Below are 144,179 nucleotides of genomic sequence, written 5' to 3'. Positions count from 1 at the left end.
AGAAGGAAATAATGGTTCCTGCACCACTTGAAGTGTCAGCCCAGGAGAGGAAGAAGAAATAGGGCAGTCCCTTGTTTCTCTAAGCATAGTTTCAGTCCTACAGACCCACCTCCTTTTTCTTCCCCCATAGGTTCTATCCTTCCTGCTCCTCAAATTTTTCCCATGTTTCCTGAGCACAGAGGAGAAAGGGGGTAGTAGTATGTGAGAGACTTTGAAGGCAATCAAAAAAAAAAAAAAAGCAAACACATCTTGTTTTCAAAATGTGGAGCTGTGCTTGCATTTGTATTGCTGTGCCACATGGTAAACCAGCTCACTTCCAGGGGCAGCTGGGGCAGCTTCCAGGCAGAAGTTGCTTTTATAATCCCTAATGCTCAGCAGCAGCACAGTTCTTCAGTTTTCTTTGTTTCTGTCATAGAGTCATCATACTGGTTGGTGTTTGGTACTCATATTGATGCTGCCTCAAGTAATAAGCTTGATAGTTTAATTTTAAAGTGAAACTATTAAAAGCAATAGTTTTAATATTAATGAAGATCTTTTTACTAGTTTTCTCCCACCAGTCTTGATTCTAGCTTGTCCTTCATACAGCGCAGCATTTCACATGATGCATTCTGCATAGAAGTTAAATAAGCAGGGTGACAATATACAGCCTTGACATACTTCTTTCCCAATTTGGAACCAGTCAATTGCTGGGAGAAATATCAATAACCTCAGATATGCAGATGACACCACCCTTATGGCAGAAAGCGAACAGGAACTAAAGAGCCTCTTGATGAAAGTGAAAGAGGAGAGAGAAAAAACTGGCTTAAAACTCAACATTCAAAGCACTAAGATCATGGCATCTGGTCCCAACACTTCATGGCAAATAGATGGGGAAACAATGGAAACCATGACAGACTTTATTTTCTTAGGCTCCAAAATCCCTGCAGATGGTGACTGCAGCCATGATATTAAAAAACACCTGCTCCTTGGAAGAAAAGCTATGACCAACATAGACAGCATATTCAAAAGCAGAGACATCACTTTGCCAACAAAGCTCCATTTAGTCAGTTATGTTTTTTCCAGTAGTCATGCATGGATGGGAGAGTTGGACTATAAAGAAAGCTGAGCACCAAAGAACTGATTTCAAAGAACTTCTGTCAAAAGAAGCGTTTTTGAACTGTGGTGTTGGAGAAGACTCTTGAGAATTCCTCGGACTGCAAAGAGATCAAACCAGTCAATCCTAAAGGAAATCAGCCCTGAATATTCATTGGAAGGACTGATGCTGAAGCTGAAACTTCAATACTTTGGCCACCTGATGTGAAGAACTAACTTAGTGGAAAAGACCCTGATGTGGGGAAAGATTTAAGTCAGGAGAAGGGGATGACAGAGGATGAGATGGTTGGATGGTTATCACTGACTCCGTGGAAATGAATTTGAGCAAGCTCCAGAAGTTGGTGATGGACAGGGAAGCCTGGCATGCTGCAATCCATAGGGTCACAAGAGTCGGACCCAACTGAGTGACTGAACTGAACTTTTATTACTTTAAGTAAAAAGCTGATTGATAACAATCTTACATATATTAGAATATTTTTTAAAGTAATGACTAAGAGTAATGAAGTTATGTTTTCTTTATGCATGAAAAGCACAAACCTTTTACTTCCAAGTCACTAGGGTAGAGCTGAAGAGACTGGCTTTAGCAAACATTCCCCAAGATTCAGCTGTCCTCTACTTCAAGAAGATGGTAACTCTCTCAACCCCTTGAACTTAACATGGTTCTGGAATTATTTCTGATCAATGAAACGAAGGCAGAAGTAAGTACATAACTTCCTGGCAAAAGCATTATTTGGCAGTCCTTGATTCCATGCTTCTCCTCCCTTGCTTTAATAAGCCCTAAAGTATTGTACTGGCAAGTCACATTTCAAGATGGTGAAATCGCCATCTCAATAGGAGATGACTACATGGAGCAGAATTCCCCACCCACTGACATCAATCTACACTCGACATGAATGGTGAACAATAAATAAATTTTTCTTGTTTCAGCCACTGGAAATTGGGGTTATTCTTATTGCAAGCACAACTAACACCAAACCATAACCAACAGTCTTTCTCTGCTGGCATAGCCAACTGTTAGCATTACTTAAAGATACAAAACCAGATTTTTCCATGTGTTTGTCAGTTAGACACCATTAGAAATTCCTTTTAGAGCTTTTTCTGAAAATGGGTCTCCAGTAAAACTCCATGATGGTGTATCGTGTATCTCCTACACAAACACATTACACACCCACTGTCCGGAGCTGTCCTTTCAGTACCGTTTGAAATGGTATCTCTGCCCTCTGACACCATTGTTCTGTATTCTGTGCATGTAGCTTGCTTCCATGTGAGTCTTTCCCTGACATGTCTTCCATCCTGTGCTTACTGGAACAAACCTCTATTGAATGAACCTCTATACACTGTCCTGTTAGTACTCAGATATAACAAAGTGAAATCCTGGGAGGAACGGCTCATTTGACTTATTCTTTTTCTCCACTGTGTATCACGTTATCTAAGAGTAGACAACTACTAACTGTTTGAGTGGAGAATGAATAGACAGATGTATTTACAGCTTTGTTCATGCCTTCTCTAGCCTGTCTATAATCTCCATTTTTATCCCCGTCTTCCAGCACCATCTCAAATAAATACACAACCTTGTAAAAACAATGTTCTTGTTATACAAACAGAGCTTCGAGACAAGTCCCCGATGCCCTATCCTCTCACTGAAGTTGTATTATGTTGTGGTTAAGCTTACTCGGGAATCAGTCAGCCTAGATTCAAATTCTGGCTCTGCTACTTACCAGCATTACAGATCCTGGGCAACTGACTTAGGCCTCAGTTTTCTCATCTGTGAAATGGAAATACAGACAGCACTTCTCTCACAGGCCTGTGAAGCACTAAGCCCAGGGCCTGACACAGAGTGAGCTCTCCTCCATTCCACTACTAGTCAGATCTAAAGCTCTGCTGTGCACCTCAGATCAGGAGCTCGCACATCACATGGGTGCCTGTGGGAAATGCCACAGCTTAGGCTCCACTTTCAGCCACCTCAGCTAAAATCTGCTTTGTAACAAGACCCCCAGACAATTCACACACACTACCTCAGAGCATTGTCTAGTTGCAAAACTCTCTAATTGCAAATAATTTCAAAAGATGTGAATGATCCTATTTTCTTGGAGTAAAAGTGCTTTATAGAACTAGTTCTAACCTGTCATTATGCATCAGAATCACAGGTGAACTTTTAAAGAAATCACATATGCCTGGGCCCACTCCCACCTACCCCAAACAAGCTCAACTCCCTAGAGACTCATTCTATTGGTCTTAGGTCTTAGAACCCAGGCATTCTATCTTTTTTTAAAACTTCCCAGATAATTCTAGTAAGATTGAGTCCCACCAGCTTAAAGAGATCATTAAATTCTGACAAGGGCTTCGTGGTGACTGGGCTCATTAGGAAAATAAACTGGGTCAGTAAGAAGCCCTTCTGTGATTTGAGGAAAGGGTTGCAGAAAGCCCCATCAGGCTTTCCTGCCTTCACTGTTCTCTCCCCTGCTCCAGCCCGTCACGCCCCTCTCTGCAAATGGTGACCAAGCTGCTTAGACTCTAGCCTGGATCTTCCCCTGCTTACCCCCTCTCTCTGCTTCTTTTCATCCCCAGCTGCAGCTACCCTTGGTTCAGGCACTGTCTAGTGGCCCAGCCCCAGCACCTCAGGTCCTCTCTGCTTGTTCACCCACATGTGATGTTTTGGACCCAGGGCTAGTCCTTGATCCTGATCCTGATCAGACCTGAGAGATGACTTTCTCAGGGTCAATGTTCTGAAAAAGAAAGAATACACACCCTTCTTCCCTAAACAGAAGATTCAGAGGATCCCCTTCAATAGCCGGATGGGGAATCAAGTTGAGTCTGAATGCAACTCTTAGAGACTGTGCTGCTGCCCTCAGTGAATTCTTATTAACATTTGGATATCTTAGGATATAGGAAGGCAACTCTGCAGTGCCTACTTCCTATCAGGAAGACACATACTTCTCTTTTTAACTGCAGTACAATTAGTTGAGTTCATGGGTAGATGATTATCTATTTTCCCTCCTACTCTTTCCCCACTTATGCATTCCAATGGGTTTGATACATTAACTTGATTTGTCTTGTCATGAATCCCTTTAAATGATGTTGTGTTATTCTCTTTGTGGCTATTTTTAATTTATGTAAATAGTAAAATGCTAAAGATGTTACACCCTTATACAGTTTTCACTGAACACTATTTTTTAAATCATAGGATATTACTGTAAATCTATATTTAGATTTTCTGTGCTGTGTTAAGTCACATCAGTTGGGTCCCACTCTGTGCGACCCTATGGACTCTAGACCACCAGGCTCTTCTGTCCATGGGATTCCCCAGGCAAGAATACCAGAGTGGGTTGCCATGCCCTCTTCCAGGGGATCTTCCCAACTCAGGGATCGAACCCAGCATTATGTCTCCAGCATTGGCAGGCAGGTTCTTTATCACTAGCGCCATCTGGGAAGCCCTTTACATCATCCAACTATTACAAAATATATAACTACCACATTTTTTTCACTCTATTCCTCTGTGATGGACACATAAGAGACCTCAAACATCCTGCTATCACGAATGAGACCATGATGAACTTTTTTGTGTGTATGCCCTACTGGACATATGAATAATTTATCTGGAATATATACCTAGGAGGCATCATAAGACATTTACAGACTTTAACTAAACACTGACATTTTGCTCTCCAGAATGGTTACACTGTCCAGACTACCATCAATAGTACATGTGGGTTCCCACTGCTGATACTTGTTATTATCCAACTTTTCGTTTTTGCCAGGTAGCAGCAACCTTTTCAAACTGGCTGTTCTCTGACTCCTGTTAAGTTTCAGCATCTGTTCTCATTATACTTATTATATTTTCCAGCTTACCCTTGCAAAAATAACCTATTCATATCTTTTCACCATTTCTCTGTTGGGTTTCTTGACTTTCTCATGTTAATTTGCAGTAAGTCTGTAAATTATAATTCTTTACATTAATTATTTATTGCTTTTAAACATTGCACATATCCTTTCCCAGTCTATCATCTGTCAGTCAAATTATCTATCATCTTTCTACATTTTCTATGGCAAATAATAATAACTCTTAATAAAATAAAGTTCCCTTTCCTTTAAGGTAGGATGGAGAAATGTGAAGGCCTTCAGCTTTCATAATTGCAAAACCATCCCTTCACCAAATCATGAGAAACAATGGCTAAGGAGGGAGCCTGAAAAATAAATTTGTAGTTCTAATTCCCAGACCACTAAATTGGTGATTAAGGAACATTTTGGTGTATTCTATTATTAAGCTGAAGCCACTTTTTTATTTATACCACCTTGTTCCACAAACGATCTGAGGAAGCTTATAAGAAAACAAGTAATAAAACTGAAAAATATAAATAACCAAAAAATCAGGAACAAGGAAAACACAGAGCATAATAGAAGGTCAAGACCAGGAGGAAACTAAAAATGCAGATGTGTAGGCCACAGGGTCCCATAAAGCTATTAATGTTGAGCCAAAAATTTGGCTCTGAGCTTCTTGGCAACCAGAGGAAAAAGGGAAAAGGGAATACAATCAGGCACATTCAATGATATTCTCTTTGTTGATAAGAAAACATACAAGTTCCTCAGGGAAAGATAAGCTTTCCCCGGCCCTGAGTTCCAAAGGAATTTCTCAGGTGGGCTCCATATTGGGGATGTTCCCTCACCAACATCTCTGTGGGAAAAGGCATGTGTCTGGCTTCTTGTCACAGCTCTCAGCAAAAGCGGATGGCTGCTAAACTAGCATCAGTTAGAACATGAAAAGTAACCCAATCTGTCATCGTCCAGTTAAATGTGAGGAGAAAATGAAGAGGAGAGAAGCACCCAAAAGAAGTCAATCTAAGAACATGGTCTCTGGGAGTCCAAATTAGTAAAAGAATAAAAAAAAAAAATCGGGAATTTAGAATTAATGACATATTAGTTAAGATAAGACTAAATGTTGATATAGAAACCTTGATAACCTCAATGGCTTTACACTGTATTTGGAAACTTTGAGAATAGAAGTTTATTCCTAAATCATGTAAATCCAAATTGAGAACCATCTTGAGGCCCTGCCATATTCAACACACAGTACAAAGCACAGAGAATCATGTATGAGAGATTTTATGGGCCAAGCCCAGAAGTAACAATGTATCATTTCTGTTCAGTTTCCACTGCCTAGTACTTAGAACACTTTCAACCACAAAAGATCAGTCATGCCTTTCAAACATATTCTTCACAATTTCAATTTTCTAAATCAAATTTCAGCAAGTTACAGCCTGCAGGTGAAGCCTCCTTTACCACCTGTTTTCACATGGCCCATGAGCTTAGAATGACTGCCCCATATTTTAATGGCTTAAAAAAATCAAAAGAGGAATAATATTTTACAACACATGAAAATTCTATGAAATTCAAATTTCAGTCTCTATAAATAAGGTTTTATTGGAACATACCTGCTTACATGTTTCATCACTAAGCTGTGTCCAACTCTTTGCCACTCCATGGATTGTAACCCACCAAGCTCCTCTGTCCATGGGATTTTCCAGGCAAGAATACTGGAACGGGTTGCCATTTTCCTCCTCCTCCTCCTCTCTGGATCTTCCTGACCCAGGGATCGAAGTCAGATCTCCTGCATTGCAGGTGGATTCTTTACTGTCTGAACCACTGGGGAAACCCTTATTGGAACGTTGGCACAACCATTTGCTTATATATGATTGATGGTTGCTTCTGTACTATACAACAGCAGAATTAAATAGCTGCAACAGAGACCATATGACTGGCATAGTGAAAATATTTTCTATCTGGCCCTTTGTAGAACTGATAAGAGTAGACAAGAGTTAAACAATAGGTACTCCTAAGTAGTGACCTGCAACACAAATATTCCCGTTTGATGGTTGAAGTGAATTTGTAGGCATCAATAACCAAATGAGCTGATGGTAAAAACTGATATCTTTGGAGAACATTGAGGAGTGTGAACCAGATTCTGGCCGGTTCTCTAATGCACAGTTGAATCAAGGAGACTCTACAGGCTGAGCCAGAATTTTCCATAAAAGAATTTTCTGGATCCACACCAGTGCACAAAACCAATGATTAACTAGCCATTTGTCCACAGGTAGTAAAGAAATATTTGCTTTCCAGACACTTGCTTATTTGAGAATTTTGTTTTCCAAATAAGAAAGCATTTCAATAGAATTGTTAGATATTACACTACTGTGGTTTGGATTTTAATAGTTTAAACAAATTTAAATAAACTTTAAATGCTTTAAATAATTTATCATTTTGTTATAGAAAGAATACTATTTTCTGAGGCTTATAAATATTTTAATTCCAATGGTGAATAAGAAGAATAAGGTAAATAGGTAAGAATCATACTTTTTGAAACCAAATATTAAGAATTTTACTTGTAGATAGTTTCTTGATGACTGTATTAGCATAACTTTGTTTCTTGATAACTCTAGAATCATATCAGGGAAAAAAAGTGACTCCTTTTCATAAGCACACCTTATCAACCCAAATATTAATTGATAGCATTTCTTTCTACTAAAATTCCAAAATATAAATAGGTTCACAAGAATGTTCTGTTATACAAACACAAGACCAGTTTAAGAATTTAAGAAAGAGTAAAATGTACCAACATATCAAAATGAATTTTAAAAAATCAGCATTAATGTTAGCAGCTACCCTCCCACCTCCTGCCCCCACCCTTGAGCATCACATTGACATAAAGCAAAAGTCTCAGGACAAAGTTTTCCCCTTAACCTTCATGGCTATAGTCACCCAGAGCAAGGAAAACTCCCAGTCCTGGGGACCCAGGCTACCTGGAGTGAGACCAAGACCCTCCAGATTTGGGAAGCACCACAGAAATCACTGTTCCAGGATCCAATAATATCAAACTCCTTGTTTTACTTAGGAGGAAACTGAGCACAGACTAGGTAAGAGACTTGCCCTAACACAGCCAGTGAGCCGCAGCACTGACATCAGAGGCCAGCCAACCACTGCCCGTCCTGTGCTTCTTCTTGGGCAGCACAATTCATCTTCCTACACACTGGCTCTCTGGGGCCAGCAATTCACAGTCACAGACAGGGTTCATGTAGCCCCCTTCCGAGGCAGATGAATTCAAATCCCATACCCTTACTGCATGAACATCTTCCCAATGAGATCTATAAAGCAGAGGCTTTGTCTGCACTGTGGGGTCCCAAAGAGCCCCCAGTGCCTTTTGGTAAGAGTCAAGTTTGCCTCCCCTCTTCCGTGTAAGGCTCAGGTGTCTTTCACCTTTTTCTTCAGACTGACTTGGTTAACCATGCTTCTTTTCTTCCCATCTTACCTCCTACCTCTTTCCTCTCTGGCATCTGCTTTGCAGATGATTCTTTTGTGGTGTTCTGGGACAGACAACCCCAATAACCACACAATAGCTCAACTGCTAGAGAATATGAGTCCTGGGAAACCGGACCCCACTTTAACGTTCCAGATCACTGTGTGAAAACTCAGGATGTGTTTGTAGATTTATTTCTGCTAACACAGTGATTTTACTAAGTAACTAAAATCATGATGAAATGCTGTTGATTTCCAACATTTTTAACTTAAGACATCACAACCTGGGTCATTTTTTCTTGGCAGGTAATTTGGGGAAAAATTTACTAATAAAAATTAATATTATTTGGTGTTACTTGACAACAGTAAATAATAATCACCTGTTTCCCTCAGCTTTTGAATAGGACCAGATCTCAGTTAATAACATTGATTTATTTAAAATAAAAATAATAATTCTCTAGTTCCCAACTGTAAAACCCCACAAATCTCCAATTAACAGTGATTTATTTTAAACAAAAACAGCAGCAACTTTTTCTTTTCTTACCCATTCCCAAAATGTATAATGTTGCTTCAGTGTTTCCTCTATGCCAAATCAAATGGCTAAAATTCTTTTAAAATCTAGCATGGTAGATGCCATTAAAATGGATAAATGCCGCAATTCTGATTTTCAAAGCTTTTACCTAGTAATAAGTGTAACTTTTTTCAAGATATTTGTAACAATTTAAAGTGGACATCTCCTATAGTTTCTGATTTCTTCACCTCGACATGACTACTGTCAAAACACAGAGGCTGGGAACACAGAAGGTAAAGCATTTGGATTAAAATTTTTTTTAAGGCAGATTATGGTGATGCTTGGGGATGTATATAAACCATCTAAAATCCAGTGCATTTTACTTGAAGTTAAAGCTTCATTTGAGCTACAGAGAGAAGGGACTGAGAAGGTTCTACTCTTATATTTTAAAAAAGACTCAGGCAACCCAGTGTTGTCATTAAGAGTTCATACTCTGGAATTTGATGGTCAGGGTTCAAATCCTGACTCCATCACCTTCTTTTCTACTAAGTTAAGTCAACCACCTCTCTCGGTACTCTCATCTGTAAAACAGGGTTATAATGGTATTTATCTCATTTGTTTCCTGAGGATTAAATAAGTATTCATTTGAGATTTGGGAGGAACACTAAGAACCTACAATTTAGTAAACACTTGTTAATATCAGTTTTTTGTAGTATAAAGTTGTAAAGGCCAAGAAGATTATATGACTTAGCCAGTATGACAACACAAAAAATGCTAGAATTCCTAATCTTCCTGCTCCACACCCAGTGACCTTACTTTGCCATTCTTCTTCCTGCAAATGTTTTAATCTAGTGTAAACGAGTTTACCTATAAGCACTGCGTAGCGTCAAAGCAACAGCAGAGGCGAATATAAGTGCTTTTATCAAGAACAACAAAACTTTATATGTGGCAGCTTGGATGGAGGTGGCGGGGTTGGAGGAGAGTGGATACATGTATATGTGTGGCTGAGTCCCTGCACTGTTCACCTGAAACTGTCACAGCATTGTTTGTTAATGGGCTATATCCCAATACAAAATAATATTAACAAAAGGCTCTCACAAGTATGGATGCAACTTGCCTCACGTTTTCTAACTGAAAGCAGTGCTGTATACTGTCCTCATTTTCAAAGCCAGCTATGCTGACTTTGCTGTTCCCATTAGTTGTTATTCTCACCAACGAATGAGAAGAGTGATTCCTGCTATCCCTACTCACTTGGAAACTGGGGAACATAGTTGATCACAGAAACCATTCTCCCACAAACATATAGTTTTATGAAATTACAGAAAGATTTAGCTAGGTATCAACTTCTTCCAGGAAATATGAACATTTAGATTCTCACATGATTGAGAAAGAATGCTACTTTGCATGCCACAAAAGAACTCAAACTGATTCTTCTAGAATCAATTTGAGACAGGAAGTAATTCTATTACCATAGATTAGGGTAGTTTGCCCTGATTCAACAAGAAATTTCTTAAATCTCAGTCTATCTCATACACTGATAAAAGTTAAATAAGCTATATTTTATTTTTATTTTGAGATGATAGGAAAGAGGACTATAAGCTTACTTAAACTTTGGTAGTTTAAAAGAGAATTTTTAAAATCTTTTCTTGACAAGCGCCCAAAGTGTACGAACCAGGTTATTTGTTACAATGTTGTTTCTAATGTATAATGTATAAAGTATATAACAACTTAAATACCCAATTAGGGGGTGATAGAATGAATACACGGCAATGGCAACCCACTCCAGTACTCTTGCCTGGAAAATCCCATGGACGAAGGAGCCTGGTAGGCTGCAGTCCACAGGGTCGCTAAGAGTCGGGCATGACTGAGCGACTATACTTTCACTTTTAACTTTAATGCATTGGAGAAGGAAATGGCAACCCACTCCAGTGTTCTTGCCTGGAGAATCCCAGGGACGGGGGAGCCTGGTGGGCTGCCGTCTAAGTGGTCGCACAGAGTTGGACACGACTGAAGCGACTTAGCAGCAGCAGCAGCAGAGTGAATACATTCTGGTATTTCACCATAGTGGAATACTATACAACCATCAACATTGGTTGTTAGGCATACATTTGTCGTGTAAAGATGTTTATATTAGTGAGAAAAAGAAGCTATAAGTGGTAAAACATTAAGATCCTATTTTAATAAAAATTAAGTGAAAATCAAATTTTATATACATAGAAAAGAAAGACTGGAATGGCATACATTGAAATAATAATAGGTTTATTTCTCAGTAGTAGTAGTACAGGTTGGTTGGGGTTTTTTTTTCATTTCTATTTTCTAAACATTTACTCTCATGTTTCATTTGCTAGGAAAAAAGTAATGAAGTGTTGTAGTATATAGAAAGAGCTTCATCCAAACAGGTAATATTAAGAAATTGTTTTCAGCCATGTGGTACCTTGCCTTCTATAGCATACTTCATACCTAAGTGAGAAATTGCTTTATTTTCTTTCTCTCCCTGAGTAAACTGAATCGCCAACTAAAATTAGAGGAAGAACTCTCTAGATCAAAACATAAAGTTTCAGAATTTCAATTTCCATTGCTAAAATTCACTTATTCAGGTATTTAATAAATATTTAATATGTAGCAAAAAGTGAAGGAACATAAGAATAAACCATGATCAGATCCTTTTTTCAGAGACCACAGTTGCTATAAGGATTCTGCTGCTGCTGCTAAGTCGCTTCAGTTGTGTCCGACTCTGTGCAACCCCATAGATGGCAGACCATCAGGCACCTCTATCCCTGGGATTCTCCAGGCAAGAATACTAGAGTGGGTTGCCATTTCCTTCTCCAATGCATGCATGTATTCTAAGTCACTTCAGTGGTGTCCGACTCTGCACGACTCCACAGACAGGAGCCCACCAGGCTCCTCCGTCCACAGGATTCTCTTGGCAAGAATACTGGAGTGCGTTGCCATTTAACAGAATGGGAAAGACTAGAGATCTCTTCAAGAAAATTAGAGATACCAAGGGAACATTTCATGCAAAGATGGGCTCGATAAAGGACAGAAATGGTCTGGACCTAACAGAAGCAGAAGATATTAATAAGAGGTGACAAGAATACACGGAAGAACTGTACAAGAAAGATCTTCATGACCCAGATAATCATGATGATGTGATCACTATCTAGAGCCAGACATCTTGGAATGTGAAGTCAAATGGGCCTTAGAAAGCATCACTACGAACAAAGCTAGTGGAGGTGATGGAATTCCAGTTGAGCTGTTTCAAATCCTGAAAGATGATGCTGTGAAAGTGCTGCACTCAATATGCCAGCAAATTTGGAAAACTCAGCAGTGGCCACAAGACTGAAAAAGGTCAGTTTTCATTCCAATCCCAAAGAAAGGCAATGCAAAAGAATGCTCAAACTGCCACACAATTGCACTCATTTCACATGCTAGTAAAGTAACGCTCAAAATTCTCCAAGCTAGGCTTCAGCAATACGTGAACCGTGAACTCCCTGATGTTCAAGCTGGTTTTAGAAAAGGCAGAGGAACCAGAGATCAAATTGCCAACATCTGCTGGATCATGGAAAAAGCAAGAGAGTTCCAGAAAAACATCTATTTCTGCTTTATTGACTATGCCAAAGCCTTTGACTGTGTGGATCACAATAAACTGTGGAAAATTCTGAAAGAGATGGGAATACCAGACCACCTGCCCTGCCTCTTGAGAAATCTGTATGCAAGTCACGAAGCAACAGGTAGAACTGGACATGGAACAACAGACTGGTTCCAAATAGGAAAAGGAGTACGTCAAGGCTATATATTGTCACCCTGCTTATTTAACTTATATGCAGAGTACATCATGAGAAACGCTGGGCTGGAAGAAACACAGCTGGAATCAAGACTGCCAGGAAAAATATCAATAACCTCAGATATGCAGATGACACCACCCTTATGGCAGAAGAGAAGAGGAACTAAAAAGCCTCTTGATGAAAGTGAAAGAGGAGAGTGAAAAAGTTGGCTTAAAGCTCAACATTCAGAAAACAAAGATCATGGCATAGGGTCCCATCACTTCATGGGAAATAGACGGGAAAACAGTGGAAACGGTGTCAGACTTTATTTTTCTGGCTCCAAAATCACTGCAGATGGTGACCGCAGCCATGAAATTAAAAGACGCTTACTCCTTGAAAGAAAAGCGATGACCAACCTAGACAGTATATTCAAAAGCAGAGACATTACTTTGCCAACTAAGGTCTGTCTAGTCAAGGCTATGGTTTTTCCTGTGGTCATGTATGGATGTGAGAGTTGAACTATAAAGAAATCTGAGTGCAGAAGCATTGATGCTTTTGAACTGTGGTGTTGCAGAAGACTCTTGAGAGTCCCTTGTACTGCAAGGAGATCCAAGCAGTCCATTCTGAAGGAGATCAACCCTGGGATTTCTTTGGAAGGAACGATGCTAAAGCTGAAACTCCAGTACTTTGGCCACCTCATGTGAAGAGTTGACTCATTGGAAAAGACTCTGATGCTGGGAGGGATTGGGGGCAGGAGGAGAAGGGGACGACAGAGGATGAGATGCCTGGATGGTATCACAAACTCGATGGACGTGAGTCTGAGTGAACTCCGGGAGATGGTGATGGACAGGGAGGCCTGGCGTGCTGTGATTCATGGGGTCGCAAAGAGTCGGACACGACTGAGCGACTGAACTGAACTGAACTGATAAGGATTCTACTTAAATTTAAAAACAGATAATGCCACAAGAAAGGTATGATGAAGGCAAGGTTTCTCTTTACTCAGGGAATTAGGGAAGTATTATTTAAGCATTTTAAAAGCCAACAATTGAGGTGTGATATTGAAAAGTTGAATTTCTACGGTTATATGATGTGCATTACTTTATAGTAGTGAACTCTATATAGTTCTAAGTGAAAAAAGGAGGCTCCAAAATAGTACCTATGTTTAATCTACACATTTTATACACATAGGCCTATACATACACAACAGAAAAGTATATACCAAAATGTTAACAACCCTAATCTTTAGATAGGAGAATTACAGGTGGTCTGTTGTTTTATTAATTTGTTATCTAGTGTCCTTTTTTACCACAATAAACCTAAATGATGTATTCAGTTCAGTTCAGTCGCTCAGCCATGTCCGACTCTTTGCCACCCCATGAATCGTAGCACGCCAGGCCTCCCTGTCTATCACCATCTCCCGGAGTTCACTCAGACTCACGTCCATCGAGTCGGTGATGCCATCCAGCCATCTCATCCTCTGTCATCCCCTTCTCCTCCTGCCTTCAATCTTTCCCAGCATCAGAGTCCTTTCCAATAAGTCAGCACTTCACATCAGGTGGCCAAAGTATTGGAGTTTCAGCTTCAGCATCAGTCCTTCCAATGAACACCCAGGACTGATCTCCTTTAGGATGAACTGGTTGGCTCTCCTTGCAGTCCAAGGGACTCTCAAGAGTCTTCTGCAACACCACAGTTCAAAAGCATCAATGCTTCTGCACTCAGATTTCTTTATAGTTCAACTCTCACATCCATACATGACCACTGGAAAAACCATAAAGTAAAGTGAAGTGAAGTCGCTTAGTCGTGTCCGACTCTTTGCGACCCCATGGACTGTAGACTACCAGGCTTCTCTGTCCATGGAATTTTCCAGGCAAGAATACTAGAGTGGGTTGCCATTTCCTTCTCCAGGAGATCTTCCCGACCTAGGGATTGAACCTGGGTCTCCTGCATTGTAGGCGGATGCTTTACCATCTGAGCCACCAGGGAAGTCCACCAAGGAAAAACCATAACCTTGACTAGATGGACCTTTGTTGGCAAAGTAACATCTCTGCTTTTTAATAGGCTCTCTAGGTTGGTCATAACTTTCCTCCCAAGGAGTAAGCGTCTTTTAATTTCATGGCTGCGGTCACCATCTGCAGTGATTTTGGAGCCCCCCAAAATAAAGTCAGCCACTGTTTCCACCATTTCCCATCTATCTGCCATGCAGTGATGGGACCGTATGCCATGATCTTAGTCTTCTGAATGTTGAGCTTTAACCCAACTTTTTGACTCTCCTCTTTCACTTTCATCAAGAGGTTCTTAAGTTCTTCTTCACTTTCTGCCACAAGGGTGGTGTCATCTGCATATCTGAGGTTATTCATACTTCTCCCGGTAATCTTGATTCCAGCTGTGCTTCTTCCAGCCCAGCGTTTCTCATTATTTACTCTGCATATAAGTTAAATAAGCAGGGTGACAACATACAGCCTTGACGTACTCCTTTTCCTATTTGGAACCAGTCTGTTGTTCCATGTCCAGTTCTAACTGTTGCTTCCTGACCTGCATACAGGTTTCTCAAGAGGCAGGGCAGGTGGTCTGGTATTCCCATCTCTTTCAGAATTTTCCACAGTTTATTGTGATCCACACAGTCAAAGGCTTTGGCATAGTCAATAAAGCAGAAATAGATGTTTTTCTGGAACTCTCTTGCTTTTTTTGATGATCCATCGAATGTTAGCAATTTGATCTCTGGTTCCTCTACCTTTTCTAAAACCAGCTTGAACATCTGGAATTTCACAGTTCATGTTTTGCTGAAGCCTGGCTTGGAGAATTTTGAGCATTACTTTACTAGCATGCGAGATGAGTGCAATTGTGCGGTAGTTTGTGCATCCTTTGTCATTGCCTTTCTTTGGGATTGGAATGAAAACTGACCTTTTTCAGTCCTGTGGCCACTGCTGAGTTTTCCAAATTTGCTGACATACTGAGTGTAGCACTTTCACAGCATCATCTTTTAGGATTTGAAACAGCTCAACTGGAATTCCATCACCTCCACTAGCTTTGTTCGTAGTGATGCTTTCTAAGGCCCACTTGACTTCACATTCCAGGATGTCTGGCTTTAAGTGAGTGATCACACAATCATGATTATCTGGGTCATGAAGATCTTTTTTGTACAGTTTCCTGTGTATTCTTGCCACCTCTTCTTAACATCTTCTGCTTCTGTTAGGTCTGTACAATTTCTGTCCTTTATTGAGCCCATCTTTGCATGAAATGTTCCCTTGGTATCTCTAATTTTCTTGAAGAGATTTCTAGTCTTTCCCATTCTATTGTTTTCCTCTATTTCTTTGCACTGATTGCTGAGGAAGGCTTTCTTATCTCTCCTTGCTATTCTTTGGAACTCTGCATTCAAATGAGTATATCTTTCCTTTCTCCTTTTCTTTTTGCTTCCCATCTTTTCACAGCTATTTGTAAGGCCTCCTCAGATAGCCATTTTGCTTTTTTGCATTTCTTTTCCATGGGGATGGTCTTGATCCCTGTCTCCTGTACAATGTCACGAACCTCCGTCCATGGTTCATCAGGCACTCTGTCTATCAGATCTAGTCCCTTAAATCTATCTCACTTCCACTGCATAGTCATAAGGGATTAGATTTAGGTCATACCTGAATGGTCTAGTCGTTTTCTCCACTTTCTTCAATTTATGTCTGAATTTGGCAATAAGGAGTTCACGATCCAAGCCATTGTCAGCTCCTGGTCTTGTTTTTGCTGACTGTACAGAACTTCTCCATTTTTGGCTGCAAAGACTATAACCAATCTGATTTCGGTGTATAAATGCAGAAAACTTTCCCATAGTGACCAAATAAAAGCTGGCATCATGTCACAATTATTACAGAACTATGAAGGCACTAATACAGACACGTCATAAATTGTGACCAGGATGAAGAAGTCTTGTCTACTTTTCAGATACCCTTGCTCTGATTTTTCCCATCTGTCAATACAGAGAATGTCAAAATAATTGTCTCTACTTTGGCTGTAATGATCAGAGAAATGAGTAGATGCCTACAGACTGAAAAAAAGGACCAAAATAACCAGAATTCTTGAGTGTTTGCAATTATCCAACCCTGAATAACCAAAATGACTTTGCAAAGAACTTTTCTTTACCTGGTAATAAACAGTCATCTTACTGTAGGTCACAGGAAATAAACTGGTGAAATCTAGCTTGACTTTAGGAAGGCTTTTGATCTGTCCTATAAGATCACACTGGGAAAATATGACTAGGAGCACACAACTGTCCATTAGCTAGGGACATGTGGCTAGGGAGCAATAATAAAAACATTCAAATGTAGGAGATCACAAATGATGCTTTGTAAAATCAGACTGAACAACAGACATGTGGAAAGGGTGTTCAGAAGGTAAAATAACAATTGAAGATGAAACTGCACAAATATCCAGAAGCAAACTTCAGCATATGACTTCGTATGAAAAATGTGCTCCACGTATACCTAGGTTGTGGGAAATAAAGTATTTAGATTGAAATCAGACTACCAATAGACACTGTTCAGTTCAGTTCAGTCACTTAGTCGTGTCCGACTCTTTGTGACCCCATGAATCGCAGCACGCCAGGCCTCCCTGTCCATCACCAACTCCCGGAGTTCACTCAAACTCACGTCCATCGAGTCAGTGATGCCATCCAGCCATCTCATCCTCTGTCATCCCCTTTTCCTCCTGCCCCCAATCCCTCCCAGCATCAGAGTCTTTTCCAATGAGTCAACTCTTCGCATGAGGTGGCCAAAGTACTAGAGTTTCAGCTTTAGCATCATTCCTTCCAAAGAACACCCAAGACTGATCTCCTTTAGAATGGACTGCTTGGTTCTCCATAGACACTATAATGGCAGCTTAAAATCCTGTTCTGACAATGGATATGGAATTAGGACTATGGCATACAAATGCATGTTGCACACACATTAGCAGTAGCACATACAGTAGCAAATAAATTGCCATTATTTGTTGGCACATCTTTCTCTCCCTCAGGTTCATTTTTTCCTTGCTGTATTCCCTGTACCAAGAAGATTCTGGCAAGAGGAGTCTATCAATATATCCTTAAGAATGAATGAGATCATCATCCCATCTTCCTTAGGGTACCCCTCTAAAACAGTAAGCTCCTCCCTCGAGCTCTGTATTTTAAGATGGATATGAATAATTTTCTAACCATTCAGAAGAGAATTTAGAACGCTGGGTGTGGGGAGGATGTTGATAAATGAGAATGGGATTACTCAGTTTATAGAACCAAATCATTCCTTTTCTGGAAGAGAGAGCTAGAGGTATATTAGTTACAATGCTCAAACTCTAAAGATATCTTACATAAAGGAAATGTCTTTTTCTACTAGAAATAAGCCAAAATGGCTGGCTCTAAAGCCCAGATTAGGGAAGTTCAGTTCAGTTCAGTTGCTCAGTTGTGTCCGATTCTTTGCGACCCCATGGATTGCAGCATGCCAGGCCTCCCTGTCCATCACCAACTCCCGGAGTTTACTCAAACTCATGTCCACTGAGTTGGTGATGCCATCCAACCACCTGGTCCTCTGTCATCCCCTTCTCCTCCTGCCTTCAATCTTTCCCAGCATTAGGGTCTTTTCAAATGAGTCAGATTAGAGAAATGAACCATTAAACCTTGTAATGGATAATGGATAATAGGGGCTTCCCTACTGGCTCAGACAGTAAAAAATCTGCCTGGATTGTGGGAGACCTGGGTTCAATCCCTAGATTGGGAAGATGCCCTGGAGAAGGGACTGGTAACCCACTCCAGTATTCTAGCCTGGATAACAGCAACAATAACAAAACTAAAGTACATATTGCTGAATGCTTTCACCAAAGAGCTGATTCCTCAGCTGCAGTGATGAAGATTACACATGAGCCCTGTGAATGAAGGAGTTGGCCTTTTGAAAGCAAGCCCATTCCAGAGCCTGGCCCCACAACTTCAAGACAAATATGAGTAATCAGCCACCATCAGAAGTTTTTCACAATTAAGCTAAAAATGCAAAACTCAACTTTATTTTCATGATATTTATGTTCAAAGCGCCATAGAGGTCTACATCAATAGAATATAAAATACACTGTGGATGTATAAAATGTAGATTCCTGGAAATACCATGATTATTCCTTTACATATATTTATATAAATTTCAATTCTTTTTTAATTAGCTGGCTATTTCTTAATTCAGAATGTTCTAAATAAAATGATATTAAATATAATTATTTCAATTTCAAAATGAAAATAATGTGTTCAGAATGAAAGTGAAAGTGTTAGTCGCTCAGTTGTGTCTGACTCTTTGCCACCCTATGGACTATAGCCCGCCTGACTCCTGTAAATACTGGAGTGGGTTGCTAGTATACACAGTAATATATGGTTGTAGTGGGAAATAGCAAGAAAACAATCCAACTCTTGTTGATTCTTCTGACCTATTTATTGAAGGTTATATTTTTCTATTCTTTGGCCACTGTTTTTATTTGCAATATATAAACATATAAACATTTTAATAACCCATTTGTCACCATAAAAAGCCTTTGGGTTGCTTTTTCTTTCCAAAAAGCAATGATAGGGGCCCCAAACCTATTGATTTAGCACCAAATTTAAATAAACCCAGAGACCCACTCACTTTTCACATTGAGTAGAACAAGGTCAGACTGGGCATCTTCCAAATGTAAGGGCTTAATTGGACTAATTCTTTCATGATAATAATGTATATTTAAGATAGCCACTAAAAATTGTCAATGCTAATTTAGTAGATCAATTCCATTAAATGCTTTGAACTTTTCACCACTTGCTAATCTCATCTATTAAAGCTACTGTTTTGTTGAAAACCTGAAGCTATAAGTTAATATCAAACTACAAGTCTAGCCAGACCTAAGAAATACTTCCTTTTGTGTGAAATATAGCCTTAAAGGATCTTAAGTTGTGTTAAACTGTAAGAGTCTAGCCATAAAATTTACTGCAACCAAAATGCAGAGTGATATTATCAGTCCACTAGCAACTGACATTATGGTAAGAAGCTCACAGCATTTTTTAAAATTTCAGAAACACATATTTTTTTGTATCTGAGGCAAAGCTCTAACATCTGTGATTACTGGTGATAGACTAACCTCTACATAACTACATGGTTCAGATTTTAATATCAAATGTCATTTAGGTTATACTTCAATTAAGATCAATAAAAATATCAAGATTTTGCTCAACATTTTGATGAACAACTGAAGCAATATAACTCATTAATGTAAAATAAAAATATCTTTGTTAATTAACTAATGAGGAATTTGGGGAGAAGAGACTCTACACCACTATCAAATATCCGCCGTGTCTCATTTGTTTGGAACTAGACTTCTAAGGCTATTTTTATTCCCTGTGATTTACACCAGTATCCTCTGGGTGATAGTTGAGGAAACAGATGCTGGGAATCTCTCTCCCTCAGTTCCTGAGAGGAGAATTCTGAGTCAGGGCCGTGCCAGCTCCCTTCTTTGTACTCGCTCTTGGTGGAGTAAACGTAAATGACTGCCTGATTTCCAGTCTCTCACTGCCAGTTTCCTCAGAATTTCCACTTACGCATTTGACTCCTTTACCAGCTTCGTTTGAAGTTCCCATTCCAAAATCCTGAACGGCATGTTCCCAGGATAAATTTGATTTTTTTTAACTCATTCAATGGGGATTTTCCAACTGAAATAAAAAATAAATTGAAAACTGGGGAGGAGAGTGTTCTTTTTTTTTTTTTAACTCTTCCCTTCACTGTAGATTGGGATTACTGATATTGGCAGAAGGAAGATGCAGGGGGGAAAGAACTGTAAAATGTCCCCTTCCAAGCTCTAAGCACACTTTCTTTTGGAGAATCATAAACCTTCCCAAAGTTTCCTGGATCCTCTTACTTACTGAGAAAGGGTTTAAATGCAAACAGATCTGCATCTATTTAGAGATTATTTTTAAATTGCTAATTACAAAATAAATGTTTATTAAATGTCTACAAAGTATAGAGCTTTATTTTTTCTTAGAGAATGTACGCTAATAAGCACATGGCCATGGTAATCTAAGCAGTTTAGATACCTCTTATCATGGATTTAGAACAAATCACTTCATAGATGGAGAATTCAGTTTCACAAGGCAACCATCTCTATTGAATCTATTATATTATGGAGAAATTAAATTCACTGTAGGTTTTTACAAAGCTTTTCTTAAAAGTTTACTTTATTTTTTATTATTATTTTAATTGAAGGATAATTGCTTATTTTATTTTAAACAATAGGACTTCTATAGGTAATTTTTACAATTTAATTTTATGTAAATCATGGGATTTCCTTATTAAGCACCACTGAATTACCTAAAGGTTTACTTATTAATCCTGTTATATAGTGTGGTTTAAAGACAGCCTAGAATAATTAATTTAGGCTATTTTTGCACTAGGAAAACTTAGCAATTGTTACTGCATTTCAGATAAAATGAGTTTAAATTGATGAATTAGGTCTCACAACGTAACTGGATTGCCTGCTCTTGGTATACATCTATGTGAGACTGAGGCAACAAGTCAATTTACTAATTTAATGGAAATCTGTCAGTTCTTGGGGGTAGGGAAGAGGTGTTATTAACATATAGATCAAGCAACCAACTATAGACTAAATTATTGCTTTTCCATCATAAAGACACCTACCCACACTCAAATTTGCATCATATGATTCTCTGTGAAAGACCTCAGTGGGAGATTGGGCTCAGTGCCTCCTCCCTACCACCAAATAAATACTTTTACCAGCCATAAAAAATATATATATTGTGCCATACTGGTAACATTCTAATAGAAAATGAGGCCCCCTTTGAATAAGAAAAACTAATGAAAAATGTGCTGAGATGCCCATAATGAGCAAAGAACCTTAAAATGCAGGAGATTCTCCAGTGAAAAATCCTCATGAGCCACTACACAACAGGCAAAAAGTCAACATAAAAACTGACATTTAAAATGTCCATTCCCCAATAATATTTTGCACAGATATTGAAAGAAAATTACATGCACTCATTGGAGAAGGAAATGGCAACCCACTCCAGTACTCTTGCCTGGAAAATTCCATGGACGGAGGAGCCTGGTAGGCTACAGTCCATGGGATTGCAGGGTGGGACACGACTGAGCAACTTCACTCACTCACTCACATGCTGCTGTTGCTAAGTCGCTTCAGTCATGTCCGACTCTGTGCGACCCCATAGACGGCAGCCCACCAGGCTCCCCTGTCCCTGGGATTCTCCAGGCAAGAACACTGGAGTGGGTTGCCATTTCCTTCTCCAATGTATGAAAGTGAAAAGCGAAAGTAAAGTCGCTCAGTCATGTCCGACTCTTCGCGACCCCATGGACTGCAGCCTACCAGGCTCCTTCGTCCATGGGATTTGCCAGGCAAGAGGACTGGAGTGGGGTGCCATTGCCTTCTCTGTCACTCACATGCACACATACACAAAAGGAAAGTGTATATGATGCTGAACTACTTTTGTAGCTGCAGCAAAAACTGACTTTTTACAGTAATACTCTTGGGCTGTATGTAGGTACAAAATACTAAAACAATCAACTGTTTCAGTCAGACATTTGAGCAAAGAAAGTTGGTCAAATATGCTGGGTGATCTAAACAACTATATGACCACCTGGGCAAAGAGGCAAATTTGGCACTTATGTATAAATGAAAAAGTCAGGGTCAGCAATATGTGTATGGTGAAACAGAGTAGACAAGAGGGGAAAAGTTTTTTACAGTGAATATTTCAGCTCTGGTATATGAATCACAAAACTAAAATCCCTCCAATATACACAAATACAGTTGCCGGATTTAAAAGTCTCAGACAGTGCCAACAGGGTAAGACGTATTCTCATGCTGACGTACCTCTGATACCATCAAGGAGACTAATAAGTGTAATACTGAAGTCAGTTCTACAGGAGCTCAAGGGTTAAGTTCTGTGTTGCGAATAATTTTGAAAAAGTATCCCAGAAAGAATCAGGCTAGTTCAGCAAGGGAAACTGTTCCATAATGAGGCTTGGTCTGGACCAGTCCCAGTAGAATTAATTTTGTGCAGTAGAACACCTAGATAAATTAGTTTTGCTTTAAATATTGAGTCTTAAAAGAGTTAAAAGAGGGAGGATATCAATCAATAATTTTTAGATTAACTACTTTGTATATGACAAAACAAAATTAAGTTTGGCATTATAACCCCTTCTTCTGGCATTTCAGATGAACCCCAAGTTTATAATAAATAATCAGGGATTTAAAAAACAGCCAAACGTGCATTTGTTTTGTGGTACAGAATACTAACTCACTGCATACTTTGCAAAAAGAAAAGATTACTCACACATTTAGTAAAATTACAAATATGGCCATTATTTTTAGCTATTAAAATAATCAAATTTAAGAATTAAGATTTCTAAAAAAAATACAGAAAGATTTCTATAGGATTTTTAATGGAACTACTGAAGCAGTTAAGTTTTAAAAATTAAGTGAAAAGTATCTCCATTCATTAATGATGTTAGATTCTTAAAATTGTATTTTAATAGGTTAATCCCCCACAAAGACTATCTATTATTTCCCTCTTATATAATTGATTTCTGTTGAAACATATGTGCAGAATTAAAATCACATCTACAAATGGCGAGAAATTTAAACCAAAACTCCCTCGTGTTGTAATGGGTTTTTCTACTTAAATGACTACGAAAAAGGTTAAGTACAAGATTCATTTCCACAGGAGATGAAATCAGGCTTTTAACCTGGCCAATTGCCCATATAAACAATCTTCAATGTTATTTGGTCATCATTTGGTAATTAAAACAGCAAATCACAACCATACTGAATTTATATCCATGTGCCAAAAAGTTACTTAGCAGATAACTAGAGATAGAGGAAATGTCTCTTTAACAGATTCTTTCAAGAATACGTCTACAGGAAGCACCAGGTTTTCAAACAATCATAAAAAACCAGAAGCAGTTGAACAGTGGCACCCAGAGGTGAAAAGTATATTACTTCTAAAGATTTATATGGTTAACCATAATCTGCTTTTCAGCCATCCTTTTTGTCACTTCCAGGTTTTTAATAAGTAATGTACCAGAAATCATTTTTTTCCTAGTTGCATATTGAAATACTATATTTTAATGAATAAAAATAAATGTTTTATTTTAGAAAAAATACTTTACTTCTGGGTTAAATTGCATATCAATTCCCCCGCTTTTAAAACAATAAATAAACTGAACACTAGGCAAAATATTTTCCAGAACTGAATATAACACCCATTTGTCTAATTCTAGCCTATAAAATTAGTAATTAAAACATTTTTAAGAAAAGGTTCTGTGACTACTATACCATTTCCACACACCCAAAATTATTTTTTTCTAAAAATGATGGTATTCAACTGCTGTATACCCCTGAACCAAAATGATAACCCTAGGGAGATTATCGGTATTTTGTACTGAACCCTCTCATTATTGTGACACCAGAGGATGAGATCAGGAATAAGAGTATAAGAAAGGACAAGTACAAGAAAGGGAAATAATTCTGTTTTATTCCACAGAAAGTTTAAAAATAACAAAATCTATTTTGACCAAAATTAAAATGAGCCTGCCGATTTTTAATTAAAGAAGCTCCATATCTTTGAACCTGCCAGCTAGCAGCTGCATTAAGCATTTGGCTGGCACTGAATTCCTAAACTAAACTGCAGAAAAACACCTCCTCCTGGGTCTAATCAACTTCGGGGAGCTTCAAATAAACTTTAGTTTGGTGGGGCCAGATTAGGTCAAGTTTTTTAAGAGCCTCAGAAGAACAGAGTCTTATTTTTGATCTTGAGCTAAAAGGCACACCTGTACTTAGCAGAGAGGGTTTTCCTGGCCAGTTATACCTAACCTATCAGGAGTTTTCATCCATTACTGGGTTTCCATTACCTTTTGTCAGACGTTTTCTCCAAGATCCCGCTGCTTCTTTTTAATCACCTAAGAAGCAACACTGATGTGACACGTTCCAGAATAAGGCTCATCCTTTCTTATCTGCATCTTCAGCCTAATGATGAGAAATGGGTTTCCATAAACTTGAAAAAGGCAGGGAAGTGCTGCCAAAGTCATAATCCACTACCTTGAATTGGAAGGAAGAAATCTGTTTCTTTTTAGAATATTAATAAAGTGTAAGATAATTTTACAAAACCTTTAGCATTTCATTCATGAAATAAATGAAACTGCCCAGTGCTATTTCCAAAGAAAAACAAAATAACCTCATTTCCCACTCTCTGAAATCTGCATGAGAATATATCCTCTATTTTGAATAGCAAGCAGAATGTTCAATTGCCTGACAGAAATGAGAGGATTGTGCCTACACGAAAGCTAATATTAAAATAATCTCTCCCATTGTGATACCTTTCTTCCTGCTGTCTCCTTTTCCCTTTCCCATAAACAAAAGTGTCGTTGCCTAAACCAATACTTTGGCTTCAAGGAGAGGCTTCTATGTAGCTTCGAAGCCGCCAGCATGCTATTTGCCTGTAAATAGGCTGTGGACTGCAGCTAATGCCTGTCTGCCTGCCTGCTTGTGGCTAAGTCTCATAGAGCAAAATTGCCGGCTTTCTCATACCCAAAACCACACCATCGTTGCCCATATTTGGTGATTCCATTACAGTAGCAATTTGAAGGAGCACCAGGCTTACAGCATTTTGGAGCAGACCTTAAGGAAGCTGCTGCACATGGACGGTATTGATCTCTCCAGCCATTTTTAGACAACCCACAGCTGTTCCCAGATCAGCAGCCAGAGGAGGCAAGACGCAGCGGTAGATGTGGGCGCCATCTAGTGGATTCTATTGATCTGGGGGAGTCATCAAGTGAGTGGAGGTTATGTAAGATTTGGTGACCAATTCCTATAGCCAAAATACAAAATAAATTTTTCTTCAAACTTAAAATCGAAGCAGTAGAAAAAGAGGCATTTCTAAAAGATAAAGGAAAAGAAGAATCAATGTTTAATCACTCTTGGGAACTTCACAACTCAAGTTTTTCAACATGAATCTTAAGTCTTTGAAACGGGCACAGTACTTCATTATTTATACACTGATCATGAAAAGGAAAATATGAAGTTTATTTTCCCAAAATATTACCATTTTCCTATAATCTGCCAAATTTTAACTTAAGGGTTTATAGTTTGAAAGTGGGGGTTTCCTTGGTGGCTTAGTTGGTAACGAATCTGCCTGCAATGCAGGAGACCTGGGTTTGATTCCTAGGTTAGGAAGATCCCCTGGAGAAGGAAACGGCTACCCACTCCAGTATTCTTGCCTGGAGAATTCTATTGACGAAGGAGCCTAACAGGCTACAGTTCATGAAGTCGCAAAGAGTTGGACACTCCTGTTTATAGTTTAAGCCAATCCAAAATGGAATTGAATCCTTTTCCTACTACCTAGGAGTTCCCTGGTGAGTCAGTGATAAAGAATCCGCCTGCCAATACAGGAGCCCTGGGTCGGGAAGATCCCCTGGAGAAGGGAATGGCAACCCACTCCAGTATTCTTGTCTGAGAAATCCCATGGACAGAGGAGCCTGGTGGGCTACAGTCTGTGGGGTTGCAAAGTGTGGGACACCACTTAGCGACTAAACAACTACAAATATATACCTGAATGTTCAAGACGCTGCTTATAAAATATTCCACCAAGTATTTTTCCCTTCTTCACCCAACATCACGTATTACTAACACCTCAGAAAAGTAGCCTTACTCTTTCTCTGTTCTTTGCACTCATACATTTTCTGGATGAAGGAACTTCAACTTTCTCTTTGGCAAAGTTATGTCTACTACTCAGCATAATATCAGCTTCAAAATACAAGGCCTGGAAAGTTGTACTCCGGACTGATCCATAATCACTTCCTACTTCGTGTAAGTGTATTTTACTTAGGGTTGCCACTTGTCTCTGATTTCCTAATGTTTATCTCCACAAATCATTCTTTTGTGTAACCCACAGACTCTAGCACAGTAGAAGAGCCTATTCAATGTTGAATAATTGCTATGACATAAGTAGACGACTATCTGGCAAGATCTGCTCATAAATCTTCTGGTTATTCTGCCCTTTTGGACGGGGTAAATGTATCAACAGAATCTAACATTTATTGAACATTGCTTAAGTAGACACTATGTTAAGTACTTACACACTTTCTTATTGGATGCTCACAACAGCCCTGTGAAATAAATACCACTCCTGTCCTTATTTATCAGCTTATTTATCCTGTCCTTATCAGCTTATTTATCCTGTCCTTATCAGCTCAGGATAGCTGAGTCTGAAAGGCTGAGAAATTCACCCAGTTGACATAGGGGATAAACCTAGAATCTGACCTCAGTCTGTCTCCAGAGCCTGTACTCTGAACCACTATCACACTTTGTCTATATTGTTATTTTGTTATTTGTCTATGTTATTAAACATACAATACACTGTGATCTTATTACCAGTTGTATTATATTTCGATGATTCATTTTACAAAAATTAAATAATTATGCAAAATCAGTTATTCTAGATAGTCAACTAAAATCTGTTATTTTAGATGGTCACTAAAAATTATTCAAGTTGTTCATTTTTTTTTTACCATGTTTGTTCTTCAAAGAACAAGCTTGCTATAATTAAAAGATCTGTACAGAGGAAGGAAAAGAAATTACTTTGCTGATCAAAGGACTGATGTAGGAAAATATGTAAGCTGACTGCCTTTAGCTAAGATCGCAACAATGAAGTGGAAGAGCTAGGGGAAATGGGAGATCTGGTAACAACTGTTTCTTTGTTTTTTCAGTTCACCTGACCTCTTTAAACATTTTAATTTAGAAACGCCCCCTCATAGTCCTCAAGCTTGGCCTCATGAGTAAGCAGATCAGGAACCTCACAGGAACCACCTGTGGGGTTTCAGTTCCAGAAGATTGGAAAGGGCTCCCAACCTCCTAAAATATTTTTAAATGTTTAAAAGCATTCTTAGAGTTACTCACCTTCAATTTAATTTTAAAAAGGACAACATTGGTCTTAATTGCTCAAAACTAGAAAGGACTCACATGTTCCTAAACAATAAAATGGACAAATAACATGATAAATTCATACAATGAAATATTATTCAGCATTGAAAATAAATGCAATAATGCCACACACAACATGGATGAATCTCACAGTATGATTTTGAACAACTGAAGCAAGACACAGAAGCACACACATAATTTCATTTACCTAAAGTGCCAAAACAGTTCAAACTAAATTATGTTGTTTAGGGATACATAACTTAGATGAGAAAACTATGGAGAAACACCCAGGAAATAATGTCACAAAAGTCAGGCTAGGGGTTGCCTTTGGGAGGTGGGTAATGAGATAGGGAGGGAGTCTGAGAAATTTTTGGAGGTTTGGCAATACTTAATCAAATTATACAGTCATGTTTTGTTCCCTCTCCTGTTTGTACATTTCCTAAGCATAACATATTAAATGTAACATTAAAATTATATAATAAAAATATAAAATCAGCATATCAGATGATCATTCCAAAAATGCATTTAAAAAAAAAAAGAACCTATTAGGCTTTATCCGTCATTTGTGCTTTTGCGAGAATGAGTTTATTAACTCTATGAGTACAAGCAGACTTGGGAGGAGAGGAAACAAGAGCCAGATACAAAGACACTAAATTCTAGACAAATGCAGTGGCTAGAGTGCCAGCTCTGGAATGAGGCCCGGACTTGGCCTGGAGCCTTCCTACTTGCCAACTGTGGGCCTTGGGCTGATGAACAAACCTCTCACATCTTCCACTCTCTGCCTACAAAATGAAGACCATACTTCCACCATACGGCAGGTCATTGTAAGGCTTACACAATATACTGGTTTTCAATAATTGCCCAGGAAGTGGTTTGTTTTTTTTTTTTTTTTCCTTTCCCTGGATTGGAAGCAAAGGAAGAAATCAGCACAGGGAGCAGAAAAGAAGAAAGTTCGGAAAGTTCATTGTACTTCCTTCCCGGTCATCCGTGGTCACTCAGCCCCACTAGCTTCTCCCTGAACCACTCACCAAGACTGCTCTAGCAAATCACCAGGGACCTACCTTCCAGTTACTTAAACCAGTGAACAGCTTTTCTCTACATCGTTTGACACTGTTGACTTTTCCTTGCTCCTTGAAATTCTTCTCTTGGTTTCTTTGGTACCCTGAGATATCACCTTCTCCCCAACGCCCACCATCAGGAGGTCATTTCCCTCCCATCCTCCAACCACCTACTAACTCGTCCTCTCTAGTGTGACGCCTTCCCACACTTTAGCCAGACTGGTGTCCTAATGTATAAATCCAATTATGCTTCTTCTCCAGAGCCTTCATATGAACCTCCATGATCCCAAGCCCTGGAGGACCTTGGCTGTATGTCTTCAGGCTCATCCACTGCCCTGCTAACCTACCCAAACTCATTTGGACTATCTTGCCTTTTACACTAGGCTTCCCTGGTGACTCAGACAGTAAAGAATCTGCCTGCAATGCAGCAGACCTGGGTTCAGCCCCTGAGTTGGGTTAGGAACCTTTTGGAGAAGGAAATGGCAGCCCACTCCAATACTCTTACCTGGAGAATTCCACGGACAGAGACGGTTTACAGTCCATGGGGTCGCAAAGAGTCAGGCACAGCTGAGCACACAGGCAGTCTTTATATTACCTGCTCTCTCTGCCTGGAAGGACCTACCTTCCTGCCTCACACTTCACCATTTTGCCTGCCTCACAAACATCTTCAAAATTCAGGGCAAGTCTCCTTCCCGCACCACCCACCCCTTTCCAGACTGCATACCTTCCTTTGTAACCGGGACAATCCCTGACAGTTCTTAAACTACCGAACCATGTGTGTGATGGTCTACATCCTCAGAAGACTGTAAACTCCTTAAAGGTAGGCATTATTGCTTGCTCACCTCTGCACACCACCACCCAACACAGGGAACAGCAAACAGCTAGGTAAGTGAATTAAAGAACTGGGCAAATAATTAAAGGTTCCTCCACAGTTCTACGGGACCACCATTGCTATCTCTTCGTCTCTGCCTCACTCACTCCTTCTGAAGGGGAAAAGTGTTATGTGTCATATACTTGCCCCGCAAACCCTGCCTTCTAACATTTCTTGGCTTATCATAATTATTATATTTTTAACATCATATTAACTAATCAAAAATTTCACAGGTAAGTTAAACCTCTCTCTCTGTTCAATATGCTCTGTGTATCTATCCCAGCTCTACCACTAACAGCTGTGGGAGCTTGAATAAGTCACTCAACCCCAAGTTTGTTTTCTCACCTATTAAATGAAGGCAAAAGTAACTAACCGGTGGCTTTCTTGTGAGGCTAAATGAACTAATGTACCTAGCACAAATTAGTATACAATAAATATTAGCTATTATTATTATGCACAATTAAGACTATATAATTTATCATTAATTATAATGCTCTGTACTTTTCAAAACTAAAGGTCACCTTGTTTTTAAGATCATGGCCTCAATAATGAGAGAAATAGAGAGATTTTTAAAATATATAATATATATAGATAAAAGCTAAAACATACAGTTGTATTATATACTTTAACTGTTGAACTACCTGGCTTATTTTATAACTGAAAAATAACTGAACTAGAATAAATTAACTGAAAATATAAGCAGATTCCACTCAGTAAATGTTAGCATTTGACAGTGGAATCCACATCTTTTACTAAATACACATTAATCACTCATGACATTCTCTGGTAAAACATGCTTTCAGTATATAACTTGAAAAATCTGACAAAGCAGAAATTAACCTTTGATATTCCTATTTTCTGTGCTTACTACTGCAATTCAAATTTTATTAAATTTAATATTATGGTTTTGAAGAGTGCAAGAAGAACAGAAAAAAAAAAGTGAAAGGAAATAGAATTAATTAGAACTGTAAGAGGACACCTGTACGGTCTTTGTAAATGTGAGAAAGAGGTCTTTAGAAGATACTGCTCCTCTTTAATTTATAATATAAATATTTTTGTGTTTTTAAATATCATTACTCTAAAAGTAAAGGGTCTGTTTGTTTTAGCTACAAAAGTTACTTTCCCTCTCTTAATTACCCTCAAAAAAAGAAATACCAAACATAAGCCCCTTTATTCAAGGAGAATCTCTTGACAATAGCATTATTATGACAAGCATTTTCCACACTTTATTCTTCATGCCCAGAATGACATTGGGAAGATAAGACATTTTAAAAGTCAATAGCATTTATTCTGAAGTTTAAACTATCATGTTAAAAAAAAAGTCATTTCCTTAAACAGGAAATGTATTAATAATGGCACAAAAGACAGTACAAGTCTTACTAGAGAGTACAATGTTTCCCTTCAAAAAGAAAATATCCTTATCCTCAAAGGGTAGTAACTCTTTAAGTAGTTGTTTAAACAATAAATGCTGGAGAGGAAGAATCTTGGCACCCTTCACCTCATATTTGCATATATTTTGCTTAGTTCTGATCAAGATTTAAACTGAGACTAAATCTTTAGAAATTTAAAGTTTCATCAATATTCTCTAGTTCTCACCAGTCAAACAAGTTCTATTTGCTTTATATTGAAAATATCTATTTTTTATACCAATATCTCCCAAACTCTCATCTTTTTGCAGGTGATCCATTCTGGAAAGCATCACACCCCAGAAAACTCTGCAAAGAATGACTTATTAAGATAAATCTTTGTTGTTGTTTAGTTGCTTTAGTCATGTCTGACTCTTTGTGACCCCAGCCTGGTAAGCCTATAGCCCACCAGGCTCCTCTGCCCATGGGATTTCCTAGGCAAGAATACTGGAGTGGGTTACCATGTCCTTCTCCAGGGGATCTTTCAGACCAGGAATTGAACCTGTGTCTCCTGCATTGGCAGGCTGATTCTTTACCACCGAGACACCAGGGAAGCCCCTAAGATACATTTTTACAGACTTGTTAAAGTTTTTAGACTTACTTATAGAACAGGACTTTAAGTTGGAAGCAGTTTAGGCATTATTCAATTTGTATTTTATTTCCAATGACTTTGGATTAGATAGTATGGGAGGATTCCAAGTAATGTATTGTACCTGGATTCGAAGTCCTGAGGTGTCATAAACAATACATTTTAATTACCTATTAGTTAAAAAATACATAATCTTATATTGTTTCAATTCACTGCGTAACTCACTCATTCTACCATCAGATCTGATTTTCCCATTCTTATCTAGAAAAAATGTCCCCATTTTATTGAAACTTTAGTTTTAGTGTAGCCTACTGACTGAGTGTGTGTATGTGTATGTGTGTGTGTGTGTGTGTGCTCATGTGTATGGGGGTGTGTGTGTGCTTAGTCCCTTGTGTGTTAAGCAGCTACCCGTCAATCAAAGACATTGTCAAACCCATCCCGCAATACAATAAACAAGATTGTGTCTGTCCACTTTAAGAAATCCAGCTAGATACATCAAAATTAAGGAACTTTGGTCAAACATTCCCAACTCTTAATTTCCAAAGTAGCTGACAAACGGATTTCTGGAGTTAACAGAGGCTAGCTAGTGTGGCTACTGTCTCCATGGATTGAGTCAGTTCAAAGCGTTAGCATGATTGTGAATAAATGGTTACTTGAAGAGTGAACCCAGTGGAAGTTCCTAATTTTCCAGGCTTAGGTTATAAATTGGTCTCTGGAAATAAATGGTTCTCTACTTGCTTAAACTAACTTTCTAAGATGGGACATGCCCAGGTCTCCAAAATCGTCATTTCACTTTTGAATCAGCACCCTCAGGATCCAGGATGTAGATTATTCCCTTGAAAATAACTTTTATTAACAACTAATTTAAGCAGTGATTTAGGACTGCTTCTTTTTAAAGTCTCATTTTTATGAGCAAAGAGGATCTGTGTTGACTGGGTAACAGAAAGAGCAAATATGGACTTTTTATTTTTCCATAAAGCAAAAGGTTGCATAAATACATCAACATGAAAGGCACATCTTTTTTCATGTGAATTACCTAAAAATGTGATTTTAACCAAACGATGAGTAAGAGAAAGCATGGTAACATCAAATCCACCTATCTACTAGACCTGAATTCATTTGAGTTGAGTAGGTAGAAAAAAATCACTCCATTAAGTTGATTTAGTAAAAATCAAGAAATGAGCCCTGAGCAGAATGTGGGTGTAAGGATGATTCTGTCTTCCACTGCTTCTTGAACTGTTTCATAGGCAAAGATGCTTGTTGTGATTGACAGGGATTTAAAAATCTAGGAGTTCTTCATTCATTTAAAAAACAAATAGAGCCCCCAAATAGAATTCCTGTCCCCAAACATCTTCCTTACTAATGTGTGAAATTTCACCACTGTATTAAAGTAAATGAAAGAGTAAGCCTACATTGTAAGGAGACAAAAGGCCCATCTTCCACTTCTATCCCAGGACGAGATCAGTACCTGGCACAGAGGCTGATTCATAAATATCTGTTGAATGAACATAGTTCCTGATATTTTTATGCAAAGAAGAGTTTTTAAAAGCTGTTTTTTACTTTAAAAAAAAAAAACTCTTCCAAATATGCAAATTAGATTGATGCTTAGAATAAAAAGAAATTATTGAAAAGCTAAAAAAGAGGGAACTTCAGGGTAAACAAAGTATACTTATTATTTCTGCATAAGAGAGATGAGGGCAAATTTCCCATTTGTAATAATTTTTTGACCAGTTTGGTTGCAATCTAATAAATAACAGGTAGAGAATAAGTGTTCTCTTGCAATACATGAATTTGGTTACTTAATAATGGAGTACATTCTTTGTCATCAAAATTTTGTGATCCAAAAATCAGTGGGTGGCAGTGTGTCCCTGTCTTTATAAGTTCCTATAAATCCTAATTCTAACCTTATTTAATTGAGCTGTTAGGGTGGGGGTGGGGGGTAAACTGACAAAAATTAATCTGGCACAAAGATTTTCACTATCCTTCCATATGATCAGATTTCACAACAATAATGTTTATTATTGGCATTGAGCACTAATACACTAAAGAAGGACAAATAAGTAATGCTGGAGACAGAGTCTAATCTTTATGAAAATTATTACAAGAATAAAGGTTTTTTTCACCCCAGGGTCCTGTGGGCCTGTGTTAATTTGCACCATTTGTAACCTAAAAGTCTGAATGAGGCATTAGAATAAGTCAAATGGAGAGCTGTGTACTGTAGTATTATGCCAATGATTAGATTACCTTTTACAGAGGGAAAAAATATATGGCAGGTTTCATTTCAACACTTGAAGGAAAAGGCAGTAGGATTATGTTAAACTCAGGAAGGAAAATTGTTTAGTTGCATCTTTGTTAACAATTTGAAAGTATCCATTGTATTACTTCTGTAATGATATTGAGCTAGTTTTATTAAGGCAAATTTATAGCAATGTTAGAAATTAATACCACTCTTATTTCCTCCACAGCCTGACTTTATTGAATGCCATGGGGCATATTAATCAGTAAAGCCAAGTAGTGCATGAAATAAACGTATAAATTAACCTGTAACATGAATGTAAAAAGGGCTTAATAAAATAGAAATAAATAACACTTTAATGATAATCAACCTGCCCTGTCTGAGCCAAGCGGAAATTGTGATAAGGCCAAATACAGGGTCTAAAGAGCCCTATATGATTTTATAAAGTTGGATGGAAGTACACATGGACATAGACGTCAAAGATGACAATTACAGCTGTATAAACCAGAAATAATGTGTCACTTGAATTGTGGTACTATTGGTTCAACAGATAAACATATGTATCGCATCAAAAGAGTTTGAATAGTAAGCTAATTATTCTAAGTTCCCATTTTGTCAAATGGTTTCGAAGAAAATGATTGTCTTACTGGGCTTTCCTCCTCACCCCCAAACATATTCAGATACTTTTAAAAGTATAGTATGTGCATGCTAAGTCACTTCAGCGGTGTCCAACTCTTTGCAACCCTATGGACTGTACACCACCAGGACCCTCTGTCCACAGGATTCTCCAGGCAAGATACTGGAGTGGGTTGTCACGCCCTCCTTCAGGGGATCTTCCTGACCCAGGGATCGAACCAGCTTCTCGCATATCTCCTGCATTAGTAGGCGGGTTCCTGACCACTAGTGCCACCTGGGAAGGCCTTAAAAGCATAGTATGCAGCCCTTTAATTTACTGATATAAACTATGTTTTATATCAGTTTTTTTTTTTAAGTTTTAAAATCAATAGTTAACAAAAATTTTTAAAATCTCTTCTCTGGCTGTAATTAGGATTCCCTTTAGCTTCTTTCTTCTTCTTATACCTTACCTTTCTGGACAAAGTAAAATATACTGTCAATATTGATATTAATGTAGTATGTCTATAAATTACCATTTTTTTAGAAAAAGGAAAGACAGTACTGAAAACACTTACATGTAACTGGATGACACATCTAAGTATCTGTTAACCTTACCAGGTTGATGGAAGAACAAAACAAAATAATATGTTAGCATTTGGGACAATAAAATAGGCTCCCCAAATGCACAGTTATTATTAATATTGAAGGAACAAAAAATCTCTTTCACAGCTCTACTCAAATTTGTTCTCCTAGACTTTAGCATTGACTATATTAATCAAGGGAGATGACATAAAAACACTTTAAATCATATTCTAAAATTATGTGAACAGTGGCTTTTACGTTCTTTATTTTGCTTTCTAATGCTGATGCTAAATCAATTTGATTAAATCTTCAAGGATCCTGTATCCTGTCATCAAACTAATCTTCCTGGAATAGTATTCCTATTATGTCTCTCTCTAAAACCCTCCGTGGCTCCCTCTGCCTCCAGAATAAAACCCTAACTACTTAGCTGCCCATTAAAACTTGACAGAGAGCCTCCCACTCCCCTTAGTTATCCAAAGTTCCTATGTCCTGGTCTAACCAGGGCCCCTTTGTTTCTGCTCTTCTTTCTGCCTGAAGTGCTTTTCTCTCTCATCACTACTATAGCCCTACCACTAACCCCATAAAGTTTTTCCAGCTTCAAAGCTTTGCTCAAATACTACCCCTTCCTAAAGTCTTCTGATCACTCTGAGGTTGTATATTTTAATTTCAAAGTAGGGGGAACCAGAAATGCGATCCACAGAATTGTCAATCCATCATAGATTTTTGTTGTTGGTGTTGGTCACACACTGGGCATCTTACAGGATCTTAGTTCCCCAACCAGGGATTGAACTCTGGCCCCGGCAAGCCAAAGTAGCAAGTCCTAACCACTGGACTACTAGGGAACTCCCATCATAAAATGTTAAGCCTTCTACTGTTTTACATTAAAAAAAAAATTAATTCTTTCTTCATTTACAAGGAACTGTATGTGTTGTACCAATATTCCATACCCTTGAAAATGTCAAGGTGATGCTTAGTATTAAGCTATTTCTTATGAAATTCAAAAATTATTCAATAGATATTGTTTAAATTTAGAAAACAGTTCTTAGCATAATTATAGCCTCACATTGAGAGGTGATTTTTCTGACAGTATGGGCAAAATCACCAGTTCAAATATGAGAGTATTAGTCTTGAGTTCCTTCCCCTCCAATAGAGCAGAATAATCTGGAATGGGCTACAATATATAAAATGCATGCCCAGAGACATTACAATGGCTGTTTACAGAGTAAAAAAGTCATCCAGATATTGTGAATTATTTTACATAGTGAAAACCTACTGACCCAAGGACCTCATCAAGCATAAGAAAACAAAGGCCACTGGGCTTTTGCATTTTATTAACTTCCTGAACTGAACTGAAGGGAAAATTAAGTATGAGTCATATTAGAACACACATTGATTGTGTGTCCTCACCATCACAATCTCAAATATATGTCGGATGGTATATTTTAACTTGTAAGCTTTATTCTGGGGTGGTGGGGCGAGGCGTTAAAGGCCAGAGAAGAGCCACGGAGATCACATAAAGATTTTAGCTGACTTCATTTTTCAAGAAATAAAAGAATTCTAAAAAAAATTTTCCCTGGATTAAAGAGAGAAAAGAAAACTCTCACTGTCAAATTCTTGCCTATCAATTATTCCTAGCAGTATCCTAATAATTCCATATAATTAAAGAATAAAATTGGACCCTCTGTGCCTTAAACTTGTAATAGTCCAGCACATGGAGACTGTCTGTATTCTAACTGTTATAAATGCATATGGACTGTAAACATCTTTGTTATAAATGTAAAACAACAACTACAATAATTATTATAATAATAATCCAGCCAGAGAAACTGCCGAGCATAAAACACTATGGGCTCCCCCTGCTGTTTCTACTGCTAAACTTAACTAACATTTCCGGATGCCAGAGCTTGGTGCCCTGATTTTAAGGTTGATTCATAAACAAAGAGTAAACAAAACAAAATTAAAATGCCATTATGTCAATAAATCAGTGGGTCGAGGGGAAGAGAAGAAAAAGAGACTGTTGATGCATTGATTGTAATAAATAAGCAGGTACATGAAGGTGAGCATTGCCTGGAATTCCAAAAGCTACTCTGATGAGCTTCTGGGGAGCAGCAAGACAGTCCTGCGTTTAGATGAAGGAGTGTTCCAGATCTGACTTGCTGTGTGGAGCTTCGTCAAATCTGAAAACCGTATAATGCCCTTTGGCGAACTGGCCACAGTGCCACAATCTCAAATCTCTGCAAGTGAGACGCGTAGACTAGCTCAAGCCCAACAGGGCATACTAAGGAGATTATTTCGGGGAAACCGTAATGACATTGAACAGGAGGCTAGCTTAACATCTTTTCCAAGAGAGATCCCAAGCCTCCTCCGTGATGGCTGCTCGGAGTTCTGCAGGCTAATGAGGAGAGCCATCTGTATGCTGGCAGATGTGTGCCCCCTTCACTGTGCCAGAATCTCCTAACAGGAAGGTCTGCAGAGGGCTCCAGCGTTGCTCTGTGAGGGGAGTTTGTGCTGCTCAGCAACCGTGTAATCTGGAGGCCAAACCAACATTTAACTATTCGTAAGTATGCTTTTTAGTACACCTTGTCTTTTCAAATATGAATATCCGAATGAGGTGTGAGTGCACTTACTTGTAAATTTGTTTTCATGTTGTCACATTCAGGGACACCAATGACCAAAAATGATATCCAACCTGTATTGCTTTTGTAAAAATTTTATAGACTATTTCAAATGAAAGGAGGAAGCAAATTGAGTGAACTGGCTATTTGTTGATATCATGATTACAAAGTCATCAGAGAAATCTCTAAAGAGGAAAAAATGTATATATATATGTACATCCAGGTATGCCTTCCTTCCTTCCTTCAAATGCATCCATTTTGCAATACAGAGTTAATTTCTACTTTTATAATATCAAAAAGTAGTAAGAAATTAAATTCAAATGCTAAATCTTAAAATCTGTATGAATAAATTTCAAATTATGATGGAATGACATTTCAAAGCATTTACTTGGCACCATATGGGAAGTTACATAAGGATTATAGTAAGCCTCAAAATATTTTAAGGCAACCGTTTAACAGTTTTTAAAATAGACCTAATCACAAACTCAGCATTTAAAATAAGTACATACATACTCACATACTATGAAGACGTTTTAAGAGCACATAAACTATCTTATCTTGTAACTCTCAAACTTTTATGACAATTAAATTCTATCATTCTTTTCCGTTTCAATTAATCTACTGTTATTGAAAGCTGCCCTGCTGCTCAGTCATGTCCAACTCTTTGCAACTCAATGGACGGTAGCCCTCCAGACTCCTCTGTACACGAGAGCATGAGATTCTCCAGGCAAGAATACTGGAGTGGGTTGCCATGCCCTCCTCCAGAGGACCTTTCCAACCTAGGGACCCAACCTGGGTCTCCTGTGGCTCCTGAATTGCAGGTGGAGTCTTTACCACTGAGCCACCAGGGAAGCCCTATTATTAAAAGAGCCTTGTTTGTGTTAATTTTCTTTTACAAATCCTTTTCAGGTACTGATTTGAAGTGAAAGTCACTCAGTTGTGTCCAATTCTTTACAACCCCATGGGCTATACAGTCCATGCAATTCACCAGGCGAGAATACTGGAGTAGGTAGCTATTCCCTTCTCCAGGCAATCTTTCCAACTCAGGAATCAAACCCAGGTCTCCCACACTGCAGACAGATTCTTTACCCCCTGAGTCACCAGGGAAGCCCACTGATTTGAAACTCGTATTCAATTATATAAACTCAACTTCCATCTCAAGAAAAAGATAAAAGAGACACAAAGGAGACCAGAACAACTAAAGATTTTAAGATTTTTAACCAGGGTCTTATTATTCACTAAAAGTTATAAGATGTTTAAAATCAAACAGAACACATCTACACTTTAACTTGACTAATAAGGTTAGGTAAATTTTTAATATGAAATATGCAGCTTTTAGCAAAAGTATAAGCTTAAAATAGTAGCTTATGTAAATTTCCCAGAGCAAAACCATGACCAGCTATTTCACCATTTATCTCACATAGAGAAGATTTTAAGTATATCTCCCCAAAAGCACAGTAACATAAATTAGACTCCCAGGTAAGAGTGACAATTCTTCCTGCCTGAAACTTTCTCTAAATTATATCTGCCTTCTAAAAATATTACAAAAAAATTGCAGATCAGATTATTATTATCTATAACTGATAGATACAGACATACAAATGACATTTAAAAAGGAAAGTTCTTCAAAAGCTTCAACTTGTTTTCATAGTAAATTTCACTTTGAATATTAGTACTAGTAATTGATTTTAGCAATCATAGAGTTATAAACAGTTTCTGCTATTTAATGAAAGAAATGTCTCAGCTTTAGACTTTATTTATTAGCATTTAAAGTCCCTCCATAACCCTAGTAAGATCAGTTATGGCCTAATTAAATGAGAAAAATGGCCTGCCAAAGATTCTTTGTTCTTAAAATAAATACTGCACGTTTTCAGTTTTCCTGCAAATCATCAGAACCTATTTCAATTGAAGAGCACACTGGGCTTCAAGACTAAATTTACTTCATGCAATCCAAATAAAGTGTCTTTTGCCTGGAATTTTTACATTTTTTCATGGTGTACCAGCTACAAGTATCATCTTAAGAGGTTTCTGCTTTATTAACCATTTGAGAGTTTTTCATCTTTGAGTTGTACCAGTATGAAGGTAGCAGAGCCTATTCACAGTAGAAATATTAGCTGCTTAAAAATGAACACAAATTTAGGCCTACAACGTGTCTGTTATCAGTGCTGTGTTTGTGGTGAAACTCCATAGTTAGTACGTGTTCTAATTATATACTCATTGGAGAAGGAAATGGCAGCCCACTCCAGTGTTCCTGCCTGGAGAATCCCAGGGACGGGGGAGCCTGGTGGGCTGCCATCTATGGGGTCGCACAGAATCAGACACGACTGAAGCGATTTAGCAGCAGCATATACATATAAATGAAAAACAAAAGGCTAAACATCCAGTGGCAAAAGGCTAAACATCCAGTGGCAAAAGATTGAGCTGCTGCACCAACCTGGCAAGAGTACTTCAAATGAATGATCGCTTCTCAAACCCTTTGGAATAACGATTGCATTCATCTGGCTTTTCCTCTCTGAGCCCCTGCTCACCACTTTCCTCTCCTTTCATCTGTAATCTGGTCTGCCCTACTCTGGCCACACTGCAATGATCCCCTGTTGTACTGACGGACGGCGGGGGGCGGGTGGGTGTCGGGGCGGACCGCTGGGGAATGCGGAAGAATGATGGTTAAGGTGAGACAACAAGATGACAGCCGCTTTCTCCAATTTGGGAGCGAACCACGCGTCTTCCCTATTCTACCACTAGCTGGCGCCAGAGCTCTAAAGATATATAGATGCATTGCGTCATAGCTTGCTAATTAACAAAGACGTTTTCAAACTGACCAGAGCTTTCCCAGGAAAATAGGAAATGATTTTAACTGTGAAAAGCAGTAACATAGGAGCTGCGATTCCGATTAAAATAACCCAATTTTATGCCTCCAAGCTATTGTCTTCAAAAAAGAGAGATGCCTCATTAAACAATTGGTGGGTTGCTTTTTTTTTTCCCCCCTTATCCAAACAATAAACAGAGGGGAAGTCTTTTCCTTCACAAACTATTCACTATACACATAAAACTGTAAAATTTTCCGGTTATATAATGCTCTGTTAATCTAAATAAAGTGGGGTTTTTTTGTTTTTTTTTTTTACTATGCCTTTAGTCTAAGAGAGAAATGTCTGATACATCAGGGTCACACACAGAAAGGGACTTTACAGCTTTAGCTCCTAATTAACTCCTACATCTTCCTCTCTTGTAACTAGCTTCAAATTTCCACTTCCTGGCTCCAAGAGACCAGCTTTCAGTTACCTCATCCTGTGCTTCCAGACACTTCCATGGCTGCAGATCTGTCAGGAGGAACTGATCAGCCATCTAAACACACAATTGCTCATTTTAGGAAAACCAGCCCCTGGACAAAAGAACAGGAAACAGTATATTTGTTTGGTTCAGGACAGAAACTATAGATATGCAAATAAGATACGCTGAGATGTAGCTCTGGGTGGGACAAGTACTTGGAAAATTCAAAATATACGCTGCCTTGGAAAATATTTTTTCATTTGGAATGTTTCATATTCATATATATTCATTTTTGCAATTAGAAAAATGACAGACACAACTTATTCTGGCAAGAGAAGTTGAATTCAGACAAAACTACAGTGAAATGATGCAATTTCAAAAAGATACATAGTTTGACTTGTAAACATTTTGAAAGTGAAAGTGAAGTTGCTCAGTCCTGTCCGACTCTTTGCGACCCCATGGACTGTAGCCCACCAGGCTCCTCTGTCCATGGGATTCTCCAGGCAAGAATACCTGAGTGGGTTAGGTAATATTCATTCAGGGCTTCCCTGATAGCTCAGATGGTAAAGAATCTGCCTACAGTGCAGGAGACCTGGGTTTGATTCCTGGGTCAGGAAGATCCTCTAAAGAAGGGAATGGCAACCCACCCCAGTATTCTTGCCTGGAGAATTCCATGGACAGAGAAGCCTGGCAGGCTACAGTCCATTGGGTAGCAAAGAGTTGGACATGAATGAGCAACTATCACTCACTCACTCTGTACTTTTAAGCGAGTCCTTCCCCAAATCAAACATATACCTGTGGCACCTCACAGGGCCACAGACATAAATCCTTTCCTGAGCTGAGTTTTCCCTTAAGATAGCAGTGAATCATCGACCTTTAGTCTCCCAATAAGGTTCCAGAAATGAAGCAGGACAGAATGTGGTCTCTAACACCAACCAATATTTGTGCTAATGATGTTTTGGTTTTCCAGTTGAAATCTTCATGAATGTTTTTCAAAGGACACCTGGCTGACTTTGATGCAGAAGGGAACATTCAGAAGGTGAAAATAAACTTTGAGGGACATGTCAGAAATTCTGTATAGCATGGGACTTCTGTTTTGATTCAGTGGCAAAGACTCCAACTTCCCAATGCCAGAAGCTGGGATTTGATCCCTGGTCAGGGAACTAGATCCCACATGCCACAGCTAAAACCTGGCACAGCCAAATAAATAAATAAGTATTTTCTTTTAATTCTTTTAATTGTATAGCAAACACAATGGAAGAAGTGTGTGTACAGTGTAATGGAGGATCAGATTTAATCCTTTATCACTAGTATCACTTTGCTGGGCCCATCCAAGAGGCATAATGACAAGGAAACTTAGTAACCATAATTTGAAATGCCCTGATCTTCATGCTAACTACAGTTATCTTTTGTTACTTACTGGCTTTGACCTATAGATGGACTGCCTTGGTTGCTACTGAAACCAGAATGTTCCTCTCAAAAGCCTAGTGCAGGCCTGAGTTCGATGCACAGTTTAATTCATATTCCACTCAACATAACAATTTTATTTCCAGTGGAAATTGCTCATTTAATTGCACTGTAAGTTTTATGGGGTATGCCCCAGGCTGTGTTCTTTATGCTAGGCATTTCAGTATTTATGGGTAGAGCTATACCCAAAACTTCAAACATAAAGTAAAACCAGCAAAATATGCTTTCCTCTGGTTCCATAAATACTTTTCACCAGTTCCATTATTTTATCCAATGAAATTAAATGAGTGTGTTAAACCCATAACTATACCTAGACTATTGCTTGGTATCTGTAGAGCTGGTTTTTGTCCTTCATATTCAAAATTGATACAGCTCTGCTTTCCTGCTAAAGAATAAGACTGAGAAAGAGCATGTATAGTCCATTCTGTGTATAGGCTAGCTCTCCAGTAACCACAAAAAAAAGACTTCCTCTGTCAATAGTCTATAGAATTTTTATCCCTGCAACTCACTTGATTTTTTTTAACGAAGTAGGCCTGTTTCTAGGTGACAGCTACATATAGTAAATAAACACTCTGAATTACAGAAGTAATGCATATGTTGCAGACTAGGACTGATCTAAAGAAAAAAGTATTTCATGTCAGCCTTCAGCTACAGATGGTTTCTGTGTTTGGGGACAGGGAAAGATAAGATAGACATATGATTTTACTTACAGCAGAACAGAACACATTACTGAACCTCTCAAATGCTAATGCGGTTCTGTTGTGTTTTACTAAACCTATGATTGTTTTTCTCTATGACTATTATCTCACTGTATAAAATATATGAAAGCATGTTTCCAGGGAATTCCAGGGTTTCAGACAAACACTTCTTTTTTTTAGACAAAAAAGCCATCAGTGACTTTTCAGAACAGTTTCAGTGGAATGAAGCAAAACAGAAGCCTTATTATGGGGCGGTTCAGAAAAGGTGAACAGGAAGAGAATAAAGACAATAGCTATAAACAACCCATTTGTCTATGTATTTGGAAGGTATAGTAGGGTCAAGTGAAAATGATTACCAAGTTGAGGGAGGGAAGAACACATGTAGAGCAACTGGGAAAGATGTATAACTCCAGGAGTTAGGTCTGAATATAGGAAAAAGGCAGAACTGAGCAAGAATAGAGTTGTATTTTCAAAAAAATTGGAAACGTTTTCTAAACCAAGAAGGATCTAGAGATGACAACATAAACTGCAGGAGTGGCAATTCTAAGAGGTTTGTCGTCAGTGTACTAGATCTTAACAAGTCAAGGATGACTGTAAATGAGACGGGAGGAGGAGGTGTTTCTCCCAGAAAACCACAGGGAGAAAATGACCCTGCAAACCCTGCAGAGTACAAGGGGGATCTTCAGCAACAATCTCTCTTATTGATGTGATCATTCCCATATCAGTTGGGATTCAGAAAAGTTGAACGTAACTAAAAACCCCAAATAATAATGGCTTGAACAAAATAGAAACTGCAGTAGTCATTGGGACAGTTCACATACTCTGGTTCTTCTCCCTTTGGGGCACACAATAGGCTGGTACTTCTGTACCCTCTAAGATTAGGTATGGCAGCATGCCTTGCACTAGACGAAAAAATGATGTATGTGTTGTTTTCGGATGAAAGCTTTAAGAGTGTACAATTTACTACACCCCCTTTGCCCGTCTCAGCCACGGTGGAAGCGCTGATTGAGATGGAATGCTTCAGCCTGGGTCTCTGGTTACTACAATGAGTAGGTTCCTCCTGCTGACCAGCACTGGACAAGGTGATGTGATCAAGAAATAAACCTGTGTGGTATTAAGCCACAGACCAAATTTCTTTCTCTCAGAAACATCGGGGTGGGAGGGCCAGAACTGATGCAGTAATCCACAGTTTTAGGGACCCGAGCGCCTCTGTCTTGCTGCTCATGTGGGTGTGGCCTGAGCTCAGTTTCTAGGATTCCAAGAGGCAGGAAGCAGAAGCTCCTGGTAGCAGACTTCCTTCCACTGAGGTTGCTCTGGACAGAACCTGGTCACTCGGCTGACCCAAGAGCTGCAAGTGAAGGGGAAAGGCTGGATGAGGTTCAGCCCCAAAATGGACTGTTTTACTACATAAGAGGACACAGGGTGTTGCTGCTCTGCTCCCAACTCGCGAAACTCCTTTTGTAAGTGAAGGCTGATGATAGGATTGCTCTGCACACCTCTATCACCATTTTTTATAAAAGTGAAGACATAACTAGAATATAGATCAATATGGATGATGAGAGATTGTGTGTGTGCTCACTCAGTCATGTCCCACTTGGCAACCCCATGCACTCTAGCCTACCAGGCTCCTCTGTCCATGGGATTTCCCAGGCAAGAATACTTGAGTGGGTTGCCATTTCCTACTCCAGGGGATCGTCCCAACCCAGGAATCGAACCTGCGTCTCATGTCTCCTGCATTGGTGGATTCTTTACCACTGTGCTACCTGGGAAGCCCAGTGAGAGACCGAGGCCACCTGAATTTGGTTTTTTGTTGCAGAGGGGGTTTTTCCCTCCCCTTCTGTTATTAAGAGACTCTGAAATAACAGTCCTCATTATAACCTTCAACAAGATTTGAAATGACACTATTTTAATTACTTCCGTGCACTTGCTTACTTGGCTACTTTTAAAAAGACACACACACACACACAAATCAAATTTATAGTATCTGTTGAGATATCTCACTAACAGTCCCAGAACTAAAAAATACAGGGATAGGGAATTTGGCTATACATTCATCGTTTCTTACAAAGACAGAACTAGAGAAAAATCAGTGAAGGTGATCAGTTTTAGCTTGGGGGAGTTGTTTTCCCACCGTGTCCGAGCTGGAGCTGGCAGCAGGAGTCGGTGCTGCCCTCTTTAATGGTGCACTGACCCAGCTCCCAAGACGGCCGCCAGAGAGACTCTTCTGTGAAAGGGGTCCCTGCAGAACTGTATACATCACACTGCAGAAAGGGCTTGTTCTTTTCACAATGCACTCAGTTCAAAGCAAAGTGACAAGTTCTTTGTTGTTGTCATTTTAGTCTCATTTCTACGTTCACTTTTAGTCACCACTCCTTGCATTAAAAAAAAAAAAGAAAAAATTATTTTCAAAAATGTTTCTTAAGCATTTTTGGTTTCCTGTGGTCATGTATGGATGTGAGAGTTGGACTGTGAAGAAGGCTGAGCACCGAAGAATTGACACTTTTGAACTGTGGTGTTGGAGCAGACTCTTGAGAGTCCCTTGGACTGCAAGGAGGTCCAACCAGTCCATTCTGAAGGAGATCAGCCCTGGGATTTCTTTGGAAGGAATGATGCTGAAGCTGAAACTCCAGTACTTTGGCCACCTCATGTGAAGAGTTGACTCATTGGAAAGACTGATGCTGGGAGTGACTGGGGGCAGGAGGAGAAGGGGGTGACAGAGGATGAGAGGGCTGGATGGCATCACTGACTTGATGGACATGAGTCTGAGTGAACTCCGGGAGTTGGTGATTGACAGGGAGGCCTGGCGTGCTGCGATTCATGGGGTTGCAAAGAGTCAGACACGACTGAGTGACTGAACTGAACTGAACACCTAGTCCAAGCTTCCCAGGTGGTGCTATTGGTGCTCCTGCCAATGCAGGAGACATAAGAGACAAGGGTTTGTTCTTTGGGTGGGGAAGATCCCCTGGAGGAGGGCCTGGCAACCCACTCCAGTATTGTTGCCTGGAGAATTCCATGGACGGAGAAGATTGGCAGGCTGCAGTTTATAGGGTCGCAAAGAATCAGACACAGCTGAGGGACCAAGCACACACGCAGGCATGCACACCTAGGCCAGGAGGGAGCCTGACCCACAAAGTATTTATGGCTCAAAATGTAGAGAGAAGAAAGGCAGACCAGTGGGTGTACCACCATTTCTGTACCAAATGAAACATCAAAATACAAATCAAAAGGGAACCTGAGGCAGACAGTGGCGCAGGGTCATGCTGTCTTTTCGTTCTCCTTTCTTTGACCTCTGCTTCTTTTCCTACTTCCTTTTATTTACACTGTGAATATTGTCCATTTGCTGAGTTTCAGGCATGCCTGGGCATGTTTGTCAAGCTGACCTTGCTGCAGACTGATTTGCCTCTGGCCGTGGACTCAGACTGGATCTGCTACTTAAATTCAAACACATCCAGACAAGTCTGGCAAATTAGTAGGGGGAGGAGAAGGGGTTTGCGTGACATTCAGAAAAATCTCCCAACGAAAGAACTCATTCTCAGGGAAGAAAGAGAGCCTTATTTGTATGATACAAAGACTGATTTATTTTCCCCTTCCAAAAAATTTTTCTTGAAAAATTTTTCTTTACAACATCATATTAGTTTCAGGTATAAAACATAATGATTTGATTTATGTGTATGTTGGAAAATGATCAGTGCAATATCTAGTTAACATTCATCACTGCACATGGTTTCAGAATTGTTTTCCTGTGATAGGAACTTTTCAGATCTACACTCAGCAACTTTCAAAAATGGAGTTCAGTATTATTAACTATAGTCACTATTATATTTCATCTCCATGACTTACTTATTTTACAACTAGAAGTTTATACCTTTTGACCACTTTCACTCAAAATAATTCTTATGATTGCTTTTCAGTCCTGGAATATTAGGACACACGGCCAGAATCTATGTCTCTAATGGAATCATCACTGTTAGAAGCTCTAGTAGGTTTTGGTACCAGAACAAAAAAGCAGAACTGAAGGGTGTCTTTGTAAACTTTGGATTTGTTGTTGTTGTTGCTGTTTAGTAGTTGTGTCTGACTCTTTGCAACCGCATGGACTGCAGCATGCCAGGATTTCCTATCTTTACTATCTCCTGGAGCTTGCTCAAACTCATGTCCATTGAATCAGTAATGCCATCCAACCATCTCACCCTCTATCGCCCCCTTCTCCTGCCCTCAATCTTTCCTAGCATCAGGATCTTTTTCAATGAATCAGCTCTTTACATCAGGTGGCTGAAGTATTGGAGCTTCAGCATTATATCCCCTGCATCAAACCTGGCTGAGGGACAGGCAGGGGCAGGTAACTGGAGTTGAAAACCAGAGAGCCACTCATGGAGGCTCCCATTGGAATGATGTCTGTGTGTGTGTGTTCAGTCGCTCTGTTGCTCTTTACAACTGCACAGACTGTAGCCCACCAGGCTCCTCTGACCATGGATATTCATGCCATTAACCAGGAGACCCAAATTACCCAACTCCTGCATCAGCCCAGCCACTCTCCCCACAGGTCCTGGGAAAGATATTCAGAAGCAATGGGAAATGAAAAAGCAAAGGTCCATGTGCCCAAAATCCCTAGGCAGAGCTCTCTGTTTAACAGGCCAAAACATGGTTTCAACCGAAAGGAAGTTCTATCCCTCCTCTTCCGCCCAACTTGCGTTTTGGCCTCTTTCATCCCTTGAGCCAGCTAGCCTCATGGGACCAGAGACCAAAGTAAAAATAGCCCCCAAAATGACCTGACATTTGACCTAAGAAAGCTTGAGAAAGGAGCCACAAGAAGAGAGAGGGTGGAGACCTGGGGAAAGTGATCTAATGCTTAAATCACCAACACTTGTGATAACATGATGGACCATATTAGTTCTCAAAGTACCATTTTAGGGAGCTACTTTAGCAAGCAGGAAAATGGAAAAAAAGTTAGGGAGTCAAAAGTAACGTGGGATAAATAAGCATGGTATTCCAATATATAACCCCTAAGGATCAGAAACGGTAACAAGAATTTAAATATTAACACTGTTCCATGGCATATAACGTGCAGAGGAATGGCATTTTTCTGGAACACATCCAGTTCTGTAATTACTTAACTGACTAATCCAATAAAGCCTAAATTTACTAAACTCCAAGCCCACAACCAAGGGTTTTTCTTTTCTTTGATGTATCTTAAAACATCGTAAAGTACTTTAAACTGTCATTGTGCATGGATTTATTAGAAAGCTAATGGTATGTAATTCAACTGCTATAGTTTTAGAGACTAAGAAAATCAATGCCATCTCTTAAAACAAATACCCAAGTAAATAGTAAAATGATTCATAGTTCTTCCAATTATAGTATTCACTAGGTATGTTACTCAGAAAACTGAGGCATGGTTTTCAAGCTTCTCTGTGGCCATGAGACCATTTTCAAAAGCTCTGTTTTACACAAACATTTCCTATAATTCATTCTTTTTACAACATAAACAGATCTGTGACAGGGGTGTGCTAGTAAATATTTAACAAGGAACACTCCAAGAAAAACCGATTTGGAAATTTGCTGCTTTTTATAGGGCAAATGCTCACCACGGCCATCACGGAAGGGAGGCTTGGGAAGAAATACACCTTATCTGTTCCTGTGAGCACCTCTACACCTTGGGGACCTCTGCAGCACTTCCAGCGTACATTCTCCTCCGCATCAATACCCCAAGGGTACCAGTCTGAAAACTAAAAGATAACTTTGTAACAGGGAAATTTTTTGACGAAACTATTTTGACGGTTATCTAAAATTACTAAATTGCTGCTTATCAATACTTCGAAATCCTATTTTCTTAGTCTTATCATGTGATTCAATGATGGAGCTTTGAAAATGCACAGTAGGAATTTAGTAACCACCAGCTGCCAACTCCCCATCTCTATTTAAATGACCTTTTGACCTTCATCCTACGACATTCCCAGTGTATATTTTACATACATTTTGTCTCAGATTTGGTGTTATGTGGAATTCTAAAAAGAGCACACAAGTTAATTCTGAAAAATCTGCTCTGAAAATTATAAATATCAAAGCACACAGACATCTAAGATCCACTTACCCTCCCTCTCCTTTTCCTTATCTCTTTCTCTGAAATTCCCTTTCATCTCTCCCGCCTATCCCTCCCTCTCCTTCACTATCTCACTTGGAAAGTTACAATAAATTTGGAGCCGGTCAGCCTGGTTGAAAGAGGAATTTGTACAGAATCCAGAGCATGTTCAATCCTTTACCACTACCACCCCCAGCCTTAGACTGAAGAGGCTTTCTGATCTGGGGGAGTCACATGCTAGTAAAGTAATGATCAAAATTCTCCGAGCCAGGCTTCAGCAATATGTGAACCGTGAACTCCCTGACGTTCAAGCTGGTTTTAGAAAAGGCAGAGGAACCAGAGATCAAATTGCCAACATCTGCTGTATCAACGAAAAAGCAAGAGAGTTCCAGAAAAACATCTATTTCTGCTTTATTGACTATGCCAAAGCCTTTGACTGTGTGGATCACAATAAACTGTGGAAAATTCTGAAAGACATGGGAATACCAGACCACCTGACCTGCCTCTTGAGAAATCTGTATGCAGGTCAGGAGGCAACAGGTAGAACTGGACATGGAAAAACAGACTGGTTCCAAATAGGAAAAGGAGTACGTCAAGGCTGTATGTTGTCACCCTGCTTATTTAACTTCTATGCAGAGTACATCATGAGAAACGCTGGACTGGAAGAAACACAAGGTGGAATCAAGATTGCCAGGAGAAATATCAATAACCTCAGATATGCAGATGACACCATCCTTATGGCAGAAAGTGAAGAGGAGCTAAAAAGTCTCTTGATGAAAGTGAAAGAGGAGAGTGAAAAAGTTGGCCTAAAGCTCAACATTCAGAAAAGGAAGATCATGGCATCCGGTCCCATCACTTCATGGGAAATAGATGGGGAAACAGTGGAAACGGTGTCAGACTTTATTTTGGGGGGCTCCAGAATCACTGTAGATGGTGACTGCAGCCAGGAAATTAAAAGACGCTTACTCCTTGGAAGAAAAGTTATGACCAACCTAGATAGCATATTCAAAAGCAGAGACATTACTTTGCCGACTAAGGTCCGTCTAGTTAAGGCTATGGTTTTTCCTGTGGTCATGTATGGATGTGAGAGTTGGACTGTGAAGAAAGCTGAGCATCGAAGAATTGATGCTTTTGAACTGTGATGTTGGAGAAGACTCTTGAAAGTCCCTTGGACTGCAAGGAGATCCAACCAGTCCTTTCTGAAGGAGATCAACCCTGGGATTTCTTTGGAAGGAATGATGCTAAAGCTGAAACTCCAGTACTTTGGCCACCTCATTCGAAGAGTTGACTCACTGGAAAAAACTGATGCTGGGAGGGATTGGAGTCAGGAGGAGAAGGGGATGACAGAGGATGAGATGGCTGGATGGCATCACGAACTCAATGAACGCGAGTCTGAGTGAACTCCGGGAGTTGGTGATGGACAGGGAGGCCTGGCGTGCTGCGATTCACGGGGTCGCAAAGAGTCGGACACGACTGAGCGACTGAACTGAACTGAGAGAGAAGGCCAGAAGCAAATTACTCTCCTTTTAGTGTTTCAGCCTCAGACAGCCCAGCAACTCAGGGCAGTCAGGCCTAGTCACTTGACTGACAAACACCCTGATAGAGAATGCTGCCAGGGAGCATGACGGTCACCTGTGGATAAAGGATCGGGGGGAACTGATCAGGAATCCCTCTTTGGGGACTTCCCTGCCAGTCCAGTGGTTAGGACTCTGAACTTCCAGTGCAAGGAGTTCAGATTTGATCCCTGGTTGGGAACTTAAGATCCCACATGCCCAGTAACCAAAAAAAAAGAAAGAAAGAAAGAAAGAAATCTCACAGTTGCCATTTCTTAGCAATATCCATGTTTTCTCCCTTCCTTTCATGAGTTTCCTTTCTTGTTAGCAGATAACCATTCAACTTTTTTTTCTTCTTTTTAGGGCTCTCTCTAGCCACCTTCTTTAATTTTTTTTTTTTTTTACATTTTTATCAGGGGACAAGAAATATTTCCCACATATGTTGGGAATCTGCAGTGAAATACTTAGAGCTTTTTCCTCAGGCAAATCAAGATAACAACAGAAGAAGAGGTGGACCTTAAAGAAGAATGAGCACTCAAGAATTGATTCTTTCAAACTGTGGTGACTGTGGTGCTAGAGAAGACTCTTGAGAGTCCCGTGGACTGCAAGCAGATCAAACCAGTCAATCCTAAGGAAATCAACCTTAAATATTCATTGGGGGGACTGGGACTAAAGCTGAAGCTCCAGTGCTTTGGCCACCTGATGCAAAGAGCCCACTCACTGGAAAAGACTCTGATGCTGGGAAAGACTGAAGACAGGAGGAGAAGGGGATGACAGAGGATGAGATGGTTGGATGGCATTGCTGACTCAATGGGCATGAGTTTGAGCAAATGCCAGGAGACAGTGAAGGGCAGGGAAGCCTGGTATACCTCAGTTCATGGGGTCACAAAGAGTCGGACACAACATAGAGACCAAACAACAACAGAAAAAAGAGTGGACAGTGTCCAGAGTGAAGCACAGACAGGAGCCCAGAAGGTTGCCCTTCCCAGACTGCAGCCTGGCTGACAGGCTGAGCCTGCTCAGGATTCCACACAGGTTTAAGGAGCCCCCGCTATGCACTAGACACTTACTAGGTACAGAAGCTCTGGAAATCAGTTCTACCATCCAAGAGCCCCTGCTGCTGCTGCTGCCAAGTCGCTTCAGTCGTGTCCAACTCTGTGCGACCCCATGGATTGCAGCCCGCCAGGTTTTCTCCGTCCATGGGATTTTCCAGGCAAGAGTACTGGAGTGGGGTGCCATTGCCTTCTCCGCCAAGAGCCCCAGTTTGCCCTAATGTTAGTGTTTTGGTTGTTTTTTTGTGGAGGCAGGCAGCTAGGTAGTCTGTTCTCATTCCTGGCAATATTTAAATACCTTGCATAAAACCCACAGGGACTTATTTAAGACTTTGAGCAAAAGTCCACTGGGAATGACTGTGCCCTCTGCCCCAGGGAGAGTGAGGGAAGGAAGGTGGGGAAGGAGGCAGATGTGTCCTCTGGATCAAGATAGGTATATTAAGCTTGGGGAGAGGGGCTTGTGAAGAGCTGAAGACTTTCAAGAGAAACCATAAGAGAGGCCCGTGCTGCTGCTGTTTAGTGGCTAAATCATGTCTGACTCTTGCAACCCCAAGAACTGTAGCCTGCCAGGTTTCTCTGTCCATGGGATTCTCCAGGCAAGAATACTGGAGTGGGTTGCCACTTCACGCTCCAGGGATCTTCCTGACACAAGGATAGAACCTGCATCTCTTGCTTGGTAGGCGGATTCTTTACCATTGCACCACCTGGGAAGTCTAACAAACACCAAGCGCCAACAAAAAATAATAATAATAAATAAATTTTTAAAAAAAAGCAATGGAGTAAAGCAAGTCTTAAATTAGTACATATTATTTAAGCCAAAGATATTAAATGTTTTAGAAACTACCCCAGATAAAATCCTAGATAAGACTTGTTTTTAGGGGCCCCATTTTCTCTGTTTCAGTACCCCTTTCTACCAGAGATTCCGTTCCTTGGGCTTTTCCTCTGTGCAGAATCTCTTTACATTGCCCTATTCAGGCCTATCATTCCAACATTATTTCTGACAGTCTCACCTATAAACTTCCATTCTCACCAAAACCTTATTGTAGTCTGTTTCTTTACAGGTAAAGGAAAGCTGAGGTCTTTGCTCCTTTCTCCTAATTTCCTTTCTGGTTTTTGCCCCAACTAACTCTGAAGGGGAAGCATTATTAATGATTGATCTGAGCCCAAGACATCAAATTAGGCCAAGATTATCATTGGGCACATGAGTTTAAAAGTCATGTTCCCCTCCCTCTCTCTTTCCCATGAAACTACATCAATTGGGAGCCTGATTCAGGTTCCCAGCCACCTGTCTCTGATTATATTCTTTCATGTGGCCAATTAGATAATAAGATCTCACAGCAAGTTTGAGAACAGAAGTGTCACAACCTAAGAGTCTAATACTCCTTAAGTTTTATTAGACCCTTAACCAGTAGTCTCAGGGGAAGTACCTAAAGCAAAATTAATGCAAAAGAAAGGAAAAAGAGCTATATTTTAGGTGTGATCCTGTTTGGTCAGGAATGAAGTAGCCTAAGGAAAACTGGATAAAGACAAAAAAAGAAGGGGAGGAGTTAATCTGAAAGGTCCACCTTTTATGTTTTACCTAATAATAACAAGTCCTATATAGTCTAAGCTATGGTTTTTCCAGTAGTCATGTACAGATGTGAGAGTTGGACCATAGAAGGTTGACTGCTAAAGAATTGTTGCTTTCAAATTGCAATGCTAGAGAAGACTCTGGAGAGCTCCTTGGATTGCAAGGAGATCAAACCAGTCAATCCTAAAGGAAATCAACCCTGAATATTCATTGGAAGGACTGATATTGAAGCTGAAGTTCCAATACTTTGGCTACTTGATGCAAAGAGCTGACTCACTGGAAAAGACACGAATGCTGGGAAAGATTGAGGGCAGGAGGAGAAAGGGGAAACAAAGGATGAGATGTTTAGATAGCATTACTGACTCAGTGAACATGAATTTGAGCAAACTCTGGGACATAGAGAAGGACAGGGAAACCTGGTGTGCTGCAGTCCATAGGGTTGCAAAGAGGTGGACATGACTTAGTGACTGAACAATGAATAACAGCAACAAAAGTCCAATATTCACACATACAAAAATCTTTTTCTGTAAGAAAGGCTGAAAAGGTATCTGGTTAATGCTAGAGGTTTGTCCTGGGATGGACTGAATACCATACATGAAAGTAAAAGTTGCTCAGTCATGTCCAACTCTTTGAGACCCCATAGACTATCTTGTCCATGGAATTCTCCTGGCCGGAATACTGGAGTGGGGAGCTATTCCCTTCTCCGGGGGATCTTCCTAACCCAGGGATCAAACCCAGGGTCTCCCGCATTGCAGGCAGATTCTTTACCTGCTGAGCCACCAGAGAAACCCAAGAATACTGGAATGGGTAGACTATCCCTTAAATACTCTGATGAAATATGTTTAGCCTAGAAGATATGAATTAATAAACTGAAGGGAAATAAGCAGAGAGAATATTCTGTTACTGGAAGAACTTGGTAAAAGCACAATAGGAAAATGTGGGAGCATGGTTCTGGTCTCAGTTACATGGAACTCAGCTGAAAAACACTATTTGCAGGAATATACTTCTGGTTCTTTCATGAATATGCTTTTATTATTTTATAATTGCTGTGGAGATTTTTTTTTTTAAGATCAAGCAAAAGGGATAAGGAGTAAAAAATGCAGGTTTAACTTGGACTTTGCCCATGGTTAGTACCTAGACTTTGGTCAAATTACTCAACCTAAAATAAGGAGACAGCAATTTGACTGAGTTGGGAAGAAATGATAATAAATGGTTGTAAGGCACTCTTTTTACTAAATACCAAGGGGATCAAGATTTGGTAGTTTTTGTTTTTATGATTAAATGTAAATTAAATGCTTAACTTCTTAATCTTGAAAACATAACATTTTCTCAGTAAAGGTTCCTGAGTCTTCCTAAGGCTGCTGTGCAGACAAACCCATTAAAAGGAAGGATACCTCTGAAAATACTAAGGTGTGGTTCCTATCAAAAAGGATTGTGGTATTTTATTTCAAGATAAATATTTAAAACATGTTCCTTGGGAGGAATATCCTTTAGATACCTCAAAATCAACCCAACCAAACCATGCTGTTTACATCTTTCTTGATCTCTCCTAACCCCAATCTAATCTCTACAGTCTCAGGAATTGGTGGTGCTATCATAAAGTTTCTGCTTGCTAATGTGGGAGACCCAGGTTAAATTCCTGGGTCAGGAAGATCCCCTGAAGAAGAGAATGGCAACCCACTCCAGTAACCTTACCTGGAGAATTCTGTGGACAAAGAAGCCTGGTGGGCTACAATCCATGGGGTTGCAAAGAGTCACACATTGCTGCTGCTGCTAAGTCACTTCAATTGTGTCCAACTCTGTGCAACCCCAGAGATGGCAGCCCACCAGGCTCCCCCATCCCTGGAACTCTCCAGGCAAGAACACTGGAGTGGGTTGCCATTTCCTTCTCCAATGCATGAAAGTGAAGTCGCTCAGTCGTGTCCGACTCCTAGCGACCCCAAGGACTGCAGCCCACCAGGCTCCTCTGTCCATGGGATTCGCCAGGGAAGAGGACCGGAGTGGGGTGCCACTGCCTTCTCTGAGTCAGACATGACTGAATGACTAATACAACACTTTTCAGTCATCTACTCAATTGCAGAAACTTCGCCTTCTACCTCTTTAAGTCAGTTATTGACTCCTGTAAACTGTCTTTAAAGTTGCTTATTTTCCTTACACCCAACAACTCTGTCCCATCGCTCCTCCTGCCAAACCTATCCTTCTCTGTCTTACTCACCCCTAATAACAGGATATACTCAGATGAAGCAAAATAATAAATATATATTTATAAACCCCTTGAAACAGACGAAGAAAATTCAGATTTGATTCATCATTTGTCATCTACTAAAAATATACTGGATTTTATACGAACTTTATACTATAAAAATTTCAAATATGTACAAAAGAGAAGAAATAATGGAGCTTCATGACCTACCAGCTATCTCATGATCTTCCTGTCTACTCCTCACCCAGTTTCTTTTCCCTAGAGTATTTGGAGCAAATTCCTTCATCATTTCAGTTTATCAGCGTATACGTCATACACTGAACTTTTGAAATTTCAGTTACACTCAGGAAAAGAGAGAAAGGAGTTAGCTGATAGTCGAGGAACACAATCTGTCTCCTTGACAAAGAGAATTTTTCATAAAGTCTTTACGAATATTTCTCAATTTTCTGTTTTTCCTCCCTTCATAAAATGTCTTTAAGTATCATAATTATACTCAATTCAATTATTTTAATTCAAGTAGGGCTTTTTATGCTGAATTGTGAGTTCTCAACTAATAAGCTGTCCTCAATTCAATTGAATTGAATTCTTGAATTTTACTCCCAGATCAACAAAAATTTATAGGACACATATTTGAATGTCTAGTTCAAGCAGACTAGACTGTCTTGTCAAAGAGTTCAATTCCCTTATTCCCAGAATATGATTCAATATTACTCTAAAGTGAATTGCTACCTGTTTTCACTTTTATGTAAACTATCCTATGAGTCTGACTATGCTGTTTAATATGTATTCATTTATTTACTCTTTGGCATCAAGGTTATCAAGAAAGTACCTTTCCATCAAAAATGTTTATTTTTATTAGTAGAATTTAATTGGCCCTTTTCAGAATTTATACCTGTTTGAAGACCCAGATTTGGAGTTTAAATTCAATGTCATTTTTTATTTTCTTGTTGTTCTTGTTTTAAGAAAATTGTTAAATCATGAATCTTTGTATATCACAGATTCCTGGGTCCCAGAGATGAGTTTAAGGGAGCCCATAACCCCCCAGGGATTCTGCTACCAAGAACACAGGAACAGTGAGTGCATAGCAGGTGCTATATGCAGTCTGCATGCTCGAAATGCTCGTGTCCTGGTCTCTGTCTCCCCTCTACCAAGTCAGATATTATCCATTCTTTAAAATGTGATTCCTGTTTATAATAGCCAGGACATGGAAACAACCTAGATGTCCATCAGCAGATGAATGGATAAGAAAGCTGTGGTACATATACACAATGGAGTATTACTCAGCCGTTAAAAAGAATTCATTTGAATCAGTTCTGTTGAGATGGATGAAACTGGAGCCGATTATACAGAGTGAAGTAAGCCAGAAAGAAAAACACCAATACAGTATACTAACACATATATATGGAATTTAGGAAGATGGCAATGACGACCCTGTATGCAAGACAGGGAAAGAGACACAGATGTGTATAACGGACTTTTGGACTCAGAGGGAGAGGGAGAGGGTGGGATGATTTGGGAGAATGACATTCTAACATGTATACTATCATGTGAATTGAATCGCCAGTCTATGTCTGACGCAGGATGCAGCATGCTTGGGGCTGGTGCATGGGGATGACCCAGAAAGATGTTATGGGGAGGGAGGTGGGAGGGGGGTTCATGTTTGAGAATGCATGTAAGAATTAAAGATTTTAAAATTTAAAAAAATAAATAAATAAATAAATAAAAGGAAAAAAAAAATAATAATTATAAAATGTGATTCAAGTTCCATCTCTATCATGAAACCTTCCTAGATACTTGGAACCTTTAATTATTTCCCTGTTTCTCTGAGTCAGTACTTGTGTATTATCTCCCTGACCTAACTATATAGGAGGATAGAGGACAGATAAGAGTTCTTCCCAGGTGGCTCAGTAGAATCTGCCTGCCAATGCAGGAGATGCGGGGGGAGACACAGCTTCCATCCCTGGGTCGGGAAGATCACCTGGAGGAGGAAATGGCAACCCATTCCAGCATTCTTGCCTGGAAAATTCCGTAAACAGAGGAACCTGGTGGGCTACAGTCCATGGAGTCACAGAGTGCTGGACACGACCAAGTGACTGAGCACATACACACACAAACCCAGGGCAGCGAAAGTGAGAAAAAAGAGAGGCAAGACAAGAAAAATGGGAAGTTATGCATGGGAAGGCTGTGTGCCTAAACTTTGCCATAGGGTAGTCAGTTAATGAAAAGGAGGGAGGGTGACGATTGATCTGCCACACTCTCCTATTTCTATTGATCAAAATTCATCTTGAGTGAGTTAGCATCCAGCCTGTTGCAATGCACCATCCAGATTTTTTCGCAGCCATTTGGGAAACCAGACCCCATGCTCTTTAGTGTTTCATCCAATAACAAAAGTGGTAGAGGAGCCAGAAACTCCAGATGATTACCCCAGAAGCCAGGAAGAGCCAGCATAATGGACAAGTGACTGGTCAGCCCTAGGCAGTAGATTGCTGCAGTAGTCAGTGAGTAGTCAGTCACTGTGGTCATGACTAAGACAAAGCAATGAGCTCTGCAGGGGCAGATGGAATCTGAGGAGGTGCATAAGATGCCCCTGACATAATCCATCATAGGGATCAGCGGACAAGAAGACCATCTCCCATTTTCTCTAAGAAGTCTTTCCCTGCTTTCTCAGAAGCACATATGTTAATTACAGTAATCAAATGAAATGCCCCAGCTATAATTTTGCTTGTGTAGCACAAGGATCTTTGCTCACTTAAATAGAATAACATTCAGTTCAGTTCAGTTGCTCAGTCATGTCCGACGCTTTGTGACCCCATGAATCACAGCACGCCAGCCCTCCCTGTCCATTACCAGCTCCCGGAGTTCACTCAAACTCATGTACATCGAGTCAGTGATGCCATCCAGCCATCTCATCCTCTGCCGTCCCCTTCTCCTCCCGCCTTCAATCCCTCCCAGCATCAGAGTCTTTTCCAATGAGCCAACTCTTCGCATGAGGTGGCCAAAGTATTGGAGTTTCAGCTTTGGCATCATTCCTTCCAAAGAACACCCAGGACTGATCTCCTTCAGAATGGACTGGTTGGATCTCCTTGCAGTCCAAGGGACTCTGTAGAGTCTTCAACACCACAGTTCAAAAGCATCAGTTCTTTAGTGCTCAGCTTCCTTCACAGTCCAACTCTCACATCCATACATGACCCCTGGAAAAACCATAGCCTTGACTAGACGGACCTTTGTTGGCAAAGTAACGTTTCTGCTTTTGAATATACTATCTAGGTTGGTCATAACTTTCCTTCCAAGCAGTAAGGGTCTTTTAATTTCATGGCTGCAGTCACCATCTGCAGTGATTTGGGAGCCCAAAAAAATAAAGTCTGACAGTGTTTCCACTGTTTCCCGATCTATTTCCCATGAAGTGATGGGACCAGATGCCATGATCTTCGTTTTCTGAATGTTGAGCTTGAAGCCAACTTTTTCACTCTCCTCTTTCACTTTCATCAAGAGGCTTTTTAGTTCCTCTTCACTTTCTGCCATAAGGATGGTGTCATCTGCATATCTGAGGTTATTGATATTTCTCCTGGCAATCTTGATTCCAGCTTGTGCTTCATCCAGCCTGGCATTTCACATGATGTACTCTGCATAGAATTTAAATAAGCAGGGTGACAATATACAGCCTTGACATACTCCTTTTCCTATTTGGAACCAATCTGTTGTTCCATGTCCAGTTCTAACTGTTGCTTCCTGACCTGCATATAGGTTTCTCAAGAGGCAGGTCAGGTGGTCTGGTATTCCCATCCCTCAGAATTTTCCACAGTTTATTGTGATCCACACAGTCAAAGGCTTTGGCATAGTCAATAAAGCAGAAATAACATTATAGTCTGAGATAAAGAGGCATACCTTCTGGCCAGCTACATCATATAAGGGTGGGTAGTGGGAACTGGCTTCTCTGTTTTCCATGTAATATATGATATATATAAATACATCTATCCAGAGCATGGCCCAGAAAGAGGGTTGTTCCCAGAAAAAAAATCACAGAATTGCAAATCTTACTGTAAATAGTTGAGGGCAGTTAATAGGCCCTGCTCTGTTTGGGCCTGAAGAAGGCCTTCCCATAAGTTTCTAGGGGCAGTGTCACTGCTGCTGGTTGACTGAAGATGACATACTGACATTTGGGGGTGAGTGACTGCACATACTCCTGAGGAGAGATCAAAGTCTGTATCGTGCAGCAATTTTTGTTTTGTTATCCTATCATTTAATCTAGCCAAGGAATTGATTATTGACCTTCACTGTCTTATACTGCAGATTCTTTTCAGCAAAGAAGTATTAAAGCAGAATGGTGTGAAGAATTATGTGATAAGGAATAGTTAGAAATTACATGGTGAGGACTTCCCTGGTGGTACAGTGGATAAGAGTCTGCCTGCCAACTCAGGGGACATGGGTTCAATCCCTGGTCCAGGAAGATTCCACATGCTACAGAGCAACAAAGCCCACGCACTACAAATACTGAGCCTGCGCTCTATGCCCTGTGAGCCACAATTACCGAGCCCAAGTGCTGAACTACTGAAGCCCTACTACTGCCCCAAACCTGTGCTCTGCAGCAAGAGAAGCCACCGCAATGCAAAGCCTGTGCACAGAAATGAGGAGCAGCCCCCACTCACTACAACTAGAGAAAGCCCACACGCAGCAACGATGATCCAGTGCCACCATAAAGAAAGAAATGAAAAGAAATTACATGCTGAGAAGTTGCTTGGTGATAATTATAGCTTCACTTTAAAGTGTATATTGCACAATTCCTGTTTTGTTTCTCTTGCACATGAGGAAGTAGAGAGAATTTGAGGATTTAGCCAATTTCCCGGCCTAATTTCTCAGGGGGAGCCCTGGGAAGTAATTCATTCTTCTGGCATGATATAATATTGTACACTATTTTGACTACAGTTTTTGAGATTTTGCTTTTCAATTTGAGAGATTTACTGTATCTTGCAAGAAAGTAGCTAGTGGCTTATTTTAAACCCCTTAACTCACACATCTAATTAGATGAGTAAAACAGAATTAGCATCTAAATTTCACACCACTTTGGAGGAAAAATATCTTTACCAAAAGCTGATTCTGAGTCTTAAGAAATGAATTGCCTGTTAATTGAGAACCAAATGGAGAAAGTTTTGAAAGCACACACACACAAAAAAAAGCCAGTAAGGCTTCTATCAGGAGGAGAAAGCGGCTCTGGTACAGGTGGCCCACATGACCCTGCAGCAGAAGCTAAACCAACTCCACATGGAGAATTTTCACTATAAAACTGCTAATAGAAGAAGGAATTCAATATTATTATACCTTTAATGTTTTATGACATTTTGCTTGAAGTATACTGGGCCGGTCATGGCCTTCATTTCAAAAACTTGAAGCTTCCATGGGATGGCAGTTGCCTTCTTCCTGCACAGAGGTCCAGGGCTGCCTAAGCTAATACTATTGCACAGTTCACGTGGCAGGGCCAAGGAGAAAGACGGGTGAGCTGCCTACGGAGCGAGACGCTTCACGGCATACCCTGTTTCCAGTCAGATCTACTGTTCTCTTCCTGTCTAACTCTTACTGGCCACATGATCTCAGGCAGATTACTCAGCTTCTCCAACCTACCTACTCTCTAGTAGGTCTACCTAGAGAGATCTACTCTCTAAAATGGAGATAATAAACCTACTTATGGCCAATAAAAGGATTAACTGAAATAAGGCATGCAAGGACTGTTGGCAGCTAGTAGGCTCTTCTTTTTTTAATTTATTTTTAACTGGAGGATAATTGCTTTATAATGTTCTGTTGATTTCTGCCATTTATCAACATGAATCAGCCCTAGGTATACACATGTCCCCTTACTCTTGAACCTCCCTCTCACCTCCCACCCCATCCCACCCATCTAGGCTGTCAGCTATTAAGCTATATAAGTTTCCAGCCACCTTTGAGCTTTTAAATATAGGTAGAAATGAGAAACCACCCTGTTCCTACCTTGTTATCTTTATTGCCTAGAAATTTAAGCTCATGGTACAGGAAATGGCATGGAGTCTAAGGCTGAAATTGACTGAGAGCCAGGAATGGGGGAGATGGTTTTCTCCTACCTGAGAATTACTTAACTCTAGTGATACAAGTCGGAGAAGGCAATGGCACACCACTCCAGTACTCTTGCCTGGAAAATCCCATGGGCAGAGGAGCCTGGTAGGCTGCAGTCCTTGGGGTCGCCAAGAGTTGGACACGACTGAGCGACTTCACTTTCACTTTTCACTTTCGTGCATTGGAGAAGGAAATGGCAACCCACTCCAGTGTTCTTGCCTGGAGAATCCCAGGGACGGGGGAGCCTGGTGGGCTGCCGTCTATGGGGTCGCACAGAGTCGGACGTGACTGAAGTGACTTAGCAGCAGCAGCAGTGATACAGGTTCCCAAAGAAATAAGCAGAGTTTTTTAAAATTTTAGATATCTATTGTTAATTTTTTTTTTTTTACTATTTAGGAATTTGACTTCATAAACACTTTTTAAAAACAATCTTTCTCCACACATTAAGGGATACTTCAATAACACCCTCAGACTTGGCTCATACTATCATGTAAAAAAAATGTGTTGGCTAGAATATGCTGTTCTTGGCAACTAAAAATAGCCTGGTGTCTGTCCTTTCCATCACCGTGCTAAAAGACTCTCTTCAGTTCTCAAAGGTGTACCATCACTAAAACAGGAAGAAAACTGAAGTATTTAACATGGAACCCTAGCTTGAGGACTTCAGAACACACATTCCTTTTAGCTGAGATGGTGTCTTGTCCATCAGAGCACTGCAGTATTAAGGATTATATTGTAGAAATATGCTTCTTGTTATCAAAGAGCATGAAGAATGTTCAAAAATTACAGTAAGACTTAAGCAAGTTTTTCATATTTATCTACATAAAGATACTCAAAATCAATGATATGTTTAATATCTATGTATATTCAAGGCTCAACTAATTATGGAGGTAAGAGAATCACCTAAAAGTAACTTTTATTTGCTGCAATAGAAACTATAAGCATAACCATCTTCTTATTTCAGATCCGTGAATAGTATGATTTGAGTAATACAAAGTAAAACAAAACTCTTTCATGTATAAATATTTGGTTAATAATTATAGTGTAAATGACTAAAGTTTAATCAATAAAATGAGGCCTCACTTGAGTTTCATTCCTTCTCCAAGAAATGCCTCATTTTACGTAGTCCCTGATTTTTCCTGTTCCTTTTTTGCCAACACTGCAGGATGTTCTATCAATAATCAGAAGAACAAAATATGGTATAAGTTAATACAAGAGTTGGAAATTTTTCTAATATTTTTCCAGACCTAATATTCTAAATTCTGCTATTATAAAATTTCATAAATAATAGAGGAGAAAAATATCATAGCGACAATGAACTAATTGAAACACACCTAAGGTATAGAATCTTTTCTGAAATCCAATCAGGCAGTTCTTTTTGGGTGGGTTTGAATATACATGGAACTTCATTATTACAAAGTGAATTATAGTTAACTCCAAAGAACTGAGGTCCCTAGAGAGTAAGTAATACACTCCTGGCTACATGTGAATCCAATGCAAATTTGTTTAAATCATCAAATATCAAGACAGAGAAACTTTCTGGTAAAGAATCTGCCTGTAATGCAGGAGACCTGGATTTGATCCCTGGGTTGGGAAGGTCCCCTGGAGAAGGGAAAATCTACCCACTCTAGTATTCTGGCCTGGAGAATTCCATGGACTATATAGTCCATGGCTCACAAAGAGTCAGACACGACTGAGTGACTTTCAATAACATTATTAACCTTTAGGTTGCTATGTCGAACACCAGAGACTGGTGGTTGAGGCTCAGAGCAGGTTGCCCCAAAATATGACAATGTGGCATACTCGGCTTTTATATTTTTGGAGTTACTAATTTTCGGTACTTTATATATTTTGGTTCTTACTTTTGGCATGCAGGATCTTCATTGTGGCGTGTGGGATCTTTAACTGCGGCATGTGGGATCTAGTTCCCTGACCAGGGACCAAACCTAGGCCCTCTGCATTGAGAGCACAGAGTCTTAACCTCTGGACCACCGCATACTGGTTATTTGAATTAAAGTTAAGCGACAGCCAATACCAGAAGGACATCTTGACCCTCTGAAACAGATAATAAATCTCCCATGTGAAAGGTTCACTCCCTGCACCTAGAGAGACATCCTTATCACCAGAGACAGGGAATTCAGGCCAAGAAGCCTGTATAAACAAACCTTATATCTTCTTTACTAATTTACTACCCCAAGTGCAAACGGATTCTTCACTAATTAAACATTCAGCCTACATCTCTTTGCCTTGTCAATTCTTTTTTTTTTTTCCTTGTCAATTCTTTACAAATTTATTGCTTCTTTATTGAATAAGTATAAAAGCTGCCTGTTTTTATACTTTTGGGGATCTTATTTCTATAAAACCTCCATACATACACATTAATATTTTTTCCTCCTGTCAATCAGTCTTGTGTCAATTTAATTATTAGACCACCCAAAAAAACTCAAGAAAGGTAAGGCTGAGGCTAAAATCACTGGGAATACACCTCAGTGACTTTCTGTAGGGCTGGGTTGATCTATGACAGGAGGTCAGTAGGACTGACCAGCAGGACCAGTCCAGCAGGACTGGAAAGGACTTCATGGGCCACCCAAGCTCTTGGTTTACAAGGCTCTATGGTACAAGTTTACTGGAAACAATGAATAAGTACCTAGCCTGGTGTTAATTAACCCAAAGTGCTTCCTGAAAGCAGACTGGAGACCCAGGGAGACTGGGGGTCTGATTCAGTGGAGCAGTGAGCACCCACCGGAGATGTGATTACCAGCTCCCACCAGCTATACCATGTAACACTGTTTTATCTGTCAGTAAATAGCAAAACTCATTGTAGGAGAGTCAGTTTTTCACACTTTAGAAACTTGAGTTAGATTAGTTACCTGATACAATTCTAACTTTAATACTTATACCAGTATGTGTCCAGTTTGTCTCTGTTACTTATTATAAGGTCTAGACTAAGGAATGCGTAATTTCAAGATTGAGAAACCAAGGTCATTTTTTAGTCAAAAGGAGAAAACTTCAAAATTATTTCAAATTGGAGGATCAAAATTTGTGATAATTCTTCCTCAGATACATGGAATCAAGTGTTCTGAACATGTTAGCACATTTTGTTAGCACATTTAATGCTAAATGATTTTTTTAATTAGGTATATTTGAATCTTCCCTCCTCCCTTACTCCCAAATATTTTTATTGCTCTATTATTTTAAAACAATACTTTCTGCTTTTTATATTGTCTCATAACTAATTATGTTTTGGTAGGATGTCCCTTAAATCAGATAATATTATATGAATCATATGAAAAAAATAATTATAAATATTCTAACATAATGTGATTAAAATTTAAAGAAGTTTTTAATGAGTTATGGAAATAAAGTAATAAAAATTGAAGAAATCTGAAATAAACATTGAACAGATTTGGCTTTATTAGTATATCTAATAGATAGTGTTTAAAATACTCTAAATACAACTTTAAAAGATCATGGTAATATTTAGACTGAACAGAATTCACAGTTGGTTTTATAAGCATGAGGTAAACACACAGCATATACTTAGCACACTATGAATAAGTTACAGGATGTAAACAAGATCGAAGATGTAGTATTACTGTTGGTTCAAGACGGCGAGCCCTACCCAATGGAGACTGCCTGCATCTCGCAAAAAGCAAGCGAGAGAGATGAGACAGAGATAGCTGAAGGCTCCTTCTCCTTGGCCCCAATAGTTCTTTACATTCTCTTTTACTGTGTCAGATTCTTCTTAGTGGTCTTGCTTTGTTCTCTTACATCTACTCTCAAGAAGAATCTGAAATGCACTTTGCTATCTACTTGTAGTTCTACGGTTGTCGTAATTGCTGCAATGGACTGACCATAAGCATAGATTTGTTATATAAACAGCGGAATAACATTGCTTGGATTTAATATTGCTCAACTGTAAAAATAATTCATTGACTCAGCTTTCATCCCATTTGTCTGTCATTTTCTATGGCTTTAAGATTGTTTCCTTTGTATGAACTGATAGCAGAACTGAAAGTGTATTTATTCAATTGACTTGAAAGGATTATATAAGTTATCACCATCTACATCATGCTACATCAACATCTATGAAGAATCAATAAACACCTATTTTCTATGCCCAATCAGACTCCTTAGAGTTTCATTTTTTCAGCCATTTTCCATTTTGTCCTATGAGTCATAATATATACTAACTTTTTTAGTTTTTTCTATATCATGTTTTAATTAATTTAATCCTTATTTTGAAACCTTGAAAAAAAACACAAAACAAGACTATTAGTAAGAAATCTGACATAATAGGAGACATGTTACTTAAAGCTGTAGGGAAAGTAGACAGAATCTCAAAAGTTTTTTCGGTTTTTTTTTTTTTTGTAAGATACAGGCAAACAACTCCATTTGGTAGGACCAACCATACTGAACTTTATAACACAAAATTTATTTCTGGTCTTGTTTACATCCTGTCATCATAGAGTATGAGGCAGGTACATATTATTTTCTCTTTTCATGTTAAGAGCGTTGAAGTAACCTGATAGTAAGGGGTCATGTTAGGGTTCAAATCTGGATAGTCTGACTCATATGTGTCATAAATTGAAGGCCTGAGCAGAGTCTCCTCTGAAACTGAAGTCATTGGAAGTAACACACCTCAAAGGACACACCTTCACCTGCTGCTGCTTCCCAGAGACAGACCGCTCAGCAGGCCACAGGTTCACGTCCTGAATCGGAGGTTCTGGCGAAGGCCTTCCGACTCCCCTTATCCCTGTCTCCAGGCTCTTCAGGCAGCATGATGAACAGATATCCATCATGCTCCCTCCTGGGACTCATTTTCTGAAGGAAGAAGCCATTTTACACGTAGTGGTAAAGACAGGATAGGACCAGTCTTAGCCAAGATTATAAGATCAAGCATACCTCTCTGTTACATTTTCAGCTAGCAAGACCCATTTACAGCCTCTTGACACACTCAGAACTAACCTTCCTTCTCCTGACATTCAGTAACCCACCATGGGATTGCCCTTGGGCTGTCCAGAGCCCTCAGCTATGACCTTCGACTCAGTACTCCCCTCCAACTTAAAGTCTCATTCTTCAAACACCTCTCTTTCTGTGGTAGAAAGTGCTAATTATCCCAATACCTGAATGTCCCTCTTTCCATAATGACAGAGCTCCCATCTTCTGGCCCTCTTGAAGTTAGTTATGGCCATGTGACTAAGTTTTGCCCATGGAATATGAACACACATTGTGTGTGAAACTTATGGGAGTATCCTGAAAAGAAAGTGATGTATCCTTCTTTCCCCCCTTTCTTCCTGCCTGCTGGCTGCAATGTAGATTTATTTTCTAACATGAAGCATAGAAATAGCTAGACAGAGCAGACTAAGTCTCAGGTCTCAGGGAATGCCATGCCAGACTTGAACTGACAATCCTGTAAACTAAAAAGACATTGGGAATATGATAAAGGAACAGAATTCTCCCTTGTCTACTCTTATCTGAAGTATTTTTGTTAACTTGTGGCAATCTTTAACCTAACTATTCCCCCTCTTTCTGGTACTGAGCAGCAAGACTTGTGGATTTGTTAACACAAACAGAAAAGTATCCTCTCTATACTCCAGAATTTTGAGCTGGTCCCTCCTGGTTTGGTGACTATTAAAGAAATATGGAAAAATCCTCTCTTAGGATAAAAATTTCAGCTTGCAAATCTACAGACAAGCATAATACTATTTTTGCTTTCAGAGGCTTTAAGAAGTGAATATCATGTTGCTTTTTCTTTATGTGTCCTTTCCATCTCAAACCCTCTCAGTTCTGCCAGCTAGATCAACACCTCTGCCAAGTAGAGCAAAGAATATGTCCTGAGGAAAGCAAAAGAGAAAGTAACAATAATGGTTTTCAAAATATCCCATTAAATTACCTGAAGAAAAACAGCTAATTCTTCTTGTGCTTCCTTAAGCCATTTCCTAATCTACATAGTCACCAAAGTTCATCTTTTTAAAATGACAGATAAATTCATAGAGACAAAAAATAGATTAGAGGTTACTAGGGCTGAGAGGAGAAGGAAGGGGGAGTCATTGTTTGGTAGGTACAGAGTTCTGCCTGCAGTAATAGAAACTTTTTGGAAATAGAGCAGTGATGTACACAACATTGTAAACATAAGTAATGTCACTGACTTGTATTTTGAAAACAGTTAAAATGGCCTATTTTGTGTTATATATACTTTACCACAATAAACTAATAAATAAATAAAATGCCATAAAAGTGTCATTAAGGGAGCAGAACGTCATCAGTTCAGTTCAGTTCAGTCGCTCAGTCATGTCCGACTCTTTGTGACCCCATGAACTGCAGCATGTCAGGCCTCCCTGTCCATCACCAATGCACAGAGCCTACACAAACTCATGTCCATCACATTCGTGATGTCATCCAACCATCTGGTCCTCTGTTGTCCCCTTCTCCTCCCGCCTTCAATCTTTCCTAGCAACAGGGTCTTTTCAAATGAGTCAGTTTTTCCCATCAGGTGGCCAAAATATTGGCGTTTCAACTTCAGCATCAGTCCTTCCAATGAATATTTAGGACTGATTTCCTTTAGGATTGACTGATTGGATTTCCTTGCTGTCCAAGGGACTCTCAAAAGTCTTCTCCAACACCACAGTCCAAAAGTATCAATTCTTCAGTGCTCAGCTTTCTTTATAGTCCAACTCTCACATCCATACATAAGTACTGGAAAAACCATAGCCTTGATTAGACGGACCTTTGTTGGCAAAGTAATGTCTCTGCTTTGTATTATGCTGTCTAGGTTGGTTGTAGCTTTTCTTCCAAGGAGCAAAGCATCTTTTAATTTCATGGCTGCACTCACCATCTGCAGTAATTTTGGAGCCCCCAAAAAATAAAGTCTGCCACTGTTTGCATTGTCTCCCCATCTATTTGCCATGAAGTGATGGGACCAGATGCCATGATCTTAGTTTTCTGAAAGTTGAGCTTTAAGCCAACTTTTTCACTCTCCTCTCTTTCATCAAGAGGCTCTTTAGTTCTTCTTCACTTTCTGCCATAAGGGTGGTATCATCTGCATATCTGAGGTTACTGATATTTCTCCCAGCAATCTTGATTCCAGCTTGTGCTTCATCCAGCCTGGCATTTCACATGATGTACTCTGCATAAAGTTAAATAAGCAGGGTGACAATATACAGCCTTGATGTACTCCTTTTCCTATTTGGAACCAGTCTATGGTTCCATGTCCAGTTCTAACTGTTGCCTCTTGACCTGCATACAGATTTCTCAGGAGGCAGGTCAGGTGGTCTGATATTTCCATCTCTTTAAGAATTTTCTGTCATGCCCACTCCTAAAGCCTCATTTGTCTCTTCCTACACTACTTCTTTTGTTTTCTAATTTTTATGTATGCTTTTGGAGGTTAAAGAATGTGTCTCAGACATGCTGCAGTGGAAACCAGCATGTTTTGTTTGCTTAGCTGAATAATTGCAAATAAAAGCACTTTTCTTAGTACATGGCTTCTTCCATTTACATTTAATAACATGGGGGCAGGAGAAGTGACTTAGCCACTCACACCAAGATTCCTTTTACAGAGAGGGACTGTATTCGAGCAGAGCCCTGAGATGAAAGAGAACCTGCGCTGAGAAAGGCACCATTCCAGCTACTCCAGTCAGCAAAGGAAGGAGAGGGAACATCTGAACTACATTTAAGCCTGTCAAACCCGCCCCGTTGGTTAATTTATGAAATATTTTCCTCTAAGATGTATATAATTTTACATAGTTGTAGGATTAGCAGAATCTAATCTCCTTCATATTTTTGTCTCCTGGAAAGACTTATCTCAATCAGGAGACCCAAAGCTCTTTATTTAGGAGAACTAAAGTATGTTTCATGATGGTGTCGACTATAAAATACAGTCACAACCTGAAAGTAAGAGTTATTTGGTGTGAATGTTTAGGACTCTGAGTCCGGGAGACAGCATCTCAAGAGCTTTGAGAAAACTGCTCCAAGGAGGCAGGAGAGGAAGTCAGGCTATAGACAAGTTTGCAACAAGGGGAGCAGGCAGTCTGAACAGCAAAGAACAGGTATCAAGCTAAGGAATTTAGCATTCTGTGTTTGGGAAGATGCGAGGCTCCAGGCTTGCTGAATTCATGCCTTTCACATGCACCACAGCTCTCTGGGGCCAATCCTGTTTACCTGGCTTCTGGCAGTCCCCCAGCTCCTCAGCAATCATGGACAGAGGGTGGCAGCATCCACTGGATCACAGTTTGGGGGGCCCTCATTCACTTTTGGAGGCCAGAAATCACTCATGGCTGTGATATATTTTGTCTATTGATATGGCCGGAGATCTTTTCATTTTACAATGGTAAGCAAATGACAACTATATCCCAAGATATTAACTAAGGCAATGATGGTAGAAGGACCAGATAAACCAGAAGAAAGGGAAATATTAGGAAATTAAAAGCAACAAATAAAGTAAACATATTCTAAAATCTAAGTGTGGGTCTAAGCAAATAGAATGTAAAGAGGTTGGGGACTATTGAAAAGTAACTGCTAATCCTGAATGACTTTTCTATTCTTTAAGTATTCAGAGTCATTTAAATATCCTATCAACAGTGTCTTGAGCATTACTATATTCACAGCAACATGAAATTATTTGTCCTTGCTTCTACAAAGAGGGATATTTCATAACTGCCACTCAGGGTAATTGAATCTTCTCTACCTTTTACATGTTTAGCACACATAAGTGACAAGTGATAAGACATAAGTGATAAGTGACAGGACTATAGCCAGGGCCAGAGATAGGTAGCAGGATGCTCAGAAGCTCAGTCATGTCTGACTCTTTGTGACCCTATAGACTGAAGCCCACCAGGCTCCTCTGTCCATGGGCTTTTCCCAGCAAGAATACTGAAGTGGGTTGCCATGCCCTCCTCCAGGAGATCTTCCCGACCCAAGGACTGAACCTGCTTCTCCCAAGTCTCCTGAATTGCAGGCAGATTCTTTTCCTGCTGAGCCAATGGGGAATCCTTTTGATACTTACATGGAGTATAACCTTTAAAAATTGTGAATCACTATATTGCACATCTGTAACTTATACAATATTGTCATCAACCATACTTCAATAAAAAAGCAAAATAAATAAATAAATCGCCCCAATTTGGCATCTATGTCTTTTTTGTCATGCTCCCATTAGTCTTAAAGAGCTTACTCTCTCTCAACTACATTTGAATTTTATTAATCAAAGCAAACTCTATAATGGAATTTTAGCCAACAAGTGGAAAAGATTTGGGGAAGAGGAGAGGAAGTGGTCTCTTTGTAGCTAGACCTGTGGGATTATCCTTTAAGTCAGTCAGCCTAGGCTTATCTTGACCCAGGCAGTCTCCTCTTCCTTACACCAGAGCCCAAGATTCACCAAAAGCTCCACAGCTTTTCAGAATGTATTGGCAGTGAGAGGCCGAAATTACTATGTGAATGTTTTGCTTGTTTGTAAATTAAGGGAGAAGTGTCATGATAGTTGCAATTTCCATACAGATACATAAATAATAAAGACAAATGGTTACCAATTGTGGAACCTAGTTGCTGGGTATAAAGGTGAATCCTATAAAATTCTTTCAACTTCTCTGTATTTTAGGGTGTTTTTTTTTCTATAATAAAAAGATTGAGGGAAAGTAGCCCTGAGAAAAATTAAAGGTCTGTTGTAGTGAAAAGGAAAGAAAGTGAAAGTGATAGTCGCTCAGCCCTGCGTGACCCTGCGCCCCTGCCTGACAGTAAACTTAAGTGCCTTTGTTCAGCTCATGCCCACCTGTGAACAGAAGAGAGTAACACACCCCTTTCCAAAGGCTGGCCATTCCCTTGCAGATGTTTTACAAGACAGAAGAACTTTTCACTTTACTTTCCCACTGCCTCTCCTGCTCTGTTCTTCTTTTGACTTCAGTTCCTCATTGCTTTCTGAATAAGGTCATTTTCCTTACCTCAACACCTCCTCTCTTGGATTCATTGGCCTGTCATGCAGTGAGCAGAGCAAGAAGCCTGGACTCGGTAACACTGTCAGTCAGTTTGGGAGTTAATTTCATTTCTTTCAGTCAGATGACTTTCTTACAATAACTAAGACCTACTATACTGACGACAACTCCCACCAAATTCCTTTTCTTAGTCTTATACTTTGTGTTATTTTCATTCTGTGTGTGCACTGACCTTTCTCAGCCACATAGAAGCCACATTGCTGCATGATGTTACAATTAAAATAAATCAGAATTAGGGTGGTAGGGGTAGAGATGGTATTGGCAAGGTGGAAAAATAAAGATAAAACTGAAGGCTGGCCAGTGATAGCTACCAAGATATCACAGTGAAAAATGCCAGATCCCAAATGCCACCTGGGGCACCCCCAGTCGCATGAAAGTAATGCTGTGCTGTGGAATCTGTCCACCAAAATTAAGTCCATTTCCTTTCTGGGGTTCCCATCTCCTTCCTCTCACTCCATCTGCCTAGTTCCTCCATTTGCCTAGAAGATGTTTTCTCAGTTTCTTAGGTTAATTGAAGATGTGGCACAGTCTTCTTATCTACCCTAAGCCCGACTGTCACCGGGGATAAATTCAATGTCCTTATCCAACTAACCTAACCTAACATTTCCCCAACCCCCTCACTCAAGAAGGCACCATCTCCTCTCCAATTCAGCTGCCCACTTCCATGGACTTTGTCATCACAGAGGACTCCTCCACCTCTGATATATATCCCACCTGATCGCAACCTTTGATCCTTCTAGCTGTCTTGACCAGTTAGTTCCACACTTCTTTTTAATTTGATTGCTTAATTTTCTCCCAATCTGTCACAGTCTTCACCTCTTTTGTCTTGTCGTCATTACCTCTGACCTCAACCACTCTTCAATCAATATTCTCAACTCCCTTGTTCCCCAGGGGCCTCCTATTCCACTCCTCAGTCTTGAACCAAACTGACTGGCTGATTGCTTTGTTCCTAGTCACAGTCTACTGAGACCTACTGGAAAAAATTATCCAGCTAAGGAGATTGAAGCCACCCCAGCTCAAACTGGGTTTCTGAAGGTCCTAAGGAGTTCTTTCACAACATCTGTACAGATTTCACTACCCTCTGTTGCAGGGAGGGGGACCCCTTCCAGGGCCCGAAAGTGGGCTCTTAATCTAACACTCAGGAATGACTTGGCCAAGGAGACACATGTGCTGACAAACTGGGAATGGGCATCCGGACAGAGAGCAGTAGAGTAAGGGAACCCAGGAGAACTGCTCTGCCTCATGGCTCGCAGTCTCAGGTTTTATGGTGATAGGATTAGTTTCTGGGTTGTCTTTGGCCAATCACCCTGATTCAGAGTCCTTCCTGGTGGCGCACACATTGCTCAGCCAAGATGGATGCCAGTGAGAAGAATTCTGGGAGATGGTTGGACATGCGGTGTCAACTTTTGACCTTTCCTGAACTCTTCAGTTGGTGCTGGCTTATTAGTTCTGTGTTCCTTACCAGAACCTCCTGTCTTAAAACAACTTGTGAGAATGGTAGCTATGGTGCCTGGCCAGGGTGGGCAGCCTCTGTCAGTGGGCTTCCTCTAACAACTCCACCACCCTAACTATCTCAGCAGATAACCTTGCTTCTTACTCATGAGGGAGAGAACTGAGGCCACACTTCAACGTCCTGAAGTTCTGCCTACAGTCTTACTTGGTACTGTATCCATTCTTGAGTGGGACAACTGACTCCCTAGACTAGGCTAAGCCCTCCCTCTGTGTCCCAGAGCCCATCTGCTCCTTCCCCTAAGATCTCATTCCATCCATCAATTTTCTTTTCTCTTACATTTTCAAATGCTCTGTTCTGCTCCCTCCGCCTGTAAACACACTCAAGTCCCTGACTGGGACATAATCCATGTTCCATGTTCTGGATGAAAAGGCTTCTTATTGCAAACAGGTTAATTTTCTTGAAACCTACAATTTTCTAGCACATTTTTGGGAATTTGTTTTGGGTGGGAAGCAGACAAAGTGATTCTAATGTTTATCTAGAAGACTAAATGGGAGGAAACAACTAAGAAAATATTTTAAAGTTAAAGATTTTGTTTATAGAGTCTGTCTTTATATTATTTTTCCTGCTAAATTGCTTGTACTTTACTTTATGTATTGAGGTTTTTAGCTGTGATCATGAAAGTCTTTGTGAAACTTGGTGCAGGTATAACGGAGTTGGGGCGAGGGCCATTCTCCTAGCCTGTCACCACCAAACCACAGCCCAGAGTGCACCCTCAGGGCTGGGGGTGGCCCCTCAGAGGACTGCAGTGCTCTGTGGATGATGTTCTCATGGAGGTGGCTGGCAGAAGAGGCAAGGCAAGGTGCCACGGTAAGGAAGATATGAGGCAGATTTATTTGAGACACTCCTTGGGGAATCTCTAAGATAACCGGACTTGGGAAGGGAATTGTCCCGCTGCTCTTTTCTCCCTTCAGCTCCAAAAACTACATAACCCTGTGTCCTTCTACCCACCAGGTTTCAGGTTCTCTGTCTGTCTTGGCTAAAATAAAGAACTCTTCAAATGAAAAGGTAGACTTAGAAAGGCTTCTGTAGGCCCTGGTGGTCTCTCACCCTTTCTTTCTGAAGGCACTTTAGCACCTGGGGCAGAGGGTGAGGCTCTTTATCCTCTGAGGAGTAAAGCCTCATTGTCTTGATGCTTCACTTTTCACCGGAAAGATATGTATGTATCCTTGCTCTATTCCTGGGGTGTATTAGTTGGGGCTGTCAACTAAAAAGATGAACAATGTGAGAGTTGCGAGTTAAGTTTTATCTGGTGCAAAATGAGGACTGCAGCCCAGGAGACAGCACCTCAGAGAGCTTTGAGAGAATGCTCCATAGAGGTAGTGGGGGAAGGTCAATATATAAGATTTTGGTGAAGGGGGAGTTCAGTGCAATCAAGCGCTTACTTCACAAGAGGTTTTCTGCTAGTCACAAGGAGCTGAGGGCATCGTGAAGAGATTTAGTGCTTTTCTAGATATGGAGTGATGCAAAGATCGGGATCATGGAACCAGTTCCTAAAAATATCTAACCGTCTAAAAACCTGTCCCATCAGTTTCTCTGGAGCATTGAGTGCCCCATTCTCCACCCTAAACTTCCTCAGAGGATGTTGAAGGTCAACAGCTGCAATAGCACAGGGTTCAATCTCCGCAGAGGCAGAGGGCAGATGCCCGAGATGTACTTGACAGGGCTCTTTTGCCCCAAGTAACAGAAACCCAAGCCAACTGTTTAAGAACAAAAAGAACATGGGCTGTCCTAACCGAAATGTTCTGGGCCAGATCCTGGCTTGAGCCTACCTGGATCAAGGCGTGTAAACAATGTCATCAGGACTTGGTCTTGTGCGTGTGGCCTATTGGCTCTGCTTCCCTCCACAGCTGGCTTCATTCATGAGCTGGCACTTTCCTCATGGTGACGTGAGGCGAAAAGAAACTATGGACTTTTGGAATTCCTCCCTTCATTTTGGCAGCCACATTGAAAAAGTCTCCAACTGTTTAAAGATTCAGATTTTAGACTCATTATTTCTATCTTTCAGTGTATTAACTCATTAATTCACCCTTGACTACTTTCTCTTACGTGCATGTTCAATCTGACAGGGAATCCTGTTGGCTCTACCATCAAAACATATCAGGAATTTAACCATTTCTCATCAGTTCAGTTCAGTTCAGTTGCTCAGCTGGGTCTGACTCTTTGCAACCTCATGAACTGCAGCACTCCAGGCCTCCCTGTCCATCACCAACTCCCACAGTTTACCCAAACTCATGTCCATTGAGTCGGTGTTGCCATCCAGCCATCTCATCCTCTGTTGTCCCCTTCTCCTCCTGCCCTCAATCTTTCCCAGTATCAGAGTCTCTTCAAACGAGTCACCTCTTCGCATCAGGTGGCCAAAGTATTGGAGTTTCAGCTTCAACATCAGTCCTTCCAATGAACACCCAGGACTAATCTCCTTTAGGATGGCTGGTTGGATTTCCTTGCAGCCGAAGGGACTCTCAAGAGTCTTCTCCAACACCACAGTTCAAAAGCATCAATTCTGTGCTCAGCTTTCTTTATAGTCCAATTCTCACATCTATACATGACTACTGGAAAAACATAGCCTTGACTAGATGGACCTTTGTTGACAAAGTAATGTCTCTGCTTTTTCATATGCTGTCTAGGTTGGTCATAACTTTCCTTCCAAGGAGAAAGCGTCTTTTAATTTCACGGCTGCAGTCACCATCTGCAGTGATTTTGGAGGGCACCCCCAATACTTTGACCACCTTATGTGAAGAACTGACTCATTTTCTAATGAAAGAAAAATCTTTTCTAAGACCCTGATGCTGGGAAAGATTGAAGGCAGGAGGAGAATGGGATAACAGAGGATGAGATGGTTGGATGGCATCACTGACTCTATGGACAGGAGTTTGAACAAGCTCTGGGAGTTGGAGATGGACAGAGAAGCCTGGTGTGCTGCAGTCCATGGGGTCGCAAAGAGTCAGACACAACTGAGCAACTGAACCAAACATTGGTACTAGGGAAATTAATTTCATAGCTAGACAGTCATTTGTGACTTTGGAGAAAGAAATTCCATAGCCTGGGGCAGAAATTAGATTATGAACACATTAAAAAAGGAGTGGCTGATGGGGAAGTGGAGGTAGATCACAAAATGAAATATGAATAACTCATCCAAAAAAGACTGACAGCCTACTTCAGACAGAGTACTACACTAGGCATCAGGGCCAGCATCAGAGTCATACAAGGCCCTGTGTTTAGGGGGGTCCTGACTTGGTTTAATGCGCAGATGTCACTATCTTAAAATTGCTAATAATTTTTGAGCAAGAGGCTGTACATTTTCATTTTGCACTATGCCCACAAATTATGCTGTAGGTTCTGCAGAGCACTGCAGGGAACCCAAAATATTTCATTCATTGTTCAGTCAGTTATTTATTCAACAACAAATAAACGAATTCCTTACCATGAGCCATCCAGTCTCTGGAGACATGATGAAAAAGGTAGAGCAGGTGACAAATGGATGACAGAAAACCTTTTAACAAAATGTTGTTACTTCCAAGAATAATAAAATGTAAATATAGCTATTACATGACATTCTACCTCAGCTCCCTAGTTGTAGAGGCTATATGGCCCTGGTTAGTTTATTCAACTGCTTAAGTCCTAGTATACTCACCTAAAAAAATGACAATAATAATAGGGCACACTCCTAAGGTTGTTAGAGGAATTAAATGCATTCAGGAACATAAGATGCTTACAACAGTGCAAGTGTTCAGTAATGTGAGGGACTGATGAATTTCCAGCACCTAGCACAGAGGAGTTCAATAAATGACTGGTTTAGTAAGCAGGGGGTAAAAAGGAAATTTTAGATCAACCTGGACAGTTTTATATGTTCTTTATAAATGAAACAGATACGGCTATATGTGTGCTTGCTAAGTCACATTAGTTGTGTCTGACTCTCCGCTACCCTGTGGGCCACAGCCCGCAAGGCTCCTCTGTCTATTGAATTCTCCAGGGAAGAATACTGGAGTGGGTTGCCATGCCCTCCTCCAGGGGATCTTCCCAACCCAGGTCTCAAACCCACATCTCTTAGGTCTCCTGCACTGGCAGGTTGGTTCTTTACCTCTAGCGCCTCCTGGGAAGCCCATATGGCAATATATGTTGTTGTTTAGTCTCTAAGTCCTGACCAACTCATTTGCATCCATAGCCTGCCAGGCTCCTCTGTCCAGGGCATTTCCTAGGTAAGAATACTGGAGTGGGTGGTCCATTTCCTTCTTCAGGGGATCTTCCTGACCCAGGGATAGAACCTGCATTTCCTGCATTGGCAGGCAGATTCTTTACCACTGAGCCACCTGGGAAGCCTAATCAAATCTTTGAAAGTTTAAGTGTTAGTTGCTCAGGTGTGTCCAGTTCTTTGCGACCCCTTGGACTGTAGCACACAAGGCTCCTCTGTCCATGGAATTCTCCAGGCAAGAATACTGGAGTGGGCTGCCAGTCCCTTCTCCAGGGGATTTTCCCAACCTAGGTCTCCTGCATTGCATGCAGATTCTTTACTATCTGAACCACCAGGAAAGGCCCTTAATCAAAGCTTTAAGTATATGTAAATATGTATATATGGCCATAGGGCTTCCCTGGTGACTCGGTGGTAAAGAATCCATTTGTCAGTGCAGGAGATGCTTGGGTCAGGAAGATCCCCTGGAGAAGTCCAATATTCTTGCCTGGAAAATTCCTTGGACAGAGGAGCCTGACGGGCTACAGTCCATGGGGTCACAAGCAGCTGGACACAACTGAGCATGCACACGGCTCAAAACTTTAATCAGGCCTAGAAGAAGATGTAAAAGAATATATATACTAAGTTATGTTGAATGTGGTCAAATCTGTGTAATAGGATTTGGGCAGAGAGATTTTTGTTTTGTGTTTTACTTCATATGCTCATTTAAAAACCAAGATTTCAGAAAAATAAAGCTTATTTTTAAAAATAAAAATTATTAGCATATTCTGAATATAGTGGCAGATAAGAAAGCTTATATTCTTCCTTTCTAAGCATTACCTTCCTTTTATCCAAGATATTTGCATTCAATTTCTCTGTCAGTTCTGACTCTGCCATATTTGCTCTTAGTTTTGGGGGAAAAAAAAATCAGCTCCTTGATCTGTAAAATAGCTTCCTCATTCATAAAATGAGGCACACAATACAGACAAAGTTTCCCAACTGGTGGACTTCAGTGTGCTGGTGTCCTGGACGTAGGTGAGGAACTGACCCCTCCTACAATGGGGCAGTTGAGGGGTCACGGGCTGCTGGAGCCCTTTGGGCTAGTACCGCTGGCCATGGGGAGCCTTGTTTGGGTCTCCTCAGGCACCTGTGCAGAGCAGTCTGAGGTATATGCCAAAGAAACAACAAACACTTACAGTTCTGTTTGCATGTGGCCAAGAAGATGCCTGCCACACTGGCATCTATCTGCCAAGCACCCCGCATGAATCAGGGATCTTGGAGCCAATGCAGGAGCCTCATGGGGCACAGCACACAGCCTCAGGGATAATCAGTTAGGGTATAAGAGAGGAGCCTTGGCAGAGTATGGTTTCTAACAGGCTCAGCTCCAGGCAATGCCTTTAGTATCCATCTGAACGTATATCTCCTTGCAGCAGTGCACTCTTTAAATAGTGCCCAGGCTAGCTCTTGACAATGCATACACGTTCTGAAAACTGGAGTTTCAGATATAAATATGTACTACTGGGGCTGAAATTCATTTATATTATCATATGAAATTGCAATATTATATTTGTCAGTGGAAAAAGAGTTGTAAGAGTTGTTTTTCTTTACATATTATGATTGTACACTTTGTACAATTGTGTAACGTGATTTTAAATATTTTATGTGATCAGAGTCCCTCACTTATAATTACTATTCAGAATATGAGTTTATCACTAAAAGTCTAGATCAGTAAATTAATAAATCCATATTAACCATAAAACTTAATATAAACTATATTTACAGAAACAAATTCAAGTCAGCTATTTAAAAATGTGGAAAATTTTTATTTGAAAGTTTTATCCAAATTCAGTGCTTAATATATTATCTAATACACTGTTATTTTATCATTATTCAATTTAAAGAAAATGTTATAAATTTTTTTTAACCATCATTCAGATGCCTCTAAATCTCTTCATTCATGTAACCGAATGTGCTGTACACAAAAAATTAGCATTTTTCTCTATGCGTTGTGATATGAAAGGCATTGAGCAGTTTGATAAAGATCATTTATAAAGTCAGTCTTCCAACCCATTGAACCCTAGGACACTAAATACACCCTCTCTCTCCCAAAGACATTTCAAAGACAACCAGGGCTACAAGGACAGAAAGCAGCCAAGTTTTGAGTCTGTCCAACAGGGTCAAGAACTCCAACAAGGATATTTGTACAAGACACCATGTGGCCCTGGAGTTGGAGGGGAAGCTTAGACAAAAGCGTAACAAATAGCTAATGTCTAAAAAAACACACGGAATCTGGATGAACAACTAAACTGGAAGAAATCCACAATTTACTCTAGGCCAAAAGACCTGAATAAGCAGACTGACATAGCATTTTCTTGGATGGAAATACTTAAGATCATATCACCCAACATTTTTCAAATTAATATGAAAATTTTATACAATTTAAAGAAAGAATAACACAAGTTATTGATCAGAAATAACTTGGTTAGAAAACACCATGCAAACATGCCAAAGTGAAGCCAAGGGGTCTTCTTGATAACCCTTGTAGTGTCTCATAGGTATTGAGGTGTGAATGCCATCTCCCTAAGGTCTTTAACTTCAAGTTTTTCTGCATACTCAGAACTGACCAAGTTATTCTTGACTATTTCATATATAGTCTTATGAAATAATCTTACTATTTGTATTCAAACTCACAAAGTTTTTATATATTAACAAGACACTAAGGGTATAAACTGAAAATGAAGTGAAGTCGCTCAGTAGTATCTGACTCTTTGTGATCCCATGGACTGTAGCCTACCAGGTTCCTCCGTCCCTGGGATTTTCCAGGCAAGAATACTGGAATGGGTTGCCATTTCCTTCTCCAGGAGCTCTTCCTGAATCCTGGTCTCCCGCACTGTAGGCAGATGCTTTACCATCTCAGCCACCAGGGAAGTCCATTGGTTGGTATAAACCCCCGAGAGGGTTTCTGCCATAAGCTGTATGACGTCACCACAGAACCACAGAGCAGGGCTCCTTACTTGCTTTGCACAGGGCGAGTCATTCATTTCACACAAGCGCACTATAGAGTTAGCAGAGTACTGCAGAAAACATGTATGCTAGGAGAACAAAGAACTAGAGCTCCATGCATCCTTACCTTGTCCTGAAGAATCCTGGAGGGGCCCCCAATATGAAAGGTTGCTGCTGAACTACAAAAGGGGCTGGGATTCTTGGCCTCCAAAACAGAAGAATTCAATCCCGGGCCAGTGACGAAGCTTGATCGCTCAGAGTTTTGTGTAATAAAGTTTTATAAAAAATATAAAAGAAGAAAACTTCTGACACAAACATCAGAAGAGGACAGAAAACTTTTCCAATATCTCAAGGACTACTGTTGGCTATCAGGAGTACCTGATAAACAGAATATGTAATAATTTGCTTGTGATAATAGAATCAGAGCAACCAGAGGAGGTTTGGAAGGTTGTTTCATCCAAGTTACATTAAGGCCTAGTGACTGGTTTCTGCCCCAGAACAGAGTACATTTAGTTCATGTCTCCCAAATCAAACACTGTTCCACTTGGGCAATGCTACATAAACACCAATAGATTGTTATTACTTGTGCCCCATTTCCCCCCAAACTCCCAAGCTGGTCATTCCCCATTGCTTAATAAACTGCGTTTCAAACAACTTAGAATATAACTGATTAGATTTCTAATCTTTCTAAGGAAGGGCATGGTCAATTCTAAAGGAGATGTTCATATGGATTGCTGCATTAAAATATATGGCTTATCCTTAGTATGGTAGGGAGACCTGTCAATCCTGGTCATTTTATCAGCACCTTTGCTTAAATAGGAGTCCACAGATTATTAATTTACAGCTGTCATGGGTGTTGGTGATCACTAAATCTTATCCCCATTTAAAAAAAAAAACAAAAAACAAAAAACACACAACCACAAAACTAAAACTAGAGCTCAGTGAGGGCAAATGAGTTAGTCATTTGGTTGGCCAGGAAAGAATTAGACCGACTCTCTGATTTTTGTTTGTATACTCCACAAGTGAAAACAATTAGGTAAAAATCATTCTCCGAGTGTATCTTATAATCCTACTTTTAGCAATCTTGTAAATCATTATTTAAATCTGGCCCCTCAGCTCTTTGCACAGCAACTAGTAGTTTAAGAAAATAATGCCAACAAGTTTCTTGAGATGAGTGCGTACCTAATTAACTGACTTCGACGAACTGGAAAGGAAATGGCAACCCAGTCCAGTATTCTTGCCAGAATTCCATGGACAGAGGAGCCTGGCGGGCTACAGACGGCACACTTTTAACACTCTTTTAACACATTTTAACACTCTTTTTTAAAAGTTTTTTTAAAAGCTTTCCTCCCATTTTCAGTTTATTTAATCTTTCGGTCTCACCGCTAGGCATGTGGGTGGAATCTTAGTTCTCCAACCAGGGATGGATCCCCGCCTCCCCCGCTCCCTGCGGTGTAAGCACTAAGTCCTAACTACCAGACCGTCAGCGAAGTCACCCTCCACCAGTCTAGCTTCTGCTCTTTAAGGGTGAAATTCCACGGCGTCAACCGCGTTAGCTTTTCCAAGATGCCCATGATTCACGTGTGTTCGTGTGATATGGATTTTCTGTGCGGGCCCTCGCAGTGGGCGTGGCAGTCATTGACACCAGGCCTTGGCAATTGGAAACGTGCGAGGAGACGCCGAGGGGTGGAGAGAGCTTACAGCTCTAAATTACAAGAAGGAAAAACGTGGTTTTATTTAAGCAGGGGAATGAAATGAATTCGGTAATAGACCTAAAAGGCCCACGTGGGGGAGGGGAAAGGGGCGCGGGAAGAAAGGGAAACAGGCCTTTTTCTCCAGTGACGCGCGGTCACGAGGCGTTCTCCCGACGTGGGCGCATGCCATTGGCCAAACCCCAGGTGACGTCCTCGTAGCCGCCCGGGCGCGAACAGTGGCAAGGGCGGTGCCGCACTGGAAGTTGGCGAGGCAAGCGCGCTCCCGGGGCCTGCCACGCCTCCATCCTCTGCCCGCCAATCCACTCTTCTAGTCCCTCTTCGCGCCCAGGTGGCCACGCCCCTTCCTAATTCGTCCCACCCCCACCAGGCCGGTGGCGCGCGGAAAGTGCGTCACGTGACGGCTGGCTCCGCCTCTTCCTCTCGGTCCCATATTGAACTCGAGTTGGAAGAGGCGAGTCCGGTCTCAAAATGGAGGTAAAACCGCCGCCCGGTCGCCCCCAGCCCGACTCCGGCCGTCGCCGCCGCCGCCGGGGGGAGGAGGTATTAGGGGGAGAGCGGGGGGTTGCTGGGTAGTGGCCGGCAAGGTGGGGGGCCTGGCTCGGTGGGAGCGGGGAGGCCGGGTGGACCGGGTCGGCCGTCCCGCGCTCTGCGTGGAGACGGGCGCTGGGAGGGGGAGGGGAGCGGGCCTCGGAGCCCTCCTCGGGGCTTCTCGCCAGCCTTGCCGGCTCCCTGGGCTGCACAAATGGTCCCTGGGAGGCGCGGTGTGGCTGGGGAGACTTCGGGAGCGGAGCGGGCCCGCTGGCCGCGCGGCCTCGGATGCGAGGCCGAGGGCGGCATGGCGGGCCTCGGCGAGAGCGGTTGGGAGGAGGCGGTGGGGGAGGGGAGGGGACGAGCAGGCACATCCGGGCGAGCGAGCAGGCGGGCGGCGGCCACACTGACATTGATCCGCAGCCGCGTTACGAAATGGCGCATTGGCACGCAATGGCCGCCGCCTGGCTCCGCCGTGGGGGAGAGCGTGGGATTGGAAGGAAGAGGGAGGAGGCGGCCCAGCAGAGAATGCCGCAAATGGCCTCGAAGCTTGCGGCCTAGTGCTCTCGGTGATGTTCTCCCTACGCGTTTCTAGGCCTTACCGATCTCTCAGTGGAGAATTTTATGTCTTGTTCTGTACGTTGCAGCACTCGGTTGAAAACAATTTCTTTTTTCCCTGAAGTTTACTGTTTTAAAGTACTTCTTAAGCTGCCATTTTTGCTAAAGTACTTAGTGTTAACATGTAACTTCGCGCCATGTGGGTGAAGTATTCTATCTCGAAATTTTGAGTGTGGCTGTAAAATATGAATTTGAAAATTTTCTCATCTTCATTTTTTTAATGCTCTGATGGATAGGCTCTGGTTGTAGTTCCTTGGAAATTTGTTTTCCAGGCCTGCAACCAGAGTCGAATTTTTCATTTGAGAAAATTCCATGTGGGTTCTAGTTGTTTATCAACTTTGCGTTGTCGTCAATTAGATGCATTTAACTGAGCCTTGAAAAGGTGAATTAATGCTTTAGGCTATTAATCGTTTAACATTTTTTCCTAGTATGTGACAACCTCTTCATATTAAATGCCTTAGCGTCTCTACTTTTAGAAGACACAGGAAGACCTTAGAATGTAATGTATTTAAGCACTTTTGATGAACGATATCGTAATGCATATATGTATTAAGTGGCTGTTCGTGTAATGTATTAAAGACCTAGTTGAAATATAAAACAGTTCAGGCCATATGTTGATTTTCTGTAAATCTCAAATTTTTGTTTTGTTGGGCTCCTTTCTTGTCAAACTATATCGAATACTGTACTTAACGTAAGTCCAAAACTGGTGGTGTTTGACCTAGTAAAGTGTTGGTTATGATATTTTGGGTATGTGGTTGGAGTGCAAATAGGAAATTTTTATGTGGTAGATTTTTTTTCCCCCACAGGTTTTTTGGTGAGGGGGAATGCTGGTTTCCTCTTTCATTGAGAAATATTTATTTCAACATCTTTATTTGCTTGAAAGTGGTAAATTTCCCTTTAAGTTTGTCACTTGTAACATAAGTTGTGTTTCATGGTTTTGTGGTCTAAAATTAAATGCTTTGGGAGGTGTAGACTCAGGAGGGAAGTTAGGAAGAGAAATAGTATAGATAAAATAACTGAATTCACAACACTAATTTCTTAGAAAGTGGTTTCTCAGTAGCCACTTCAAAAATAATCTACCCTCAGGAATTTGTTGTTGTAGCTCAAAATTATGGGACTTCTGAATCTAGAATTCTCTTGGGCTTCAGTTTGGTTTTGAAGTGATGTTGACATTTCAGAGTTTGGTTATAGATTTTCTTGGTGTTTGGATTCCTTTAATCAATTGATGTGCATGATTCTACTCTAGTGTTTTAACTGGACAAAGTGATAATGGTACAGGAATTTGTTATTTGTAGGGGATTAAAAGTCTTTTGGATTTTTCTTTGCATTTAACTACTAAATGAAATAAAATGTATTGGTTTCTTTCCTCAGGGTCATGATCCCAAAGAACCAGAGCAGTTGAGAAAGCTGTTTATTGGTGGTTTGAGCTTTGAAACTACAGATGATAGCTTAAGAGAACATTTTGAGAAATGGGGCACACTTACAGATTGTGTGGTAAGTTATTAAAATACCAAAAAAGTTTCTCAAAAGAGGGCAGAGAACCTGTAGAGGTGTTTCAGTGCTTTAATTTTTTTATTTTGTAGGTGATGAGAGATCCCCAAACAAAACGTTCCAGGGGCTTTGGTTTTGTGACTTACTCTTGTGTTGAAGAAGTGGATGCCGCAATGTGTGCTCGACCGCACAAGGTTGATGGGCGTGTAGTGGAACCAAAGAGAGCTGTTTCTAGAGAGGTATTTTAATAATACCATGTTGTATGGTGTGAAATTGTAAAAATTTGAGGTTTTTTTACTTACATATTTTTTATTTATAGGATTCTGTAAAGCCTGGTGCCCATCTAACAGTGAAGAAAATTTTTGTTGGTGGTATTAAAGAAGATACAGAAGAATATAATTTGAGAGACTACTTTGAAAAGTATGGCAAGATTGAAACCATAGAAGTTATGGAAGACAGGCAGAGTGGGAAAAAGAGAGGATTTGCTTTTGTAACTTTTGATGATCATGATACAGTTGATAAAATTGTTGGTAAGTAGCACTTTGAATGGAAGAGCTTGAATGAGAAAGCAGAAATGGTTTGTTTGCTTTGTTTTAAACTTGCTAAATTGCTTATAAGTTTGTATTGTGTATAAAAAGCATAGAAAAGTGTATGGTTCAGTTTTCATGAAGTGGCTACACGTGTAACCAGCATCTGGATCAAGTGATTCACATCCCAGAACACTCAACCCCACTCAGAAGTCACTACGATTTTGATGATGTTTTAATAAGTTGTATAGCAGTAAAGGATAACATACATTTGTGCTTTTACAAAAACATCAAATAACTTTTCTTTGTTTGTTTGATTAAAAAAATTTTAGTTCAGAAATACCACACTATTAATGGGCATAATTGTGAAGTGAAAAAGGCCCTTTCTAAACAAGAGATGCAGTCTGCTGGATCACAAAGAGGTGAGTAGTATCATATATGGATACGAAATAGACATAAGTTATGATGGTAAGTTTCTTAAAGATCTTTCTTGCCTGTGTTCAAGGTCGTGGAGGTGGATCTGGCAACTTTATGGGTCGTGGAGGAAACTTTGGAGGTGGTGGAGGTAACTTTGGCCGTGGTGGAAACTTCGGTGGAAGAGGTAGGATGTTATTTCTGAGAACATGTCTACCTAAAATTTGTTAGTAAATTGAATATACATTTAATTCACACCTTTTTTTTCTTTTTAAGGAGGCTATGGTGGTGGAGGTGGTGGCAGCAGAGGGAGTTATGGAGGAGGTGATGGTGGATATAATGGATTTGGAGGTGATGGTAAGTTTTGTAATGTTTTTCGACTTTATATTTTCTATATTTTTGTGTGACTTTACTATTAAAGTATGCTTCTAAGTTAATACTATAGACTACCAGACCTTTTTTCCCCTTAAGATTTAATGTTATCTTGTTCTTTTTGGCGGATGAGATTTATTGTACGGATAATTGAGGTGGAATTATTTTTCTCAGAGGAGATTGTTTACTCTGTATTTCTTAGATTTTTTAAAAAATGGAACAGTTTTTTAATATCAAAAGATTTAAGTTTTCATGTTAGTGGTTAATAGCCCAGATTGTAGCTGCTCCAAGTTTTAGTGTGTTAATTGGCCTGTTTTCCTGGGGCTTAAAAGCACAGTAAACTGGCATTCTATAACTTGACTGTACGTTTGTTTTTGTCTAAAAATTCAATTTGTTTTTCTAGGTGGCAACTATGGCGGTGGTCCTGGTTATAGTAGTAGAGGAGGTTACGGTGGTGGTGGACCAGGAGGATATGGAAACCAAGGTGGTGGATATGGTGGCGGTGGTGGAGGATATGATGGTTACAATGAAGGAGGAAATTTTGGAGGTGGTAGGCTTTCACTTGTTTTAAGTATTCAATATTGTTTTTATAGTTCACTACAGGCATTTTAGAAAAATGTTAAAACGAAATTTCACGTTTTATAATAGAAAATACTCAATGGAAAGTTAAACTGAATTTTCTTACATTGTTGCGATTTAGTAAATTTGCAAAATGTATTCACGTGTTCTCCATATTGAAATAGGACATTTAACAGTAATGTTTGTTGCCTGGATTTTTACTTTAGGCACTTTTAAGCTGGACAGATGGTAACTATAAATTGAATATGCAGACATGTTGAATAGGTGTTATCAGGATTTAGGTGATTAGAAATACGTCAGTGGTGTTTCAGACTCATTACTCCATACTGCATGATACTTTAAAGAACTTTATTATGAGTGTTCAATTTCGGATTGTATTGCTGTATCAACAGGTTTTTCCTAATAGTCAATTTGAAATGCTTTTTATCAGTGACTTAGGTTATACTGTTTCAGCTACAGTGAATCTATCAGATTTTATGGTGTTTAGTGTTGTGAAGAGAATGTTCCAGAGTGTAGCATTTAATATGAAGACTGGTAGCTGTCTAGTCTCTTGAGCCAGTTTTCACTCTCTCTTCCTCTCCTGTGTATGTCTGAGATCTTTCTGGTGGAAAGAGTTTGATAGTTCTGTGAAATCTTAAAGGATTGTGTGTGTCAGGATGGTGCCGTGATTGTCAAAAGATAATGCAACGCATGTGTGTATTAAAGACTAACTTCTGTAGGTCAGCTACAAATAAAATCTTTGTAATTTCAGGTAACTATGGTGGTGGTGGAAACTATAATGATTTTGGAAATTATAGTGGACAACAGCAGTCAAATTATGGACCCATGAAAGGGGGTAGTTTTGGTGGAAGAAGCTCGGGCAGTCCCTATGGTGGTAAATAATATTTTTTTCCTAGTAAAATTCTATATTGCCATTTAAGTTAAAAATGTATGTATATTTCTTTATAATCTTTTTGTGTATTTCCAGGTGGTTATGGATCTGGTGGTGGAAGTGGTGGATATGGTAGCAGAAGGTTCTAAAAACTCAGAAGAAAAGGGTAGGTATCTTTTAAGTTTTTATAATGATGATAAAAGAATATGTGGAATTGTTCACTGAGTGTAATAATTTTTTTATCCTGTATTATTCAACAGGCTACAGTTCTTAGCAGGAGAGAGAGCGAGGAGTTGTCAGGAAAGCTGCAGGTTACTTTGAGACAGTCGTCCCAAATGCGTTAGAGGAACTGTAAAAATCTGCCACAGAAGGAACGATGATCCATAGTCAGAAAAGTTACTGCAGCTTAAACAGGAAACCCTTCTTGTTCAGGACTGTCATAGCCACAGTTTGCAAAAAGTGCAGCTATTGATTAATGCAATGTAGTGTCAATTAGATGTACATTCCTGAGGTCTTTTATCTGTTGTAGCTTTGTCTTTTTCTTTTTCTTTTCATTACATCAGGTATATTGCCCTGTAAATTGTGGTAGTGGTACCAGGAATAAAAAATTAAGGAATTTTTAACTTTTCAATATTTGTGTAGTTCAGTTTTTCTACATTTTAGTACAGAAACTTTAACAAAATGCAGTTTTGAAGGTGTTTCCTTGTGAGTTAACAAGTAAAGAAGATCATTGTTAATTACTATTTTGTATGAATTTTGCTAAAGTTAACTGTAAAGAAACACCTGCTGACTTGCAGTTTAAGGGGAATCTATTCTCCGCATCTCCAAACCATGACATGATGGCTCTGACATGTGGAGAGAATAGATATTTGTATGTTTGCAATGTGTGTTTTAGATAATAGAATTGGGTATTTAAATTAGCATATTTGTGAATTTAATAGCATTAAGATTTACCTTCAAATGAAAAATCTCAAAATTTCTATTTGGTTTTTGTGCATTTTCTTTCAAAATGTAATCATGATTTTAGTGTATTAGCTTTGCTGAGAGTCCTAGCTGTGTTTAGAACATCTCCATTCTACATTCACCTTGGTCACAAGTGAACTGCTGCCATAGTTTTATTTGGGTGTAAAGAATGTCTACTGCCCTCTGTTTAAATTCTGGGAAGGGGTAGTGAATGTTTCCCCTTTCCTCCTACCTTAGGAAACATTCTGAAAATGTCGAAAATACAAGACCACTAAGCCTGCTGTATCTGAGCAAATTAGTGGCTATCTTTTTTTTTCCTTTTTAAAGCACAAGAGGCCCGTAAATCTTCAGTTATTTTCCTTGGTTTAATATATATTTTTTTGATACAAGCTCTCAGAGCAAGGGAATAAAAATCATGCATTGTTGAACCATTAACTGGCTGGCATGCTTTCCTGTTTGTACCCTCTGCATTTTACTGGGTGAAAACCAAGGATAGTCTAGATGGAAATCATCCCAGATACTTAACTGCAGTAGACTTGCAGCACAGTTGCTTAGTACAAAAAAGCTTTTCACTTCCCCGAGACCTGAATTCAAATTTGAATAGTCAGCTTGTACTCACTTAAAATCCCAAAGAACACACTGTTACTCATGTGTATGCTTGAACCTAAATCATGTTGGTATGAGTTTACAATTTGTTTGGAAGATCCTTGTTGAGAAGAGTTTTAGATAAGGTCACATATATATATATATATATATAAATCAATGTCTACTGTTTTGCGCCAGCTAGTGTTTACAATTTCATTCAAGCCCTGAGTATGTGCCCTGTTGTTATTGTTTCTTTGGCAGTTGAACGTTGAATTCGAGATTCTTACTTTTGTTTTAAGAAGTACTAAGCAAAACAAGCAATAAAGGGGGGATGGGGCGTGCTAGTGTTTGACTATGCTCTCGTTGCTCTAATTCTGTGCCTCTGTGCATTAATATTTGGATGCATGCCAGCATGGAAATTGGTCTTCACAGACACTGCAGTTTTTCAGAAAACACTCACAAACCAATAAATGTAACAGACAACATTCCATTTGTTAATGGACATATGTGAATAAGCAGTGTAGAAAATAGGCTAATTATCAGCAAATGGTTAAGTCTTTAACAACTTAAAAGTGTGGTTATATAAATGGACACTGTCAATGTTCATAACTTAAATCTGGGTACCTGGTCAAAATAATGCTTGGGAAACATTTTATTAAAATTAAGCTAAATTGTCTCAAGGTTTTTTTTTATTCATATAATAAAGGTTGAAGGAATGGGGGAGGTTAACATTTCCTGTTTCTATGTTTGTGAAATTGTTTTGACACAACCTTGACAGTATCCTTTAATGACATATGAGGTTAATTGTACTGTTAACAAAACTTTCTGTGTTCTGGAACTAGTTTAATAGTGAAAATACTGTCAGTAAGTTGATGTTTGCAACCTATAAGCAGGTGAAATCTGTGTATGTGACCTGTTTATAAGTTGTATTGTTAGCTTAGTTCTTGTGAACAGTGTGGAAAAGTTAAGCCATGAGGAGAGCGATTTAACCAGCTTTAAAGGACCTAAGAGGTGCTTTTTAAGCACGGTGTGGATCAAACGAGACTCACTAAGACAGGACTTCAGCAGCATTTTGAGTATGGACAAGTCAGCATAAATAAAGAATGACAAGGCAGCAGCAAGAGCTTCAACTACAGAGAAGTGAAGGCATAAAATACTATGGTGATAGTGAGCAACTTTCCAAAAGCTAGTTAAATCTGCTTATTACAACTGAAATATCGAAGAAGGTCTAGCGGGAAGGAGCTCTTCGCCTTTTGGAACACCAATGAGAGATAGTTGGCCACAGTCACTAGGTCTAGCATTTAGACCTGCGAGGAAGGGCAATAAGCATTAGGTAAGGTTTGAATTTGAATTTTTTCACTAATTAAAGAGTAATTTTTTGTAAAGCAAGGTAAGAGTAATTTTTTTGATTTGCAGGTTGAATGAGAACCCTACTTGCCTAAATGAGGAATGTCTTTCCTACCATCTTAAATACGAAGGTTTCTGGCTGGGTAAGGTTTGTAGCTCACAGTAAAGCCTGATGACACCATTTGTTTTCCCATAAATTTCTAGTACATATTTTAAAACTTAGATACATTGGCAAAGTTGTTCAGCTGAAAGTTTTGTCTTGAGGAATCACATCCAGCACATTTTAAACAGTTTTAAGATTTTCTCTGCAAAAACCAGGAGTGTTGATCTTGAGTCAGATATAAACAATTCATTGTTGGTGTCTTTACGATAAAGTCAGTTTTTGGAAAGGGAGTGACCAGATTTTTTAAAGAATTTTTGTAACAAGCATGACTTGTAACAGAAGCATTACACTTCCAATCCTCATTCTAGGGGAAAAAAAACCCATCTGGAATGAACTTTCAAAACTGTCAGATCATAACAGATCTAAAAATGGTCTTCATTCAAGTGGCCTCATACATAAGTAAGTTCTCTTGCATATGACTTCAGGGAATTATTTGGACTAATAGGATAAACTCTTGATTCTTTTTTGGTTTTGTTGTTGACCTGTTAACCAGAAGTAGTAGGGCCCTACATAAACTAAATCTCCTTTCTAAAAGACAACCTTTCCCAAAAAATAGTTTAAAAATATTACTTCATTGCTACACAGTCAGATGCTAATTGTTCATAAGGGCTATTATTGCTGCCCCAAAAGGGCTTGTTAAAATTTGAGATTTGGTATTAATTCACTTTTTAAAATAACACTAGGGGAAGGGGACAGACGGTTAAAACTAGTTTCTAAATTATAAGTCAAGTTCTTGTAGTTAGTTTGCCATAGATTTATTTTCAGAGAATGGCTGGTTGGGTCTCTGACTAAATCAGGGCTGAGTTTCTACACATCATAGAAGTGTTAAATAAGGTAAATAGCCTTTTTAATTTCTTTACAACATGGTTTTTAATGATGCAAATTTCCTAAGATAATGAAACATTTTCTTTTTTAAAGGCAAGACATTGTTCTTTTCCAGTCCATCGATTTTATGAAATAAAGTGATTTTATTTAAATGTAGTTCCACTGTCATTTCTGAAAAATACGATGCTCTTAACTCACAACACCAGTAAACAAAGAAGTTATACAAGAGATGGTCAAGGCAAACTTTTTGTCAAAACTCCTAGGTTACAGTTTCCCACACTACATTTCTTTCTAAAGAGTCAATTTGCACTTATGTCCTAAAGAAGAAAATTTGGTGAAAAGGACCATTTGTTGAACAGTTGGAATAAAATTGGTTTTAAGAGTTCTAATTATGTAAGTCACAATTTGAAATACTTCTAATGCCAGTATCTCTTGGAACTCCAATAATTGTCACAAAGTAGTGAGTAAGCATGCTAATGTGCAGGGGTAACATAAGGATTGTTAGCCTATATCAAATATTCAAGATTTCTTTTAGATCTCAATGTTTTACTCTGATTTATAAGACTTTTAAGAGGTGGTCTGTAATGGATTCAGATGTTTTATTTGTAGTATAATGAAATGTTTACAGAAAGAACTTTTTCATTAAAATATTTTTAGAAATGTGTGTGTGGTTTTGTCACTTCACAATGTTCACGTGACTTCAGTGGTGAATAGGTGGACATTACTAATAAGTGAAAAAGGAAACCTGGAATGAGCCTTCACATCAGTTAAAGGTGGTAAACATCACATGAGGAATATGTGTGGGAAATTTTACTGCCATTTAAGGATTTTGAGTGATAATTCAGGTGATTGGTGAGGAGTGAATCAACTTTTCTTGGAGACAAATTTTAGTTAATGTGAGCGAGCAATTCAGAAGAAAGGGGATTCCAGATGTTAGAAGGTACTCTCTGGGTTTTTTATTTTTGGCTGTGCCAAGTCTTGTGTGGTGGGCATTCTTGAGTTGTGCTGAGTGGGTTTAGCTACTCTAGTGATAATGAGCACTTTTAATCTTGAGAAACAGGCTCGCAAGGGCTCAGTAGTTGTGGCACACAGGCTTAGTTTCTCTGGCATATGGGATCTTACTCAACCAGGGATCAAACCTGTGTCTCTCCTCCCATTACAGGGCAGATTCTTAACCACTGGACCACCAGGGAAGCCACAAGTATTTGGTTTCTTGACTTCGAGAAAGGCAATTGAGCATTTTTTCATTGAAGGGTTGGGAAAAGAACACTTATTTTAGGCTCTGCATTGATAGCTATTAACATGTGAAATGCTTTGTGAATTGACATAGTCTTGAGGATTTTGGGCTGTTAACAGGATTTTGATAAATTTTGCTTTTATTTAGTATTGCTTTCATAGAATAATGGCAATGCTTTTATATTCTATGAAGCTGTAGGTTATAAATTGAGTTTAATGCTTGAGTAGTTAAGCTATTTTCTCAGAAGGAAAATGCAGAATGTTCAGTCAAGACAAATTGGACTCTCCCATGTACTGGAGTTAAAGTGGGATCCAGTCAAAACATTGGGTTGATTGGATTTGGAATTGAGTACGAAGTTCCAAGGGTTGGGGGGAAGGGTAAAGTAGTAGGTGTAAAATGCCAGTCTTGCTTACTGCCTTTTCAGTCAGGTAGGGGCAAGGGTGCATTAATCTGTGTGTCTGGCATGACACTGAAAGCTGCTTGGGAAATAACGGGTTTATCTGTACTGTTGTTTATTGGTAATGTGAATAATGTTACGTACAAGGATGTGGACAGCTTAATGAGAAATGGTAAGATTTCAGCACATCCATGTATATAGACATTAATAGTTCGGGCTTATCACAAGGATTACAGATTATCAGATGTTAGCTGTATCTGAAAAGTAGGATACATGTAATTTTCACTTAAAAATACATTGTTGAAAGTCCATTGTGCCAACAAATCTTGGGTTAACTGGATCAGAAGTGCTCTTGACAGGTTATTTGCATTTAACCTCAGTTGCCTTAACACCTTTTATTCATTAAGTATTGGAAAATATACAGTCAGTTTTCAAATAGTTTTGTGACCATGATCAAGTTATTAGTTTATATGCCATGCTCCCTTTGGCAGTTTGGTGATGGTAGCGGTCTGCATCAACTATGTAGAATTAAATCTTACTTTGAAAATGGTTATCAAGAATTAGTTTGACTCAGCAGTATGTGGTCTAGGCATCAAATAAGCCTAGTGCTGAGTTTAACCTTGGAAGTTGTGGATAAGTGGCATTTTAAGATACTTGGCAACAGTAATCTAGTGATCTAGTAAGTGAAGGTTAAATCTGAAAATAGATTTAAAGAGCTAAAGCTAGTACCTGTTCATGGTTCCTAAAGTATTTTTTTTAGAGGATGACAATGCTAATAGGTTTTCTCCTCCATGTAGAATCAAAGTTCTTGTCTAAATTATTCCCAGTCCTCAAGAGTGTTAAAAAGCTGGAATTGACCTAGTAAAATCTTTGAGAATATTTTGTGTATGTTCTGAGACTTAGAAGAATGGGTATGTAAGTTTAAGGTACTTTGAGGGGCCACAACACAGGCTTCAGGAGAAATCTTGGAAGAATTCTATACAACAAATGGATTATCATGAAATTAAGATTTCTAATGGAATGCTTACTACACTTTGATGTGAAAGGCATTGGTACACATTTTGAAATTGGGAACTGAGTTTAAGGCTTAACAATCAGATAGCAAAGTTTAAAAATCTGAGGAGTTAGTGATAAATACATTTCAAATCTTGATCAAGAGATGAAATCTACTTTTAGTCATGGGTCACTTAGAATTTGTTGGATTTTAAAATTCTGGTTCTGTGTAATGCAGTATATATAGTACTTCAGAATAATAATTAGGTACTGAGGTGTGATTGGTTGTCTTAAAATATTTCCAAATATAACTCAAAGAATGAATGGGAGTGAAAGTATTTGCTGTCCTGCTAGTGGAGTGTTCGTGTGTGGGTGTGAGGGGGCGGGGCGGTGGTTAATAGATGCTAAAGTTAATTCCAGGTGCTCCAGATGGTGGCCACTGATAAGATTGTTGCCGTCACCCTCACCCAATATTTTATTTCAGGCTACTTTATTCTAAAGATGAGACTGTCTGGAGGTTGGGAAAGGGGTATCTTCTAGGGATCTTATCTCAGTGCCATTGTGGGAAGGAGTTTTTGGTCACATAGTAAGTTGCATCGACTTGTTTTGTAACCCCATGGACTATACCCCAGGAGGCTCCTGTATATAGGTATTCCCAGGCAAGGATACTGGAGTGGGTAGCCAGTCCCTTCTCCAGGGGATCTTCCTGACCCAGAGATTGAACCTGAGTGTCACATTGCAGGTGAATTCTTTACCATCTGGGCTGCCAGGGAAGTCCCCAGCAGAGTCTACATTTGAATGCCTAGCCTAGATTAAGCCTTAGTCGTTTTCCATCGCTGAACTTTCCTGTCGTCATCTGAGTCATATTCTTACTAAGCTAATTCAACTAGTTCCTTTCTTTTGCTAATGTAGGGCCAAAGAAAGTATCATTTATAGAGTGCTTACTACTAGCTAGGCTCTGTATTTTTTGGAGTAACTCACTGCATATTTATCCCTGATGCACAGATGAGTGAGCAGTGTGCTTTGCCTCACTGGAAGTCATTCTTGGGAGATGGCAGCAGCCCAGGCAGCCTGGCTCTAGGGCATGCAGACCTGTCTTGCTCCCAACGATTGACAGGGTTCTGAGTAACCTGCCTGTTGCGTGTGCTAAACATGCTGAACCCTCAGATGACTTGTCTTTTCCCACTTGAATTTAAACATGGCATGACTCAGACATTTGATTAGATGAAGTGATGAGTGCTGCGAATGGTGTCGTGTGGGTGGCCTGCAGATTCTCCAAGTTTTAAAGGGCTTTAATTTTGTATTTGCTATTTATATATTTAATCATGGAATGTGTCCCAAAGTGGACTGATTTTCCCACCTAGACCTTTTAGCCAGTCTTAACCATGTCTGGGCAACTCTGTTCTTCCAGTTGTTCAAGTATTTGAGTCGCTTTGACCCTGCATTCATTCTGCTGGAAAATCCTTTTAGCCCTACCTTAGAAACATGCAGAATCCACTGCCTTCTCACTGCTATCACCCCAGATGGAGCCACCATGCCCCACGCGAGCATTTCAGCCTCCCCATTGGTCTGCTCCGACCTTTCTTTACTCTTGAGACTATTACTTACAAGGCAGAGGAGACTTCAACTCTTGATGTTACTCCTACTTAACACCTTCAGTAGTTCTCTAGGAGGCAAAAGCCAAGTTTATGAAGGCTTAAGGATCTGTGCTGTGTCCTATTTTACCAACCTACACTTTCTCCCATCCCACGTTCAGCCACATAGTTCCTCAAACAGGCCCCTAGCCTTACAACTTCTGTGTCTAATACTCATTGCTAATAGAATGGTTCTCCCACACCTTCAGATACAAATAAAAGAACTGGTGTTTTCATGTCAAGGTATATACAGCATGTTTCTTGGTTGAAATATATTTGCTGAAAAGAAAAATCTGATACACACCGGCCCCAATTTAGTGTGATGCTAGATATTGTCATGTAAGATTGTGAATGAACTTCAAGGAAATAATAGAACGGTCCTGATATTCCTTTATTAGTACCAGCTTTTCAACTAAATTGTCTTTTGCCAGAGCTAAACAATTTAATATAAAAAAAATGCCTTTTTTTTGTTCATATGGTATTTATAAAAAAGTACATAGTGGTTAGTCTTGCAACAATTTGCTTTTTAGCCAGATGTATCATATAAATCTATGAACGTAACAAATGAGATAAGAACAGTATAAATAAGGAGTTTTTGTAGTATTTACAGTATATAGAAACTAGCCCAAATGGTGGTCTAAGAAATTTTAAGTTTACAAAGTTAAACTACTGATTCAGCATACTGATAACTTATTTTAATGCTTTTTAAAGTTTTATATTTTCTACACTAGTTGAGTATAATTTTGCATAGAATTACTTATAAAGTATATATCTGCATTTCACATCACAGTAGGAGCTTTTTTAGTATAACAGTACAAAAAAAACCCAAAATCACTATCAGAAAAGGCCAAAATCTAGTTTTTCTTCATATCTGGCCTCTTACTTTTGGGAACAAGGAATATATTGCCATCTCCTGTTTGCTGCAAGGAGTATTCACTTGGAGAGTAAGGCTTTCCATCTTCATCACGTAGCATGCTGAAGACTTCAAGATACAAGGTGCTGAGTTGTTTTTTCAGGAGATGGAGGCTTTTGTCATTTTCCCCTCTTTCTTTGAGCAATTTTTCTTTTTCATCTTTTAAGTGATCTAAATCTTGCTCCAGTTCCACTATATTTTCCAGTTTTCTTTTTCTGCAATTCTGAGCAGCCACTTTATTCTTACCCCTCCTACGTATATCTCTAATTAATGCAAGTTGAGCCTCGTTGAATTGCTCCTTGGACATCATTTCATTGAAGTCCTCAACTGGGAGGTTAATGATCTTTTCTACAGGGAATGGGATATGGAGAGCTTTTGCCCGTAGCTCATCTCTTGTGAGGTGAGCCTCCAAGCGGCTTGCATGTTTGTCTTTTGTGAATGGGGTTTTTCGATGACCAGGACTTACAGGCACTTCTTTCTTTGGTGCATTTTCACACTGGGAATCATGTGCTGCAGCGCTGTTCCCTTGTGATGATGACAAAGGTTGGACTGGGTCCCCAGAAGGCCACACTGACTGTGTTTTGGGACCCTTCTGTTTGACATTTCCAGGGGCACTATCTATCTCTTCCATTTCAGAATCACTGAAGCCAAGCAATGTGTCTCCATAGATAGAAGATTCCACTGAGTGGTCTGGTGATGCCATGCTTGGACTTGTTGTGTTCAGTGAAATGCCAGAGTCAGAATCATTGAATTCTGCTGTTGTGCTTTCAGGGTGGTTTTGATTGAAGGCTTTACAAAGTGACAGATCAGAGAGATCAATGGGCCCGTTTAGAAGTTCAGAGAGTGACTGGCTTAAAGTAGCAGAGGAGGGCATGCTGTTGCTGGTACTGGGCTCTGCTATAAAAGCAGAATAAAATTCATCACCAAAATCTGTATTTACTGTGGCAGTTGAATTTAATGAATTCACTGTCAACCGGCTGGAGTCTTCAGTGGAGAGGATGCTGTTGAAGGATGAATCCTCAAAAGCATTGAGAAAATGTGGGCTGCAGTTACCAACTTCTTTATCCAGTGAGGGCATTGATGAATAGAAATTATAACTGTCAATTTCTGTCAGTTTGGTTTCTGGACTTGGAACTGTACTAGTCTCAGCCAGCTTGTCATTTTGAATATTAAGACACTGTGTGGAAAAGAAGTTTATACTATGTAAATCAAGGTTAAGCTATTTTTAATAGTTGATAATCCGTATCTGATGGTTCTCTCCCCCCACCCCGATTTCTCACCAAGCTCCTCCAGAATTCAGAGATAATTCCCATTTCCAACAGATAGTTAACACCTGATCTGTCCTCAGGACATCCAGTCCGTTTAACTAAAAAGTTCACTGAAGTGAGCATGGTGCCCAGGCCATCCTGACTAATTTAAAAGCACCTTCCAATTCTTCTTGTAAGTAGGTAGCATATAAATAATAAATAACTGGAATGACTAATTTAAGGGGACTGAATATAAAATAGCATCTTTGGTATTCATTACACTAGATCTTAGTTACCTGTAATTCTGGAATGGATAGTAGTTCCTCCCAAACTTGCTCAATGTCCTCCTGCATATCGTCTAAATCAGCAGTGGCTACCTGAACGAACAGAGTTTCAGGTGACTGAGCCTGAGAAGGAGCATTGAAGACTGGGCTCTCGATGTGGCTGGGAATATCGGGAACAGGTGATTGAAACGTGGCCGAAGAAACCTAAAATTGAGAAGGCGTTTGTATGTGAATCTGCCACCGGCAGTGGGTGGGTGCGCTCCAAGGCCAGCACAACATCTGAAGTTGGAATTGGCTGCAGTTCCCTATTTGTCATAACTGCTATTTCTCTATGATCAAACCTTTTTTGTCTTGCCCAACTGACTCCAAGTTTACTCTTTAGCTTAACTGCTTTACCCTGTGCATTTGAAGGTAAACTTCAAAATGCCTAAGAACAATCTTTAGAATTGAATTTGTGTCTGTGTAACACCTAGTACAGTGATTCAGAAAATAAATTGTTAAAATTGTTAACCGAACAAGTCTTGGTTTTACTACCCAGCTTGCTTTCTACTCAAAGAAATCTAAGTACCTGTAACAAATGAGTTATTTGCTTCCATGGTTTTGCTGATGCATGCATGCTTCTCGCTATGCAGGAGTAAACATTTTTGGTGGTTCTGCATTTATATGGGCAGAGGAAGGTTGGGTTTTTCCTCCAAATTGTTACCTATAGGCTGAGGTTTCCGTGATAAATAATTGCTCCTAAAGTGCTGTTTTATCTTTTTAATAGAGATTCATCAAGGCAGGGGTCCCCAACCTCTAGGACCTAATGCCTGATGATCTGAGGTAGAACTGATATAATAAACAAAGTGCACATAAATGTAATGCCCTTGAAATCATCTTGGAACCGTCCCCACCTCCCCAGTCCATGGAAAAATTGTCTTCCACAAAACTGGTCCCTGGTGCCATAAAGGCTGGGGACCACTGCACCAAAGGGGCTGACACAGGGTATGTTAGATTCAGTTGTGGAGACCGGCTGTTAACCAGATGATACCTCATTGTCATCTACAAACAGGAATGTCTCTGCCAAAAGCTGCATGCAGTCATCGAAGTACAAATCATCTGCTTTGGGAATGTGGGCTACCTGCACAAAAGGGAAGGACACAGAAGAATAAAAAAATTGTTCAGTGTTCATAAAATGCTTACAATCTAGTTAATCAAATCTCTCTTCAGAAGTCAGTTTAGTAAAGAGCACAGAATCAAAGCAGACTCTGGTTTCAAATCGTGGCCCCCTCAATTTATTGCCCAGTTTCTGGGCAAGTTATTTAACCTCTTTGAGCTGCAGTTGCTCATCTGTAAAGTAGGATAATGGTATTTCATATAACTGTTGTGTTGATTAAAACAGTACTTGGCCCAGTACCATGAGTAATCCCTACTACAACAGTTCTGCTACTGTCCGTACTGTTGCAGCTGCTTGATCCAACAATTATCCATGCAATAACAATGTTTTTCACAGCTTATAAAGAGCTCTTCCCTGTAATATATATGTCCTAATTGTTACACTCTGAGGTGAGGTAAGTCAGGCATTGAACTCATCAGGGGGCTGAGGTTGGGAGGTTGACTTTTAATAAGGCCTTGAAGTAAAAGGCAAAGCTGGAACTCAGATTAACCCCTGGGTCCATGTTCTTTGGGTCCTGTCCCACACCTTCCCAAGAACTGAGTGCGCCATGTACCTGGGAGTAGTTGGCAGACCCACTGGCTTCTGATGCTGTGTGCTGTGCTGGCTGAATGGGGAGGAACTCGCCAGTCTCGTAGTTGGCAGACCCACTGGCTTCTGATGGTGTGTGCTGTGCTGGCTGAATGGGGAGGAACTCGCCGGTCTCTTCATCTAGTTGTAACTGAGCAAAAAAGGCTTTCTCTTGCTCCTTTTGGAGTTGTTCTTGTCTTTCCTTTTCAAGTTTTTTCTGTTTTTCCAGCTCGTGCTCCTTCTGTCGTTGACTGAAGTCAAATACCTCTCGACTTACCCCGAGATCTATATCTTGCCTCCAAAGTATGTCAATCAAATCCATGTCCTATGTTTAACACAAAAAAGGATGGAGAGAGACTATGGTTAAAATGGTTTTAAAATAGTAGATAACACATAATTTATACCACTGCTGATAACAGGGGGTAGTTACAAATAAAATCTGAATGGGAACATAAATCCAGTGTTCTGGAAGGGCACAGTAATTGTATCTAGTGTCTGCATGTATTCATTTTTCTTAAAATCACCTTCAAACACAGCTATCCATTCTTATCATTTATTAGTTACTTGGATTATTAATGAATTGGGTGATGGTAGAGGTCACTAAAAGCAAAGTAACAGATGTTGCACGTTAATGTTCTTGAATCAAAAGAAACCCCACACTTGTTTAATGGAACAGAAAAATTAGAGCAAGCACCCTGAGCCAATGCTTTATCATGAGAAATGGAGTTTGAAGAACATGACTGAATATATGGAATTTCCTCCTAAACTTGCTTAGCAAATGCCAGTTTACAGAGGGGGGAAAAAGCTGCAAGTTAAACTGTCAATCTTGCAGTTGTGAGAAACCACTTTTCTTTTGGTCTTTGCCTACAGTGGATTATCTTTTGCTTAGCATTTCTTGCTACATTTGTCTCTGTGGTTACTTATTAAAAACAATTTCCTCTTGGTCTTTAGCTCCTGAGGTATGACCACGTTGGTAAGGTCAAGTCCTAGGGACTGTTAATCTTGTGATGTGTGGTAAAGCAAGAGGCTGTCAGAAGAATTGTGAAAGGGGTAGTGCCCACTAGGCTCACTCCTGATAAATAATCCTGTTAATAACACAAGCCAAAAAAACATGGCTGCAGGGAACAATGGAAGGTGATGCATTCTGACATAAGGGGAGAATCTTATAATGAGGAATTGGTTATTCTGATTTATATAACAAGCCTAGGCACATTTTCTAACTATAAATGTTAAAAACAATTTTTTTCTGATTTAAAATTTAAGTTTTTGTTAAATTCTGAATGGGGAATTTAAACATTTCTATTTACTAGATCATTTACATTGAAAACAATGAGAGGGAGGTTGGAAAAATCAAGACAGAAAGGGAATTGGGGCTGAAGGCCAGTATACTCAGTGTGCAAACATCGAGCTTTGGACGACGGCCGGCAGCACTGGGCTGCCCAGTGCATTTACAGCTCTATTATCTTCAGCCTCCAAAGGACAGGAACAACATGGTAGTTCCTTAGCTGAGCAGTCAGGCTATTTCACCCAACCGAGTACAAGCACAGATCACCCAACCTAGAGGCAGCCCAGCTAGCTGGACAGTAGAGGCCATCTCTAGCCTTGATTGAAAGTTGGCGTTTGAATCTTAAAAGCTATGAAATCCCACCCATGAGACAAGTTATCCTAGCTTTAAACAGTGTAACTTAAAAGAGTACAAAGCACACACAGCAGCTGCTGCTGCTAAGTCGCTTCAGTCATCTCTGACTGTGCAACCCCATGGACGGCAGCCCACAAGGCTTCCCCATCCCTGGGATTCTCCAGGCAAGAACACTGGAGTGGGTTGCCATTTCCTTCTCCAATGCATGAAAGTGAAGTCGCTCAGTCGTGCCCGACTAGCGACCCCATGGACTTCAGCCTACCAGGCTCCTCCGTCCATGGGATATTCCAGGCAACAGTACTGGAGTGGGGTGCCATTGCCTTCTCTGACACAACAGCAGCAGTATAGTTAAAGCAGTATCTGTAGCTCTTGAGAACTGGCTAGGGTATACCCGTTTTTTTAAGACAACATCTATTAAGATCTTTCTATATGTGCCAAGCATTGTTTTAAGTACTTCAGATATATACAAACCAAGTCTCAAAATCACATGAAGAAAACATGTATCCCTATTATACAGGTAAGTATACTGAGGCTTAAATACTCCTGGAAAGTGCCAGAACAGAGAGATGTTGGGGGCTTCCCACGTGGCACTAGTGGTAAAGAACCCACCTGCCAGTGCAGGACATGTAAGAGACATGGATTCGATCCCTGAGTCGGGAAGATCCCCTGCAGGAGGGAATGGCAAGCCACTCCAGTGTTGCCTGGAGAATCCCATGGACAGAAGAGCTTGGTGGGCTACAGGCCATGGGGTTGCATTCAGTCATATGTGACGTTTCTCAGGAGGCTGCCCACTAAAACATGAGAATAATTTCCACTTTAAAAATTGTTTTGCCTTCAGTGGACATGTCTACACAAAGGTCATGTGAAAGAGAGAGGCCCAAGGTATACAGAAACCTACACTAAAATTCTAATTAGGTTGGGCCATATCTTCTTGGGGAAATCTAAATACAGCTGTCTGGGCCATTCTCCAAACCGGAGCTAACAAGGTGCTAAGTAAGGAGATGGTTGGCATGTTCACTCCTACTAAAGGCTCGTACTAAAAATTAAAGAAATGTGTACTCATACAGTTTCAATTGAGCTCTATAGTTTTCTACCCTTCTCAAGAACAGAACATGGAAAGCTCACTGAACTCAGAAGATTCACAACAGAGAAACCCCAACACTTGTCTCTGCACCTGGGGGCCACGGACCACATCCCTCCCTCACCTTCCACAGCCTGTGGCTTCCTTGTTAAGAGGTCCCAGGATAAAAACCAGTATCCAGTTTTGGCTTTCCCACAAAAGAAAGCACTGAAGAATTTATTTTGGAAACACTTCACAAATATGATGAGTTCAAAGTATCCCTAGAACCCAGAACTATGGGCAGGAGGAAAACTTCTAATTTATTCTAAAACTATCAGTGGCAATCACACCAAGAGTTGATATAACTCTTCTTTCCCTTTCCCTGCTCTCCTCATCAGATGAGATGTCTTGAGTGGGTTCAGATAGTTAAGCTATAAATTATTCCATCCTATCCCTATAATACAGATTTTGGTGGGTCAAATGAAATGTGAAGGAACTTTATAAATGTAAAGTATATGCAAGTACTGATATGCCTCCCAGTGGGGATGAGTCCTTCTGCTTGCTATAAGTGACACCAAACTCCAGGCCAAAGGAGAAGAATGAAGTTGCAGACCTAATCGGAGTGGGAGCCTTGAAACACCACTCGGTCTTGAAGCTACTTGGTTCTTTCTCAAAGAAGGTTGAAATTGACCACTGGGCATGTGCAATGGGTGTTGTATATTAAACAACACATTTATGTACCCAAGTAACACCCTCTCAATTGCTACTCAGTTTCTGATATGACTGCCCTTCAATGCACAGCTCCAAACCAATTCAGTGTTTTAAAACTCCCCATAACATAATTAGGCAAGGGCACCTTGATAGATCCTTTATCAACAAACCGGAAACATAAAACACAAAATGGCCAGTGACAACATCAAATTGCTCAATGCAGGCTGGGCAGTCTTCATGGAGATTATCACACACCAAAACAGGTTTCAAAGTGTTCTCAGAGGTTTTGCTCTGTATTTTTAAGTTTATATGTTTATTCTTGCCATGAGAGCTCTCATGAAAAACGTCTGCTTGAAAATAAAAGCTGAGTAGTAACCACTTTGAATTCCTAAAACAAATGTTCTGATCAAATTCAGAATGCAGCAACAAAGGGTTGCTTGTCATAGCCTTGATATATCATACATTGTGTTACTCAGATTTTCACCTGAGTTTCAGAAGAAAAAAAATCTGTGGGCATTTGTTATTGTTTGAAATATTCAAATATTTAAGCACAGCATAAGTTTGTCCCCACACATCTCACTGGCAGGGAGCCCTGCAGCCCCAGGACTGTAGTAAGCGGTCTTGAAGGAGCCCTGAGACTGGGCATGTGACTTACTCCACAGATGACCCATCTCTCTGCAAAGCTCTCAAACTATCTAAGGAGAAATTGTTGGGATGGTTCTTGCAACAAACAAGAGCATGACAATGGACGGGGTGGAAGGAAAATGGCCAAGGAAGAATGAAACTGGTCTTGCACACTTCACCCTGAGGCACTGAGGAAGCATAGCTGCCCTGCAACAGGGCAGAGAAGAAAGGTCTGGGGAGGAAGGGGGAATGTGTGGCTTTTCAACAGGCATCTCCTTAAGCTTTAAAGTGTTCCTGAGGGCGTTCGGCATGTTCTTGAGAGGAGTGTGGCACTGGGTGTAAGCCTTCACGTGCCACACTGTTGTTCTTTCGTGACCCCTGAGTTACCTTGCTAGCTTGGCTTCGACACAATAAGACAATGTATTAATACTAAGAAATGTTTGACTTGTTCATAGTAAATCACCATCTGGCCCAGTGGAAATAATCATAACTGGAAAACGTATATATATCATCGTTTGCCATCTGGGTAATCTGTTACTCGTTCTATGGGAAATCTGAAGTTGGACTATTAACTTGGACCACTTTAAAACAAACATCTTTGTTCCAAAGAAGAAAACCCTTGAACACGAATCCCAGAATAATGTCTTTTGCAAGCTAATTTTAGTGCTCTGAATAAACTAGCATTTTATCATGCTCAGATGATTCCCTCCAAATCAGAAAAGATAAAGCAAAGGTATTATGAACTCCTAAATTAAAGCAACTCAGTAAGCTAAGGCTTTAGAAAAGTATCTGAAATGAAATGGTTTCTATCACATACATTCACATGTATAAATGAAACCAGTACCCCCAACTGTTTCCCTCTCTCCCTTCTCCCATCCTCTATTCTGTCCAGAGGATGAAGGAAGGTGATTGGGGGGTGGGGGGGGTTCCTTCTAAACATACATTTCTCTAATGTTTTTTAAAAATTGCAAGGATAATTCTGTAAACAATAAAAACTGATCCTCACGTCCAGTCACACGGTGTGTTAAGACAATGTCCCAGGTGATTCCTTCTTAAAATCATGTAATTCCACTAAGAAAATAGTAAATCTTTTAAAGTTTATTCTCCTGATATTGACAAATATTAACAACTAGCATTCAGAGTCTAAATTATACCCAGTAATACTTTTCTTTCAGATGTTTCAGTCTTTATATCACACCCAGATAGTTATATTATTAATCTAAAAGCCAAATCTGGTTTAATATTTTTTTCCATAGAAGCTGCACAAATATTTTTGGGCAAAACCGGATGGAACATGAATCACATCCTACCGTCCCTTAAGAACACAGGTCAAATCAACAGCTATAGGAAAGTACAAAAGCAAGTGAGGGTGCGCTCAAACCTGAAGAACTGATTAAACAATGTAAACGACCTCCTTGATTTACAAGGCTCTACCCTGCAGTATGGCGCCTTACCACTAAGGTAAAGTAACACCAAGCAGGTGTGTGTTTAAAATACATCTCACTGATGACTATTCTGTTTCATAATATTTATCTATTTACTTCTCTCCTGCTTCATTACAAGAAGATACACAAGACAAGGTCAGTAGTTCTCTCGGAATTCTAGAGAAGGCAGATGACTGGTTATTCTTTATAGTCTGCCCACTTTCAGGTACTCTTGATTCTACTGATCTGATTTGCCAATTTCTGAACATATTGCTACAATAATTGTGAAGTAGGTGGTTAAAAACAAAGGTTAAAAAAAAACCATTTATACAGAAATCACAGAATGTTACAGGTGGAAGAGGCCTTACAGACACTGAGATCAAGTGTAAATGTCACTGGGTTAATTTCTGTGTAACTACAGCTCTATGTTACCACCAATCCAAGTTTTCCTTCTAGAGTAACCTTACTAAGGATTATTTCCCCAGTCTTCAGTAACTAGCAGTTTTTAACAGCATTAAAAAAAAATCTCAAACACACCAAAACACGAATTATTCAATGACTTAAAATCCTAGATCACAAATTTGCTATTCCCTGGGTTGCAGACACATCCTCCTACCCTTGTGTCTTTCACCTAGAAAATGGTCCCATTTCCTCACAGACCAGCTTATTACTGTGTACATTTTCATGTGCTGCTTCCTGCTCACAAGTTTCTCAGCAGTGACTCAATCTAAGAAACATGATCCAGCCAGTTTACTGGAACTTTCATCTATTACACTTGTCTGTACACTGCAAAGCATGATGCAAAGATAAAGCAAAGCCTGAAAGAGAATAGAGTAAGAATTTGGACTGTTTATTTTCCTAAGAGGCATATATGTGTTTGGCCACAAAGAAACCAGAAAGGACAGTTAATTTCCAAAACAGCAGGTGATCCCACTGCTACTGATTCCAAAAGTGAATCTGATTTTTCCATGGGAAGTTTCACACCTGGATGCCAGCAGAGTTAATTTCTGCTCGTTTGTGGTATTTTTGCAGGATGCCGCTGTTGGGCCTCCGTAGAAGGCAACAGCAACCCACTCCAGTACTCTTGCCTGGAAAATCCCATGGACAGAGGAGCCTGGTAGGCTGCAGTCCATGGGGTCTCGAAGAGTGGGACACGACTGAGCTACTTCACTTTCACTTTTCACTTTCATGCTTTGGAGAAGGAAATGGCAACCCACTCCAGTGTTCTTGCCAGGAGAATCCCAGGGACAGCGGAGCCTGGTGGGCTGCCGTCTATGGGGTTGCACAGAGTCGGACACGACTGAAGCAACTTAGCAGCAGCAGCTGTTGGGCCTCAAATGGCTTATGCAAGGGTAAGTCACTATGTTGAGTGGCTTCGTTTGATAAGCAAATTTCAGGACCCATTTTTTTCACCTCCATTTTTGAACAAGCCATGAAGGTATTCAGCTCTGGATGCTGCACTCCACACATGAAAGTAACTTTGTGAATTGGTCTGTTATAATGATTCTATAGGAAAACACACACACCCTTTCTTACCAACAGAACCACTCTAACTTCACTCAACATACATGCTGACACTAACCAAGTGTGAACTAACCAGGTCATCAGATACCCACCTTGGGGCCAAACAGCCCTGGTTGCTCAGTCTCCTGCCTCTGCCCCCCGCCCCAGCGAGGGAGGGCAGTGCCCCAGCACGCTCGAACCCCTGGAACTCTCAGCTACTCCTGCCACTTCTAAACCCCCTTAATGATCCTTCACCCTCTTTGGATCCTGCAATTGTAAACAAATTATTTATTTTAATCTTAAAGCTCCTTTTCAGGTTTAACTGCTTACAGTTAGCTCTGAAAGGTAAGAACTGGGCCAGGGATTCAGGCCTGCTGTTACTTGTGGCCAGCTCAAGATGTGCATGCCTGTGGAAGTGACAGTGATGAATCTTAGATGCGCATATATTGGAATGTACAGAGACTGTCTAAAATACTTAGCTTTTTTGGTACATCCTGTTAAAACAACATTACAAAGGGTGGAGGGGGGTCTGTTTAATTATTTTTTAGTGTTAACTTTATTGAGTGTGAAATATTTCTCAAAATAATAAGCTACTAATGGCTGAAATGTCACTTTACCAGAATGGTGATAATTATAATAAAGGTGCTAGTCAAGATTAATAAGATCAGTGTCCATAAATGGATCATTAATCCAGCAACCCATCGAATACAAACACACAGCTCACCTCTCAGGGACCTGGAACTATGCTAGGTGCTGGGGACACAGAGGTCAACAGAGGACAGTCTCTGATCTCAGTTCAGAGACGTGAGGAGAAAAGCACGTAGGGGCCAAGACAGCACAGAGGAAGCGTCCCCAAACTGCAGAGACCTCGCAGAGGAGCCACAAAGCTCACCGCCACAGCGCATTGTATCCCACCCACTTAAGCAAGGGGTAATCTTAGCAAGGGTTTTCCAAACGTCTAGTCTGTATGAATACTGGAAATCAAAGGAGGTTTTGGAGGTGGAGAAGACAACCCATCTCCACTCACCCTGCCTTTCTGGTCTGCCCTCTCTGTGGCAGCAATCCCGCCCCCACCCCCAGTTTCTCCCCAGCAGCTCAGATCCTCCAGCACAAGGAAAATTCTCAGACTTCCTCCTTGCATGTGGACTTTTCAGTCAGTATGACTCATCTCAGATGAGATGGGAATTGCTGCTAATGCCACATGTCACGGAACGTGGTGACTGGAGGGGCCCAGAGGACGCACATAGCCCCTTTCATTTTCAAACAGGGAAACTGGTCTAAAGGGTGAAATGACTCTCCTGAGATCAAAGGTCAAGGATTCCAAAACTACTATGGTCTACTTTCCTAATTTAACATCTAATTTTATGACTCCTGCCCAGTTATTTGGCAGAGGGGAGGAAAAGATACATTTTTGCATCGCTCTAATTTTTAAATTTGCACCTCTGGTCCCAGCTTGCCAGTCAGCAGATTCCTTGCAGCTTCATTCTCCGCTGGTGTTTGCAAAGCACTTCATGGTTTGCAGGAGTGGTCACTGCACAGCATGAGGCAGGTGGTTTATCTTCATCTATGGATGAGCACAATTAGGTTCTGGGTCTCCAGCATCCCTGCCCCAAAGTGCAAGTTGGCAAGTGGCAGAGCTAGAACCCCAGTCCAGATCTGATGTCCAGCCTGTGGGCGCTTCCCACCACGACAGGACAAAGGCTGCACACTGCTTCACCCTCATGCCCTCTGCCCGGTGGGATGCTAAGGCTGGAAGCCAGCTCACAGATGCTCAGACCCACCCGTCCTGACAACTAGGCAAATCCAGTCAACTGCACAAGCACAGCTTAGCATTTAAATCAACCTTCCCATAAAGCCAATATTCACCAGCCAGTACTTTCTCTGTATATCTTATCTGGGCTTTGTTACAATGGCCCAACTAAATTGCAAACTCCTTCAGGGCATGACAATGTCTTTTTTAATAGATGGCATCTGTATACAGGATACATTTAAAAGCTACAAAAGTAATCTCCCAGTTATCTTTTCCCAAGGCAACCATTGGCATCAGTTTTTTGTGTCCTTAGGAAGATATTCTAAACACACACCCACAGGCACATATTTCCCAGGTGGTGCTAGTGGTAAAGAATTTGCCCGCAATGAAGGAGACCTAGGTTCGATCCCTGGGTTGGGACGATCTCCGGGAGAAGGGGATGGCTACCCACTTCAGTATTCTTGCCTGGAGAACTCCACAGATAGAGGAGCCTGGTGGGCTACAGTCCATGGGTTGCAAAGAGTTGGACATGGCTTAGGGACTGACACATTTCACAGACACACACAGAAGTAGGATATAATCATAACATTCCACACTTAATCTAATTACTTAATCAGTCCCTCATTGGGCTTTTAAGTTATTCCTAATCTTTTGCTAGGGCAAATGATGCTACAATGGCTATCTTTGTACATAAGTCATTTCAACAATGTGTGAGGATTACCTGTGAGACAGATACTCAGAAATGCTGGTCAAGGAGTATATACATTTTAATTTATTATACAATGAGAAATGCCCATTTTCCCCACTCTTTGCCCCAATCATGTGTCCCTCACACCTTGCAGCACCTTGGCACATGGTATTCACCCAATAAATACATAGTAATTGTTGATATAAGGTCTCCTATATTTCACACTCAGTTCAAAATCAGCCCTCTCAATATTTTTAAAGATAAGACAATAAAATTAAGACTAAAGAGAATATACTGTACATAGTCAGTTGTCCAGCAAACATTTCTTTAATCACCAATCTATGGCCAGCCAAGGTAACCTTGGTTGGTGCCTTTGGAGCTGGTAAAACAAACTGCAGGGGCAAGAAACATAAAGGCCACAGTACACACAGGTAGAGGTGAGGCAGCCTCAGCAGGTGAAACAAGCAAAACTGGCAGCCTCAGTCCTTCTGCCAGACAAGGTGAATGCCCAAGAGAAAACCAATCAAATGAAAATGGAACTGCCATGCGATCCAGCAATCCATAGTTGGCTATACATCTGAAGAAAACAAAAACCATTTGAAATGATTTGAAAAGAAAGAGATGCACCCCGGTGTCCACCACAGCACTGTTTACAACAGCCAAGATCTGGAAACCACTAAAGTGTCCACGCGGAGATGAATGGACACAGAAGAGACGCTGTCAGTATACACAACGGAATACCCCTCAGCCAAAAAACGAGAAAATTCTGCCATCTGCAACAACATGGATGGACCTGGAAGGTATGCTTGGTGAAATAAGTCAAGTAGAGGAAGACAAATTCTGTTTCCACCTCTATATGGACTCTAAAAAATAAAACATACAACTGAATATAACAGAACACAGATACAGAGAACAAACCAATGGTTTCCAGTGAAAAGAGGGTTGGAAGGGAGGGGCAAGATAGGGGAAGAGGAGTAAGAGTTACAAACTACTAGTGGCATAAAATAAATAAGATAGAGATGCAGTGTACAGCACAAGCAATATCATCAATATTTTATAATAACTTTAAATGGAGTATAAGCTATAAAAGAGAAAGCAAGTCCAACCAGGCTGACTGTATCTACTAGCTCTTTGAAGGCCAGGACAAGGTATTCTGTCTAGGGAAGTGTCTCTCAGAAACATGTAAGCTGGCTATTAAATTACACTGAACACACAAGTAACTAAGAAGAGCCGACAGTGAGCTTGCAAACAGAACACAGGCCAAACACCAAGTTTATAAATGAGTATCCCAAAGCCCAGAGATCCTAAATGGGTGACTGATGCTAGGTCTCATCTGACCGAGCTGAACCCAGGAAGGGTCATCTGGTCAACTCACAAAAATCAGATTTCAAACTAGACTTTCCAGTTGCAATTTCTAGTCCTTAAATTTCTGAAATGCTAGGAATTACTTTGAGAACAAGTGTACACACTGTTGTGTGGCATTTGATCCTGCAACCAAATGGAACCCTGGCCTACAGAAACGTGATCTGACCAAAGTTTGACCTGCATTTTTCTGCAGAGAACTTTCCTTTCCCTGCTCCTAATCTAAATCCTCGGTGGTGTCTAAAGGCTATGCCCATACTCAACACAATAGGACTAAAGGGCTTCCAGTTCTAACCCTGACTTCAGGCAGACCATCTCTGCTGCCAAGAGCAGGAAGTGCTTTAAATTAACACGAAAGCCTGAGAAGTCCCAAATCATGGGGTCAAGGCCATGGGCCCACTGAATGCACATTCCAAACTTGACTGATTCACCCACGGGCTCCCCAAGACCAAGGGTGACCCCAGAAATAGTCCTACATCTTCTTGGAGAAAGGAAGCCCTGCGAGACAGCAGCTCTTCCATTTGTAATGCTTTCAGAGCACAAACCACTTTCACTTGCATACTGTGTCAATTAATCCTCACACTGCTCTGTGTGAAGATTAGCGAGATGAAGAAATAGGTTCAGAAAAGTTAAATATCAAAGGTCATCTGACTGGTCAACTGCGTCTGTAGCGGAAGCAGCCCTCTCAAAACCTGATGGACAGACCTATGAATTAAATCACCATTTAGTGACTCATCATGCCTCCCTTTCCTCCTTGGTTCCTCAAAATAGACAAAAAATTCTGGTTTTCTCTAAGGGTGTTCATTTTAGTTCTTGGTGGCTTCTTCCTTAAGTCAGTTTTACCAATAAGCAAACAATACCGTAAAACGGGCCTCAACTTTAACCGAATGATCTCGGGCTAGCTACCTAAATAACAAACACATGAAGTCAAGCTCTCAGTCTTTTTCTCAAGGACAAAAGCTGTGGGTCTGGTTTAAAATCTCTGGTTTTGGGAAAAGAACTCCTTAGAAAATATGAGAGCCAGATGTATGGAGTTTTCCAAAGTAAGTGCTTGCACAAAGTGTGGGAGTTATTTGTGCCTCATTACTACTGTTCCCCATGGATGTGTCATCATACTGCCCAACAAAAATTTACATGTCAAACATGGAATCGATCATCCTGTCCACGGGGGAGACAGTACAAAAATTCTCTCATTGCCTAAAATAATTGCTTTTTAAATCCTTCTATCTGGAACTAGTGAAGTTCTTTGCAGCCCTGATGTCCACAGCATGTTTCCAATGCCAAGGAAGCCCAGGACGCAAAGTAATAGGCTATAAAGCACGTTAAGTTCCACACCCATCCACGGTCAGGGCGTGCCATGCTGCAGTAACTTTGAACCTCAGTTTCTCCATCTGCAGAAGGACAGGGTTGGGTTAGGTGAGTCCAAAGATCCCTTCACCTAAACACCTCTGATTCCATAAAATAAAAAATGTAAGCCTGGAACCTAATTTTGAACTTCAGAACAAGCTAATTTCAGCAACCTGTAATAGATGCTCTAAGGCAGTACTTTCCAGTATAAATCTAAAGCAAGCCATATGTGTGATTTAAACAATTTTAGAGAAAAGGGAACATGTTAGTCACTCAGTCACATCGGACTCTGCGACTCCGTGGCCTAGAGCTCATGAGGCGCCTCTGTCCATGAAATTCTCCAGGCAAGAATACTGGAGTGGGTTACCATTCCCTTCTCCAGGGGACCTTCCCGACCCAAGATCAAACCCAGGTTTCTTAGACTGCAGGAGGGTTCTTTACTGTTGGAGTCGCCAGGGAAGCCCCATACGCTTTTAGTAGCCTTACCAAGAAAGAAAACAGTTAATTTGATTTAAACAATGTTATTTATTTCACCCAATATATCAAAACATCATTTTACTTTGTAATCAAAATATTTAAATTATTAATGAGCTATTACAAGTGACAGAAACACTCAATGAATGTAACAAAGATCAAATGACATGATCACATAAAATGTGGTCCCACCAAAATAGTTATGTTCAACAGAAAAATATCTTACCGTACTTCTGTTTTAAATTTTAAATCATAATTCATTAAAATCAAAAAATGCACCCTCTCAGTTACCCAAGTCCCATTTCAAGTGCTCAAAAATGACCAGTGGCAAGTGACAGGTCAGCTCAGGCACCTACAGGGTGGGGCCTCCGCATTTCTTCGCAGGGAATTCTAATGAACCAAACTCCTCTGTACTGCAGATTATTTCCTGAGAATACAATGGGAACAGTAACCCATCCAGAGGACACTAGGTAGTATTTATATTGCTAACCATTGTTTGCAAAAAGCTACTTCGTGACCAGAGAGTGCAAATCTGTGAGTTACTATCAGAGCTCATAATACTACACGATCACCTTGAGATCAAAGAGCAACTTGTGGTCCAGAGGCCACAGGGTTACCAGACTACTGCAAAGGTCATCCAGAAGAATGGGTAGAAATGAGGGGTTTAGGTAATAGTACTATTGTTGCCGTGAAAAGGGGGAAAAAAAGGAGTTAGTTTTTTAATTTTCCTTTCCCAGAGAACATAGAAGATAAAGAGACCAGGGAGCAGGCCTGATCGTTTCTAGTTTTTTTGAACTGCTCCTAACTCTGCATGTCTGTAACTAAGTTTGCTTTCCTTCCCCCTGACTTTGCAGGAGCTACACTTCCGCACCTATTTTCCTTTGACTCTGTATGCTAAATACATCCTGCATCTGGTGTTTACCCTTAGGACACCTTTCTCTAGCAGTTACGTATCAGAAAGAAGGCAGCGCCACCGATCTGCCAGACTCAATTACTGGGCTACTGACGCCAGCCTATGACTGTTTTTGACAAGTCAAACACCTTTGTTCCTCATCACCGACTCCTGACCGCGAGGCCTCATCTTATACAAGCCCCTGGACTCCTCATGGAGAGGGCCCAGTTCTTGGGGCATGAGCCTACTGTGTGCCCCTCTCTGCTGGCTGAGAATTAAAGCCGCCTTTCCATTTCCTCCAAACTCTCTCTCCGAACTTTTCAATCGGCTTTGGTGGACAAAGCCAAGGCTTTGGCCAGCAACGCTATCTGTTCCAGCCAAGGATATGAATTAGTCCTGAGTTTGGAAATTCCATTTCAACTGCTTCCAATGTATACATTTGAACATGCACAAAACCCACTGTTGTTGTCAACTGCCAGGCAGTAATTTGGGCCTCTTAAAAAGGAAATGATAATTAGTATATATGTCTCTTAAAATCAATACAGGAGTCTTTAACTTTCTTTAAGGTAAATCTTTTCAGTTAACTTGCTAAATAAATACGTCAGGACGTCAGTTACCTCGTGAGCCTTCACATTAGGATTGAGAAGGAAGGATCACAGTGCCAGTACTCTACAGCTAGGTAAAGGCAAGCGTGACACAGTCTGATAACAGTGAGTGCATTTCTCGTGCACTTTCTACGTGTTCGGTACTTTCCACGCACTCATCTCCATGACCTCACTTGTACTCAAACCAATTGGCAAGGAAGGTGGTATTATCATCTCCTTGTGGGGCAAGGAAACTGACGCACGGAGAGGTTAAGTGATCTTGCCTGAAGACCCGCCTCTAAGAACTCGTCACAGCGAGATCCACCCCCCATTTGTGCTACAGGATCACTCAGAGAACAGAGGCCCTTACTCAGCATACCCAAGGCCTCTTCAAGGAGGCTGCACACCGCCGTCCTGCTGGGGTGAACTATACAGGGAGCTCTGGGCTGTAAGGGAAAACCCAGACTAACACCTGTCCTCACAGAACTGTTTTCCATGTGAGGAAAAGGTATGTGAGTGCCCCTTAAAAATACAGGGGACATGTCAGGGGTGAAGCAGTAATGCTCCCAATACGTTCAACTGCTGCTGCATGGGTCAAATGAACATGGGCGGGGCTCAGCCGCTCAGTCGAGTCAGACCGAGACCCTTTAGACTGTAGCCCACCAGGCTCCTGTCCATGGGATGCGATTTCCCAGGCAAGAATACTGGAGTGGGTTTTCATTTTCTCCTCCAGGGGATCTTCCTGACCCAGGGATCGAACTCATGTCTCCTGCTTGGCAGGCGGTTTCTTTACCCGCTGAGCCATCAGGGAGGCCCAAATGAACATAAGAGGCATCTAAGTTTGAGGCTTCTGGGTCTAATCACTCTATGAAAAATAGAAGGTGAGCTCCAAACTTATTTATGTATCACCAATAAGCTTTTATTTACGATAAAAAATATCGTAAAAAGGATTACCCATCACATATGAACAAGGAAGGGCAGTAGGTCTCAACGTTTTCACCATGTTATCTCCCTCGTGGGTCTCATGGGCAGGTGTTTCCCTTGACCAATTCGCCTTTTTAAAGAGTTACTTGGCAGCAGTTACTACCAAAGATGTATTTTAACCTTTGAAGACTAAAAGATGGGTTGGGGCTGGGAAGAGGGCAAGGCCACAGGGGCCAGCTCAGTTCACAGCTGGGTTTTATTGCTTAGTTGCTAAGTTGTGTCTGACTCTTTGTGACCCTCTGGTCTATAGCCTGTCAGGCTCCTCTGTCCGTGGGATTTTCCAGGCAAGAGTACTGGAGTGGGTTGCTACGCCCTCTTCCAGGGGATCTTCCTGATCTAGGGATCGAACCCAAGCCTCCTGCATTGCAGTGGGATTCTTTACCACTGAGCCGCCAGGAAGCCCCACAGCTGGGTTTAACCTTCCACTTATGCACTCCTACCCCCCAACTCTTTCTGTCTGTACAACTTGCCTGTGGACACTGCTCCATTTCTAGGCTCAGAACCCCACAACCAGTGAAGGAGTGTGTCTGCGACGGAGTTCACAGAGACGGCTTATCAGTCCACATAAGCAGGACATCCAACCAACAGGCTAGAGGGCCCCACAGAGGAGACGGCAGCGTGGGCCCCTCTGTGTCCCTTGCCACAGACTGGTCTTCTGTCTCTGCAACAATCAGCCCTGACGTGAGACCAGAACAAGCCACAGGGGAATGAGGCCCTTACAGCAAAGAATGACAAGGGGCGTGGATTCAGGGAAAGATTTTTTTTTCAAGTTGGGCCAAGGAAATCTCAGATCCCACACACTCAAATCCCCGATGAAGATGTATACTTATGGTAACAATCCTCAGAGCTGCCATGTCTATACTGTGGGCCAGATCTCATGCCCAGTTCTCGTCTTAATTCTACACTGGACATAGATTCATCCACATCTAATGATGATGAAACTGAGGCAATCCCACTGTACTATCACTCAAGCTCTCTGGACCCTGGTTCTCTCCCTACAAATGAGGGATAAGGCTCTGTACCTCACAGGGTGGAGTAAGGAGTCCACAGGACAAAATTAGTATGTGAAGGCACACAGCACCTGGCTGGCGGTGGGAAGAGCCCCAGAAACTGCAGCTGCCTTCGCCAACATTGCAAGATGCCCACCTCTCTTAGCTCAGGGGGGCACAGAAGCAAAGCCCATGGGAAAGAAAAGACAGGATATTGTCTGTGTTTTCATTCTTGGGTGAATACTGCTAATCCCTGGGGCTGGAAGGCAAGGATGACGCTCTTCCCTCTGAATGAAGATGGTGACAGCAAATGGATCGTGGGAAAGGGCAAGAAGAGAGAAACTCCCCCCCTGTGTCACCAGGGAAGAAAACAATCCATCCTAAAGGCAACCCGGCAACTTCTGATTCTTCAGTGGAGTGATGGATACGCTGGCGATGAGTTTCTGTTAAAACCCAGGAACTGCAGGGTGTGCAAACTTGAGCACAAATGGTTTCATGATGGAGCTAATGTTAAGAGAAAACTCGACTCCCTCCTTTAAAATGGGGGCATTAAAACATTTCTCCTTAAAAGGCTAACAAAGGAGGCCCAAACTGGAGTATTAATTACAGATCCTTAGTTCTGGGTTGATGCCAAGGCATCAGCATCTCTCCGCCCCTAACCTGCCCCAGCAGAGGCCATAATAAACTTCCTGTCCAGATCCAGCTCATGTGTCCTACCCTTTCCAAAACCTCTGGTGATTTCCAGATGCCTCATATACATTTGAAACACCACACTTGGGCACCGAAGGCCCTCTTCAGCCCGTTCATCTTTTTAGCCCTAGTGACCCAACACACTGACACAGGCCGGTTCATGCCTGCATGCTTCCTCTGGCTTCCAACTGCAGTTTGAACCAAAACAAATCCTACCGGCTTAAAAAAAGAACAAAAAAACAAACTAGATATACTGCTACTTCCTCCAGGATGTCCTCTGAGCATCTCAGTTGGAAGCGACATTTTCTCCTGTGTCCTTTCACCTACCACAGATTAAAAATATCAAGTTCCGGGAGGGCAGTAACAGACACGGTCTCACATTTGCTGAGCAGCTACTATTAAATAAGCACCGGGCATGGTGCCAGCCACCAGTTACAAAAATGACTGTGATACAATCCCTACCCTACAGGAGGTCATACCTTAATCAGGAGAGATAGAGATTAATTTATACTCATTAAGTATTGAGAGATGCCCTGCCCTAAAATCCAGGTGTACAAAGAACAAAGGGACTGATTAATTAGGAGGAGGGGCAGTTTGAGAAGCAAATGTCCTTCAAGGAGGACAATATATTTGCTACATTATCTTGGAAGATTAAAACAACTTCATGCCCTGAAAGTTCCCTAGGGCATGTTACCACCTAATAAATATTTGGGGAATGAGTAAGTTAGAGTTAGGCTTAGAATTCAGCATTTTCATTGTGTATCTAAGGTGTCTGGGGTTAAAGAATTACTTATGTTAACAAAGGTTTCATATTTAATATCACTTATGACCACAGCTACTAGTCGCAGAAAAATCAACTTCAAATTATTCTTTGGGTACTTGATTAAAAACAAAAATATTATGCCTCAAGAATCTGGAAAACACACTCCTTCAAGTTAACAATAAAACTGATTTTGAGAGAACAGATTACGAAAGGATTCGCCAATATGCATTAAGGAATTTTGTAACTTGGATAATATAACAATTAATTCAATATAAATGCTGATTAAGTGTATTTTCTTAGAGGACACTAAGCTGTTTTCCCTCAAGCTGATGGTCAGGAAAAGGATAAGAAAGTGGGCAACCTTGCCTCCCTCCCTATTCTGGCCTTTGTTTCTAAACCATCAATCTATTACCACAATAGCTCAACCTCTTCAGCTCTTCTATAGCTTCCTTTACTATCTTCTCAAACTACTTCAAAAAGTACTGGGCAGAAAAGACAGTCAAGACCCAGAGAGATGGCATAGGACTTTTAATGTCACCTTGAAATTTTTAAAAACGTTTAGCTTATCTTTTAGGACCAGTCCCCTGCAGCCATGGGCTGGAGAAAGGGTAAATATCAGTGGTAACCATCAATGGCTCAAATAAAACTGTTCTGTTTTAAAGGAGCTGGTACAGACACTGAATAAATAAAATATACTTGGTCCCTCTGGTTTCTAGAACTTTCATCACTTTCTGCATTCTCTCTAACCCCTTCCAGCTCAGAAAAGGAGGTGTGAACAGCCTGCCATCTGAGGAGGCAGTGGGCCTCCCTGCAAAGAACAAGAAATATCCTGAGGTTTCCTGAGAGCTGATGAATCTTTGTAAAGCAGCCCCTCATGCTTTAGCATCTAACAAAACACCCAGAATCATGAGACAAGGAAGGAAAGAAAGAAAAGAGGGACGGCAGTGATTACACTTTCTAAATCCCTGTCCTGCCAGCGAGAGTAGCATGGCCTCGGACAAGTTACCTTACCACTTGGAATAGGTTTCCTTGTCTGTAAAAGGGTTAACAGCTGCCATCGACACAGATTTATCAAGACCAGGAAAGAGAGAACGTGTCCAGGACCTAGTACAGTACTAACAGCTGTTCAGTAAATGTTCATTTTTTTCTCCTTTTCTTCCTCCTGAAACTGCCAGTTGCCTACATTCCGATGTCTTCAAACATCTAAAGGTGGGTTCTCTTTACGACATTGCAAGTGCATTGCGACTTGCAGACTTGAAGGGGGAAAGACTGTCCCCTCAGTCTCCATTATCATCTTGGCCAGCACCCACACCAGCACTGCAGCCTGAAGGCACAACATGTGGTTATCCAGTGAACTCTGGAAGCCCCAGCACAGGGCAAGCGCCACGCCCTGCGGCACGCAGGCTTCCCAGAGTCCCACGGGGCAGAGGAAAGGGGACCACATCCACCCATACCTCTCTGGAGAGAAAAGGCTTCATTTATCGGGAGCAAAGGAAGAGATGCGAGGTTCCCTCTGCTCTTAGATACTTTCCCTCTTTTCTGAACCTCCTCCCCCCAAGTTCAAGACCCAGAGGCCCAAGTCTTTCAGCAACACCAAAAACTTGTATATATAATCAATCCCGCCGTGGCATCTCGGAGGCACCTCATGGGGGGAGGGGCACAGAAACAGCAACGGTGGGATGCTTGTCGAGTCTGGGAACTGCCCGACTGGACCCTCCACCTGTGCGCTCTTGAGAGGAGTTTCTAACGTTCCATTTTTTTGAGTTACTCTGTGGTCACACGTGCTGCGCTCCACTCACCAGAAGGAGTACACAGCACAAATGCGCTGTGGAAGTCAGAATACAGAAGGCACTGTGGTCTACGGGATGCCCATGCCACTTGCCCCTAAGCAGGCATGACAAGTGCCCCAAAGGCAAAGCACTAGATGATTTGGAGAGAAGTCCAAGGACTTTGATGGCAAAGAATGTTCCCATCCCGGCTCCAGTTCTTACCAGCTACGTGATTGCTTTGGTCATTTGCCAAATGGCAACCCACTCTAGTATTCTTGCCTGGAGAATTCCATGGACAGAAGAGCCTGGTGGGCTACAATCCACGGGGTCACAAAGAGTAGGACATGACTGACCAACTAACACTTTCCAGATCCCTTCCCCATCCTGCCCCTGCTCCGTCCCCAGGCTCCCTTCCCAACTACAATCTACCAAGGCTCTGGGAGAGGGAGAGAGGCTGAGGATGGGAGGCAGAGCCCCCTCTCCATGGTCCCAGCTCCTTGAATTCCGCCTGTTTTCTCTGCCCCTCCAGCCCCAGGACTGGCAGGTGGCTTCCTGAGGCTGGCTGGCTGGTTTCTCAGCTCACCTGTGTAATTAATTTCTTATATAAAATCCTTCTGCTTGAAATACTTGTGCTTTCTAGTTCTTAAACCAAGCTCTGGACTGCTTCTTAGCCTCTCCAAAGAATTTTGTCAACAACAACAAACCTACCTTAACAGGGTGGTCTAAAGAACTAAAGACAATGAGCGTAAACACAGCACAAGCGAATGTCCCAAATGCTTTTCCCTTTCCTCACATGAGGGACCCAAACACGAGGTGCACACTGAGGAGCAAATCAGAGTTACAGAAGAGACCAAAGAGCCGCATCCCTCCCGGGTTCATTACAAGGAATCTTAAACCTCTCCGCCTTTACTTCCAGAACCCTTTTCCAAGCGAAAGGTAACCTGGGATCTCCACTGCCCCAAGGATCCTCCCAAACATACAGCCTGGTAAAGAAGTTTCTAGCACATGGTGAAACCTGATCCCACAGTTTGGTTCTTACTCTCGGCCTGGTCTCAGCTTGGGAACCCAAGGAGGAAAAACATAGTTGCTGGGGGTAGGAGAGGAGCCAGGCGAACACTAAACACTGCCCCGGCTCTTGTCCTCCGCAGTTGGTTTCTCAATGGACGTTTCAATCACGTCTCATTGAGAAGCCCCAAGAATAAAATGATGTCTTCAAAACCTGACAGTTTTTCCTAGTGCAAGAAAAAAAATGACAGTTTTGATTTATGGTGGTTTTCATTGCCAGGATTGTAATGAATAAAATAATTTTGGAGGGGCTAGGTCAAAAAAATTCAGGGTCCTTCAATACTCTCAAGCCATAGTAGCAAGTCTCCCTTGCTCTAGGACTGTAAAACCAAGCAGCAAATCGCACATGTTCTTAAGCTGACCCTCCGACACTGGGACACACCTCTGTTCCTATTCTGTTCCCAGAAGGCCACAGAACCGGATCAATCCTTGCTCCCTGCTGTCTAATCCCTCAGAATTCCCTGGGGATAGGCTGGGCTCTGCCTGCACGGGTGAAGCGGAGCAGACAAAAGGCCGTCAAATCTGAAGTGAAGCAAATGTCTATACTGTTTCTCAGCAGGCCACCTCCATACACAGTTATCAGTGCCCGTGCCTCCCACACAAACACGAGGGGTGAAGTGGCATTACCCACCCTGAACATCGGCTCCATCCTGCAAAGGAGGGAAAGGGCATTTAACAGGAAGGATCACTCACTGCAATACAAGTCTGCACTGCATATAGCCTAAGTGTTAACACCAAAATTCTTCTGTTTTAAGGTATCAATACTTTAAACACATATGTATGTCATTCAGCACAAAATAAATGAAAGAGTGTACTGCTTTTTAAATCTTAAAGCAATAATAGGAGGGACATATTAAAAGAATTTCAAACTACTGATGACTAGAGTTAGAAAAGCAGACAGCTCTCAAAGGGAGACTGAACGTACCCCTCCAGTGGGTGATGGCCCGGGAAAGACTGGATATGGGCCGCACAAAAGAGAAGCCCAAAGACCGAAAGAAATGGGTGCCGGCTTGGAGCACCCACTCCCTGCTGGGCCTGTTCCCACGCTGTCACAAGGCAGGGCTGAGACACACCCTCGAGTGTGATGCACAACACACACACACACACAACCTCACAAACAATTCAGAAGTTAGCCCTAGTTTCCAAATGTGTAAACCAGAAACCATCCAGGTAAGTACAAATGGTAGCCACTGTGGTCAGAATATAAAGTTGACTTTACGAAGCATATACAGAGAATCAAGAAGCTGAGTTGCTAAAAGTGGCCTTGTAGATTGAAGTTCTTGTTTTTGAATATTTATTTGGCCACACTGGGTCTTAGTTCTGAAACAGAGAAATCTTACAGCTGTAGCACGCAGAGTCTAGTTGCGGCAGGTGAGATCTAGCTCCCGGACCAGGGACTAGCCCCAGGCCCCCTGCACTGGGAGCTTGGAGCCTTTGCCTCTGGACTGCCAGGGGAGTCCCAGACTGAAGTTTTTGTCTTTTACTGGAGGAAGATAAGGAGGCCCAGGAATGCAGAGCTGGGAGCTTCGTGGGCGGAGGCAGTATTACACCCCAGCTTCCAGGCTCTCCATCCTCCCCCGTGCCTCGCACTGGTCCTCACTGCCTTCTCTACATGATTCCCAAATAATCTACACTGCAGGTTATCAGTCACCACACTCCTGACCAAACAGAGGAATTCTACTAAAATTATCACCCAAATCTCCATGAGGGATTACAGAGTGCAAGTTATATTTACTGAATTTCAAACATTCACCAGGTGCCTTAAACACAGTTCTCAGATGTAGGTTATTAATCTTAAGGCTGTGAAGGTCAGTGATCAAACATAAAAACACTTCCTTTCATGAATTAAGCAACATCCTAACCAGATTTTCTAAATCCCTATAGACATACCTTTCACAGGTACCAAGAACCGTGCCAACTCCTCCAGAACACTGGTTCTCAATCTACTTGCATGATGGAATTCCTTCAGAGGTTTGAAAAAGATACTAATGCCCCACCCACAGAGATTTTAATTTAACAAGACATATGGCCTGGGCATCAGCATTTTAAATACGGGTGGTGACGCTAACATATAGCACATTTTAAGAACCATATATTTTTGCTATCAGGAGCAAAAATATATATAAAGTAGAAACAACCCAAATGGCCATGAACTGAAGAGGGAACAAATAACATGTAGTGTATCCATATAATGGAATAGTATTCAGCAATAAAATGTACAAAGTCCTGATATACGATACAATACAGTCAAACTGTGTAAACATGTTAAGTTAAAGAAGCCAGTCACACAGAACCGGCCAGGCTATGATTTCATTTCTATGAAATATCCAGGAGACAAATCCATAGAGATAAGAGTATAATGAGTGGTTACTAGGAACTAAGAGAGCTGAAGGGAAATGGGGGGTGAGTGCTAATGGGTCTGTTTCTTCCCGGGGTGATGAAAATGTTCTAAAATTGATGTGGTGATGGCTGTACTAGTCTGAATACACTCAGTCACCGAACTGTCCACTTTAAATGGGTGGACTGTATGGGGCTTACATCTCTTAAATCTATTTAAAGAAGAGACAAATATAAATTCTATGCCCAGCTCTCAAGGAACTTACAATCAAATTGTAGAGGGAAAGAACAGCTGCATATATAAGACAGGTATCGGAGATTTTAAAAAGTGATTGAGGAGAACTGCCTAATGCAGAAAATAAACTCTTAAGTTTGGAAGAAGGCTTCAAAGCCAAAATCATCTGACAGTTTTCTTTTATTACCCAATCATTCTTCTCTGATTTGAAGAAAAGCAACGGAGAGGCTGGATCTCACCAGTACGCTGTCGATGTCACAGGGCTGGGAGTCTCAATCATCGAAGTTTGTGAGAAAAAGCATGACTAACTTAGCACTGCCAGGGCATTTTTTTTAATCCTTCAGGATACAGGCTGTTGGGAATTCCCCGGTGGCCCGAGTGGTTAGGATTCAGGGCTTTCGCTGCTGGCCTGGGTTCACTCTCTGGGTCAGGGAAGATCCCCACAAGCCATCCAGAGATCCAAAAACACCTGAACAACAATAACAACAGCAAAAGCAAGATACAGGCTGCTGCTGAATGATAGTGACTTTCAATTACCAACAAGGTCTTTGAAGGATGGATTTGGTGCTCTAAGTATCTCTTATGTCCTGGCTTCGTCTTCACTTCTACCACAGTTTGGGCCAAATAAACTTACATGCTCACGCACAGAGAAAGATTTTATGAGGCTTTGAAGGTGTTGCAGGACATATGCCAGGAAGCTCAGCTTGGTGATCTGTGACGACCCAGGGGTGAGATGGGAGGGAGGTCCCGGAGGGAGGGCACATATGTCTACTTATAGCTGATTCGCACTGTGGTACAGCAGAAACTAGCACAATACTGTAAAGCAATTACACTCCAATTTTTAAAAATGTGCTTCCAATCCTCAATGTTCCTAAAATTCTTCATAATAATAGTTAAAAAGTGTTTACTGTGGCAGGGGCTGACCCAGAGAAAACTCCAACTTCAGGCAAGATAAGATTTTGTTTAGCCATCTTGCTTTGTCTTGGCGGGGAAAGTTAGTATAAGAACACTTGTATTTTGCTAATACTTTTTGGGAATGTTATACACTTGAACGTATTTTTTGCTCTCATTTCCAGAAAACATACCATTATCAATGAAAGAAGCCTTGGTCTGTATCTTAGAGCCCCTTTAATAAATGTCTGTTAGAGCATATTGAAAAGCAGCTGGTAACTACATTTTAAAACTCATAGAAATCGTTATTATCAGAATATAAACTCTGTTCTCCATTCTACAGTACACTTAAACATGCAGCCACTGGTGAAGGAAGCCGGCTGAATATTGCCTTTAGTACATTCATCCTTCTATACCCTGCTGGGTGGGCTTCCCTGGTGGCTCAGTGGTAAAGAATGTGCCTGCCAATGCAGGAGACAGGGGTTCGATCCCTCAATCAAGAAGATCCCCTGGAGAAGGAAACGGCAGCCCAGTTCAGTATTCTTGCCTGGGAAATGCCATGGAGAGAGGACCCTGCCGGGCTACAGTTCATGCGGTCGCAAAGTCAGACACAACTTAGCAACTAAAGAACGAACAACCCTGCTGTGCAACAACAGATTCCAGCAAACTTTCAGAAGTGGCTGGGCCAGGCTTTTAAATATGCTGGGAGTTGTCAGATTAATTTTTAGGCAAATTATCCACTGAATCTGGAAAAGCCTGAAGCATCCTTAACTCAGACAAACAAGACAATAATAATTCTGAGAACAACCTGTTTAAAGATAAAGTGAAGTCGCTCAGTCGTGTCCAACTCTTTGCAACCCAGTGGACTGTAGCCCACCAGGCTCCTTTGTCCATGGGATTCTCCAGACAAGAATACTGGAGTGGGTTGCCATTTCTTTCTCCAGTTTAAAGATAAGGACTAAGAAATAAAGTATTAAACTTTGAAATGTACTAGTCACAAAACCCCAAGAAGGCTTCAATTAGACAGATTTGAGCCCTTATGCCTGCTTCAGTTCAGAAATGCCGAAACAGGAGATGAGTGTTTAATTTGAACCAACAGGTTTCCACTAGTTGTTTTCAAGTCAAATTCTCCCCATTCTCTCCACTTTCCTTCAACGAGGTTTAACCCTGTCTGTCCCACTCTTCAGCATATTCACTACCAAACATCTTCACTACGAAACTTATTTTTGACCACTATTTCCAGATAAAAAGAACCAATGGGACAGGAGTATGTACCAACTAACAAGGCAAATAAAATTAAAGTCACCAGGAGCTAAGAGATTTGAAAAACAGTCCCTGAAAAATGTAAGGCAGAATCTCAGATACTGCTGAAATATCAGAAATTTTAAAAACTATTATTAAGAAATGGTCTTGCCTCTCTAAATCAAACCCCGCTAGGCCTCTTAGTCTTTCTTAAAAGTTTCAGGTTGTATTTACTTTCACTGTATTCAAGGTCGACCTCACCCCTCACAAGCACACTTATTAAATTTCTTGGTAACTGGAAAAGGTGCAAAGATTAATCTTTTAAATTCCTACCTGTCCTTCTTGTAGTTTTTCTCGATTTGTCCATTTTTACAAGCGTAAGAGTTTCCTTCTGTTTAAAGTTAACTAGTCTTGGTCTACTTCGGAAGTGGGGTCCTTCTACCAGGGTTTGAATCCCACCTCTGCCACTCAATAGTTGAGTCACTTTAACCAGGACCCAGGACCCTGGCTGCTTTATGCCTCTTTCCTCACCTAGAAACTGGAGACAGTATTTTCTACACAGTGACTGTGAAATTATACATGTGAAGCAATTATCGTACTGCCTGGCACACAAGTAAGTGTCCAATAACTCATCTGCGATTATCTGAGTGCCAAACTCCTGAATCCAAGAATATGCACTGACGAGTGAACCCCAGATGAAGGAAAAATCAAAGAAGAAATATTTACGCAAACCCCCCTTTAAATGTGTTCCGCCAGTAGAGAGGAAATTCCCAGGGGAGAAAAAAAAGTGCTTCTAGCCCACAGAGGTTTCTTTTTCTCATGTAGCTCGGTAAGTAAAATTCGTGTATTTAGCTTTCAATTCTTCCTGATTATCCTAAAGAAAGTCAGATTTTGGGGTTTCCCCTCCCAGCACTGTTTATAAAAACCCAAGTTGACAAGAAAGAGTCCAAAATGGCCCATGCTACTTTTAATGCAGACTGATGTGAGTTACGTTTTTATCCTACTACAATCTTTCACAATCTCTCAAGAGGTTTTTTTCCAAATATCTAAAAAGTCAAGTTGTTCTTTGCTCAACCTTCTGGAGATGAGAGGGATGCCTTATTTTTCTTTGGAAGTTACCTACCTAGTCCAAGATCAACTTCATTCCTCATATGCAAAAATACTTTCTCCAAGACAGCTTTGAAAAGGGTGGATGATTCCTTCCAGAAGCTAATGGAAATTCAGAATGTAAAACTCTACTGCTCTTCATCAACACCTCCTTTGCACAAAGGGGGAAGAACTTTTACCCCCGTACCACCTCCTGCCTGGTGTTTCTTTGACAAGAGGTTAGAATCCACTTATGACTCTGTCCAAATCTTCCTGGACTACAAAGATTTAATATGAATCTTAAGTTACAGGCATGACATTAACTCTAAATTTTATTCCATTTTCTTTTATACTCTTCGCATATGCAAACTGAGGTCTGATTACAAAGGGTGGAAAGGGAGTTACCTTAACAAACATAATTGGAAAGTTCACATTTAAAAGAAAAAGCAGTAAAGATGTTTACCCACTTTTGTATATGGAATGGTAAATTATATAGTTAAGAAAGAAATAAAAACTTCAGTAATATACCCCTCTAGGCTACATTCCTGAATCTGGGAAAACTAGAGTCCATTAGCATCATATATCCTTTGGTCATATAGATTATTAAAGAAATGGCTATAGGGACTGAACAGCAGCTAAATCGGAAAGCACAATTTATTTCTTCATATCGTGGGGAGGAAGGAACACAGTCTTAATCACTACTGGGGGAAAGTTCAAGACAACAGCTTCAAAGGGAAAAAAAAGGCACAATCACTACATTGTCAATATATCAAAACCTTACTTCAGGATTAGTCTAAAGCTTGATGTTTATGAGCTTAAATATATTTACCGTTCCTATTAGGTTACACATTTCCTTGAACTAAATATTTTTCCAAAAAACGCATTCACACGCACAAATTGGAAATAAAACTATCTACTCCTTTAAAAAGTCCCTACAAAATATACACAGAAACTTGTTCCCACATTTGCGACATTTACAGAACTTGTTAGCGAAGTTTTATGAGACACAGCTGTCCCACCCTCTGCCCTCTCAAAAGCAACATACTAGGAAAGCAATTGAGGCAAATTCTCAAACAGAAAAGGAAAACTACATAAAGCACCCAAAAGAGAAACAATGTATGAAAGCGCAACACTTAGTAACAGCCTAAAAACAACAGAAATGCTAATCTACACTCGAAATTCTTACCCTTGACAGCAGAGAACAGAATATCCTGCCTTACACATTTTGGAATTGCAATTCCGAAACGCTAAATCCAAAGACAAAGCCGCCCTAGGGAAAATAACAATTGCGCAACAGATCAACAGCTCCAACTTGTCCCTTGGCCCCGGCGCGGCAAGGTTTGCACGCTACAAAGCAGGAAAGGGCCCACTGAGGGCCGCCGTGACAGCCAACCGGCCACTGTCACGGCGCCGGGACGACGCTCGCGGCGTGCGCCACCGGGAGGCACAGCGCCGGGATCGAGAAGCCCCGGGCAGCTGGGGTGGGGTGGGGGGCGAAGGCCCGTCGGACTTCAGAGTCCACCGCCCCACCCGCCCTTGCCGGCGTATTGCTAGGGGCCGACTCAGAGTTCTAAGAGCCCGAACCCTTCCCTCGGGGCGAGGCGGCGCGCAGGGCAGGGTTCGATCGCCGTACGTCGGGGAAACCGAGTGCGCTGGGCGCTTGGTGACCTCCTCCTGCCCCCACCCTGGGAGCTGGGCATTTTCGCCAAGCGGCCTCAGGGCGATCGCAAGGCTGGAGTGATTGATCACTCTGCCTAAGAGAACCCTCAGCAGGGTAAGAGCGCCGCGGCTCGCGCCCGCGGAGGTCTTGAGCAGAGGAGCAGCGGCAGAGGAGGGGTTCCGGGTCCCAGCCCGGAGACCTCAGTTCCCCCGAGAGTGGCCCCGTGACTAGGCACATTTTTGCCGGCTCCGAGGCGGGGGAGCCGCGCAGCCCCGGAAGGGCCGGGCCGCGCCGGCTCAGACCGCCAGTGTCCGCCCTCTCCTACCCGGTTGCCTCCCGGCCGCTCAAACTCGGAGAGGGGGCCGGCCGCGGCTCCAGCATCTCGGCTCCGGCGACCGGGGACGCGGTTAGAGACGCCCTTCGCCCCCACGCGCGCTGGCGTAGCCCCCCAACCCCAACCCTACCGCCCTCGGGGGCTGCGGGCGCGTTGTCAGTCACACCATTCCGCGCGCCCCCATACCCCTCGCAGCCCTTGGGGTCGCCACTCCCCTCCCCCGGCCCCAGCTCAAGCGCGGCGGCTCTGGTGTGTGCGCGGCAGCTGCAGTCCGAGCTCCAGCCACAGACGGGGAAAGAGGCCGATGCGGCTGTCCCTCCCGGGCCGCGGCTCCCTCGCGCCCCTGCTCCCGTCCTGGCACCACCTGCTGGGACGGCAGTCCCGGCGGGGGCAGCTCCAAGTCCATCATGCTGAGCTGGGGACGGTGCTTTGAGGCTCCCCGACGGCGGCCCTGTTCCGGACACGGCGGTACTGGTGGCGGCGGCGGCTCCTGGGGGATCCTAGGAACTCGCTTCTCCCTGACTTGGCCGGAGTCGCCGATCGGGCTCTTGTCCCGCTCCGCCTCCCGCCCCGCGGGGGCGGGGCGTGAGCCCAAGGCCCTTCCTTCCCCAGCCAGCCGCCCGGGCCGACCTTCCGAAAATCCCCCACCCTCGCCGGGGCTGACGCAAGAAGCTGGCCGTCCTGGGGCGGGAAAGAGTTGCGGGCGGGGGTCTCAGGGGCGGCTGCGGGCAGGCAGAGTGCCGGAGGAAGGCCCCCCTAGCTCCCCGATCTCCGCTGTCAGTTTGCCCTTCTAGCGAATACGGCCATCGCTCCCCGCCCGTGGGATTGAGTTGTTTGCCGAAGGTCGCTGGGGTTCGGGTGCTTTGAAACAGTTTAAACAGTTGAAACAAACATGCTTGGAGACTCGGCAAAGGCGATGGTATCGGAGCTGCGCCTCCCTGCTTTGGATTTGCAGAACCTTGCCCGGCTTTCTCTCTCCCCACCGCCCGAGAGTGGCGCCAGCCCGGGGGGTGGGGGCCGGAAGCCGGGACCTGGGCCCAGCTCACGGCGAGCTGCCCTCTCGCTCCGGCTCAGCCAGTGAGACTGGCCCGGGGGAAGAGTGGACCGCGCGGGGAGCTCGTGCTCGGTCACCCTGATCGCCCTCCACTTACTCCCACGCCTTGCACTCTGGCCAGGCTTCAGTCCCCGAGGGCGACTGGAGAAGTCTCTTTGGATCGGAGAGTGGTCGAGCTTGCCCATCCGGAGCATTCTCTTCCCACCAGAGTGCACACGCCACACCATAGATGGCGATTTTTAACCCTGTTCGATATTACAAACGTGTCATAACCTCTAGAAGTTTTCACGTACTCAAGATACGATTTTAAAAACAAAAACGCAAAAAACAAGTTATAAAACTGTGTAGTATGGACCCGTTCTGTGAAAGCATGTACCTAGAAAAAAAAAAGTTCTTCAAAATATTACTAGTAATATTAATAGTTGCAGGACCTTGAATGATTTTTATCTCTTTGTTAAGTATGTTTTAAATCTACGATAAATGTGTATTATTCACTGCAACTTAAAAACAATTATTTAAAAAGTAGTCAGTGCCCAGAGCAAACTTCAAGTACTTGAAAACAGGAATATTGTGAAATCTTATGATTTAAAAAAGAATAGAGAAATGGTTTAGTTTTGTTTTCTCTTATGCAACAGCACTCTTTCTAGCTCTTTAACAAGCCTGATTTTCAGTTTATCACTTCTTCAAATTATGCAAAACCAGGTGGAGTAGACAGTGTCTGGCACTGGTTTTACTATTTCATTCAAAAACCTGACGCCAAAAAAAGAAAAAGAAAACCATAAAAGCCTGACTACAGCAGACCAACGCCCCCAAAGCTGCAAAGAACTTACTTTCTCTTGGTTGCGTAATTTGACCCTCCCAGGACTTACCTGTTGATTTATATGTTGGAATATTTCTTAAGGTAAGTGAAGCCTAAATTAATTGCTTGTAATTGAAGTAAGTTTCTTCAATTTGAATTAAACTTTCAGCTGTTAAGTGAGAAGGCCGCAAAATGATCTGCACACTAACAACAAGCTCAGGAGAAGTGATTTACAGTGAACCTGACATGGAATATGCAGAGACATTATGAAATGACATTTCTGTGTCAAAGAATGGCACCAGAGTATATTGCTAACAATTCAAGTTACTTATTAAAATTAGTACATGGAGAAGGTAGACAGAGAGCACAGGAAGCAGGCAATAACAAAGTCATATACGACATGATGGCTGCCCTCCAGCGGCTTATAAAATTTGGTATTTCCTTGTTGGGCAACAAATTTCCGTTGAGTTTAGACTGAATAAAATAAACTTTACTTTTGCAAAACTGCAATTACTGGGAGTATATTATTTCAGGCACCTGCAGAGTACATATTTTCAAAGGGAGGAGGACAATACAATAAGAGTCTGAACATGTTTAAGAAAAATTAAGGAAACAGCTAAAAAAAAGCTGTTTGGCATTAAATGGGGATTCAGCACAAGAGGAGGAAACCCCAGTCTCGGACCACCCACATCAAGGAGGTTCCTGGTCTTTGCAGAACTCTGATCCAAGATCATATCCATGTGAGAAACGAGGCCTTGCCCTCTAAACTTGAACGCAGTGCCATGAAGGCACAGATACTGTGCACTGAGAAGTTCCAGGATGCTGGGTTTTCTCTCCTGTCCTGTTGCCATGGGAGTTATTTTACTGACAGGCTCTCCTTGCTATTTTATTTTCCCACTCAATTGGCTTCACATGCTACTAACCTGTGTATGTTTCTGTTTATATCTGAGTTCTTTGCCATCCTTAGAAAGAGAACCCTCCGGGTACGCTTGAGATGCATGACCAAGTTGTAATACTTAGTTCCAGAACTGTCGTAAAAAACAAGCATCGTCAGGTAAACCTTCCAAGCATGCAAAGTTTGGAAAATAGTGATGCAATGACCCCTTTATTTCACCTTCTCCGTGATCTAATCTGCCAAATTTGCAAGACCCAAGAAAGTACCTACTGTTTTCAAAGTCCTCCATCACCGTGAGGCTTCTTCCCTCTGCTTATTCCTTTTCACTGTACTCCATGTTTCACCAAGAAAGTATCCAAACTCCCTTGGCATTATTGTTAAAATTCTAAATTTGTACAGCCTCCAGCGGGAGCAGATCCAGTAGCCAGTTTCCCCAGATGGCACTGAGTGAACTGCCCCTCCTGGCGTGTTTCTGTGCTTGTGTAGTCCCCCACATCGCATCAAGGCTGGCCCTGAGACTTGCTGTAACTTACACGAGGCCGGAAGTGACACTATGCCAAGTCTCCACTAAGCTTTAAAAGGGCCTGACAGCTTTTAATTTCACAGTCTTAGAAGTCAGCCATCATATAAGAAGTCTGACTATCTTTGTGGGAAGAGAGGCTGTGGGGAAAAGCCCTGGGGATGGGACTTCAAGTGGAAAGAGCAGCTATGTGAACCAAGGCACCAGACATGTGAGTGAAGAAGCCAGACCAGCTCTTCTAGCCGCCCAGTTGAACCCCAGGAGACCTCAGCCCCAGCTGCTACGTGACTGCAACCATATATGAGAGACTCCAAGCAAGACCAGCAGAAGACTGCCTGGGTGAGCCCAGTCAGCCCAAAGAATTGTGAGAGATTGTAATAAATTGTTTTTAGCCACTACATTTTGGGGTGGTCTGTTTCATAGCAATAGATAACCAAACAGCATATATTGAATATCAAAGACAAGTTTTCTCCTGGCTGCTTTCTGTTTGTTAACAATTATTGGCGTCACATATAGGGATGGTACTTTGCAGTTTAATAAGAGTCTCAAACCCTCAGGAGCAATTGACCACCCTGTAAATGAAGAAGGCATTTTCCCTACGTTATACCCTCTTCACTGCTACATGCAAAGTAAATCACCTCATCACAGTATGTATCAGTATCACACCATTAGACAGATGATGGTGAGATATTCTCTTTATGCAAATACACTTAAGGAACACAGATATTCCATCAGTTAAGTAGATTGAGGTATATATGCATACAGAGATTTTGGCCCTAACATGACCTCATTTATCCCAGTTATGTAACATCCTTGCTGGGTATCTGCTGAGGGAATTTGAACTTCAGTAGCATCATGCCCAGTGGATAAACTTAACTTCAATACAGTAGTGTTCAGAATAATAGGTGTATTAGTTTAGAAACACACCCATAACATTGGTTCCTTGGTGAGCACACCTCACTGTGCAAGCTACTGATACAAAGAGTTGTATATTACCAAAGCCGGTTTTAACTCTTGTAGTTTCCTGCTCATAATACAATGAGTGCCCTACAGGAACTGCAATGCAGTGTGTGAAGAGAAAAACCTGGAAGTTTAAAAGAGTGCTTTTGAATTATGTATGTTGATACCTACACAAAAATATATGCATAGGAAAAAAGACAAACATACACATTCTAAAATGTTATCCACAATTACTCTGATTAGGTTACAAATGCTTTTTATTTTTTCTCATTTTTACCTGCCTGCATTTTCCTAAAAAAACATATATTACTTTTATAGTAATAAGCAGAAAAAAAAGTGGTGTTGGGGTACAGAGGTAAAGGAGGAACCCTTGCTTTTCTCCCAAGACGCATTTCATTTTCAAATTGAATTTTAACCACAAGATTTACAAATATTTCCATTCTGTGTTTACTAGAGAGGAGCCTGGAGAATTTGACCACATTTTTAGGTGTAGATGTAGTAAGGGTCTCAAGATCTCTTGCTCTTTCAATCTGCTGCTATATTTTCAGAGTTTCGCTCTGCAGAATAGGAGCCCCCGGATAAAGATGCATGTTAAGAGTACATAGAGAAGTGCAGGATCAAGTGATGGCAAAGCTGTTCATACATAACGTTGCTGCACGGGGAAATTAGAGTACAGAAAAACACACCTAGAGCTGTGACTGCAAGACTGGTTACCAAGTATTAATAATGGACTCTGAATGTCAGGTACTTCTCACTTTCATCTTTGTACTTTTCTGGATTGTTCAAAGATTTACAGTATGTGTTTTCAGAATTTGGGGGAGATCCACTAACCTGTTTGGACAAATAAAAGGCAAAATGCAATAATGTAAGAGCAGAGTATCCTCATGGACAGGCCTTGCAAAGTCTTTAACACTCAGAGGCTGGAATGTGAAAAAGGGAAGTAAGATTTGCCAACATACTTCTTTCTGGTGCAGACTCTCATTTTGACCTTTGAGTAATATTGGAATTAAAAGAACCCTTAGAGATACTCTGTCTCAAAGATGGCAAGTATGTTTTACTTTGGTTGCTAACTCTAACTGATGAGTAGTGACTGCCTAAGATGTTTTGCTGAGAGGAATTCAGAAGCAGCTTCCTAATTTGGGTAGAAAAATTTCAGTGATTGACTAACAATGTCTGCCACGGGCACAGACAGATAGGTATATCAATATATGTCATGTGTTTTCCCTCCATGATCTAGTCCAGGTCTCTACTTTTACATTTGAAGAAATTGAAGGGATGAAGTGGTTACCAGTGAGCACAGAACTAGCTTTTGGCAGAGCCAGGAGTAGAAGAGCATTTATGTTCTTCCAGCAAGACGAACTGATTTGGACTTCTGAAGGCATATCTAGCACTGGACCAAAACTAAAGCCTCAGAGGCAAATGTTATTTACACGTCAGCACCTTATTTTTGGAAGAGGTTAATAACCTAGTTTATTAATAATTATTATCCCACATATTTTATAAACATTCCCTATAAATCATGACTATGTGATTAGTCCCCATATTATAAATGAAAAGACCGCAAAACAATGAACTGAATTGCTCAAGGCCCAAGAAAATCATTTTATTTCAAACCGGCTGGACCTAAAGTCCAGAACTCCGGCCACTCTAGGTCAGATCTCTGCAGAGTCCCTTGGCTGGGCTGTATTTACTGAGAGTACCCACAGCAGAGGTCCCTGAAGATTACATTTTTCCACATTTCGTTTAATTAATTCCCCATAGGCTGAATGATAAAGTATTTTTCACTAGAGAGAAAGCTTGCAAACAAATATGATAACAGGATTTCCACATGTAAGAACCTCCAAGTGAAGTGTAAGAAGAAACTACATGAGCTATTTAGAACTTCATCCTCTCTGTGTAATGACACAGTTTTAATTTTTCTCTTTTAATGAAGAGGTCTAAGAACAAGGTGTACAATGTACTGACAAGACTGCAAGCTATTGTAACCCTTCCACTTTGTCCAACAAATTCAATTTATCTGGTTGTATGCTTCTTAAAAAGCCTAACATGCAGGTAACTTTAATGTCAGTTTAGAGCTCTCTCTCCTCAAAAGATTCAGCTACTAGTTCATTACATTTTCTTTCTTCTGATGAAAAATAAATTATTTCAGTATTTGGAGTTTATAAACTTTCAAAAGCCTGTGATGGCAAATGTACGAATTCACTTGCCTTTTTGAGTTTACACTATGGGCCATGCACTTTATATGGATTGTTTCATTTAATCCTTTCAGAAAACCAACGACATAGGTGTATTATTGTGCTCATGCTCAGTCCTGTCTGACTCTTCGATCCCATGGACTCTAGCCCACCAAGCTCCTTTGTCCACAGGCTTTTACAAGCAAGAATACTGGGAGTAGGTTGTCATTTCCTCCTCCAGGGGATCTTCTGCACCCAGGGATCCAACCTGTGTCTCCTGCTTTAGCAGGTGGATTCTTTACCACTGAGCCCCCTGAGAAGCCCATAGGTATATTACTACCCTCTTTAGAAATGAGGAAAATGAGGCTTAGAGAGGCTAGCTAATTTTATTTATGGTCAAACAGTTAGCAAGTAGCTGAGCAGGTCACTCTGGCTCTAAAGATTTTAAGCATGCAGATTTGCTGTCTGATGGATGTTTAAAAGAATGGCAAGGGTTAATTAGGGAACTCAGGAAAAAATGTTTTCTGAGATGTTTTGCCAAATATCCAGATAATTCACTCATTTAAAAAATAACAGTTGATGAAGGGTACCATGCTGTGGGTTAGAGGGAAGACCAAGATGAGTTAAGCTTGGATTCTACGCTCAACGTCCTTATAATCCAGTAATAAAACTTTCAATTGACCATAGCCAGTAAGTGGTGAATGCCACAAAAGGGTAGTCTATCCCACTTAATGGCAGAGGGTCACGGTTGATTCTTCCTTTTTAAGAAAAATTAGGACTTAGGCGCCTCCACTGCCGCCCAACAGTGACCGCCGCCACCCCTGCCCTGCTGCTGTCCCTGCCCGCCACTGCTGCAGCCTCGGGACCAGCTCTATGATTAGGCCACAGTGTTCAATGAGCAGATACACTCCTCAGTTCTGTGGTGTTCTCGGTCACACATGTAAGTTTCTGAAGGGCAGAGGAGATTACTGCAAGCACAGCATGACCTCTGTGCAGACAGGTGAACTGCAGAAATTCATTACTGCTCCACCACGAAGCCCTCAGAAGACTGGTTAACCTGGACACAGAAGTGTTGAGTTGAAATCCACAGAGCATTTTTTACAAGAGTTTTGACCTGGATGGGGTAGACCTCAGTACTCTTCCTTTCTGTTGCCTCACGATTACTGGATTGAAGAACTGCTGCTTCTTGTTAAGAGGTTCATTCATTCATTACTCCCAATTTCATACTCAAAGGCACTGAGAATTTCAAGTGGAGTATATTGAAGGTGACTCAGTTTCTTTGCATCATTTCTGTATTCAATTTTTTAAATTGTTTCATATCCCTATTGAGTTAACTAAATTAACATGGCTCGAATGAACCCCCAGCTCCTGTAGAAGTTACATACACATGAGACTTCTTATTACACACAACCCAACTGATGCGACCTTAACAAATTTATAGAGGAACTTAAGAAGTTCCACAGTAGTAAGAGTATGTGAAGCAACTTACGACACTACTCCTTGTGGAGAAAGAAGGCATCCGTGTTCTCAATTGGCCTTTTGATGATGGCGCACCACCATCTAACCAGATTGTTGATGACTGGTTACGTCTTGTGAAAATTAAGTTTCGTGAAGACCGTGGTTGTTGTATTGCTGTTCATTGTGTTGCAGGCCTTGGCAGAGCTCCAGTGCTTGTCACCCTAGCACTAATTGAAGGTGGAATGAAATATGAAGATGCAGTACAGTTCATAAACCTAAAGTGGCGAGGAGCTTTTAACAGCAAGCAACTTTTGAAGTATCGCCCTAAAATGCGGCTGCGCTTCAAAAACTCCATTGGGCATAGAAACAACTGTTGCTTGCGATAAAACCAGGGTGTGTGATGCCATTGCTTAGAAGTGGAACCTGAGACAGGATGGAATTTGTTGTACACAGTAGATAGACCGTTGGCTTGGTGAAGAAGTCTAATGAAGCTTCCATAGGAGTGTTGAAGAGCAGTTTTACCAGGCCACAAGCCTGGCAGAACTGCAGACTCTGTTCAGGTTATGATCAACCTATTTGGATACTAGTACAGAATTCATGCTGTTCAGCATTTAAAATGTGCTTATAATTTGTACCAGTTGACCTTTCCTGAAATCATGCAGTATTGAGTCATATCTTTAAATCTGTTTCCATGCCAGAATCTTATCAATATGTAAGAAATTTAGAAAGACTAGGTGCCAAAATACCCAGCACAATACTTATATATTTTTAGTATCATATAGAACAATCCCAGGAACTATGAACACTCTGGACCTTACGTGGTTTATTCCTTGCATCATTTCAAACACAGAAAGTAGGGCCTATGAGGTTTGCTCACAATATATTTACATCTCCCACACTCATACCAGTATACATCAGATTTGCTCCCTTTTTAATTAACCAAGTCTTACAGCGATTATTTAATATCTTTCTATAAATCTCATTTTGTGTTGTAGAAGGCCTCCATTTTGAAAATCTACATTGTGCAGAAACACATGTCTTTAATGTCTCCAGACAAAAGCCTTACAGTTCATTTTAATGTTTGCACTTTGGGGTGCAGCTTACAGGGAGATTGCCTTTGTCTTGTGCAGAACATGTAAAATATGCACTTTAATTTAGTAAGTATTTCTTAAAAGGTAGAAATACTTTGTTATTGTAACTAAAACAATTCTTAATCAAAATTTCTGAAATTCTTGTAATTTTTTCCACACTTACCTGAAGTTGTTTACCAACTTACTTTTGTTTGAAGTGTGATTCCCAGCCTCTCTTGCAAAAAAAAAAAAGTGGGTTTCTGCTAATGAATTAAGCAGACATTTAATATTTTATATACCTTTTGAGCTGTGTAACTTAATGTTTGGATACTTGACAATTTTATTTTATTTTGTAATTGATAAAACGTTGATGTGTATTAACGTTAGCTCAACCATTTATTTATACTGCCCAGGAACATGTGGTTATAGTACTGTGGAAAAATAATTTGTCCGTGTTCACCAGCTTGTAAAAATCTAGTGCAAGAGCTTAAACATTAAATAAATGATGAAATGCAACAACAACAACAAAAAATCAACACAATGATTTTTTTGTAAGACAGTTTTATTGAGGTGTAATCAACATGTAGTATGTAGCATAAATTTAAAGTATACAACTTGATAAGTTTTGATATATATATGTACATATATATATATATATGAAGCCATCAACACAATTAAAATAATGAGTGTAAGTATTATCCCCCCAAATTTGCTCATGTCTCCTTTAATTCCCACTTCTCTCTGTTCCCCCGTCCCATCTCTAGGCAACCAGTCATCTACTTTCTGCAACTATTAATTAGTTTGCATGTTCTAGAATATTATCAGTGGACTTGTCCAATGTGTACTCTTTTTAAATCTAGCTTACTTTGCTTTGCATAATTGAGGTTCATATATGTTGTTGCATGTATCCATAGCTAGTTCCTTTTTATTGTAGAGTAATATTCATTGTGAGGGTATACTTCTGTTTGTTTATCCACTCACATGTTGATAATATATTGGGTTGTTTGCATTTTTTAAGTTGTGAAACATGCATGTGTAAGTCTTTGTATAGATATACATTTCATTTCTTTTGGGTAGATACTTAGGAGTAGGATAGCTGGGTCATATGGTAGGAGCATGGAGAAGGCAATGGCATCCCACTCCAGTACTCTTGCCTGGAAAATCCCATGGGCGGAGGAGCCTGGTAGGCTGCAGTCCATGGGGTTGCAAAGAGTTGGACATGACTGAGCGACTTCACTCTCACTTTTCTCTTTCATGCATTGGAGAAGGAAATGGCAACCCACTCCAGTGTTCTTGCCTGGAGAGTTCCAGGGACGGGGGAGCCTGGTGGGCTGCTGTCTATGGGGTCGCGCGGAGTCGGACACGACTGAAGCAACTTAGCAGCAGCAGCAGCACGGTAGGAGCATGATTTACTTTTATAAGAACTGCTAGACCTTTTCCTAGGAAAAGTTTCAGTTCCTCCATATCCCTTCCAAGATTACTTGATATTATTCATATATATTATAATTAATATTTAATATATAGTATATTTATATATGCACACATGTATATGTGACGCATGTAATTATTAATAAATATGTGCATATGTATATACTTTTCATTGAATTCACATCTCCCAATGACTAAAGATGATGACCATCTTTTCATGGCACAGCAATTTTAATGTGTAATATAATATTTTTTATATGTTGACTGAAAGGAAGGGATGAATCCCTACAATATACTTCATTTTAGAAACTTTACTGTTAGGTAAATCAAAGAGCTATGGTACGGAAATATCTTGAATGTTGATTTACATGACATATAAAATCCAGAAAATATAAAATAGGCACCTTAGTGAAAATTTGAGTTATTGAGAAAAAAAACTACAGAATACTAAGATTTTACTTTCAGCTGGTACCTCTGAATTTCTTCCACTCACCATGCATTGATGGACCCACTTGTGGTTCCTGCACCATACTGAGAAGCAAGAAGTATTATCTCTCTCTTTTTTTTCCTCTCTTTTTGAAACCCTGATTGTTACCAGGTACAATTTTAATCAAATTGGCTAAAATCATCTATTAACTACTCTTCTGAAAAGGCACTGCAATTTTATTGTTTTTTTAAATGGGGCCCTAAACACCAAATAAATAGACGTTTTGTGAAAATACTGATTTATAAAATAGAGGAAGTTTTTTCTGCACACTATAGAATTCTCCATAAAGGAACATTACAGAGACATTTCTTGTTAAAGTGTGCCCATTCTAGTATCTTGGGGAAGTAATTACTGTACAGTCAGCAGCAAAAAATAGGTCCTTTCAATTTCAATTGTCCACTCCAGGAAGAAGGTCACATAATACCAACATTTAATCTCCTAATAGTCTATTCAATTTAATAAAAAAAATCATTGGGTGTACTGTTCAAGGTGCCCCACGTGAGACTTGACTGAGCACATACTATGTATGAGGCTCTGCTTCCAGACACCTCACATGTTTTATTACTAATCTTTACAACAACCATTTTATAGGTGATAAATCTGAGCACAATCTAGTATAGTAACTTGGCCAAGACACACAGTTCCATGATTCAGTAACTTGGCTAAGGTTCCACACCAGAGTTCAGGTGAAACCCTAGGAGTTTTTTTGTTTGTTTTGGTTTGGTTTTTTCGGCCACTCCACAAGGCGTGAGGGATCTTAGCTTCCCAATCAGGGATCGAAGCCCTGTCTCCTGCAGTGTAAGCACGGAATCCTAACCACTGGCCTATCAGGGGATTCCCTGAAATCCTAGATTTAATTCATTCCAAAACCTTTGTTTTTTTCACTAAGCCAAGCTAGTCCCAAGACACCAATTCTTTGTGAATAATTAAACTATGTAGGAACTCTGAGCTATCCTATCATTTTTGCCATGCACCTCATTTAACTTTGAAGGGTAACCATAGTTTTATGCTATTGGGATATATTAAAGCCTTGCCATTATTTTCACATTGAAATTCAAGTAATATTGTCCATGTATTTGTTTTTCTTTCTTGATTGTTGTTTACCAACCCACTACTATTGATCTAAATGTATAAATACATAAAAAGAAGGGCCCCTAGAAACCTGTATTTGATTGTTAGTGGCTCACAGGTGAATTTGAAGAATATTACTCTAAGGAATACAATTCAGATTTCACGGCCCAAGATCTTCAGAGCAAACTGCCAATCAATGTCAGATTTGATCACAGGACTTTATCAAAATTATCATTTTTCCTACAGATCACCTTTATGGTTTCAATGGTCTATACTCTGTTCTGAGTGAGTTATGCATTAATCACTTACTATAGTATGAATCTGTTACCTCTTAGAAAGCTTAATTTGAGAAGAGTAGGTATGAGGAAGAGATTGACATCAACATGGCTAACAGAAGAAAAGTCAGATACCTCTTAATAAATGTAATAATAATATAATATAAAAATATTACAAGATCGTTAAAGATATAGTAGGTTTCATATGGGCATTCAAAAGATGGAGAGAAGAGCAGTTCAAATAAATGAAAGATAAGGTTATAGGAAAGTTCAAGGATTAAAAGGTAAAAGGATATGAAGACATCCCTGGTGGTCCAGTGGTTAAGAATCCTTCCTATCCAGGGCATGTGAGTTCAATCCCTGGTGGGGGAACTAAGAGCCCACATGTTGCGGGACAACTAAGCCTGAACACCGCAACAAAGACCCAGTGCAGCCAAACACACAAACAAAAACAAGGTAAAGGAATATAACAGAAAAGGACTAACTTTATTTAAACATTGATCATTTTAATGCTGAGTATTATAATGACCGAAATTAACAGTGATGCGGTGTAATTTTATGGTCTTCAGACACTCAGAAGTACATTGTGTGTACTATTATAGAGTACTTTTTCTCAAGAAATTATATATAAAGCATTAGAGAATTTAAAAATCAAATAATATTGTGTACTTTTTTAAAAAAATGGAACTATAGTTGATATACAGTATATTACAGGTATACAATATAGTGATTCTCAATTTTTAAAGGTCATAGTCTATAAGTGAAAGTGTTAGTTACTCAGCTGTCTCCAACTCTTTGCAACCCCATGGACTGTAGCCCGCCAGGCTCCTCTGTCCATGGAATTCCCCAGGTAAGAATACTGGAGTGGGTCGCCATTCCCTTCTCCATAGGATCTTCCTGACCCAGGGATTGAACCTGGGTCTCCCGCAATGCAGGCAGATTCTTTGTCCTTTGAGGCACCAGTCCATAAATATAGCTATTATGGTTATAAAATATTGACTATATCCATAGTGTTGTACAATATACCTTGAAGCTTATTTTCTATATAATAGTTTGTACCTAAGCCCTTACCCCTATTTAGCCCCTCCCCATTCCCTGCCCCTGATGATAACTGGTAGTTTGTTCTCTATATCTGTGAGTCTGCTTCCTCTTTTGTTATATTCACTAGTTTGTTGTATTTCTCAGATTATACATAGCAGTGATATCATACAGTATTTTCCTTTCTCTGACTTATTTCACTTAGCATAACACCATCCAAGTCCATCCATGTTGCTGCGAATGACAAAACTTTCATCCTTTTTTGTGGCTGAGTAGTATTCCATTGTGGGTATATGTATGTGTGTGTGTGTGTGTACATATATTTAATATATATATTTCTTGTTGTTCAGTTGCTTACTGTTTGCCACCCAATGGCCGGCAGCACACCAGGATTCCCTGTCTTTCATTATCTCCTGGAGTTTGCTCAAACTCATGTCCATTGAGTTGGTGATACCATTCAACCATTTCATCCTCTGTTACGCCCTTCTCCTCCTGCCCTCAATCTTTCCCAGCATTAGGATCGTTTTTAATTAGTCAACTCTTTGCATCAGGTGGCCAAAGTATTGGGGCTTCAGCTTCAGCATCAGTTCTTCCGATGAATATTCAGGGCTGATTTCCTTTAAGATGGACTGGTTGGATCTTCTTGCTGTCCCAGTGACTCTCAAGAGTCTTCTCCAGCACCACAGGTTGAAAGCATCAATTCTTCAGTGCTCAGCCTTCTTTATGGTCCAACTTTCACATCCATACATGACTGGAAAAACCATAGCTTTGACTATATGGACATTTGTAGGCAAAGTGATGTCTCTGTTGTTTTAAATCTGTCTAGGTTCATCATAGCTTTTCTTCCAAGGAGCAAGTGTCTTTTAATTTCATGGCTGCAGTTAACATTCCCAGTGGTTTTGAAATCCAAGAAAATAGTCTGTCATTCTTTCCATTGTTTCTCCATCTATTTGCCATGAAGTGATGGGACTGGATGCCATATCTTAGTTTTATGAATGTTGAGTTTAACAGTCATATGCTCTGAAAGCATTAGTACTTGTAACGCTTTCTCTAGAATTTAAAAAATTCTCCTGGGTACTATGACAGAGGCAATATAAGCACAGATAGATCTGGGTTCACTTACTTAACTTGTTGTGTGATTCTGGGAAAGCTGATTTATCTTACTGAATCCGTTTTTCTCATCTGTGAAATGAAGGTTGTTGTGAAGTTAACTGGCATAATGTATATATTTAAAGTTACTTGTGAAGATGAAATGATAACCCTAAACCAAAAAATTAGGATGTGAAAAACACTGAAGTAATAATAGACCGCTGCCAATTTATAAACATAAACTATTAAGTTCTTTTCATAAATGTTTCATATTTGGGCATAATAAAAAAGAACTGGTCTGAACTTGGAAGACCTAGAGATTCTTCAAAATGAAAATAAAGGAGTTGGCTTAGATTTAAGCTCTTCAAGGGCTAGAGACTTTGCTATTTTGGTTTATCCCTAGTGTATTTTATTTAACTTGATATGGGAGACTCTTGATAAATATTTGCTAAATGAATGAATGATTGCATGAATAGACTTGTTGATTTCTAAATTTTCTTCCAACATCAAAGCACTGCTTTTACAACAAGATGACAGGAAAGACAGTACATTATATGAGAGTATTTTGTAGAAAATATTTTGTTGTGTTTTACTGGAGCACATGAATTAAAAATATCATCTGCTGGTTTGGCTAAGACCTTGGTATTTATATTGAAACAGGGGAGGCTGTATATGTCATTTTTGTACTTTTTTTGGTTAGATACTTGTAACATTTATTTTCTACTCATCATGGAATTTTCTGAGTCAAACGAACATGACCTTGAAGGAGACTCTGTAACACGCTGCTGCTGCTGGTGCTAAGTCGCTTGAGTCGTGTCTGACTCTGTGTGACCCCATAGACGGCAGCCCACCAGGCTCCCCCATCCCTGGGATTCTCCAGGCAAGAACACTGGAGTGTTCTGTAACATGAGCTTTGCTTTATTATAAGGGAATGTCAGATTCCAGTTATAAAATATTATAAATAATTTTTAATAATGGCAGTGAAAAATAAGGAATAATTCTTAGTGTTCCTTGCAACTCGTTATGTTTGTAACTTAGGAGTCCTTGCTGGTTAAATTCTCTGGTACTACTGCCAAGAATTTGAAGACTGCATAAACATTTTCATTTGCTGAAATATTAATGTCTTAATTTCAAAACCACATAACACTTGGGTCAATAGCTAATGATCTCTACCATTCAATTTTACATTGCCCTTAACTCAGAAATATTTTCCAACCTCAATTCTACATATGGGATTGAACACGCTATGTAAAGCCAGTGGCTCACTATGAGGAGAGGAGATCAATATTGATCTTATCTACTTATATTTGGTATAAGCAGAGCTGGAACTGTCACAACTACATGATTTCAGGGACTCAAATAATCATGCTTTCCTTGCTTAATACCTGCTTTTAAAAGAACTTTCCTACCTGTTTCTCAATGACTAAATTGTTGGCACTGGTTTTTCTCTGAGTGGTACGTGTAGGAGTAGGGGAAAGTTTACTTCCTACCTTTTGTATTTCTGAATTGTTTGATATTTTTAAGCAAGCACCGCATGCTCGGTTGCTTTAGTCGTGTCCGACTCTCTGTGACACCATGGACGGTAGCCCGCCAGGCTCCTCTGTCCATGCGATTTCCCAGGCAAGAAAACTGGAGTGGGTTGCCGCGCCCTCCTCCAGGGGATCTTCCCAACCCAGGGACTGAACCCACGTCTTTTGTGTCTCCTGCATTGGCAGGCAAATTTTTTACCACTGCATCACCACAAGAAAGGCCTATTTACATATTAACATTTGAATAAGTAATATATACTCATAATTCAAATATTTAAAACTATAAATGTGAAAGTCTCTTCCTTTCCTATCTCCCATTCATTAGATCTCCTCCCCCTTTCTCCTCCGAATCTACTGTTACTGGTCTCTTGGATATTATTACACAGTAGCTTATGTATATATATATATAAGCTTATACTTAAGTGTATTTTTTTCTTTTTATCACACAAAATGTAGTGGGTAATGGATACTGCTCTGTATCTTGCATTTTTCCTTAAATATATCTTGGAGGTTTTTCTGTATCAGTACAATATAGAGCACATCCTCATTATCTTTCTTATTTCTATCTTTTTATAGCTGTATAAT

At 40.7% G+C, this 144,179-nt stretch overlaps 2 protein-coding genes, 1 long non-coding RNA gene and 1 pseudogene across 21 annotated transcripts; 2 read left to right on the top strand and 2 right to left on the bottom strand.

The window, feature by feature from the left end:
* Positions 1-48,611: 48,611 nt before the first annotated feature.
* Positions 48,612-82,113, bottom strand: LOC138931485 (uncharacterized). Its single transcript, XR_011446577.1, has 3 exons — positions 80,346-82,113; positions 74,820-75,010; positions 48,612-48,742 (listed from the first exon to the last, which is right to left on the bottom strand). It is a non-coding gene; the product is annotated as an uncharacterized lncRNA (long non-coding RNA).
* A 34-nt stretch (positions 82,114-82,147) lies between these two features.
* On the top strand, positions 82,148-107,267 carry HNRNPA3 (heterogeneous nuclear ribonucleoprotein A3). Of its 14 annotated transcripts, XR_011254477.1 has the most exons (13): positions 82,310-82,473; positions 84,451-84,573; positions 84,663-84,809; positions 84,890-85,100; positions 85,430-85,519; positions 85,603-85,698; positions 85,788-85,868; positions 86,287-86,433; positions 87,214-87,336; positions 87,430-87,499; positions 90,298-90,371; positions 104,935-105,139; positions 106,135-107,267. XR_011254477.1 is itself a non-coding variant. In XM_069577118.2 (11 exons), exons 1-10 carry the CDS (start codon positions 82,402-82,404, stop codon positions 87,480-87,482), a joined length of 1,140 nt encoding a protein of 379 aa, XP_069433219.1. In that variant the 5' UTR covers positions 82,148-82,401; the 3' UTR covers positions 87,483-87,499; positions 87,594-89,366. The 14 variants fall into 14 exon arrangements, 8 of the variants coding, with proteins under 8 accessions (XP_069433219.1, XP_069433217.1, XP_069433220.1 ...); XR_011254479.1 differs by having other exon boundaries at positions 86,287-86,430; positions 104,935-107,267; XR_011254476.1 differs by having other exon boundaries at positions 104,935-107,267.
* Positions 95,851-130,104, bottom strand: NFE2L2 (NFE2 like bZIP transcription factor 2). 6 transcript variants are annotated; one of them, XM_069577109.1, is made up of 5 exons: positions 128,112-130,104; positions 99,631-99,969; positions 98,952-99,041; positions 97,934-98,125; positions 95,851-97,567 (listed from the first exon to the last, which is right to left on the bottom strand). In XM_069577109.1, the coding sequence occupies exons 1-5, from the start codon at positions 128,154-128,156 to the stop codon at positions 96,332-96,334; spliced, it is 1,902 nt and encodes a 633-aa protein (XP_069433210.1). In that variant the 5' UTR covers positions 128,157-130,104; the 3' UTR covers positions 95,851-96,331. The 6 variants fall into 6 exon arrangements, with proteins under 6 accessions (XP_069433210.1, XP_069433213.1, XP_069433215.1 ...); XM_069577112.1 differs by having other exon boundaries at positions 99,702-99,969; positions 128,112-128,756; XM_069577114.1 differs by having other exon boundaries at positions 99,702-99,969; positions 126,940-128,264.
* Positions 130,105-135,536: 5,432 nt separating this feature from the next.
* LOC138434662 (protein tyrosine phosphatase type IVA 1 pseudogene) lies at positions 135,537-135,993 on the top strand (annotated as a pseudogene).
* Positions 135,994-144,179: the final 8,186 nt, after the last annotated feature.

This window comes from Ovis canadensis, chromosome 2 (assembly GCF_042477335.2).
Source record: "Ovis canadensis isolate MfBH-ARS-UI-01 breed Bighorn chromosome 2, ARS-UI_OviCan_v2, whole genome shotgun sequence".
NCBI classification, from domain to species: Eukaryota; Metazoa; Chordata; class Mammalia; order Artiodactyla; family Bovidae; genus Ovis; species Ovis canadensis.
The sequence above is the reverse complement of the archived record's forward strand: the minus strand, read 5'-3'. Positions and strand labels throughout refer to the sequence as shown.

Excerpts from the sequence above, each read along its gene's own strand:
- HNRNPA3 (XM_069577117.1), top strand. The coding sequence starts at position 82,402 with ATGGAGGTAAAACCGCCGCCCGGTCGCCCCCAGCCCGACTCCGGCCGT. Across the intron at positions 84,574-84,662 it reads GCACACTTACAGATTGTGTG|GTGATGAGAGATCCCCAAAC; the intron begins GTAAGTTATTAA and ends TTTATTTTGTAG. Across the intron at positions 84,810-84,889 it reads AGAGAGCTGTTTCTAGAGAG|GATTCTGTAAAGCCTGGTGC; the intron begins GTATTTTAATAA and ends TTTTATTTATAG.
- NFE2L2 (XM_069577109.1), bottom strand. The coding sequence starts at position 128,156 with ATGATGGACTTGGAGCTGCCCCCGCCGGGACTGCCGTCCCAGCAG. Across the intron at positions 99,970-128,111 it reads CGGGACTGCCGTCCCAGCAG|GACATGGATTTGATTGACAT; the intron begins GTGGTGCCAGGA and ends TGTTAAACATAG. Across the intron at positions 98,126-98,951 it reads TGTTTGTAGATGACAATGAG|GTTTCTTCGGCCACGTTTCA; the intron begins GTATCATCTGGT and ends TCTCAATTTTAG.